The sequence below is a fragment of the Symphalangus syndactylus genome, chromosome 5, assembly GCF_028878055.3.
Source record: "Symphalangus syndactylus isolate Jambi chromosome 5, NHGRI_mSymSyn1-v2.1_pri, whole genome shotgun sequence".
Taxonomy (NCBI): Eukaryota; Metazoa; Chordata; class Mammalia; order Primates; family Hylobatidae; genus Symphalangus; species Symphalangus syndactylus.
In genome coordinates, this window is record NC_072427.2 from 114372586 (window position 1) to 114516764 (window position 144179).

Genomic DNA, 144179 nt, shown 5'->3' on the forward strand with positions numbered 1-144179 from the left:
GCCCTTGAACTTCCCAGCCTACAGAATTGTGAGCTAAATAAACACCTTTCCTTTATAAATTACCCAGCCTCAGGTATTCTGTTATAGTGACACAAAACCGACTAATACAAATGCTAAAACCAAGAAGAATCCTACAGAGAAAAGGAAACGTAGTAAGTCAATGTAATTCATGCTATTTATTAATTTTACTATATACGTTATCATGATTTTCCTCAATTTTAGTGTGTCAGTTAAAATATAATGAAAACTCAAAAAGATACCTTTGGCCGCTGTGCCAGATACTGCAGAATGACACACACTAAATACTACTCTAATCTCTTCCTAGTATACTTTCCAGGTTACTGGAAGGCTGAATGTGACATTTCTCAGACTCAGGTGAAGCTAAAGTTTCACAGGTGACCTGGTCTCCACCAACCAAATGCACCTACATAAGACATGGAAGCCGGATATGAACATTGTAAGGCAGAATCTATAGGGCTGTTTGGCAAGGAAAGTGGTTGGTTGAAGTGTATGGTTATTCTGTAGAGTTTTAATGAAGGTTCTAGTATTTAGTCTGTATCCTTATTGGTTCAACGTGGCAGGTTGTAGGTGAGTGGAATTTCCACACGGCAGTCCCTTTATGCAACTGGATGTTTCTCTCGTGTATTACCCAAGCCTGGTTTCTGGGTCCTAGAAGAAATGTTGTAAACTATTTTGTTATCAAAAAAAAAAAAAAACACACACACACACACATTTCTGCGTAAACTAGCAAGAGTACATTTTGTTTCTGTAACCAGGAACCATGGCCAGTAGGTACCAGAAATGGTATGCTGCATGGTACAAGTACCACTGATTTAGCAGAAAGATTTGGGCAGTGTGTGATAAGGCTCTGTTTTTAATGTGGTAGCAAACTATTTGGTTAAGCTGCCAACTGCTTACCTTGAAAAGCAGACTCTTTGCTGACTGAGGCCATAATGTTAAGGGAAATAGAAGATAAATTCATAGTGTTGGTAGGTGGTGGTATAGTTTTGCTATTTTCAGTAAAGTCTGTTGAGTTAGGTGAACTCAGACTAGAATCAAACATTCTGAAAACAGAGGTGGAAGGAAGCAAAGATTTTCTAAGGGAGACATTCTCTGCCGATACTTGCAAACAACTGATGAAGAATCCAGTGATGTGGGCCTTGCAGTGCTGAAAAAGTCATCTACTCTGTACTTGAAATTGAAGAAGTTTTAAGCTGTGGCCATGTAAATGCAGGCTTAGCAGGAGGTAAGACTTGTGCTTTGTCATAAAGCAGCAGTGATATTGTTAGCAAGAGGTGATAAATTGTATTGCCTCCCCACCTAAAGCTATTATTTCAGATGATCTCAAGGTAGACACCATCAATTTAAGGGCCAGAGGGATGTGCAGAGTACAGAGCCCAGTAAATAAAAACTGAGAATCTGCAGCCTTGAAAACCATGTCTGGGCAAGACTTTTGGCTATGGTAACCTGTACATGGAATGGAATGGAAACAAATCAAGCCTGCTAAGTGTCTGAAGAAATTAACATCCCAAAGAAACCCCCAACTTGGTCTGCAATAATCTCACTGTTAAAACTTTAAAATAACCCCTGTGCTGAAATATTTCAAAATCCAAGAGGTCTCCAAGAAGGACAGCCTCCCCCGTGTCTGTCTCAGATACATTTGTTGAGGAAAACTGTCAAATATGAAATTTCCAAAGGCAGATGCAGGAACAGTAGAGGGCAAGGTACGAGGGAGAACATTCAGGAGAAAGAATCAGAGGCTACCAGGTTGGTCAATCAAGGAACTTCCTGTATTGTCAAGGAAAGGAGTCCTGGCTATTCCTGCTTAGTAGGTTTTGATAATTAATGTGGAATGGTGACCAATGTGTGTTCCTCATTCTTCCTTTTCCAAGTGGACAGATTTATTGCAATGATCTTGTTCCTTCTTCATGGTTGAAAATGTAAATCTGCTGTGGCTGAAAGCACGTCTGTTTACCAGCCTTCAAGGGGCCTCACTGGGGCGTCCTGGGGAGTGCTGCATATCACCCAGAATTCTTAAGCAATAGATTTGATGCCGTAACCAGAAGACGCTTAAGTCTTATTCCCTTGGGGGAGGCAGTGAGCCTTGTTCAGTGTATGGAAACAAGGACATGCAAATTGGTTTAGGAAACCAAAGAGGCAGACCACAGGCAAAAATGTGAATTGCCTGCTGTGGTGGTTTTAAAACCTGTTCACAAATTGTTTGCTACTCCTCCCTTCAAGATGACTTTCCTCTTGAGTGTGGAATGAGCTTAGGGACTCACTTCTAATTAATAGAACAAAATGACAGTAACCATGTGTGAATTAGGAGACCCGGTCAGGAAGGACACTGTGGCTTCACTCTTGCCCTTGCTTGGACGGCTTGCTCTAGTGGAACTTAGCTGCCACATCATGAGGATACTCAAGCAGCCTGAGGAGAGGCCCATGTGGCAGGGATCCGAGGCCTCCTGCCAACAACCATGTGAGGGTGCCTTCTTGCAATTCAATCCTCCAGACTTAGGCAAGCCTCGCATGACCACAGGCCCTGCCAACACCCTGACTGCAGCCACATGAGAGACCTTGTGTCAGAACCATCCAGCTAGGCTGTTCCTGCATTCTTTGCCCCCAGAAACTATGAGATAATAAGTGTTTCTTGTTTTAAGCCACTAAATTTTGAAGCGATTTGCTATACATCAATAAGGAATAACAATGGAGTGTTCCAATGACTCTACATGCTCACCAACACTTGTCTTCACCTTTTTTTTTTCTGTTATAGCCATTTGCCTTGAGTGTGAAGTAGCATCACACTGTGGTTTTGATTTGCACTTCCCTAATGGCTAATCCTACGGAGTATCTTTTCATGTGCTTGATGTACATTTTCTTTGGAGAAATGTCTATTCAGATACTTTGCTCATTTTAAAATCTGGGTATTTGCCTTTTTATTATTGAGTTGTAAGCATTTTTTATATAGTCTAGATATGGGTCCCTTACCTGATACATGACTTGCAAATATTTTCTCCTATTCTATGGGTTATCTTTTCATTTTCTTGATAGTATCCATTGAAACACACAAGATTTTAAGTTTGACTTCAGTCCAATTTTTCTGGTTTTTTGTTACTCATGCTTTCAGTGTTGTAGCTAAGAAGGTTTTGCCTAATAGAGATCATGAGGATTTACTGCAATATATTCTTCTAAGAATTTAACAGTTTAGTTCTTACATTTAGGTCTATCTTTCATTTTGAGTCAATTTTTGTATACGATGTGAAGAAGGAGTCCAATTTCATTCTTCTGCATGTAGATATCCTAGCACCATGTGTTGAAAAGATGACTCTTTCCACAATTGAATTGCATGAAATCTTGTGTGTGTGTGTGCGCGCACTCAAATTCTTTGTGAAAAGAAAAATTACACGAGATTTTTATGTTTCTTAAACTAACCTAAAACAGATAGGTCAGTGTCTATGTCTTCTTTTGGGAGCCAAACAATTATACAAATAGTAAGCATACATCATGCTTTCTTTATATCTTTCTTCGCTTTAGAACCCTGCATTATTTGGAAAAACATATGTATACTGCACTTTTCTTTAGTTGAAGTCTATCTAAATATATCTCTAAAAATAACAGGATCATGTTTTTACTGAATTGATTCATAATATGGTCCTATGTTTGTGAAATCCCTTAAAGGAAACTTTCATATGCATTTACGACAGGACTGCCTAATGAGAGCTGCATATGCCATTTCTACATAAAAGGATAGGTTTCATGTAATATTTACTCTCAATCATTTAGACATATCAAACTGACACATCATTAAAACTGACAGGTTTTCCTTGCTTCGTTGGGACTTCTTGGCTTTTCTAACCCTTTAACTATATTAGACATTTTCTTGTTTTGAGAAGGAATGAGACGGCATCAACCACATATGCATTTCATTAAAGTATCTGCCTTTTTCTTGCACAGGTTTGGCTACTTGTACACAATCATTCTCAGACTTTTTTTAAAAAAGATACAGTTTTCAAGATTCATTTTAGTGTAGAAAATGAGTGCCCTGGATTTGCCAGTCTTCGGCACTCAAATCCCAATGAAACCAAAAGGACTCCAATCTCATTAGGGAAAGCTGCACAGTAACCTGCAGAGAGGGTGTCTAAGCATCTTCATGTCAGCTCTTTAGACCTTTCTTGGTACTCAGGGAGCTGCAGCAAATCCTTACTGCAGTTTCAGGTAGGCGACTGCCTCAAACAAAGGTCGGGGTGGTTTTTGTCGTCTACAAGTAACTGGGCATAAAAGAATTAGAGAGCAAAACCCTGGACTTCTACAGCTAGGAAGATGCTTGTCAGTAACTGCATAGAAGAGGTAGCTTCATATTGTAGAGAGAATTTTTTTTAAAGCTTAGTCAACCCCAAATCTATAGCGTTTTATTTCTGCCATAAAGACAGTTTACGTTTACAGTCCACCACCACAGTTAATAGAGATAGAAGTAGTTGTAACTACAGCATCATTAATGAAGACACAGTACATAAAATGCAAACTTTACTGATTCTCTAATTGGTGTAAAAGTCTAAACACAAGAAGGTGGTCTTTATAACCTAGCATAATTCAACATTAATAATCGGCATAAACTCTTAGAGTTAACAAGATTTAGGTTTGCCTCTTAAGAAACTTTTCTTAAACTATATTATTAAATATTTCCTACATTCTCTGGAGATGCACTACCTAATATGATAGTTGTTAGCCACATGTGGCTGTTCAGCCCTGGAATAAGACTAGTCCAAATAGAAGATGTGCTATAAATGTAAAAGACACACTGGATTTTGAAGACTGTAAAAGATTGTAAAATATCTAATTAATAATCCTGTATGTTGTATAGACATTGAAATGGTAATTTTTGATGTATTGGGTTAAAGTGCATTGTTCTAATTAATTTTACCTGTTCCTTGTACTTTTGAATATAGCTACCAGAAAATTTAATATTCCATATGTGGCTCACATTTGTGGTTCACTTTATGTTTTTATCGGTCAGTGCTGCTCCAGAGGCTAAGGGACTGTGGCTAATAAGGTAACTGCAGTGGGGTTCCATTTGTCTGTGATCTATTACGTTACACATATTTCCCCCCTTCAGGTGTCATAGTTCACTCCATAGTGTAAATATGGGCTCAATACTTCTCAATGCATATTTTTGTTTTCTCATACCTTTCTACTGTTAAACAGTCTATGTCCTCTCCTGAGAACCCCTTTTCCCACTTTGCCTGCGTGGCTAATTCTTTTAACCTTTTAATGGCCAGTGGAAGCATTATTTTCTTTGCAAAATGTTCTCTGAACTCCCTTACATCATAGCCAGGACCCCAAGGGAAAAATACATTCTGTCCTCTGGGGTATGACAGTATATTGGCCAATATCTACTGAATGTCTATTGTTTGCTGGGCACAGGGATAGGTAGCTGGAAGTTCCCAAATGTGAATGAGAGGGATATGGACCCTGTGCCTGTACTGCTTGCATTCTACAGTGGGATACAGACAAGCAAATACCCACTCACAAAACTGTTTTGAAAAATGCTATACAGGAGAGATTTAGAGAACACACCAAAGGCATACACCTCCCAGACTACATCTTTGTGGCGGAGAGGTATACTGAGACTGAACTAAAAGCATGTGATCCCACAGGAACCCTGGACATAAAACAATAATTAGGTGTTTAAGTATATAAACCGAACAGCATTGTTTTCACATCACAAGTGATTCAAATGAGACTTGACTTCAAAGTACAAATTGCCAAATAGGCATTCTTATATTACATATAATGCCCTAGTATCCTTGCAATGACTCTATTAGTCAGGAAATTTAGGTATTGATTTATTTAAAAAAAAAAAAAAAAAACAAAGAACCACAACAAACAAAATAGTCTCCACATAATTAGCATGATTAAGTGAAAATGAATTCCACAAGAGGTGTGCAATTTACTTAACACTCATGCCACTATCAAAAGAGTTCAGGATTTCAGTGATTGGATTTTTGTGAGGTAGAGAAAACAGAATAATAATAAGTGAGCAGCTTTGGGAAGTCACCTAACATATAGCAGTGGACTTTTTAACACCAATGTTGGAGGGCTGGAATATTCTCGGCTCGTTGGGCAATCTCCGTGGTCCAAAACCTAGTTAAGAAGTAAGAGGAATGTATTTTTATTTTATTTTATTTTATTTATTTATTTATTTATTTATTATTTTTTTTATTATACTTTAGGGTTTTAGGGTACGTGTGCACAATGTGCAGGTTTGTTACATATGTATCCATGTGCCATGTTGATTTCCTGCACCCATTAACTCGTCATTTAGCATTAGGTGTATCTCCTAATGCTGTCCCTCCCCCCTCCCCCCACCCCACAACAGTCCCCGGAGCGTGATGTTCCCCTTCCTGTGTCCATGAGTTCTCATTGTTCAATTCCCACCTATGAGTGAGAACATGCGGTGTTTGGTTTTTTGTCCTTGCGATAGTTTACTGAGAATGATGGTTTCCAGTTTCATCCATGTCCCTACAAAGGACACGAACTCATCATTTTTTATGGCTGCATAGTATTCCATGGTGTATATGTGCCACATTTTCTTAATCCAGTCTATCGTTGTTGGACATTTGGGTTGGTTCCAACTCTTTGCTATTGTGAATAGTGCCGCAATAAACATACGTGTGCATGTGTCTTTATAGCAGCATGATTTATAGTCCTTTGGGTATATACCCAGTAATGGGATGGCTGGGTCAAATGGTATTTCTAGTTCTAGATCCCTGAGGAATCGCCACACTGACTTCAAAAAAAAAAAAAAAAAAAGAAGTAAGAGGAATGTATTTAAAAGACAGACTTGAGTAGGCCAAATATCTTTCCCAAAGTCTATGTACTAAGGTGTGTGTGCGCCCTACTCCTTGGTGAGCCCATTAGTCCCTTACCCAGAACCTATTAAGTTTACTTTAGACAGAATTGTGACAAGTGAGGCTATCTGGATTCCCAGTCCGCACTAGACTGGAAGTTACCAATCAGAAGATAAGGAGAATGTTAGTGGCAGCTATGCTGGTAACAGTAAGGACAACAGATTGTCAGTTAGTGAAGGGGGAGAGAGAGAAATTACAAAAGGCAGAGATAATCACTAAGTCATAGCATCCTAGAGTCCTTTGGTGCAGCGACTGATAGCTTTTGTACTGGGAGCAACCCTAACACCTAGAAAGAATATAGAGTAGGAACTGGATATATTCACTGAATCCACTACAACCTACTACAATAATTACTTTTAATAAAATTGACATTGAATTGTCAAGAAAATGCTAAATGACGTTCAATAAACTGCTTAAGATAAACATTTGCAATACATTGTAGAAAAATCTTTGTATAATGGTTAAAAAGAATTTTCGTAAAAAAAGTTTGACCCCCACTAAGGGCCAAACTCCAATTATGCTGGTCATCATTGAATTGAAACAGTTTGCTTTGTATCAGTTCTGAATAAATGATGCACTAAAAAACAACAGACTTTACTAATTTGCCTAGAGCAGATTTTGAATTGTGGTATATGCAAATAATATGGTATTATATGAGGTTTAACTATATAAAATGGCAACACATTGCATAGTCGAATCACTAGGGTGATGTAAAATAATTGTTTTAAAATGTGCCATTGCCACTAAGGAAAACATTGGCACTATGTGCCCGGCACTGTGCTAGGTGCTGAATTTATTAAGCTTTAATTTGAAAAATTGCTTTCACTTTCCAGACTGTGACAGTATTCTAAAACTCTCATTCATATTTTTAAAGGTTAAGTGAAATTTGCAATACACAATACAGCCATTACATAACATAACAGGCATAGAATACAGTTTCATGACTTGGATAGTTTTTGTTTTTTAAGCGCATTAGCAACTCCATTTCCAAATGCTATCAAATTCTTCAGGATATGAAAACCTACATATAAGACTGGAGTGCCTCATCGTCTCATTTGTCTTATGTAATAAGTGTTTTAACACAGGCATGCCATCTCAGAATTTCGGGTGAGACTGAGCTGTACTTTAGCTTTTTTGTGTCAAGCAAAAACAATTTCAGCAACACTCGTTTCCCCTGGTAATTTTTTTTTCATGGCGAATTACTAAATGCTAGATGCTCAAGTCAAAAAGAAACCTGACATCTGGGGAGGTGTTGAGGGGGTGTTAATAGTTCTAGTGAGATGTCTGGGGATCGTTGAGGATAGGATTTTTAAAACAGCAAATACAAGGATGAGGGGAAATTATGGTTTCGTATGACTCTCTCCTCCCTCCACTTTCTCGTTTCACCAATCTGTAGCCCCCCCAATTTAGAGGCGGGTTCAGCGAGATTAGGCTGCAGGAAACCGAGAGGCTCCACCGCGCTGCCGCCCCGGCCTCGTGATGTAATTGTTATTTCTTATTCGGAGACTGAAGCGAGGAGAGCTGCCGAAGTAGCAGCCCTGCTCCTTTTCCCTTGTCTTGTTGGGTCAGATCCTTCCCGGGGATGATGCAGATTGGCTGACAGACTCCGCTGGAGACTTCGCAGTGACAAAGCAGCCGAGGATTAACCCTGCTCCTGGGTTCTACGTCTGTCCAGGGAGATGAGCGGGGCGCTCCTCAGGTCTCCTTCCTAGTTTTCCTCCCGGAGTCGCTCCACAAGAGTGCGGGGCGCCTACTACGTGCTGGGCGTGGGGTCAAAGTGACCCAGAGTTCGCGCCCGTGCCCCCCAAGATTAAAGCAGGACACACAGATTACAAGGAGATAGAAATTGGGGGTGGGTGGGTGAAAGGGGGCCCAGGGAGCGCGTGTTGTGGGGTGAAGGGGAGGAGGTAGACGCCTAAGGCGCCAGCACCCAGGCGGGGACCCTGGGGCGCCCCGGCCCCCAGGCTGTGCCCAAACGGGAGCATTCGGCCTGGGTCCCGAGAGCGCTTTCCCGGGTCCCCAAGAGGAGCTGTCCAGGCGCCTGCAGCGGTCGCGGGCGGCTGGACAGAGCTGGGAGCCCGGGGGACGGCCCGGGCGCGCCGAGCAGCCCCTCTCTCGGGGACGCGGTCCTCTCACTGCCTCCGGGTCTTGCAGCCCCGTCTGGGCCAGCCGGAGAGCAGGCGAGGAGGAAATGCACGAAACAGAGGGGGCTCCGCAGCTCCTGTGAGCCGCCCGGATCCGCGCGGCTTCCTCCTGACCGGGTGACAATGGGAGGGAGGGGGAGAAAAGGGTTAAGAAACTTGGCTGAAGAGCTGAATGGCGTGGGGCGGCGAGGGGAGGGACTGGGCCGCGGCGGACTCGGCGGCGGAGGGAGGAGCGCGGCTGCGGGCGGGCGGGCGGTGAGCGAGGCGCTCAAAGTCAGCCTCGCAGACATTGCAGCAGAGCCCCGAACTCGGGAGGCGGCGGCGGAGGAGGCGGCGGCGAGGCGCAGGGACGACCCGGCCCCACGCCCGCCCGCCACCCGCGCGCGCCCGTCCGGCCGTGGCCTCGCGTCAGCCGCTGCGCCGTGAGCGCCGCTGGTCGGAGGGAAGAGCTCGCCGGGGCGCCGGGCCAGGACGGGGCGGCAGGCGCCTTCGCGGACCGAGCCTGACGGAGCTGGAGGCTGGGAGCCGCGGCGGCCTGGGGTGAGTGACGGCCGCGGCCAGGGCGCCAGGAGTAGCGGCCGCCGGCGCCGCCGGAAACGGCCCGGGAGCGCGGCCCGCGTCGGCTCTGGCTTGGCGGGCAGGGCCGCGGGGGCGTCGGGGCGGCGGGGGCAGCGCGGCCGGCCACGGGCGCGCACGGGGCGGCGGGGAGGGCGCGTTTCCGGGGAAATCGTGCCTCTGCTGCCTGGTTCGAATCTCCGGGTTCTCGCGGGGGGCCGGGGCGGCGGGCTGGCAAGTTGTGGAGTGGCCCCGGGTCGGCCCGCCCGTCCGTGCCAGTTCTGGGCAAGGGGGCGGCCGTCGCGTGGCCCCTGCGCGGGGCCGGACACGGGGGCTCGGGGGGCCAGGTCGGGGTTGGCACCGCTCGCCTGCCCTCTCGGTCCCGAACCCTGGGCACCGCTCGCCTCGCTGCTCTCGGTCCTGCTGTCCAGCCGGATCCTGGGCGGCGCCTTTCGCCTGGGTGCCTCGCTGCTCCGTGCTCGCTGATACCCGGCTGAGAAAGTGAATAGCAAAAGGAACAGTTCGCCCGGCCCCCACCCGACCCCGGGCCCGCTCTGCCCGCACTCGCCGTCCCCTCCCAATGGCGAGGCTCACGGACCCGAGGCCTCAGCCATCATTTTACCAGGAGCCAGGGGCCGGCTCCCATTTAGGGCGAGCCGGTGGAAGTCGGGAGGCTGCCTTTTCTCCCTTCTTCTGTGTCCACCTTATTACTGTTGAATATTGTTTAATGAAGGTTTCCGTGGACGTATTCTGCAGACCCTCCCATCCCTTCCAAAGTAGTTTCCCAATTTTAATCAGGAGTTGGTGTTCAGTCTGAAGGAACAAAGGAACCAACTGTGTCTTAGAGGCGGACAGGCTGGGAGTCTGTGACACATGTTGATCTCTGAAGCATTCCAAGAGTTTCTACCTTTTATCACGTCAATAATTGGCTGCTGAAGGTAGTAAAAGAAGTACGGAATGATAAGCGCTTTTGCGTTTTAAAAATATTTTTTAACGGCACATTTTACTTTGGGGAAAAAAGACGTTCTTAGGCACAAGGATTTTTAAAAACTCAGTTGGTGGAACTGAGTTGGAGTTTGTTTCTGGTATTGTAAATGATTACATGTGGGATTGTGAAGGAAATTGTGTCTTAGAGGAAGAGAAGCCATCTGTAGGTGTCCATAGTAAAAATGGTTGTCGGGTTATATGTGATGAATGCTCTGTTTCTTGGGGGAATTTGTGAAGCAAGGGGCTTCGGTAATTCATTCTTTAAAGTTATGAATTGCATTGAACCTGCTTATTAGTGAATCATAGGTTTAGTAAGTGGGTGGCATTATTCAGTGTTTAATCATCAGTTTTCCACCTTTGTTGAAGATACAGTGAAATAATAGACTTTTTAAACAAATGGTGTTTCATCTGCCTGGCCCCTAAATGTCGGTTGCTGCCTGGAGTATGTTGAAGTATTTTTCACCTTCCAAGTGAGTGAGTTGCTCTAGTTTTGCCCAGCAGTTCCGTAACGTCGATAGGGTTTATTTGGTTCAGGGAGCACTGGCTTCATCACCTATAGTAACTTTTTTTCTGCCTGGGCATAGTTCCTAGAGACAAAGAAGGAGAATCAATTAGTGGAGCGGCTACTGCCCTGCAGGTTGTAGAATTGGTTGCTCTAGTCGGTTTCATACTCTGGTGGAGAAAGACCTCTTTCCAAACTTACCTTTAAAAGTGCCCTAGGAGTGTGAGTAAAATATACATCAGAACATAAGAGAGAGAAAAAAAAGGACTGTTCGTTGTTGATTTTATTCAAATGAGTTAGTTGAAAAACCAGGTTTTTAATGCCTGTGGGAAGTTAGTTGAAAACCAGGTTTAATGCCTGTTTTACATGCATTTCCAAACTCTGCAGAACTTGGATTTTGCTAATTTTAACACCCTAAAATATTGTTAACTTTGGACTAAAGAAGTGTGTGAAGAGACTAAAGGCTTTTCTGACTCTTGCAGTTATAAGTGCAAAACATCATGATAAAAAATAACCTATACCACCACCTAGAGTCTGTTTTTTAGTTTATTGCTCATGAAGTTTGCTTAAATTGACATGTCTGTTACAGTTCTGATATAGTCGAAAATGATTAAGAAGTACTAGCTTTCAAAAGGCCATCCAAGAGAACAATTATTTAAGTAATAAATAGCAAGTGCCAATTTAAATTATCCGTGCCACCTTTAGAATGGAAAATTATGACATATCAAGTCGAGTGGACTATTCTCCAGAAGATGTTAATTCAAAAGATTTTAAAACGGAGTTTTCAGTTTGTGCGCCAAGGCAGTTCTGATTGCTTAAAGACTTCTGCGTCGTTATCAGAGATTCAAGAAATCTTCCAAATCAGATGCCATTAGAACTTTTTGAAGTCCAGAAGAAACAAAAGCAAAAATACAGGAGAGGATTACAACTACAGAAATTCTGGAAATTCGGAAGTTAAGAGAGAACGCAGCCCATGACAGAGTTGTGGTTTAGAGATATGAAAAGTACAATCAATGTGAATTAAAGTGATAATCTGTTTTGCTGGTAGTTTATATGTGGTAAAGCAGTCTATTAAATGAGAGACCTTAGGGAGGCAGCTTTGTTGCCATGTGGCTTATCACGTTGTCCATGGAGGAAGTAATGTTCCTCCTTTAAGTGGTGTAGCCTGAGAGAAAGATGGCCTCCAAGATCTTTAATTAATTACCAGTTGAACAGAAAGAACTAGAGCACTGTATTAATTCTGTCAAACATCACTATTTTAGAACATTGAGGACAACTAAAAATGAATTAACGCATATCTGAAAGCAGAGTTTGATAGAAGGTGACAGATGAGGCAAAATATGCCAATCTAATGGAACAAATAAGATAAGGAGATATGCCATCCTTGACTCTAGAAAGATCAGAGGGAAGATTATTGTTAATTGCACAGATTCTATTGCAGACCGATGCTAGAAGACAATGACATAGAAGTAATTTTAAATCAGAATGGCTTAGGATATATGAGGTTAAAGGAATTTGGCTTTTAATTTTAAAACGTAAAGAATGTAAGAAACTTAAAATTAGCTCATGTTCTAACTGTTGTTTGGGAAAAGCAGTAATAGTTTGGTGTATCAGGTTAAAAGATAATTTTGCTCAGAATAACTTTAAAATACCGAATTTTCGTCAAGGAAAGCATTATTCACTTTAAATTGTGATAGGGTCAGTTTTGCTTTTCGCATTTGAGATTGCTTGATACAATTAGTTTTTAATGTAGGTTAGTAAGAGAAGAGGAGTTGTAGTCCCTTCCCTACCATTTCCCTCCCTCCCTTACTTTCTTCCCCTTTTCTAAAATAAACAGTGTCTAGATCTTTGGATATTTTCTTCCATGAAAAGTGCCTTAGTTGCAGCGTTCCTTCTTGGCTGTGGTTGGGGAGAAGTTTCTTCGCTCTTGTACTTTTCCCTTCGTGCCCCTTCAGGTGATTGATACACAATCAGAGTGGGTTTTGTTTTGTGTATTTGTTTAATAGTGATTTACTGTTACACGGACAAAGACTGGGAAAAAGCATTTGCCGTTCTAGCAAAGTCCTGTATACCCATGTCTTCCAACTGGAGAAATATTTTCATTAAAATAATCTTGACTACTATTGAAAAGTCAAAGAAAATTTTCAACAAGATATGCTAGGTTCTTGCAGGATATGAGTTTGAATCTGTGAACTAAAAAGGTTCAAGTTGCATTTCCTCGAGTTGTAGTTTTTTCAGGGACTTTTGGGGGAGGGGGAATGAGCAAGCTCATCCTGTAGTATTTAGATAACACAACAATTAGAGAAATGTAACACCAGTATGGTCACTAAGACTTGAGAAGGTAAAAACCAGGAGTGTCAGATGATGAAACAGGCCATTGGAATGGAACTGAAGATTATGTCGAGAGGTTGGAATGAACAAAAAGTAAATGGAGGAGAGAGATCTAGTTTCCGTATCCTGTTTGCATCTGATGCTGAAGCAGAGACATGAATTGCTGATGGTAATGGATTCTATTCTCTTTTATGAGGCCAGCAATATTATATAAATAGTGGTTGTTTGAGGGAGAGAGACAACAAGTTCCCATTTTGTGCATGTTCACACTTTGTTTTGAATGTCTCTGAGATGTCTTTAAAGTAGAGGATCAAAATTGGGTACCAGCATGGAATCAGGAGTTACACTTTGGAGGAAAATGAATTAATGCTAGATCACATTTTCTTTAATCTTTTAAGATCCGGAATTTTCCAAGGGTCTTCATCAACAGGGAAAACCATGTTCTGAGTGCTAAAGTTTGGGTGGTGAACTGGAAAATTCTTTTATAGAATCTCTGATAAAGATAAACATGTAAATAACTGCAGAAAGAATATTTAAGCACATCACCTATGATTCATGGTAGGGGGAAAATAGAGACCACAGAAACTCCTGAAGTCTTATCAGGGTTTCTTTGCAAACTATCATATGGATGCCCATCTGTTGTTTTTTCTTGAAATTTAGTGTTCAGGTTGATGGATACTGAATGTATAGGATTCTGAAGATTGGAGTTTATTTAGAACAGAACTTTCCTTTTGTTTTACTATGAGTTATGAAATGCAGTTTTAATTTGTTGCGATAAATATAGAAACTGAGATGAGTAGGAATTTATACTAACTTTTCTCACTGTTATGGTACATACGCTATATCATGAACCTTGAAATGCAAATTGATCCCTACACTATCTTGCAAATATTACAAATGAAGAATTACAAAAGTTGTGGTATTTTAGCTTATCAAAATGCACCCAAAACATAAAATAGTTTTCCTTAAGTTCTTAAAACAGAAGAATAGGAAAGAGTTAAAAATAAATGTGATTCATTTTATCATTATATTAGTATTTTGCTGAAATTAATACCTTGAATCACGTTAGGGATAAACATTTAGCCTAGAACTCTGAAAGTAGTATAATGTGAATCAGATTTAAACAATTGAGAAGGCTGGCAACTCAAAAATAGAGGAAGAAAACACTCTTTGGGGTTATGAAAAAAGGATCCTCTTAGTATTAAGATTTTTTAAAAAGCTATATACAGTTTTAAGATAGATTGTTCTTGAAGATAATGGGGTGAATAATTACCTGCTAAACAAATTATGAGTCCTATGATTCTTTTTTTGGTTGAAATAATTTCAAGAACTCCAGCATATGTTGCAACTTTGGCTAGAAAGGTGATTGTGACATACATCCATTCATCCATTCTCCCTCTCTCCTTCCCTCCTTCCCTCCCTTCCTTCTTTCCATTTTCAATACGTAGGGCTGGGGTAGCAAAAAAAAAAAATAATAATAAACAGTTTTGTAAAACTTGATAATAGAATTCTCTGACAGGGTTAATAGTTGTGTTTGAAATTCAGAGCTAGTATGGTTCACTCTCCCCAGAAAATAAAATTTTAACTTCTTACACCTCAGGGAATAAAAACTCTAAATTAAAACCCATCTTGCCTCTTTAACTTTGTGTCACTTAGCAAAAATATCTTTAAGGATGGAAAGAAGAGACCCCATGTGCCTTAAATTCCAAGTCACTGTGTGACTAAGCTCAGAGTTTCAATAAATATTAAACTAGAATCCTGCTGGGAATTTGAGTCATCAGCTTAAGCTACTCCTGGGACCAAGACAGCTCTGGTTGACCTGATGTTGGTGTTTATTCAGAGCTTTGGTGGAAAGGAGCCTCTCACCCTTGGACTTCTAATTAACAAAGTCATTCCTTAGTCACTTGTTAAGTGATAGTCTGAGCTACTCCTTGTTTTCAAGCCTGTAATTTGCTAAAGGATTGAGCACAACAGAGAAACTAAGGCGTTTGGAGCTTCTGCTGTTTAGAGTCTGCTTTCATTATTTTACTTTTACTTTCTTATCTAGCTGTGTGAGGGTACTAGGTAAAGGTCTGGTGATTTGCTTTAGATACTTAAGAGAAAAGCTTAGCTGTAGTCACATATAGTGGCTCAGATGGCTTTCCTTATAGTTACATGTTTTAATAGTTGAGTTTGCCTATACTCTTCATAACATGCACATGTTAAATATGTTACTGCTTTAAAAAAGCATTTCATTAGTAAGATGGGAAATTGTTTGTGTACAATACTGAAGTGAGAGTAGTAGTATAATGGTGTGTTTGGTAACTAACAGGACACAATCAAAATTTGAGAATTAGAAGTTCAGAATGCAAAAAGGACTTCTCTCTTGAGGAATCTATCTAGAAGTTGAGAGACAGCAAGTGTTTAACAGATTGTAATGATTTCTGAGAAGCATGCTTTTAAAGATTTTTTTAAATTCCTGAATTTATGAGTTTATAATAATTATAATAGAGCAATAGATTTATACACTGGAAAAGAAACAAATTAAGGGAAGGACAGAATACACAATAACATGTAGGACATCAAGAAAATATGTTTGGAAACATGTGAAACTGTCCAGATGGGAAATAAGAAATATTCTTGAGAGAAATTAATCACAGTTGCAGTTTTTCTCCTAAAGGGACTGTTTGCACAATGGGTCATGTAGGCTCAGGTTTGATTTTTGAAAAACGTGTTAAAAGTATTCCTGTTTTGTTATTCCATGTTTATTTTTCAAGTTTAGGTTCTGCTACTAAATCAAGATGATACAGATAAAAAGAAAGCCCTTTTATCTCCCCCGGCAGCATCTGTTGAATAAGGGGGTTATATTTGATTTCTAAATTCTAAAATTCTGACTATACAGCAGTATATGCTGTTGTTGACGGTAAACAGTAAAGATTTCAAGCCTGTGGTTTTAAAAGAAGAGATGGTTGGGTAGAAACTTGGAATATTAAGAAGTTGTTTAGTTACTTGCCTGTTGCCTTTTCCTGTTTTGTTGGGAGGGGGAGCAGGGAAAGGAAGAGTATTGAACTTTTTGGGGCAACCGTTTTGTGCCAGACATTGTGCTGGAAGCTTTACACACATTTTGTCTTTTAATCCTTCTAATTCCCCTGTGACATATAGGTATCATTTTCTCTAGAGATAAGGAAACCTAGTCTGAGAAATGCAAGAGTAGTTAACTTGCCTGCAGTCAGTCACATGGCTTTCATTGATAATTTGATTTTCTTTAAGAATATGCCACTGTTTGAAGAAAAAACCAGTTGCCATCTTTTTCTCAGGAAGCCGTTAAAAAACCTTGCTCCCAACCTGGTAGCCATAAAACTCATGCAGCATTTCCAAGCCTCATAGCCTGGATTCTCCAAGACCAGGCTCTGTGGGAAGGCACATTGTTGCCAGTCGATGATTCTGCAGCAGCTTATGCTAGTTCTCAAAGCGCTGATGTCCTGCTGCCTGCATTGCACTGGAGGGAAATGTACTCACCAAGGGCTGCCGCACAGGCTCTTTTCCCTCCAATGCTAACTCTTGTGAAGTGTACCACAGAATTACTGCAGTGTTATTTGAGGCAGTGAAAGCAACTATGTTTCTTTATATAATTCATTAAAATAGCTTGTCATGGTCTTAAACTGAGTGTTCCCAAGGCTAATTATGTTTGTCCACTTCAAGGAGAGGTTGTAGCACATTCAGAACCATAGCTCTTCCTGGTGAAAAGTTACAACTCTTGACTATTAACAGTTCTTAACATGGTTTTTTTTTTAATTACCCTATCTTCACTCACAACAATTTTGTTAAAGACTATGCTGTGCTGATAAACTGGTCTCTGAAATACAAAGAGGAAATTAACAATGCATTTGTGAATTGGAAGGAAGTGGAAGTAGAGAGATGAGGAGTAGTTGACTTTATTTTGGGAGTAGACTGTGTCAGGAGGGAGATTGTTGAGTTGGGGAGCTTTGTGGCACATAGTACATTTTTAAGTACATACCAGGTACGTGCTTTTATTGTTAAAGCCATAAGAAATGGAGTTAGGAGCTTCTCCACCTCCTTTTACTTGACTCATTTAAAATTTACGGAATTTTGAACCTAAAAGATTCAAGCTGAGTGGTTCCCTATACACTGAAAGGTATAGTCAAATTGAAACTATGTTGGAGACACAAGGATGAATAATAAGACTCGTAAACATAATATTTTCTAGGGTGCTTTGGATTTTGAGTTGCCAAATCATATTGGAAAAGCAAGAGATTTGTATAAAAGCTGCAAAGGAAACATCTATGTTTTGTTTAGAGAATACATTATATTTTGGCCAAATAAGAAAAAAGAGAAATTGTCAAAGTGAACAATATGGGGGGAAGAATGTCTTCCTAAAGATCAGAATGAACTTACATTCTTTCCTTAACTGATCCATGCTTTTAAAAAAAAAAAAAACAACAAAAAAAAAACGAATTAAAATACACTGAATCTATGTGATGCCAAATATAAGGATTGAAAACAGTCTTTTTTTAATTTACCATCTGATTCCTTTCCAATATCTGGATGTTTGCTATTATTGTGGCAAAACCCATTGTTCACTGTATTGCTAAAAATCTACTTTTAGTTATCCTGGTAATACTTGACTGACCTAAGTCAAAGTCACATTTTCTTTCTTTCTTTTTTTTTTTTTTTTAACTTCTTTTGCTTGGGCTTTCACGAATTGAAGTGATTTCATAGAATCGTTAGATTTTTCAGGTTGGAAGAGAATTTGATAAAAGCTATGGCTGCTCTGGATTTAAGCACACCTATCTTAGAGGCACATTGTGGTCCCTCCATTTATCAAACAAGTTGGTTTTTAGATGCATCTTACGTGTGGAAGAGCACACAGTTGGTGTAGACTATAAATAAAATAATGATAAAATGCTACCATTTGGTGCTTACGTGCCATTTTCTTTCCTCTTGGGTTTCCTTCTTTCTCTATTTTTGTTTTGTCTTTACTCTATTTTCCTTTTTATTTCTTAATATCTTGTTCATCTTTTTTTTTTTTTAATTGCCAGGGGATCCATGTGATACAATGCGGTCAATAATTACTTATCTTCCTGTAGTTTTTGTTTTTGCCGTTAAGTTAAAATGTCCAGAACAGTTACTATCTGCATTTTACAGAGGAAAAAATCGAGTCCTTTAGAATTTAAACACATTTTGAAAGTCATTCAGCTAGCAGTTGGGTAGATCTAGGATGATCAGTCAAATCTTGATTTATTTCACACTTTTTTGTTTGTTTTTGTCAAAGCAGTCTCAGAAAGAGGGGTTTGTGTATCAGGTGTTAAGGAATAGTTAATAACCTTTGGTGATGGATCCTGCAGTAAAATCCAAACTAACCCCAAGAAGGGATCTATAATAATAAGAACTGGGTCTTGAGAGGTGAAATGAGAAATGGCTGGCTGCATCACTTTTGTTCTAGTACCTTATTTTCTTCTCATGGTCTTCATAAAAGTCTTAGGATTTGTTGAATATTCTGGTACTTGAAATGTAATTTCCAGGCTGAGAATTTAAAAAAAAGAAGAGTACAGTTATGTACATGTTCATGCAGTGGCATTGCTTTACATGTTACATACATTTGGAATTTTATTTAAAAAGAAGTAGGGAGACTCGCTGTTTATTTGTAGATGAAGACAGTCAGATACCTTTAGTTGACCAGAACACTCACAGGCCAGCTCTACTTTTTATTGATGAGTAGTATTCCAACACCATTAATGTAGATGGTTGGGTCTCTTGGTTCAACTGGAAACATATCTCAAAGGTTATGGACCCCATTCCTCTATTTTCTTGAGAAAGGCAACAAATAAGATGAGGGGGCACTGTGTGGACCAGTGGTGATAATGTGCCATGAACCAAGTGCACCTTGGTCTACACCCCTAGAAAAGAGAGCAAGAGAGAAGAAACCTATATGTAGACCTTTTCATGGACCACACACTGGCCATGTTCCTGACCTTGGTGAAACATTGGAAAGGAGTATTCTCCCTCATGGGACAGTGGGCAAGGGAGTTTGTAGGCTTACTTCTGTCCCCACGCCTCTAGCAAGATCCGATTTTCTTTCACAGTTTTGTGTACACCCTGATTGTAAAAGTTAAACTTGTGTTATAGCCGTTTTCCTTGGTAGAACTCCATGAATAGGAGCTTATTCATCAGTGTACTGTTGGTCCTGTAAGTGTCTGGCACACAGAAGGATGTCTATAAGCATTTGTTGAATTGAACTGTACCAGTCCCAACCACTGGCAAAATTTGGCTCAGCAGTAGAACCTTTATGTATTTATGCATAGCAGTTGTTAATTATTATGTGTAACTTATGAATAATGGAAGCTCTTCCACATTTTTTCCTTAGTCCGTTTAAATTAGGACTTTTAAAAGGAATAATTTTTTTTTTTTTTTTTTTTTTTTGAGGTGGAGTCTCGCTCTGTCGCCCAGGCTGGAGTGCAGTGGCGCGATCTTGGCTCACTGCAAGCTCCGCCTCCTGGGTTCACACCATTCTCCTGCCTCAGCCTCCCGCGTAGCTGGGACTATAGGCGCCTGCCACCTCGCCTGGCTAATTTTTTGTATTTTTTAGTACAGACGGGGAGGAATAATATTTTTTCCTTAAAATGTATCATCTTCTTTCCAGGCATACTAATTATGAGGGAAAAAGTGAAACTGACTGTTAGTGACATTATAATTAATTGGTACTTGAAATAATTTGTTTTGTAATATTACATTTCTTCAGTAATACACAAATTATAATATATTAGAAAACATGTTTAGCAAAATCTTTGGGGACAACATTTTTTTTGTAAGGAAATGAATAAATATATTTCTGGAGCCTACTAGGCAGTTTCCTTAGCATCACTTTCTGTAGTCAAAAGGACCCACCAGCTGGGCACACTTAACTGCCTTGGATTTGACAGCTTGATAAGGTGGAAATCTTAACATTTCACATCTAGAGTTAACTTTGGTGTGCAGTAACCTTAAAAGTTAAGAGGGTATCAAGAACGATTGATGATTCAGAACTTGGTAAGTTATGGGATTAAGTAGTATATGAAGCCCTTCTATGCCTTAAAAATTAGGATTTGCTCTTCACTAAAGATGAATTTCCTGACTCTTTTCTAAGAGTCATATTCAACTACATTAATAACTGCTGGTAAGAGACAGAAAATAAAATTATTTTGAAATGGAGCTCAGAGATTTCTAGATGAGAAATTTATTTTAAAATGCTAATAAAAATAAATAAATTATATGGATATATATTTATAACATTGATTTTTAACAGATGCTCTTAAAATAACTTTAACCAAGTTTCTTGCTTTGTGAAGACAAAGTTGTTTGTTTTTTGTTTTTTTAACAAAGGTAACTTTATGAGTGTTTGACAGTATATTTCTTTTGCCTCGTATTTCTGTGTATTCGCCTGCTTGTAAATCATAGCAAAAAGGAACAAGCTAATGGACTAATGTATGAAGTAAAAGGGCAGAAAAATGAGCACATTTACTATTTATGCACTATGTTCTACTGTGTACTTTCCTCCAGTGCTTACTTATCCTGAATTCCTGAACAACTTTTTCCCTCATGGTTCATTAGTGTCAGTCGGTGTGTTATAGAAATGCGTGAATTCCTATAAATTAGTTGTGAGTGTGAATTTCCCACTGTTGGTTTCCTCAGCAGACACCCAAACTTAATTTCTATTTCATAAACTAAAAGTTGTAGCTAAGGCATGACATCCGATTGAAATTAACACTATTATCCTTTGCGATGAAAAGGGAGAATAAAACTAAAGTTGCTGGTAGTTGCCCCTGATACAAATGTTTGCTTAGCTTTGACCATACATCGATCTATTTATTTTACATTTTACACATCCATGGGTATTCTTCCCGATAATGCCAAGGAATGCTTTCCTTTGCAGGCATCATTCTAACAACACAAACACATTCACTGTGAATTTTAAACTCTCGTTCTCTTTTTTCCTCCTTTAATAAATTGTCTCATTGAGATTATTCATTGTTTTGGCAGTACTCTGATCTTGCTTTTGCAAAATCATTGTATATTCTGTTTAATGGCATGTTACTTTAAAACTGTAAAGTTTAGGGTTGCTAAAGGCAAAAGCTGACAATATTTGTTAATATTGAGAATAGGTAAAAATGGGCCTTTGGGCAGTCAACAAAAGTAAAATTAAAATCTGACTTTAAATCTTTTGAAAATCTAACATTAATATGGATTTCTTTATACCAATCAGAAATTCAAATTTTGTTTTATGATACTGATCTTTAAGTTGTTTATGTGTCACAGTGAGAGTGGTAAGAACCTTTTTTTTAATTGTATGAAGTAAATGGAAGGAAAAATAACAGTATACATCACTGTGGTAAAACTAAAATATCTTTAATGATAGCATGTTAGTTTGGACTACGTTTTGTTTTATTTTACAGTGAATTAGGAAGTGTTTTCGGTTCTGCTTTTTGGAACTCTGGTAAATGTGAACAGCAATTCATATGCATATAGGTGTAAAAAAGAGGTATTTGAAAAGATAATGCTGCGTGAATTTGTCCAGTGAGGATAAGTAGCAAGTTGTAATTACCTTCTGTAGTTTAAGTCATTGGCTGTATTTAATACGTCAGTGAAGTATCGGGGGGAATATTGTGGTTGTACATACTACCTTGTGAGTGTTGCAGGATTTAGTAGTTCTCAATGACCATTGTTACTTTTATAAAGGAAAATATAAGTAGTGAGGGGATAGGATAGGAAGTTTCGCGGTGTGGGAGGGGAAAGGAATCATTACTTCTCAGCTGCTGAAGTCACAGTTTATTTTGTTTTAGGCCTCTTTGCATAGCATATTCTAGAGGATGGCGAAGGATAATACTTTGGGGTGAAAATGTTAGTATCCTTAACACACTTCCGGGTGGTTTAACTATTAATCAGAAGCACCATGGAGATTAAAGAATTGGAGCTAGGGATTAGATAGGTTTTAGTGAGGCTTTGCCATGGTAAAGCTATGAAATGGGTGAGTCAGTTAACGTCTCCTTGCTTCAGTAGCAGCATTACTTCGAAAGCGAGGTTTTACTTTCGAATGTGTTGAGCATCAGGGTGAATAGAACTTAGGGCTGAGAGGATGTCCCTTATGATTTTTTGAGCTTGGCATTTAATATTTTACAGCAAAGTTTTTAGCTTAACATAATTGAACTTGTACTAGATAGGGTTAATAGGCTAGAACAAAAGGTCAAAGCATAAGGCATTAGGCTTAATTAAGGGAGAGCAGGAGTGGCAGGAGTGTGTGACAGTTAAATGGGTTTCCCACAGACTAATGTCGGTTACAGTGCAACCATGCCTCAACTTAAGTGGGTTATTTTGTGCAAAGGGCAGCAGTGATTAGCAGTTTGACATGCCAGACACTTCTGGCCAATCCCATCTGTTTTAGAGGTTAAAAAAGCACACCTTTATGAGCTGATGGATTGATTTGTGTGCCTGCCCGTCTGGTAAAGATTAGAAGTCCAAGGCCAGTGCAGTAAATGTCAGTTATAGAATATTATACTTTCTTGGTTGGCTCATTGTTTTAACCGTCAACTGTTTTATAATGGGGGATAACTGCTGTTTATGGTGTTGAATGCAAGATAGGTGGGGGAACAGGTGAGGGAGGAAGAAAAATATTTCCTAGATGGACTTGTGAATTAACATATTCTGTAGCAGGTGTTCACATTTTAAATGGAATGTTTTTGACCTGTTCCTTACAGTTTCAGTCACATTGTTCTTTTCTGAGTGTTATCTTAGCAACACTGCCAGTCCAGGATTTAATTTTGCATACAGAATTGGTAGGTTTGTTTATTTAGGTACCTCTTTTTAAAGGTGTAATAATTTTTTATTGACCTCCTGAACAAGGGAAAATAAAATGAAAATGACACACACACATGCACACGCGCACACACACGCGAACACACACAGAGTTCTGTGTTCTTTTATGTGGTCAGTCAGGTGCATGTGAAAAGGAGACACAGGAGGGGCTCAGGAAAACAAAGTTTATTATACTCATGAGTTCTCGGAGGCACAGCATGACATTCAGGGTCACATGAGAAAGCCCCAGTGTTGGTCCAGGGGCCAAAGGGGCAGGAGCTAGAAGAGAGACCAGGCTGCAGCCCTTTCTGGAGTATCTGTGGGAAAGGCAAGGCAGAGCGGGTAACCAAGTTTAGGATTAGCTAGTTTGCATTAGCTGTAGGTAAATGCTACTGCTACTACTACTAATAAGCTATAGGTATGTAATAATAGTAGCTTTGATTAAGTTGTAGGTATACAAGCTCTAAACTGTAAGAGTGATCCCTAGTTTGCCTGGTAGATACCAGGCAGGGGAATATTGCCTCCTAGGTGTATGGGTCAGGTGGAGGAGGTATGGCTGTGGATTGGTTAGTTTGCCTGTGAAAGGTGCGCTGAGTCCTTTGCCTTCTCTAAGCATTGGCTGGCCCCTAGAGGGGCAATCTCTTCCCAGCCAGAAAGGAGTCAGAACCATCATAATATACAGAAAATAAGAAACATAAACAATACACACATATGTACTTGCTTTAAGGGTAGGATTTACTATGGTCACATGAGTTTGAAGTGTGTTTGAACTTAGACTCTAACCTATTTCTTTCTTCATTGCAAGCTGTTAAGTGCGATGCCGTGAATATAGTTCATTTTCAGTTCTGGAATGTAGCTCATTTGAAGATACACAAATACTATGTTGTGGTTATAGAAATTGGCTCCAACATATTCTGAAATTCAAGGAAAGGAAAGATCTCAATTGTCCTCATAATCAGTGAACTTAGGAACATAAAGCATTGATTGATTCTTTTGGGACAAGCAGAGAGAGAATGTTTGAGAAAAACAAAAGTTATCTTAACAGAAGATTATATTCTTCCTGAGGTTTGAGTTTAAATAGAAATGTAGCCAAGAACATTGGAAACACATTGGAAGGTTCTGATTGGTCTCAATAGCTTATCCTTGTCAAAAAATGTGAACCATAAATTGCTTGTTACCTAGTTACACAGATTTTATATTTCATGTCTGACCCTGCATTATTTCTTATAGAAAGAAAATTAAAATACCAAGATGTGGTCACTGAAAGTTATATGTAGATAATAATAGGAATTAGTATTTTATTATGTATATGTATGCATTTATTTTAAAACTAAGCTAATCCAAAGTGAATTGGCTTAACTTATAAAAAGACATTGAGAAATTTTATTTCTCATTGACAAAGGACAAAGTGACATCATGTATTGAAGTTTATTTAGGAATATATTAATTAAATATGTGTCCATCCGTGTGTTCTTTGTGGAGTAGCATCTCTTGAAATGATTTGGATCTAATATAGATTTACGTAAAAAAAGTTTTGCCCTTCTCTACAGGGAGAGAAGGTGAAGAAGCATAAATTTTATAGTATCATTGCTTCTCTTTCATTAAATCATTTGTAAGTTGCAAAAGATTGGCTTGAGTAGTATAAAAGTGCTTGGATAGTAAATTAAATGTGAGAGATTTACCTAATTTCATGGGTGGAAACTGCTTAAATGAATCTTTTGGTGATGTTGTATTAAACCTGAAACAAATACTTCACATTCTGCATATGTACTAATATTATAAACATTTAAAAAGTACCCTAAATCCTATTCTTTTGATTTCCTTCCCTTTTCTCCAATAGCTTCAAGTGCCAATAATATCTTGTTTGTGTTACAATTGCATTTTACAAAGCTAAAGGGAAATATTTTGTAGGGTTAACTTTTTTGTGTGTGTGTGTTGATATACTCTTGAGATTTTGGAGAATACACATTATCCCCTGTAATCTATGATTGTTAATCTGTCAATCTATTGTACCTCTTTTCTTTTATTAATGTAGTATTATTGGATTTGAGACATGTAAACTATGCTTCTCTAAGCAAATTAGTTGAATATATTCTTGTTTAGGTTATAAAAAATGAAAGCAGGTACTGTTAACATACTTGGCATCCTGTGTTTTAAATTCTTTTCCTAAAACTATAGCTTTGTAACCTGAATATTAGGTGTTAGAGATTTTACAAGACAATGGGAAAATAATGGCTCTGTATTGTATTTTGATTCTAAATGCTATTAGGGTATAGAATTGTTCTTTACCTCTATTTAGGCAGATTAATTTTAAGAAGAAAACCATAATATATGATGGACTTATTCAAATATATATTTTAGTGTTATTTATATATTTGTAAAATGAATACGTGTGTGTGTGTATGTATTTGTGTGATATATTTTAAATGGAGATGTCTACACCTGTTGATTGCATTAAGCATTTAGTATCCCCTAATGAAGGATGGAAAAGGTGCTGCCACACTGTCTAAGTGGATCATTTCTCCTTGGTAAATTACACACATTCTACTTTTTTGTATTCTGTGACCTTGCAGTCAGTGACTTCAGCCCAGAATAGTTTCAAAGTCATGTAAATGAATGCAATTAAGGTATTGCCTATCATCTTACATAGTTCAGATGGAACCTTATTGGATGGAGAGGTTTATTTGCTTTATGAGAAAGGTCAAAATAAGGTTAAATTTTATTACATAAAATGATTTGGTAATGTTTTTATTTAGCTCCTAAAAAAGTAATGTCCTAATAGGAAATGATAATGCTTTTTTATTTTTCCTTAATCACCTGGAGTTCTCTTCAGGTTCTGTTTGTTTTTGTCTGATAGTTATAAACTCTATTTTGAGGAGATGCCTTCTGTCAACTAAGATTTTGGGAACATGCTGCCCGTAGTTATGATTCTAGGTATCTTTGACTTATACACATAGGTGACATACCCTGTTAATGATGTAGGGTAGCTTTGGTGTTGCTGATGTGTAGGCATACTTCATTTTATTGTGCTTCACTTTATTGCTCTTTGAAGATAATTTTGTTTTTTACAAATTGAAGGTTTGTGGCAGCCCTGTACTGAGCAAGTACCATTTTCTCAACAGCATGTTTTCAGTTTGTGTCTTTGTGGTCACATTTTGATAATTCTCACAATATATAAAACTTTTTCATATTATTATATATGTCATGGTGATCTGTAATCAGTGATCTTTGACGTTACTATTGTGATTGTTTTGGGGTACCGTGAACTGTGCCCATATCAGCCGGCGAACTTGTTCAGTGTGGTCTGACTGCTTTACAGACTGGCTGTTCCCCCGTCTCATCTCCCTTTCTTTGGGATTCCCTGTTCCTTGAGACACAACAATATTGAAATTAGGCCAGTTAATAATCCTGTAATGGCTTCTAAGTATTTAAGTGCAAGGAAAAATTGTAGGTCTCTTAATTTAAATCAAGAGCTAGAAAAGGTTAAGCTTAGTGGGGAAGGCATGTTAAAAGCCAAGCTCGTCTGAAAGCTAGGCCTCTTGTGCCAGTTCGCCAAGTTGTGAATGTAAAAGGAAAAGTTCTTAAAGGACATTAAAAGTGCTACTCCAGTGAACACATGAATGATGAGAACACAAGGCAGCCTGATATGGTTTGGCTGTGTCTCCACCCAAATCTTGTCTTGAATTGCAGTTCCTATACTCCCCATGTGTCCTGGGAGGGACCCAGTGGAAGGTAATTGAATCATGGAGGCAGTTAACCCCCATGCTGTTCTCATGATAGTTCTCGCGAGATCTGATGGTTTTTTAATTTAATTTAATTTTATTTTATTTATTTATTTATTTTTGAGACGGAGTCTCGCTCTGCCGCCCAGGCTGGAGTGCAGTGGTGCAATCTCAGCTCACTGCAAGCTCCGCCTCCCAGGTTCATGCCATTCTCCCGCCTCAGCCTCCCAAGTAGCTGAGACTACCGGCGCCTGCCACCACGCCTGGCTAATTTTTTGATTTTTAGTAGAGATGGGGTTTCACTGTGTTAGCCAGGATGGTCTCCGTCTCCTGACCCCATGATCTGCCTGCCTTGCCCTCCCAAAGTGCTGGGATTACAGGCGTGAGCCATCCCGCCCGGCCAATATCTGATGGTTTTATAAGAGGCTTTTCCCCCTTTGCTCGGCACTTCTCCTTCCTGCTGCCTTGTGAAGAAGGTGCCTTGCTTTCCCCTCACCTTCTGCCATGATTGTAAGTTTCCTGAGACCTCCCCAACAATGCAGAACTCTGAGTCAATTAAACCTCTTTCCTTTATAAATTATCCAGTCTCGGGCATTTTTTCATAACAGCGTGAGAATGGACTAATAGCCTTATTGCTAATATGGAGAATATTTTAGTAGTCTGCCTAGAAAATCAAAGCAGCCATAACATTCCCTTAAGCCAAAACCTAATCCAGAGCAGTGCCCTCACTCTAATTCCACAAAGGCCGAGAGGAGATGAAGAAACTGCAGAAGAAAAGTTGGAAACTAGCCGAGGTTTGTTCATGGATTTTAAGGATAGAAGCTGCCTGGATAACATAAAAGTGCAAGATGAAGCAGCTAATGCTGATGTAGAAGGCTACAGCAAGCTTCCAGAAGATCTAGGTAAGATCATTGATGAAGATGGCTACATTAAACAGCAGATTTTCAGTGTAAATGAAACAGCCTTCTGTTGGATGAATATGCCATCTAGGACTTTAATAGCTAGAGAGGAGAAACCAATGCCTGGCCTCAAAACCTCAAAGGACAAACTGACTTTCTTGTTAGTGGATAATACAGCTGGTGACTTGAAGTGGAAACCAATGTTTGGCCATTCCAAAAATCCTAAGCCCCTTGAGAATTATACTAAATCTCTTCTACCTATGCTGTATAAATGGAAGAAGAAGCCTGGATGACAGAACATCTGTTTACAGCATGGTTTGCTGAATATTTTAGGCCCCCTATTAAGACCAACTGCTCAGAAAAAAAAAAAAAAAGATTCCTATCGAAATATTACTGTTTATTGACCATGCACCTGGTCACTCAAGAGCTCTGATGGAGATGTACAAGGAAGTTAATGTTAATTTTCATGGCTGCTAATACAGCATCTATTCTGTAGCCTGTGGATCAAGGAGTAATTTCAACTTTCAAGTCTTACTATTGAAGAAATACATCTTGTGAAGCTATAGTTGCCATAGATAGTGATTCCTCTGATGGATCTGGGCAAAGGCAATTGTAAACCTTCTGAAAAGGATTCACCATTCTAGATGCCATTGAGAACATTTGTGATTAATGGGAGAAGGTCAAAATACTGACATTAATAGGAGTTTGAAAGAAGCTCCTTCCACCCCTTATGGATAACTTTAGCGGGTTCAAGACATCAGTGGAGGAAGTAACTGCAGATGTGGTGGAAATTGCAAGAAAACTAGAATTAGAAGTGGAGCCTGAAGATGTGACTGAATTTGTATAATCTCATGAGAAAACATGAACCGATGAGGAGTTGCTCCTTATAGATGAGCAAAGAAAGTAGTTACTAGAGATGGAATCTACTTCTGATTGAAGATACTGTAAACATTGTTGAAATAACAACAAAGGATTTAGAATATCATGTAAATGTAATTGATAAAACAGTGGCAGGGTTTGAGAGGATTGATTCCCATCTTGAAAGATGTTCTACTGTGGGTAAAATGCTATCAAACAGCATTACATGCTGCAGAGAATTATTCCGTGAAAGGAAGAATCAGCCAATGTGGCAAACTTCATTGTTGTCTTGTTTTAAGAAATCATTACAGAGACCCCAACCTTCAGCAACCACAAGCCTGATCATTCGGCAGCCATCAACATGGAGGCAAGGTGTCCACCACTGAAGAGTAAAACTCTCTGAAGAGTCACATGATTGTTAGCATTTTTAGCAATAAAGTATTTTTATATTAAGGTATGTACATTGTTTCGACGTAATGCTTTTGCACACTTAATAGACTATAGTACAGTGTAAACATAACTTTTATATGCACTAGGAAACCAAAAACTTGTGTGACTTGCCTTATTGTGATATTTGCTTTATTTTAGTGATCTGGAATGGAACCCACTATATCTCTGAGGTATGCCTTTATGTGCTTAGAGACTTGTATTAATGCCTGAGTACCATGCTGGTTGGTATAGGACGTCAGACAGCGACACTAGAGTCCCAACTCATCTGGGTAGAAAGGACACCTACCACCCAACCAGGCTGATTGTCTGGGCCGGGGGGATTAGGAGAGCATTGAAATAGATACTGGAGGAGTCTTACTGATGAAGAACTGACAGTGAGTGAGTGGATGAGAGAGAGAGTGTGCATGTGTGTGTAGTAATTAAAGGCATATATTTTTCATTGTAGTTGGTCCATATAAAACTACCGTCTTCTCTTTTATATTTTTACTTAAGCCTGGCATATTAATTGATTAAGGCCGTGTGATTAATTGATGTCATTTATCAGACATTTACTGAGTATCAGCTGTATACCTTGCACCATGCTGGGTATTGAAGGCTCACAGACACAGGGAGAATAACAATAAGCAAGATACAGACTAAGTGACCTACAGGTATAGTGGTGGAGAGCTGGATGTTGGGGAAGTATCTAAGAAATTAGTTATCTTTATGTGGTTTTAAGGAGATTGAAGGGCCTCCAGTAAAATGAAATGAAAATGAAAAATAGCTACTTTATTTTGGAAGGTTAAAATTCAGGTTTACAGATCTATTTTTTTTCAAAGCTATAATCCGTGAGAACTGATCATAGGTTATAGGCTAGGAATTGAGAGTTCTAGAAGTGTAAGTCAGATCTAAGTGGCGTGGCTGATACAAATGGAATGCTGCTATGGTGGTATCAGGGAGTTTGCATGGTACCTCCCTTATCACCGCTAGCTTCACTGTCCATTGGCCTGTTGACCAAAATAAAGTTTCCTCAGCCACCACAATGTAAAATTGTTTGCTACATCTCTTGCTGGCCAAAAACTTTGATCCACTCTTTTGTTCCTGAAAGTATGAACTTTTCCACGTCAGTGTCATTCTATATCTTGTATGGTTCTAATTCTGAGTTTAACATTTTCTGTTCCTAGTGGTACAGAAAAGAAATGAGGTGTTTCAAACTCTGCAATGACTGTTAAATAATTCTAATACTTTTTCTCCCAGAATCCTTGACTGAAATTCCTCTTTATCTTTAACATTAACTTTTTACATCATTGACAATAGGGACAATCTTTACAGTAAAATAAAAACAGATGAGTAGTGGGCCGAGTGCGCTGGCTCACGCCTGTAATCCCAGCACTTTGGGAGGCCGAGGCGGTGGATCACCTGAGGTCAGGAGTTTGAGGCCGGCCTGGCAAACATGGCGAAAACTCGTCCCTACTAAAAATACAAAAACTAGCCGAGTGTGGTGCTGGGCACCTATAATCCCAGCTACTTGGGAGACTGAGGTGGGAGAATTGCTTGGAACTGGAAGGCAGAGGTTGCAGTGAGCCGAGATCACGCCACTGCACTCCAGCCTGGGTGACAGAGGGAGACTCCACCTCAGAAAAACAAACAAACAATAAAACAACTGGGTAGTGTATTTTGGCAAATAATTCTGTAATGAAAGCTGTTTTGTTACATGTGGTCAACAACTATGTCCAGAGAAAGCATGTATCATGAAGGATATGAATACTTTTTTTTTTTTTTTACCTTGTAATACATCTTTTTTGTTGTTTTTTGAGATGATTTAGTTAGTAGTTAAAATTCCATCGTAAAACAACTCTTTGAGATAAGGTGCACTTGAAGTAACACTTATTTCTCTTAATTTTCAGGAAGTGTTTGGATTGTGAGCTATTTCAGAACTGTTCTCAGGACTCATTATTTTAACATTTGGGAGAAACACAGCCAGAAGGTATTGTCTTTTGTCTCATTGCCCCACTTTTTAAAATGTTATCAAGCCTTTCCAATTGTAGAAAAGTACGACTGTTATGCCACATTTTGTTATTTTTCTTTAACTTTTAGATATGGATAAACTACCTTGCCATTTGTCACAAAGAAGGTTCTGTTTCAATTTTGGTAAATCAAAATTTTGTGTAAGCGAATAAAACATCTGGTTTAGAGTAAACCAGTTTTACCTATTTTAAACACTGAGGTATTTACATTTTACCTTACTACTATAGAACTATTTTAAAGAGTGTCTTGATTTGAAAATGAGTTACATAAAGTTCCTTTTTATATAAGACAGTGTGAAGTATACCTGAAACATTCAGGCAGTCTTAAAATTCTTCCTGCCTATGACAGCTCTACCTTCTAGTGTAGGGATCAGCTGCCATCTGCATTTGGATCAGTCTGTCATCAGGGTCCATGGACAGACTCAGCCAGGCCACCTGGTTTTGCCTCCGAACATCCATTTGCTAAATTCTCTCTTTGCATTATCATTTGTGGATAGATTGGTATAGCATAATAATTTCTCTGCTTGTAGGCCCAGAGTGTCAGGACATGTGACATATTACTAGGAAGGAAGGTTATGTTAAAATCATCTGTTGAGAAACTTACTCACTTTGTGCTTTGTCTTTTGTACCTTATCTTAGTCCATTTGAGCTGTTGTAACAAATACTATAGATGGGAGGCTTATAAACCACAGAGGTTTATTTCTCACAGTTCTGGAGGCTGGGAAGTCCAAGACCAAGGTGCCAACAGATTTAATGTCTAGTAAGGGCCTGTTCCTCGTAGATGGCTGGCTTCTCACTGTAACCTCACATGGGTGGAGGTGGCCAGAGAATTATTGGGACCTGTTTTATAAGGGTACTGATCCTGTTCATGAGGTCATTACCCTCATGATCTAATCACTTCCCAAAGGCCCTACCTCCAAACTACCCTCACATTGCAAATATGGTTTCAATTTATGAATTCTGGGGAGACACAACATTCAGGCCATAGCAGACCTCATAGACCACATATGGATATGCCAACCAATTTGACTAATGTCATTGGTGAACATAGTCTTCTTGATCTATATCCAAGGCATCCTTCTTAATGTTCAACCTTATACCTCATCTGTGTCTTGTGTTTTCCTTCTCAAAAACTTTTGCCAGCCGTCTTGCTTGGAATAGAAACAGATGAAGGAAGGATGCATAAATACATTTAATAAAATAATGTATTTGTTAAGATTGTAGTGAATTGTCCACCTTCTTTTACTATAAGACAGATGTAACTTTATTAGCTGAATATTCATGATTTTTATTCATATGAAATAATACAAAAATCAGTTTTTACCGATTTTCTTAATCACTGTCAAGCAGTGTGAATTTCTAGGGTTGGTTGAATATAGTCTTTTAATAAGTCTCCCCAGCATGCTGCATTGAACTTTTAAAATGGAAACTCTGTGTTTAAGATTATTGTTTATTGGCAAACCAGCATATTCTTCCTCTTCTTGTCGGTTACTGGGGAAAGGCAAAAGCAAATAAGAAATGTAAATAAGCAAATTAGGTCTGTGAAAGAACTTGTAAATGAACCCAAAAAATTAAATTTAAAATATACTTTATCAGTAAAATAAATTATATGATCAGAAACTGGATTTTATGGAATTTAGAGTTATCTTTTCAAATTAAAGATGAGAATGAACTATTATAAATATTTCGTATAAACATTCACACTTAGCTATAAAGATGGAAGTTATAATTTTAATGCTAATATGAATTATCAATTCATGAAAGGTTATATCTCAAAATTAAAGGTATATTTCAATAGAGTTGATGGTTATTCTTTCTTATTAAAAAGAAACTGCAAAGAAATTGAAAGTTTAGCTGAAGGATTAAATCGACAAATTCCCATGTATATTCAAGATAGGAATTAGTTTTAAGTAATTATTTTGAAAAGAAATCATAATGCATAAGGTCCTTTTAAGAAGCAGTTTCTTATTTTTATACAAAACCTCCTGAAGTGTAACTTCATGTAATCAAATAGACACCCTTATTTGCTAGCTTGATTGTTTTTTATGTAAGTATAGTCTGAGTAACTAGCACCCTACTCCAGAAGGCTTATTGTATTTGTGTATTTTCTAATCGATCCTGCCTCTCCCCAACAGGAATAGTCTTTGGCGTCCTTTACTGTAGGTTAGTTTTGCCTGTTTTAAACTATATGAAGTTGAAACCATGTTGTATGAACTCATTAGTGTCTTTTTTTTATCAACATTATGTCTGTAAGAGTCATCCATGTTGTGCATGTTATTTGTTTTTTCCCCCTAAATTGTCTATGTTCTATTCTATGATTATACCACCATTTATCCATTCCACTGTAAATGGACATTTAGTTTTCTTTCGAGTTTGTGGCTGCAAATAAGGCTGCTGTGAACTTTTTTGGATCTTTTGGTAGAGATAAGCCTTCATTTCTCATGAGTACAGTGTAAGCACGGGAGTGGAACTGCTGAGTGGTGGGGTGTGCATGTGTTTAGAGTAATAGGTACTTACAGTGCTTTTAAGAATATTTAGGAAATGTCAATCAGTGTGTCTTTTGTTAATGGTAGGTTTTATAATTAGAGAGACTTATTTTTCTTTGACTTAATGTAAATTCCAAAGTTGTTTCTTAGGAGTTATTTAAATTTTCCCGTCTATTAAAAAATAAGTTACGTACTTTCTGATTCCATTATAATATGTATTTGGCTCACAAAACCTGGGTTTGTTCTAACCCTAGTGAATGAAACTAGGACACAAAACCCTCCTCTATGTACTTATGATCATATGATTGAAATACTGAAAGTAGATTTTGAAGCAAATCAGACATAACATATATTGAAGGCTGTTTTTTATTAGTTGAATATTTGGACACCTCTTTGAATGTTTAAAGTAATAGATACTTTTGAGTTACAAAACACTTATTTCAGCATTCCTGACAAGTGTTTCTTGTGACCTTTGTGTTTTTATTATTCTGGTGATTAAAATTGATATTATTCATTCTAGCGTATAAGAATTTGAAAGATTAATCTTTTTCTACGTCTTTCCTGTAGAGCAGTGCTGTTCACTAGAACTATAATGTGAGTTACATTATGTAAGTTTAAATTTTAAATGTTAGAGTTTCTAGTAGCTATGGTTAAAAGTGGTGAAATTAATAATATATTTGATTTCACCTAGTATCTGCAAAATGTTATCCTTTCAATGAATAATCACTATAAAATTATGAGATATTTTGCATTCAAAAAGAATGTAAATCTGTACTGAATTTTTGAAAGCTGGTGTGTGTTTTGACTCACAGCTCTCTGAATTCTGACTAGTCATCTTTCAAGTGCACAGTAGCCACATGTGTCTAGTGGTTGCTGTATTAGACAGCACAGCTATAGAGTTACATTTTGGGTTTTTAAAAGACAGTGCTTTAGTAAAGTTCATGACTAGTTAAAATTACCCTTAAAAATCCAATAGAAAGGTGCCAGCCATGTCAAATGCTGAAGTACTATCTTTCAGTAAGTTTCAAACAGCCTATTTTTCCTTCTATTTTGGAATAAGTAGCATTTTCTTTGGTTGAACATCAGATAAATCAATTAGCCAGTGTTTAGGGGGCATGTTGAATGACAGATACATATCTTTAAACTATAAAATCAAAATCTGTAACTGTAGATTCATATCTTCCATCTTATTCCAGGTTCTGTTATACTAGGTAGAATTTTACTTTTAGGGGAAGTGTGTTTTTCTTTTGTTAAAAGCATGGCTGGCTTAATTGAGTGTGATAAATTGCTTTATGATATAACTCCACCATATTCAATAAAATAGGGAAGTTTACAAATAGTTTGTATGTGTACATATAGATGTGCCTATGACTTCTCATTACTTAGGATATTTAAAGGTTACCTAAATTTCAAGGGTTAATGTTTCTTCATGTTTTTTTTTTTTGCCAAATGGGATAAATCAAGACTATAAACCGTCTCACATTAATGTAGGTTTGATTTTGCCACCAAATTGGGTTTTAAAGCTTCTTGGTATTCAAAATTGGGAATGTGGATAAGGGACTATTGACCTGTGAAAACAGTCAATATGGAAACTTATTGTGGAGGGAATAGCCCTTTGAGAAATAAATGGCATAATCACACTTTAGTCCTTGTTTTGGTTCCCAGATCTGGGATACAGTGGTTGTTTTATAGCCCTACCCCCAACACATTTTTGATAATACTACCTCCACACTCTTAAATGAAATTGGTACTCTTTTTGACACTCAATTCTTATTGGGTAGTAAGAAAAGAAAATCATTCCTCTGCTTAAAAGCCTTCACGTCACTTGGTATAAAACTAAAGTCCTTGCATTAGCTGAAAAGGCATCTTCTCAGTGAAGCCCACCCTGGTGACCACACAATTCAAAATGGAAGCCTCATCTTTTTCCTCTCTCCTTTATGCTGTTCTCTTTTTCCAAGCATTTAACACCTTTAAAAATATAATGAAATATGTGTTTCTTTTTAAAGTATTGTTTATTTATTGTTTAATCTTTCTAAAATTGAGACTCCCTGAAGGCAAGAATTTCTGTTGCATTCATTACTAATAAATCTGAAGAAGCTAGTCTGAGGCCGAGCATCTAGAAGGAGGACATACCTGTTTATAGACTAATTATTTATTGAATTCATGGAGAATATACACATTTTTTTTTATTTCTGAAAATTTGCCTGTATAGGTTTTCTGGGGCAGGGAATATTTAAAGGAAATGAAAACAAAAATTGTAAGTTATAAGCATCACAGTATATTTGGATGATTTGAATAATTTGAAAGTAGTTTTTTTCATCAAACTGACATACACATCCCTTTGAAAGGTAATATGTAAATATGAAGTTTTCGAAAAATAGGGTTTATTATTATGGTCAGGTAATTTTTCTTATAGGTATAAATATGTGTTTTTTTCATTTGGATAATAAAATTATGTTGGTAATCAGTTTGAGAAGTACATTTATAAAAGATTTCTTCTGTTTCTTTAAAATATAGGAGACATACATTGTATTTTGGTATCTTAGTATAGATCAGGCAGAGCTCAAAAGGTTTTGGAAAGTAATTTTGTATACAGAAGTATAGATTGGCTTTCATTTTATACAGGTGGTGTCTAATTGCAGTTCTCGAAGTTTTGTTTTTAGGTCAACTACAATAAATGTTTTTAAAATAGTACAAAATTTAATTAAAAACATATCAAGTTATGGTATATGGTACCCTAGAATACATTCAAAGGGGACGTTATAATGTTTATTACATTGTAGGATAAGTATGAGATGATAAATGTGATCAAAGTCTTTCCTAAAAGTCTATTGGCAAGTTCTTGGTTTTATATTATACCTTTACATATTTAACATTTGATTGCAGTCAACCATAATTATGACTATGTCAGTAATCATTTTCATTGGAACAGGAAGAATTATGAGTTTTGGTTTCTTTGTTTTTCCACTGCCATTTTCCAAATTCAGGCTTTATTACTTTCTGATTATTAGATAGTTACTGCAGTAACTTTCTATTTGGTCTTTTGCCTTTTAGTTTTTATTACCCAATACATTCTACACAGCAAAGTAAAACTTTCTGAAGAAAATTATTATTACCCTGAACAAAGACCTCTGCTCACAAGATAAGACAAGTCCTATTTCTACGTGGTTCCTTGCATATCTCATGATCAAATATTTGGTTTGCCCCTTCCTTAAACATGTTTATTGCACATTTCTTATTCTGCCACATTATTTTTGCTATCTTCAGCTCAGATGTCTTTTGAACCCTACTAGTTTTCTTTTACCAAAAGGCCATCCATCCTGTGATTTGTGTGACCACTCGGATGGAAGGGAACATGTGCTCCCATCTACTTTCTCATAGTGGTTGGTGAATGCCATTCACACTGCCTTTATTTTTCATAGCGTTTCATTCATTGCTGCAGCAGAATTATAAAATTCTAGATGGAGGGGGTTGTATCTTTTATAAATTTGTGACTTACAAAGCACTCAACTTGATACCTCACACATACAGAGTGATAAATCAAAGTATTGGTGAAACAGAACTCCAGAGTATTTCCTGATATAATTTTAAAGCTTAGAAACGATCAAAAAAGATACAAGATCATCTTTATTATATTATGCAAGTTACTTATATTTGTGCAACATTTTTTTCATGTGCTTTGTATGAGGATGAAATGATAGCATGTATGTTAGAAATTTACAGGTTGCAAAGTGTGATATGGGTAATTATGACAGTACTCAGACTTTATTTCGTTGAATATGTACATTTCTTTGACTTAACTTACTGTGATATGTAGAATGCTCTTTTAATGTTCCTTACCTGAATAAGCAAAATTTATTTAATATGTTAGCTAAATAAATTTTGCTTATTATTTTGCTTATATCCTTATGTTACTATAGACTTAATATGCCTTGCTGTTCATCAAGAGAGAAAATACAAATGCTTTTGGTGAAAGTAATAAATTACCTGCCTAGAATGTAACAATTTCAAAGATAAAAGTTTTGTTAACTTCCCAAAATTTATCCTTAGTTTTTCATATTTAATTCACATTGGGGTAAAGTATATTTTTAAAAAAGAATCATTTCACAGATTTCCCTAAATTTCTTAAAGATAAACCCAACCTTTTCAATTCTATTTCTTAAGAGTATTTTTAAAATATTGCTAAATAGCCTGCCTGGCTAGTGGAGATTCTAAATGGGACTGAATTTGGGGATAATGACTTTTTTTAAATTTCATTAGGGCATGGTTCTCGTGCTAAGAACAGTATCTAAGAATGAAATAAGTTTCTGACTTTCAGAGATATCCCCCCACTCCAGAAAACTCCCAACATCTGAAGATCATGTATATCTGGGTAGTGGGTATAAATTTAGTTCACAGAAAGAAATGGTAAAAGGTTAAAGGAGGAAATGAGTTTCATAGAATCAGCAGCATAAACAAAGATGAATTCTGTAATCATACATAGACCCTGAACATTTGGGCTGACTGTGGTTTTATGTATTTAAACGCTGAGATGTTGGTGACATGGAGTAGTAGCAGAAACTGAATTTGGGAGGAGGAAACGATTATAGTTTCTCAATCTTCCTTACTATAACAAAATATGATGTGCAATTGGGATACCCTTTTGGCGACTGAATAGGTTGGGGAAGTTAACTTTATTGGCCACCCAGATTATGTGGGCAGTATACACAGCCCTTACTTTATTATCTAGGGCATAAAGTTTAAAGAATATTCAGCCTTTTTTTCCAGCGTGGGTTAAAAAATTATTGATATACTGGCTTTATTTATATCACAGACAAAAATTCTGAAAGACAGCCTGTTTATTGTCATAGAAATGGATATAACCTCACAAGGAATGTTATTAAAGTTACTTTTATAAGTGTTTTAAAAACATGGGCATGCAGTTTGTATTAATAGTGATACTCCTCTACTGAGTTACTACTAATTTGCCATTTTCACAGTAATTTCAGAAAATAAGAAACGTTAACATTATTATATTATTTAAATACTCCCATGGATTTCTATTAAGGATGAAAAACATCATTACAGTATTTGTTAGAAAGTCGTATACATCACGATGCCTGTAATCCCAGCACTTTGGGAGGCCGAGGCGGGTGAATCATGAGGTCAGGAGTTGGAGACCAGCCTGGCCAGCACAGTGAAACCTCGTCTCTACTAAAAATACAAAAAATTAGCCAGCCATGGTGGCGCACAACTGTAATCCCAGCTACTCAGGAGGCTGAGGCAGGAGAAATGCTTGAACCCGGGAGGAGGAAGTTGCAGTGAGCCAAGATCACGCCACTGCGCTCCAGCCTGGGCAACAGAGCAAGACTCTGTCTCAAAAAAAAAAAAAAAAAAGTCATATACAATTTAAACTTAGTCTGGTGACCACAGAAAGCTATTTTCTTAGCTTTTAAACCTTTTATTAGTGTAACCTCTCTTCGTCTTGGTTACTTTAATGTAAAATGAGAATTATACAGACTTTATTTTTAAAGCAACATTGTATGAAATGCATAAATGTGAACTATTTAAATTGGCTCAGGCATTTAGAATTGTTTCTGATAAACCTATCACATGAATACTACTTATTACCTTGTAAACTTGTATTTTAAAAGAAAACATTTATTTGAGATACAAGGATTCCTGTTTTCTCTTCAGAAAAGGCAGAGGTAATTGTTACTTTTTAAAAAAATTTTAAAACAAAGGGCATATTTCTCTTTTGCCTCTTGAGTGGGCATTAAGAGCAGCTACTGTCACAGCCACAGTTAAGTACAATACTATGGAAAATGATGGCTTTAGAATCCTAAGATCTATATTTGAGCCCTGCATCTTCACATATACTCTTAGTAAGTCATTTAACTTCAGTTTTTTGATCTGTAAGATGAGGATACATCTTACATCATAAGAATATTATGCAGAATAAATGAGGAAATACATAAAGTACATTGATATCAGTGTAATGCTATAGGAAGATAATGTGTTATGGACAATATTGTTAATTCTAATGTATTTTTCAAAAGAAAGAAAATAGGTTTTTGGATGATCACTGTTTTACTTAATCTCACGTCCTTCTAATTAGAACCTTTCTTCCACACATTTTTATTTTTATTTTTTATTTTCATTTACTTTTAAGAGTTTCCGCAAACCTCGGTCCATGCTTTTAGGATTCCTTTCAAGTTTGAACCACTTAACATCTGCCACCTACTGACCTAGTTCTTTCCACTTCCTCCAGCTCGCCTCTCCTCATACACACTTGCGTATTATGTTTGTTGGATGATTAACCTGTCTTTCATTTCATTTTTGCAAAGATCTAGATCAATACTGAGTTAGGAAAAACAGTTTCTGAATTTGTTTGAACTATAAAGCAAGGTGGTACATAGGAGTCAATAATAATATTCATTTTTTCCCCCCAGGAAAACAGTTTTCAGGAGAAACAATTAGTAAATTCCCACATGGACTTGCTTTCCTTTCATAGTATGGCTGTGATAGGTTTTAAAAGTGATTTCTGCCTACATATCCAGGTTTAAAAAAGTTTTCAGTATAAAGCATGAGTTTGGAAGTGACTCACCACATATGGAACTACTTCAAAATGCATGCCCCTTAACTACTATTTGAATTTTTATAGGTTTGTAGTTTTGCTGACTGCAAGAAAATAAAAGGCTCAGTGCCAGTTCTTACTGGGTCAGGATTTATTTTAAAGTACCAACATTTCCTCAGCTTTTTGATACTTAAAAAGTCCTAGAGATTTTCCTGCAAAAAGTTTTAACAGGCTTTATTCCAGTAAGGAAAATTCAGGGTGTTTATGCTGTGGTAGTAACAAAAGCAAGGGATTTGGTGAATTTGCAATAGAAATTGCCAGAATCTAGATTACCCTTGGAACATATTTTTATTTAAAGAGTCTAGTGGGGTCCAGCAAGGACTTGTAATTATGTTTGTATCTTTAGCATAGCTCTAGGAACAAGAAGTTTGATGAATGATTTATAAACAGATGGTTAATTTTTCATGAAATGATCAGGAGACCAGGTGACCAAGGCAATTGACCTGACGCTGTTGAGGTTTATTGAGGAGCGATTGTGGAATGCCTTACTGTGAAACACACTGACTTGAGTTTGAATCCCAGATTTACCCCTTAACTGAGAAAGTCACTCAACTTCTCTGAGCCTCATCTGTAAAATTGGATAATATCTATTTTATAAATAGTAATTAAGTGAGATAATGTTATGTCTTAGCAGTATTGTAACAGGTATTTACTTGTGTCTAATTAATAAAAGTTAATCATGATAACTGACAATAACCCACTCGATAATTGTTTTAAAACTTACATTCCATGTTGAAAGTCACCATTAGTGTATAGAAGTATATTTGAGGCGACTTAAAATCTTTAATAAACTGCATTTCAGCCAAAGTAGTGTTTATGGGTAAATGGATTGAAGTTGACACAGGCTGTGATGTGGTGGTTTTGAACAAGACCAGATAATCTAGGTATGAACCCCAACTCTGCCACTTACTTACTGTTGTTGACTATGGGCAAATCACCTTACCTCCCTAAGGCTCAGTGTTCTTATCTGTAAAATGGGAATAACTTCACAGAGATATTTGAGAATTACCACATAGGAATTAAGCCTGCGTTAAGCATTTAACGCAGTCCTGGCACATAGTATGCAGTATTTTTTTTTTTGAGACAGAGTCTCGCTCTGTTGCCCAGGCTGGAGTGCAGTGGAGCAATCTCGGCTCACTGCAAGCTCCGCCTCCCAGGTTCACGCCATTCTCCTGCCTCAGCCTCCTGAGTAGCTGGGACTACAGGCGCCCGCCACCACGCCCAGCTAATTTTTTTGTATTTTTAGTAGAAACAGGGTTTCACCATGTTAGCCAGGATGGTCTCGATCTCCTGACCTCGTGGTCTGCCTGCCTCGGCCTCCCAAAGTGCTGGGATTACAGGCGTGAGCCACTGCTCCCGGTGATCATTTTAATTTTTCAGCTTTCTCAGTGGCCCATTATTTAAAAGAACCATATTTGAAATCAAACAGACTACTTTATATTTTTGTACAATCATTTTTACATCACACACATCTTTTGGTCCTTCTGTGGCTTCAGACTTTTAATTCCAGTCTTAACTCACCCTTCTGCTGCGTCTCCTGCTTCATTTCGTGAATGTAGAGTGACCAGGGGAGAGCAGAAGGAAGCAAGGATTGGATCTGAGATCAGTAGACCTCTGTAGTCAACCTTACAATGAGCAGACATCCTCTCTGGACTGAAGTCCTTAGTTAAATTGTTTCAGTTACTGCTTTTTGAAGTTTTACCAACAGAATAACTTTTATGCCTTTGTTTACTATAAGAGAATATGGTGAGAAGCTTTTGAAGGAAATCCCTACTTTTTTTCAGTGACTTTGAACGGTTTTTTTTTTTTAGAGCCATCATTCATCCAAATGTTTTTTCAAAAATGACAGCTACTAAAACTACTGATAACTAAACAATTACTATATATTACAGATACTGTGTTAAGGATAGAGTTAGGTTTATCCTATAGGAAAGTTTTAAAAAATATCTTCTATTTTGGTCCTATTATGTCTACAGTAAGTTACTTTGTAGTAAAAGGAGTTTATTAGAATTTTCAAAGTTTTTAAGACTTTTATGATGAGGCAGTGTGTGGTTTGTTAGGTAGTTGTAGTGAGAATTTGAAGAGTTCTTGTTTCGGATAGTCATAGTTCTGGCTTTGTTATTAACGGCTTGGCTTTGAGTTAAAAATCAAAACCCTTTGACTCAAAATTACCCCTTTTGGTCAAACTATCACTGACCTACTTCCTTCCTCCACTTTGAACCTAGGATTACTTCAGAGATGAGTGGGAGCATCTCAGATGAATGATGGTGCCCTCCAAGCACCTTCCAGAGTGTGTACACATAGAAAGGGAATGTGGTGATCCTCCAAGCAGCTTCCAGAGTGTATACACATAGAAAGGGAATGTGGGGAACCTCTGAGCACCTTCCAGACTGTATACACATAGAGAGGGAATGTGGTGACCCTCCAGCTGCCTTCCAGAGTGTATACACATAGAAAGGGAATGTGGTGACCCTCCAACCGCCTTCCAGAGTGTATATACATAGAAGGGGAATGTGGTGATCCTCCGAGCGCCTTCCAGAGTGTATACACATAGAAAGGGAATGTGGTGACCCTCTGACTGCCTTCCAGAGTGTCCACACGTAGAAAGGGAATGTAGTGACCCTCCGACTGCCTTCTAGAGTGTCCACACATAGAAAGGGAATGTAGTGACCCTCCGAGCGCCTTCCAGAGTGTATACACATAGAAAGGGAATGTAGTGATCTATTTTAACTTAAATCATCATTTCCTGAATTTATTTGGCCTTGGGACCTCCCCTCTTCCCTCCTTACCACCCAACCTCGTCTGTCCCTCCTTCCATGTTTTCCTCCCTCTGAATGAGTACTTATCATTCTGTAGAACATTGTTAAGTATGTAGTCATTGGGAGCATAATTTTACCATTTAACTTATTAGAGCTCTATATTTGGACTGCCTTTGCTTTGGTAATATGTTTATTTTCAATTCTTAATTAAGAGGAAACCCTGTTTGTAACATATTATTCCTATGAGAAAATACGATTTCCATTGAAATATCTTGTTTCATTGTCATGTGACATGTTGTCTAAGCATGCAGCATGAAGAAAGGGAAAACACCTGACTTCTACCAGGTGAATCAATCCAACTTCGTGTTAGTTTGACTTAACCCATTGTGGGAAACTGTGTGAATATTCGTAAAAACTTCTCTGTGTTAATAAAAATGTAAGTAATAGAAGGCCTTACTACAAGTAACGTGACCAGTAAGGGTATATCTTCTTACTCAACAAAAAATTTGGAGTATTGGCAGTTAATGAATTGTCATATGATCTTATTAGTGTCCCACATGGTATTTTCTGTTTTCTACTCTGCCATCTTGAGTGACTTGGTGATGTCACTCTTCATGGTTGAAAGATGGCTATTTTCCCACATTTCCTTGTCACCTTCACTGGTCATAATTACATCATATACCCATGCCTAAGCCCTGCCTCTTATTATCAGAGTAGACATTATTTGTCCCTAGTGGCTTTACTTAATTGGGATTCACCTCTTGAGGGGAAGATGGTGAGTTTCTACAGGCGAATAAGGAAGAGGACAGTGTGTTTTTGAGGAGGTCACTGCAGTGTTTGTCATAGCTGGTGAGGATATGAGTTTTGTTCATCTCTGCAGACTCTCTGGTGAGATCACAAAATACAGACATGTTTATTATTTATTTATTTATTTGATTTCCTTTATTGGAGACAGGGACTCACTCTGTTGCCCAGGCTGGAGTGCAGTGGGGTTGGCATAGCTCACCACAGCCTCAGACTCCTGGGCTCAAGCGATCTCCTGCCTCAGCCTCTCAAAGCACTGGGATTATGGGTGTGAACTATGCACCCCACCCAGTCATATTTCTTGAGTGCCTACTGTATTTTGGTTATTCTTCTAAGTCCTAGGGATAGAACAGTGAACAAAAGAGAAAAAAAATTGCTAACCTCGTGGAGCTTACAGTTTATTGGTGAGATAGACAAATAAGATAAAGCAATTCAATTTATGGTATCTTATTAAGTGCTAAATAAAAATTGAAGCAAAGAGAGGAGAATGGAGGGTCTTGAGGGCAGGGGCAGGGGAGATGTCCATGAAGTTTTAGATGACACCCAGGGAAGGCCTAACCTGCAGGGTGACTTGAGTAGAGGCTGAGTCAGCATGGGAGCTAGTGATGCAGCCCTCTGGGGAGGAGAGTATTCCAGTCGAAGTTCCTGTGGCTGGAGTGGGGTGAGTGAGGGAGAGTCACAGGAGATGAGGTCAGAGGGGGAAGCCCCTAGAAAGTTTTAAGCAGAAGAGTGGCCCAATATCATGTTTCAGCAGAATCACTTCAGCAGTTGTGTTAAGTAGACCAAAGAGGTGTCAAAAACGGAAGCAAGGAAACCAGTGAGGAGGCCATTATAATAATTCAGGAGAGAAGATGACTTGAATGGGGACAGTAAGATGTAGCTGAATTCTGGATTCTGGATTCCAAGGTAAAGCCTGCAGAATTTGCTGAAAGATTGTATATGGGTGTGAGAGGAAGAGAGGCATCTCGGATGGCAGCCTGAACAATTGGAAGAATGGAGCTGATCTGAGATTAGGAATAACAGGGACTCGGTTATTGACATATTAAACTTGAAATGCTTGGAGACCTCCAAATGGGGATGTCAGATAAACACTTGTTTATATAAATACTTTTCAGACCAATGTATATTTTTTAAAAGAATGATATTGACCATTAATAATAGGAAATGACTTTTAAAAGAATATAATTTCAATAATAACAATAAAGAATAGGAAATAGAAAAATCAAGTGTTATATGGAGTGGATATTTTATGTTCCATTGAACAACACAGGGAAACACTGGAAGTAATTTTAAAATAGAGTACTCAAATAAACATTTGTACACTGTACATTTATTTAGTGCCTACATTAGTGTTAAAAATTGCATGCTAAATACATTTATTCTTTGAATCAGTGCCTGATTTTTCAGTCCCAAACCTTGTAAAAAATATACATACAAAAAGAAATACAACACAAGGACTAATGGTGTGGATTTAGTTTTATGTCTGTTTCCTCTGTAACATGAAGCAATGATCCTTCTAAAGGAAATGTGTTATTAAATAGGCGATTTTACCTCACTCCAACTTCCTCAGTATTGTGTAGCCTGTAGTTAATGTGCAAGCACATCATTAAAAAGAAATCCAAGCCCAGAGAAAGAATCAGTACAGTATATCTTACGTGAGTTCATCAGGGTGAATGGCTTCTCGCTCCCTTTCTTTTGAAGAGGAATTAGTGTAAGATGTCTTTTAACCAGATTATTGTACTCATTTGCATTTAACAAGAATGCAGCACATAGCTAAGATTTTCAATCCGTGTGCATTACATAAAATGCCAAAAAGCACCTTATAAAGTACCTTTCACATACTAGATACTCAGGAAGTATTTGGGTAGCAAATATGATTTAGAGTATCATTCACATTTCTAACTATTTAAAATATTTTTAAGTATTATGCTGCGTGCAGTGGTTATTGCTTAACAGTGTGTGCTCTACCTGTAGTGCAAGGTTGTTGAGAAAATTGAATTGTATTTTTTTTTTAAATAGAAGTACCGTGTAATAAATATAAAGAGTTATTTATTGTGCAAGTAAACTTTGCTCTTTAAGATGGATTAAGTATTTCTCATCACAGTTTTGGCTGTCATGGTGAATATATGATTGCTTGCCTGTGTGACCAAGTAGAGAGAAAAAGGCCTGTTTGGATTTAGAGGGAAAATGCATTTTGTTAAGAACCTGAAGTGTATTGAATTACTCCAGTTTACCTATTTCTCATGTTAAGTAATTTTTGCAAAATGACCATCTTTCATCAGACAGTTCTGAAGTTTGCAGTAATTAAGTAAGCAAGCATTTATGTTAGCTTTATTTGAGACCAAAGTGGTGGTAGATTGGAATTAGCCTCATTCTTTGATGGACCAAGCTATAAGTTTTTATCTGCCAGTCAGTTTTTCAATTCTTTTGAGTGTCTCTCTTTATATCCTCCTTTGGTTTTGTTTCTAACAAAGAGAATAAAGGAAATCTGTTACCTAACAGTTAACATTTGTTCGTGTGTGAAAATTTTTAAGATGCTTACCTAAACAAGATACTTGTCAAAGCTCTGATTTGCCACAGTATAGCCACTTATTTTCTATTATGTAACACTTGGTATAAACAGGAATGTATTTGAATTATGAGGCACAATATGAAAGTGATCTCCCAAGAACCTACCATCGAGCATAGAATCAGACTTAACTACCACTGCTGCATCTGTCGGTATATTGCTCTCCTTGCCCCTGGTGCCTTGCAACCGCTTTCTTCAATTTTGTGTTAATCATTTACTGTCTTTTAAATAATACTGGTTTTTACATTAATCTTTAAATAATATGTTACTTTATGTTTTTGTTTTGTGAAAATGGTAGCATTCTGTATGAAGTCTTCGGATACTTGCTGTTTCAAATTTTTTTTTAAATTTAGTTTTTGTGGGTACAAGTGTATATGTTCATGGGGTAAAGAGATGTTTTGATACAGGCATGCAATGTGAGGTAAGCACATCATGAAGAATGAGGTGTCCATCCCCTCAAGCATTTATACATTGAGTTGCAAACAATCCAGTTACACACTTTAAGGTTATTTAATATGTACAGTTATGAGACTTGCTTTTTCAACTCATATTGGTTTTTTGAAATTTATTTATACTGCTATATGTAGGTATAGTTCATTTATTTCCACTCCTGGGCAATAGTCCATTGTGTGTGTTTATTTCTTCCCCTCTGTGTGGACATTTGGATGGTTGCTGGGTCCTTTCATTTGTTTGTTTTTGTTTTGTTTTGTTTTTGATATCCCTATGTTGATATACTTACATACATATATAGGTGTACTTATATTTACACACATATGTATGACTATTATAAGCATTGCTGATGTCAACGTTCTTTTATGTGTGTTCTGAAGAAGATGTGCAAGACTCTAGGGTATATACCCAAGAGTAGATATGTAAAGAATGTTCAATCATATGAAATAATATGAAGTTGTTTCCAATGTTATCAGACCAGTTTACATTTCATTAATAATATATCAGAAGCTTCTGTTGAGCTACATCATTGCCAGATCTAAGAATTGTCAGACTTTTTAGCTTTTTCCAAATTAGTAGATATAAAGTGGCATCGTATTATGATCTTGATTTACTTTTCTGTGATAGCGAATGAGGCTGAACATCTTTTCATGTGTTTTTTCATCATTGGTGTATTATTTTATGAAATTCGTATTATGTCCTATGCCCATTATGTACTCAAAACTGTTTTTTATACATTTATATTTTACATATTTTTAATTTTAAAGTAACATACAGAAAAGTTACACGTACAATACAGTGGAACTTTTTTCCTCTGTTGACTTATTTCCCATGAATAAACAAGTGTGTGTTTCCACACACTTCCAAACACGTGCACATGTATGTTCACTGCAGCAGTTTCCACACACTTGTTTCTTCCACAAAGAAACAAGACTTTGTCCTAGAAACCGCAACAAAACCATCAAAATCATTGATCTTCACTACTATCTAATCCTCAGAGCTCATTCAGGTTTCCAAGTTGTCCCAATAATGTCCTTTTGAGCAAAAGGATGCAGTTTAGAATCACACTTTGTATTTTACTTGTCTCATCTTTTTGGTCTCCCTCGGTCTGTAACAGTTCTTCAGTCTTTGACTTGAAAGACATTGGCATATTAGAAGACCATGTCGGCCCGTAATTGTGTAGAATATCTTTTCCTTTAGGGTTGTCTTCTGTTTCCTCCTGGTTAGATCCATATTATGAATATTGAGCAGGAATATCACAGAAGTGATACTGTGTCTTCTCTTTGCATCCTAGGCGGTGGCATACAATTTCATTTTGACCCATTACTGTTGATTTTTCACTGGGATTACTTGATTAAGATGGTGTCTGCTAAGTTTATCTACTGTGAAATTACTCATTTTACCTCTGTAATTAATAATTATTTTGCATGCAGGTGCTTTGAAACTATGTAAAATCCCTTTCCTGATCACAGTTTTAGTTAATTTATTTGTATCGGTTTGTGCTTATGAGCATTACAGTGAGCTGTAATCCATTACTATTGTAACTTATTTTGGTGCTCATCTTATCCCTGATTTTGCCAGCAGGACCCCCTTCAGTATCTTTTTGACATGTCATCCCTTGATCATACTGATATCTCTAATTTCATTCCAATCCTATAGGCTTCAATTATATTTCCTTCCCTTTTTGTACCTCCTCTTACAGTGAGAAACCTGACTACCATGATCCTTAGTGTTACTTTATTTGATCATTCTCCCTGTATGTAGTCAATCTGCCATTTCTCCTGTCCCTCACCCTGCCCCTTAGTTTTACTTGAGCCTCAAAGCCCCTTTATATGGAAGCCGTTCTCACCCTACATTGATTTCTACATTGCACACCACAGTGCATCTTTTTGTGGACGCCCTTCTGCTCCAGCTTGGGCGTTGATACCCAGTGCTGGACCACTCCTGTGCAAGGACTTCTTTGTCATCCTGCTCACCTCAAACCACCCTTTTCTTAATTTATTGGATGCGAAATGGCATCTTATTGGTCTTGATTTGCTTTTCTGTGATTGCTAATAAGGTTAGACATCTTTTAATGTGATTATTCACCGTTAGTGTATTCTTTCTTGAATTGCGAGTTCATACCTTTTGTACATTATATACTTAAAACTTTACATTAAATACTTTTATGTCTTAAATTTTTTAAAATTTTAAAATAACACATACAATAACAAGTACAATACAGATCTAGAGCTTGAGCTCAGATTCCCCATACCACATCATTTCTTCCACTCCACAGTGACACCCACCTCAACCTGCTTGAGCTCTCTGACACCTCTTATTAGGGCTACCCCCTCTCTATTTTGCCCATTTTTAATTAAAATGTTATAGGACACACACACACACAAACACACACACATACTCTGGATGCCAAAGTTTTTTGTGTGTGTGCATGTGAGACAGAGTCTCTGTTTGTCACCCAGGCTGGAGTGCAGTGATGCGTTCTCAGCTCACTGCAACCTCCGCCTCCTGGGTTCAAGCAGTTCTCCTGCTTCAGCCTCCCTAGTAGCTGGGATTACAGGTGACTGCCACCACACCCAGCTAATTTTTGTATTATAGTAGAGACGGGGTTTCACCATGTTGGCCAGGCTGGTCTCGAACTCCTGACCTCAAATGATCTACCCACCTTGGCCTCCCAAAGTGCTGGGATTATAGGCGTGAGCCATAACACCAATCCCCAATTTTTTTGGCAGTGTGTTTTATGGTGTTGTTCATTTTTCATCTTCTGTTGTATTTTTGATGAATGAAGTTTTCAATTTTAATGCATTTGAATTTATTAATCTTAATGCTTTACATATAGTTAACCCTTTCTGTGTCTTAAGGAAACATTTCCTACTATGAGATCATAAAGATATCCTCTTATATTTTGTTTTAAAAATATTAAAGATGTGCCTTCTCTATTTAAAACTTTAATCCCTCTGGAATTTATTGTTTGTCTGTTAGACATCAAGAATCCACTTTTGCCTCCACAATGGGTAACCAGTTGTTTCAGCACTATTGAATGATGTCGCCCTTCTCTAGGGATCTAAAGTGTAACGTTTGTCAAATATTTTCTCTGTGTGATGGTCTACTTCCCCAGCAATCAATTTGTTTGTCTCTTTTCCAGGAGCGCACTAGCTTAATTATTAGAACTTTATGATACATTTTGGTATCTGGCAAGGCAAGTTTCCTACTATTTTCTTTTGGTGGTAGGATTTTTTCTCTTTCATGGGCTTTTGCTGCTCCATGCAAATTTTAGAATCAACTTATTAAACCTTTTACATTTTGATAGGCATTGCATTAAAAGCATTTGTTTAATTTGGGAAGAATTGCCATTTTACGATACTGAGTATTTATATAATAAACATAGTGTGTCATTCCATTTATTTGGATTATTTAGGTTTCGTTGTTAACGCCTTCCAATATATTTTATTTATATTGAACATGCAGTATTTACAAGTTACTTTTATTCCTAGGTATGCTTTGCTGTTGGATATTTTTTAAATGTTGTTTTCTGTTTGTTACTGGTGTATAAAAATACAGTTGATTTTTTTTAAAAAAAGTATTCTTATATTTAGCCAGAATTAATTGAATATTAACAAACTGTTCTGATAAATGTGACATAACTTCAAAAGCAAACAAGTAAGATTAGAGATCTAGGTTTTTACCCTGAAATTACTTTTGATGTTTTAAAAAGTATCAGGTGAATAGTCATTTTTATAGCTTTATTGAGATATAATTTACATACTATAAATTCACCTGTTTAAAGGGTTCACTTCTGTAGTTTTTATGTTCATATAGGTGTGTAACCAACACCAGTCTTTTTTTAGCAGTTTCATGATCTTAAAAGGAGCCCCACACCTGTTAGCTGTCACTCTTCCATTTCCATCCTTTCCCACCCCTGCCCTAGACAACCACTGATCTTTCTGTCTAGATTAATTTGCCTATTCTGTACATTCCATAGAAATGGGATCACATGTGATTTTTAGTGATTGGCTTCTTTCACTCAGCATAATAAAGTTTGACTATGTTGTAGCATGTGTCAGCACTTCATTCCTTTTTGTGACTAAATAATACATCATTGTATGGATTTATCACATTTTATCTACTTATCAGTGAATAGACATCAGGTTTTTATTTCCCTTCTGTTTATACACAGGAGTGGAATTCCTGGGTCATGTCATAACTTGATGTTGCTTTTTAAGGAACTATCTGTTCCCCTTAGTGGCTACACTGCATTTTACATTCCCACCAGTAGTGTATGAAGAAGGTGGATAGTCATCTTAATTCTACTTTTGCATTCTCCAAAGAGTGATTGTAATACATTAGGTTTATCTTAAAGTATGATTGTTATTTAAAATAATGAGAGAAGTGGGAGAGTATTTTACATCAGACTCATTTTTTTCTTCAACTTTTATTTTACGTTCTGGGGTACATGTGCAGGATGCGCAGGTTTTTTACATAGGTAAACATATGCCATGTGGTTTACTGCATAGATCAACCCATCACTTAGATATTAAGCCCAGCATCCATTAGCTATTCTTCCTGATGCTCTCCCTCCCCCCGCACCTCCCACCCAACAGGCCCAGTGTGTATTGTTCCCCAGAAGTGTGTCCGTATATTCTCCTCATTCAGCTCCCACTTTTAAGTGACAACATGCAGTGCTTGGTTTTCTGTTCTGCATTAGTTTGCTGAGGATAATGGCTTCTATCCATATCCCTGCAAAGGACATGATCTCATTCCTTTTTATGGCTGCATAGTATTCCATGGTATATATGTACCACATTTTCTTTATCCAGTCTATCACTGATGGGCATTTGGGTTGATTTCATGTTGTGGCTGTTGTGAATAGTGCTGCAGTGAACATACATGTGCATGTGTTTTTATAATAGAATGATTTATAATCCTTTGGGTATATACCCAGTAATGGGATTGCTGGGTCAAACGGTATTTCTGCCTCTAGGTCTTTGAGGACTTGCCACACTGTCTTCCACAATGGTTGAACTAATTTACACTCCCACCAGCAATGTAAAGTATTCTTTTTTCTCCACAACCTTGCCAGCATCTGTTGTTTTCTGACTCTTTAATAATCACCATTCTGACAGGCATGAGATGGTATCTCATTATGGTTTTGATTGCATTTCTCTAATGATCAGTGATGTTGAGCTTTTAATTCTATATTTGCTGGCCACATGAATGTCTTCTTTTTAGAACTGTCTGTTCATGCCTTTGTCCACCTTTTAATGGTTTTTTTTTCTTGTAAATTTGTTTAAACTCTTCGTAAACTCTGGATATTAGACCTTTGTCAGCGCATCAGACTCATTTTAAATAAATTTATGATTTTGTATGTAATATATCATTTTTATTTTTGTTTTTCATGGCTTTATTTAGGTATAATTTACATGTATCAAGCAGTTCATCCACTGCAGGTGTTCAGTTTGAAGGTTTTGAGTCAATGCACTCAGATGTTGCAACCATCACCACAGTCCAGCGTTAGGACATTTTCGTGTCTCCACAGAGTCCTTCACGCCCATTTCCAATCTCTGCTCTCTTCTCCTGCCCCAGGAGGTGATCTGCTTTCTCTACATACAGTTCAGCTTTTTAAGACATTTCATATATAAATGGAATCATACAATATAGATATCTTTTTGGAATCATACAATATAGATATCTTTTGTATTTAGCCTCTTTCACTAAGCATTAACTTTCTGAGGTTCATCCTTGGTGACGTGAATCATTAGTTCATTCCCTGTTTTTGTTGGTTACACTTTATGCTTGCCTTTAATAGTTGATGGGCATTTGTTTTGTTTACGGTTTTTGGTTATTATGATTGATGCTGATATCACGGTTTGTAGACAGATTTTTTGTGGACATATATTTTCATTTCTCTTGGTTAGGTACTCCAGTGTAAAATTAGTAGGTCATTGCAAGGGTATACATTCATGTATGTTTAACTTTTTGAAAAACCACCAAACTGGTTTTCAAGTGGTTATGCCGTTTTTACATTCTCACCAGCAATGGAGGAGGGGTTCAGTTTCTTCCTGTCCTCCTCAACCTTTGAGTTTTTTCAGTCTTTTTTTTTTTAAATGTAGCTGTTCTAGTGAGTGTGTAATGTGATCTCATTGTGATTTTACTAATATTTCATGTCTTTAATGGATGACAATGAGCATCTCTTTATGTGTTTACTAAACATTCACAAGTCTTCTTTGGTGAAGTACCTTTAAATCTTTAGTCCATTAAAAAAAATTTGGTTAGTTTATCTTATTGCTGACTTCAAAGGGTTTTAATATATGCTGTATACTATATCTTCATCAATTATATAATTTGCATATATTTTCTTCTGTGGATTGTCTTTCAATTTGAATGCATTCCATTTTTCATTTTTTAAAAATGGATTGTGCTTTTGTTTTCTTATTTAAGGAATATTTCTGTAACTTAACTTCATAAGAGTTTATCCTATTCCTTCTTCTAGAAGTTGTGTTTTAATTTTTACAATTCAGACTATAATCCATTTTGAGTTATTTTTGTATGTTGAGAGATACAGGTTTATACTTATTTATTTTCACATATGGATATCTAACTGTACCAGCACCATGTATTAAGAAGACTATTATTTTAATTGCAGTGGCATATTTGTCGAAAATCAAGTGACTATGAATGGGAGTTTATTCTGGACTCTATTCTGTTCCATTACCTATATGTGTATCTTTATAGCAGGACCAACACTGTTGGTTACCATATAGATTTATAGTATGTTTTGAAATTAGATAAGTTTAAGTCCTGCAGCTTCATACTTTTTCAAAGTTGTTTCACTATTCTTGGTATTTTATACTTTCATATATATTTTAGGACCAATTTCTAGAAAAAGATTACGATGACATTTAGGTAGATCAATGTAGGGAGAATTGACGTCTTAGTAATATTGGATCTTTCAATCAACGGAATCTTTGTTCCAATAAACAAGTCTTCTTTAATTTCCCTCAACAGTGTTTTGTAGTTTTGAGTGCACATGTTTTACTCCTGCCTCTGCTTCCCAAAGTGCTGGGATTATAGGCGTGAGCCACCATGCCTGGCTGCATTTCTTATATACTGGCAACAAACCATCCAAAAATAAATTCCATTCAGCCACAAGAGTAACAAAAAGAATAAAGCTTAAGAATAAATTTAATGTCCAAGTGCGGTGGCTTATGCCTGTCATCCCAGCACTTTGGAAGGTCGAGGTGGGTGGATCACCTGTGGCCAGGAGTTCAAGACCAGCCTGACCAACATAGTGAAATCCCGTCTCTACTAAAAATACAAAATTAGCCAGGCATGGTGGTGCATGCCTGTAATCCCAGCTACTTGGGAGGCTGAGGCAGGAGAATTGCTTGAACCTGGGAGGCAGAGGTTGCAGTGAGCCAAGACTGCACCACTGCACTCTAGCTTGGGCAACAGAGTGAGACTGTCTCAAAAAAAAAAAAAAAAAAGAAATGCAGTTGATTGTGGATCTTGTCATAAACCTTTCTAAACTTTTTTTTATTAATTATTTTGGGTTTCTTGTAGAGTCCTTAGAATTATTGACAAGCAAGATCATGTTACCTGCATATAAGGATAATTTTGACTTCTTTTTCAGTCTATCTGTCTTTATATTTGTTGCATTGAGTAGACATCAGATATCTTTGTCTTCTTCAGATCTTAGGTGGGGAAAGCATTCAGTCTTTCACCATTAGTATGATATTAGTTGTAGGCAATTATCTTAGAAAGGAAAGATTGTTTTAACACTGAAACAATTAATATAATATATATTATTAATAGACTAAAAGACTAAAAACCCACATAAAGGAGTTAAAAACTCACATGATTATCTCGATACAGAAAAATCATTTGACAAAATCCAACACATCAGTGATAAAAGCAAACAAACAAAACCCAAAAACTACCCATAGGGAGGAGGGAATAGCAGCTGTATTATACTACCGCTGTATAATAATAGTGGAAGGTGGACTTTTTCTCCGTAAAATGGGGACAAAGCATGAATGTTTGCCCTCACCACTTCTTTTCAACACTGGACTGGAAGTTCTAGCCATAGACACTGGACTGGAAGTTCTAGCCATATGTTTTCTGATTGTAATGTTTATGCAGCCTATTTTGGAGCATGTGGAACTGTTAAGGGAAAATAACTCCAACTCCTTTTCCTACCATCTAGAATATCACTGTTATCATTGTGTTCTCCATCCCTTCAGTATGGTGTGTGTATATGTGTGTGGGGTAACACATTAAAAAAGAAATTTGAGATCGTACTTTATGCTCATATCTCTGACCTAATTTGTTACCCTTTTTTCCTTGCTCATTACTACCTACTTTGGTCATCTCTCACTTCCTTAAGCAGGCACGTCCTTTGCATACGCTATTTTATTGGAAATTCTCTTCACTTTATTCTTTGTATGACTAGGGCCTTCTCAGCTTAAAAGTCATTTTCTCAGAGAAGCTTTTGCTTTTCCTTATCACTTTATGTAAAGTAGCTTCCTCTGTACCTCTTGCTTTGTTTGAAATCTTCAATTATTTTATTTTCTGTTTGCTTCTTTCCTGTCTCTTTCCCATGGGAACTGTGTTTGTCTTATTCATGTTGTAACTCCAGCACCTACCATAGCGTCTAGCCTTCTAATTTGTTTGGCAATTTGTTCAACTCAGATGAATAGTATCTTGCTTTCTTAGCATTATGTTCTGATAATTTTACCACATTATTATATAAATGGATGTCTTTGAAAACGTCCATTTTAAAGATTGTATAATATTTCATAATATAATTATGATGAAGTTATTTAAAATTTTCTTATTCATTAGACATGCTTCTTTTGTCATGATTCAAAACATCTGGCATATTCAGTTTCACTGACTTGAACTGAAGGCTAATTTACTCACTTATTACTATAGGAAAACTTTAAGTATTAATGTTAGAGTAGTTTATTTTGTGTTATCTTTTGTTGGTTTTATTTAAATATTCTTTTAATTTATCTTTTGTGTGGTCATATATTTGTCTCAAAAGGAGTATAATAATGTCTTAGTAGAGACCAACCATTAACATAAACAATTCTAGAATGTGACAAAATATCAAATACAAATTGTGGACTCAGAATACTTTTGACTTTTTACATGGAAAATGTAGGCTCATTAAGTTCATATGCTAGTACCAAGTGTTTTGCATTACCTGAATTGAGACCATTGTAGATGAACAGTAGTAGAGAAAAATCAGAATTTATGTTCCAGAGAACTGTCAAGGCCCTGTCTTTTTCCAAAATGCTGGGATTTGAATTCCACCTCAGCCTCTTATTGGCTTTGTGATTTGGGGTAACGTAAACCCAGTTTCCTCATCTACAAACCGAGGATAATAATCATCACCTTATAGGGTTTTTTTAAAGATTATATCTGTAAAAGGCTTATTGTTATGTTTGAGACATAGTAATTGCTCAGTAAACTATAGTTATCATTACCTGTTAAGTCTCTTAGTTCTGGGAGTGTTGGTAAGAGTAGTAGCTGTAAGGATTCCTTATGGTGTCATCAACAGATAATGACCAGTTCATTAATACTGTTCCTCTAAGTTGGGCACCGTGGTGCACACCTGTAGTTCCAGCTACTTGGGAGGCTGAGTTGGGAGGATCATTTGAACCCAGGAGTTTGAGACCAGCCTGAGCAACATAGCAAGATCCTCGTCTCTAAAAATAAAAATAATAATGATAATAATAATGTTCCTCTAGAGATGTTTTCTTTTACCCTTCTCAGGAGTTGGTGGTTTTCTTCATAGAATATACCAGTTTGTAGGGTTTCTTCCCTATATACCTAGACCAAAAAAAGATTTAGCCCACAAGTTCATATTTTAAAGTTCCAGTAATCAATTTATAGATTACTATTTGCAGTTTGCTTGCTTGCTCTTTTTCTTTCTTTCTTTCTTTCTTTCTTTCTTTCTTTCTTTCTTTCGTTCTTTCTCTCTCTCTCTCTCTCTCTTTCCTTCCCTTCCCCTTCCCTCCTTCCTTCCTTCCTTCCTTCCTTCCTTCCTTCCTTCCTTCCCCTTCCTTTCCTTTCCTTTCCTTTCCTTTCCTTTCCTTTCCTTTCCTTTCCTTTCCTTTCCTTTCCTTTCTTTCTTTCTTTCTTTCTTTCTTTCCTTTCTTTCTTTCTTTCTTTCTTTCTTTCTTTCTTTCTTTCTTTCTTTCTTTCTTTCTTTCTTTCTTTCCTTCCTTCCTTCCTTCCTTCCTTCCTTCCTTCTTTCTTTCTTTCTTTCTTTTCTTTCTCTCTCTCTTCCTTTCTTTCACGGAGTCTCGCTCTGTCTCCCAGGCTGGAGTGCAGTGGCGCGATATCGGCTCACTGCAAGCTCTGTCTCCCAGGTTCACCCCATTCTCCTGCCTTAGCCTCCCAAGTAGCTGGGACTACAGGTGCCCGCCACCACACCCAGCTAATTTTTTGTATTTTTAGTAGAGATGGGGTTTCACCTTGTTAGCCAGGATGGTCTGGATCTCCTGACCTTGTTATCCGCCCATTTCGGCCTCCCAAAGTGCTGGGATTACAGGTGTGAGCCACCGTGCCCGGCCAGCATTCTTAAATATAGTTATGGTTACTTTCTTGTTCCAACTTTAAGATAAAAGGTTATAATCTTTTTGTCAAGAAGGAAGAAAGGTAATTGAAAACTGAACAATTAAATTTGTGCAGTGCATTATATACAGACATAAAATGTCAAAATGAAAAAATTAGAAATAGTTAAATAAACTACAGTATATTACATCATGGAACATTATGTAGTCATTAAAATATTATACAAGAAAATTAAATTATATGAAATTATATACTATATGTGATAAAAACAGGAAACAACATTATTTCAGCATAACTGAATTTTTGTTTTAAACAAAAGTAAATACAGTAATTATTTCTGCATTTAGAGGTAATTATTATTTTTTCTTTTTGCTGATTTGTATTTTCTAATTTATCTACAGTAAATGCATACATATTTTCTAACAAACAATAGAAATAAAATGATGCAAATAGGAAAAAATCTAAAATTGTCCACTCCTTAATACAAGTATAAAACTCCTAAGAGGCAGTGCATAATACAGATGTAGTTCTGAGCTATCACACAGCCACCAGCAGCACCCTACCAAATAGCTGTGGGAAAGAGATAGGTCTGACACATAAATGGGAGCATCATTAAGTGAGTAATGCTTTACCAGTTACAAAATGCCATCATGGACATGACTGTATTTGATTTTCACAACTCAGTGAAATGAGCAGAGATTCCATTTTATAGAGGAGCAACAGATACTGAGCAGGGCTGGTTAAGTCATATGCCCCAAATTATAGAGCTTGGACTCAATCAAATCTTGACTATAAATTCAGATAGGAATTCTAAGAAGGAAACAATCACTTGCCCTGATTATATATACCGAGAAGGATGTGATTCACACATCAACTTAACAATAACCATATTTGCAATTACATGAGTACTCCTATTAGAATGTGGTAGGGACCTTGGGAATTTCTGAAGTCTCCAATCCCCAATCTCTGAAGCAATATACTCAAGGCACGCCCAGCCTCCCACTATCAACATGAATAAACTGCACATATTTAAGAAACAATTTGACAAGTTTTGACATGTGTGTACACCTGTGAAACCATCATCACCATTAAGATGACATCTCTTTGTAATCCCTCCCTTGGGCATGCTTCATCCCCAGGCAGCCCCACTGATCTATTTTCTTTCACAATAGATGAATTTGCATTTTCTGGAATGTTATCCAAATGGAATCACACAAAATATGTTTCTTTTTGTCTGGCTTCTTGCACTCAGGGTAATTATTTTGAGATTCTTCCATATTTATTTTCCATATGTGTGTGTGTATTCTGTTTTGATACTGAGTAGTAAAACTATATTGTATGGATATACCATATGATTCATTCACCTATTGATGGGGGCATTTCAGTTGTTTCCAGTTTTTGACTATTAAAAATAAATCTACTTTGGGCATTATTGTGTAAATCTTTTTATGGATATAGGGCATTTGATATTTATTACCAATTTTTTTGCTGCAAAGATTACATACTTGGTATTTTGAAACTGAAAAAGTTCCCTATAAGAAAAACTATAGCTACTCTTTTTTTTTTTTTTTTAAGAAATACACGTTTAGGAGGATTTATAATTTTTTGTATGTAAATTAATTAATTTAGCACAGCACACTAAGAAATTTGAAATTAACAAAAGTTAATAAACACATCCTAGCAACTATAAACCTTTTTCACAGCTTATTTTGTTGAAGCAGCTACTTTTATCGATTATTACCTGGAAAGCAAAGATCTATTGCTTTCCGTTAATGAACCAGCATTCATAAACAATTGATATTTTTCTGTCAAATGAGTACTTTTGCATTGAACTTGAACAAGAAAAGGTAATGGGATAAGTTGAACTTCATCAAAAGATATTCCAGAATCTGGTTTGGAATAGATGCCAAACTATCTTTTCCCTCTTGTTAAGATGCACACTTGACTGAAGGAGGACGGGGAATCTGAAGACTCCCAATGACATCAGAGCTACTTTTCAACAGCCTTCTCAATTTTCTTTCTCAGAAAGCAGAAGAAGCTCAGAGCTTGGAGACAGACGGTGAGAATATTTTTTTCCTGAGTTCTTAAGGCTTAATCATTATGAGTTTAATATATTTCAGACAATTCTTTCTCAGTTATAAATTAGCTTATAATTCAAAATATATATTATGTGCTTCATCTGTGCAAGTTATTTCATCAGGCAATGTGGTTTAAAAAATGAAAGAGATACAATCCTTCCTTTAAGGAACTTATATGGAAAGAATAAATGTCGATAAATGATGTAATCAAACAGTAAAAGAGATTAAATGCCGTAAGAGAAATGGAGAAAGATATTCTTGAGAATTCAGTGTGTAGATTACTTCTGGAGAGAGGAATTGGAAAGCTTGAAAGAAGAAATAGTATTTTTGTTGATAACACTTAATTTATCAAAAACCAGAGAAAATGGACAGTTAATACAAATCCTAAAATAGCAATCCCCGATTTCAGATAAAAAGTTAATTACCGTTTCGAGGAAAAATAGAAGCATGTTTGATTATTGTGTGTTTATTATAGTATAGGCCAGTGATTACTTTTGGAATTATGTAAAATTCCTCTTAGAAAGGAAGGAGCATTGTTAGCATTTCTGAGAAATGATAAAGTAATTGGATTAAATTAACACAAGTAGGTGGGCAGAGCAACGAAAAAGAGTATGAGCGAGTGGTTAATTCTACTTGGATTAACACTCCTGTTTTCTAGTATAGCCACAGCCTACATGAATTCGCCATGTCTTAAGCTCTTGGACCTTATGCTGCTCATTTCTGGGAAGGAGAAATCCAAGTTAACTCTGTAAAGGCATAACGATTGATTATTGTGCTCATAATTAGTTGTGAATAGTTCAGTTTCATCTGGCTAACTGAAAAAATCTGGTCAGAGAGAGCGAGCATATACAGCATGCTAAAATTCACCATGTTTTATCTGACCGCAGTGTTTCAAAAAGGGAAGGGCAACTTTGAGCCAAATTTGTTCTTTACCTGTAGGCCTCATATGGATAATCCTAACTGCTTTTTCTTCAGTGTTCTGATAATGTTCAGAAAACCTAGTAATGAAGTTATTTTAATCACCCACTTAAATGCTTAGCTTTTCTTGTAATTTCATCAAGAAAATCTTTAAAACATTATTTAAAAGACTGAATAAAATTACTAATAATTATTTGGTTGCAAGTCACTTTTCATATATTCGTATATTTTTTACCTATAATTGGAATTTAAAATCAACGAGGCAATTATTTGTAAATACTAAAATTTTTTAATTCAGATATAATTAGGTGTTAATCACTGGTTGGTAGTCTGAAATCTGCTTTTATATTTGATGAAACAGTTGATATTGAACTCCATTTCTGAACTTCTAATTCTATTAAAATTAATATTATAATCATGCATATTCCTGTGACCACCCCGCCACAAGATATAATTGGTTTATTGTTGTTCTTAATTTTCAACACATTTGTTTTACCACGTAGCCAGAATGATAAGCAATGCTCACTGGATCCAACTAAGAGTTAGATAAGTAAATTATAGGTAGCCATCTGGTAAATATACACAGCCAATGAGTTGTTCTTAGAAAATTGTCAAATTTGGATTTTTCTTCCAGATTAAAAAAAAAAGACGGCCAGGCATGGTGGCTCACACCTATAATCCCAGCACTTTGGGAGGCCGAGGTGGGCAGATCACGAGGTCAGGAGTTCAAGACCAGCCTGACCAGTATGGTGAAACCCTGTCTCTACTAAAAATACAAATATTAGCCAGGTGCGGTAGTGCGTGCCTGTAGTCCCAGTTACTTGGGAGGCTGAGGCAGGAGAATCACTTAACTCGGCAGTCAGGGTTGCAGTGAGCCAAGATCGTGCCACTGCACTCCAGCCTGGGCGACAGAGAAAGACTCTGTCTCAAAAAAAAAAAAAAAAAAAGAAAAAAAAATTATAATGTATAGTGAATAACTTTGAAAACTAAAAATTTATAAAAACGAATTACTAGTAGTGATTTTCTGTATTCCTTTCACATATTTTTAAATGTTTTTAGATTTTAAGATTTTAAAGATGATTATGTCAAATGTGTTTTTTCTAAAACGTGTTGTGTTAAATGGGTTTTCCTTTTGAATGAACAGTCCATGGTCAAATAAGCTTGGGAGATGTTGGGTCAAAGTATAGAATGTCTTTTCAATAAGCCTTTCATTAACCAGTGGACTGTGTCTCTAAAAGGAGGATCTGGTATATCTCAGGAGATGAGTATTTGACAAGTTGAGGATTCTAAACTAATGTTTTATGAGGTTTTTACTATAGTTTGTCATACCCTGCAAAACACTCATGTTATCTTTTTAAGTATAGTAATGTTTTTTTGACTGAAAGCTCAAAGATAATGATTGGGAGGAAAAAGGATGTAATTAATTGAATATTGCAAACTAAATAAAGAATGAAGTGTTTAAAAAGCCTTTTAGTGTCTTAGGCCATGTTTCCCTTGCTCTTTTGTTAGCTCCTTCTTTTGAAAGAGATATAACCATCATATGGAGTAACTAACAAAATTAATTCACCCTTTATTATATTTTATAGGACTTGATATACTTTCTGTGCTGTTTATCTCAGTGTATAATATTTATTAGCTAATTTTGATAGAAATTGCTGATACAAAAACAGAGAATATCTTGGGTAGTGTTAACTAAATGACCATAAATCAGTTAGCTTAAACACTTGAATATACTAATTTTCTCTAACGGAATTTTTATTGTTATATGTCATGATTTTCCACTAGGAAGAGTTCTCTATTGTACTTTTTTCTAGTTTGATTAAATTTTTGACAACTATTGTAGTAGAATAGATGTCTTGAGTTTAAAACTTTCATGTCAGACATAAAATATCTATATAAAATTTTTTTTTTTAAAAAAGGGCCAGTACTCTGGGCGCGGTGGCTCATGCTTGCAATCCCAGCACTTTGGGAGGCCGAGGCGGGTGGATCACGAGGTCAGGAGATCGAGACCATCCTGGCTAACATGGTGAAACCCCGTCTCTACTAAAAATACAAAAAATTAGCCAGGCGCCATGGCGAGCACCTGTAGTCCCAGCTACTCAGGAGGCTGAGGCAGGAGAATGGCGTGAACCCGGGAGGCGGAGCTTCCAGTGAGCCGAGATCGCGCCACTGCACTCCAGCCTGGTCAAGAGAGTGAGACTCCATCTAAAAAAAAAAAAAAAAAAAAAGTGCCAGTACTGATGAGCTGGGTTACAAGGTTGGTAAAGTAATCTAATTGTATACATGGAATGCCTTTCCAACTTCATAAAACACTCCTCAAAGTCATATTTTTTTATTTGTTTAAGAAATAACTCTTTGTAAAATGTGTTTAAACTTTCACACCAGATTTTTAGTAGGAACATGATGCTGGTGAAAGAAAGATCAATTTATAATCTGGGTGAGTTGTCCTAGTTGGAATTAATTGCCGTAAACCAATTTGGCCTTCTCACTAGTGTTTTCCTGGCCTTGTGGATAACCCTGGTAAGAAAATCTGTATGCTTGGCTCAAATGAATCATTGTTAGTTTCCAGCATTGCTTCCATCCACTCTTAATTCCCTTTCTCACAGCCAGCCATCTTCGTTCAGAGTCTTATCATTTCTCATCTGGAGCTCTTGTGCTGGCAAGCCTCTTTACTGACATCCTTGTTCGAGTCTTTCACAACCACCAGATCTTCCTAAAACTCCAGCTTACTTGTGTTACTTGTCTGATCAAAAATAATGTAGCCATTGGAATAGCATAATGAACATAGAAAAGTGATAGACCTTCTTTAATCCTAACTTACTGTTACTATGGGAAACATTAATACAATTAACATTTTTTAATTTGATATCTTTAAAGAATTGACTTTTCCTTAAGTCTTTTACTTAGTATCTTAATTGATATAACTTATGTTGTTTGGGGAGGAACATCCCTACTAGACTAAGCCTCCATGTCAACTCAGGTTTTATAAAGTCGCTATATGCGAAGGCACCATATCAACTCAGATTTTATAAAGTCGCTATATGCGAAGCCTCCATATCAACTCAGATTTTATAAAATTCCTATATTCTAAGCCTCCGTATCAACTCAGGTTTTTTTTTTTTTCTCTTCCATGAAAGGTTTCAAATGAAGTAATCAAAATAATTTTAAAAGTGTTGATCAAACTGTCAATACACTTTCTCTTCTTACACAGACCCTGGTCTTTTTCACTGAAATTAACTGTTGTGAACCTGATAGTCTCCTTGATTCTCTGCTACATTTGCCCTTCAACAATGTGGCCTGTGGTTTGCATATCTGAAAATTGTCTGATTCTAACGTCAGAGCTTATGCTATAGTTATTTAGATAACTAGAATTTCTTCATTCTGGATTAGAGGTGTATGAGTAATTTTCAAATCTCGTTTGCTTCCTTTTTGCATTTATTTATTTAGAAAATGTTAATAGTACAGTCTATATAAGCTTCTAGCTTGAAGCTTTGTCTCTTGCTGTTGCTGCCCCTCTCTGCAACTCCTTCTTCCCACCTGCCATCTTCTGGCCTGTCCTCCAAGCTAGTGCTTCTCAAAATATCTGCAGTAAAGGCCAATAATTTGTTTGTCTGTTTCCATTTTATTTTTTTTTAGTAACTCACTTTTATTGTCTTTTTAAAAAGCTATGACAGATTACAAGTTTTTTAAAAAGACTACAAAATCTAAGTCCACATCTTTCATCATTAAATTCAATTATCTACAACTTTTATAGAACATGCCATCAAATTATTTTGTCATGTTCTATAAAAGTTTGTCATTACTGCCGATTTTTATTCTTGGAGGTGATTACTTAAAGTTTCTAGAACATACTCTGTGCCGTTGTGCTTCCCGGACTGGGCTGATGGTCCTCCTATTTTCTGAAGAACACTGAAGCTTCTTTTCCAGTTGAGAAAGCCTTGTTTGTCCCTAGAGTCAGTTCACATGCAGCCTCTGTAGAGAACCTTCACTAAAAACGGTGTTCCCTGCCTTACCACTCAGCCTTCTCCCAAAAACTGTGTCTCTCAGTGCTTTCTCCACTTTGTCCATGCCTTCTTTTTAGTAGCATCTCACTATGTTGTTGATTCTGTTTTTTCCCGATGAGATTGTGAGCCCACTAAGGGCTGGTTTATCACTTAGTTATCCTTGTAACTTCAGCTCTTAACAACATAGCAGCTTCTTTGTAAATATTTGTACATTTGTTACTTCTTGTATGGTAAATTCAGGATAATAGTGACTGTAGAGATGGGAGATTTTTTATATCGTCCTTAGTTTACTCATCTTTTTAGAAAGTTCTTTCTTTTCTTTCCTCATCTTGGTCTTAGGGACATTCTGCACAGAGAACAATATTTATCTGCCATAATTATAGTGGAAATTCTTGAAATTAGAAAGAAGAGATTGTTTGAAGAAAACCAGCATTGTACTTTTCAACTATTAATAGCAGCAGCTTTCAAACTTTTTGCTTTCAAGACAACTTTATACTCTTAAATTATCAAGGACCCAAGAGAGCTTTTATTTATGAGATTCATATCAACTGATGTTTATCATATTAGAAATTTAAACTGAGAAAAAATTTAAAACGAGTTACACAAGGATGCATTCCACGTATATAGCCTCTAGACAACTCTACTGTACACTTATGAAGGAATGATATGAAAAGCCAGATAACATTTAGTATTATGAAAGTAGTCTTTACCTCATGTGCCTCCTGAATGGGTCATGGCCACCCCTGGCATCCTTGGACCACCCTTTGAGAACTGCTGTATTACGGCAATTCACTTGTCTAATTGCGAACCGAATCTTCTATATTTCTATTCGAATAATGTTAACCTTGCTTTTGTGTTTGTAGATTAATAGGTTTTTTTTTTTTAATAACTGCACGGTGTATCATATTACCCACTTTTCTATTAATGTCTAGACCTAGAATGTGCTGGAACTTACTGCCAGAGTTGGCTTGGCAGCTGTAAGACAGAGATGCTTACTCAAGGAGAAGTCATTTTATTTGTGGATACTCAGTAAGGTCATTCCTAGTTGTGCCCTGTCAATTTCCCCACCCCCCAGCTTTCAAGTCCTCTTTATGATTTGTGTACCTTCTAATACTTCTCCTATGGTGATTCGCCCAACTCCAGAGGTTTCAGAGGTTTGGTCGTTTAAAAAAATAATTTCACAAAATGAAGTTGATGTGTTATTTTGCAGGATTGAGTAGGCTTCCCCTCAAGTCTTTCCTTCTCTCCTTTGCGTGACCTTCCCCTCCACTTGCCTCAACCTGATCCCTGATGCTGGCAGTCCTTTTCTGAGAGTACAGTCTGCTCTTTGGCAGATATTTACTTGGCCCTGGTGACTCCTGTTCTGTTTTACTCCCTACCATCTTACCTTGGCTGATACTCTGTTAAATTCTTTCTGAGGTCTTAGCGGGACAGTCAGTCTCTAGAGTATCTGACGACTCTCTTCAAATTACATTGGTGCTGGGTCTTCCCTGAGGGTTCTGGGAATGCATTGTGTACCTTTCAGCTGGATGGGAATACCAAGATGGCTGCTAGTTCCGACACTTGATTTACTGACAGCTTCATACTGTTTTTACTCATAGTCTTTTTATTGTGTGGTGATGTCATGCAAGCTTGAATTTGGGGACTTGATATCGTTATGAGTGATCATCTAAAAACATGAAGCTGATAGAATGTTGGGTAGTTTTTATTTTTAATTCTGTGTCCTAAACATAGTTGAGACTCAATAAATATTTGCTGAGTTAATTTTTTTTCTCATTAGTGTTAGATAGAACTCTTCGCTCCAAGAACCACATTATAATTTCAGTTGGACATCTCTGTCTTACAGCCAAGGGAAATACACTCTCACATTGTTCTGAAAAGGTACATGTTACTGTCTTAGTAAGCAAAACCCTTACCTAATACTTAATGAAGCTTGATAGTTGAAATGTACAAAATTCAGATTTCAAACAGGATCTGATTCTGACTCTTTAAAGCCCCCCTATAAGAATTACTACTTTTTTGAAACTTTGTAGAAATCATTTTTTAGCACAGTGTTTATCAAACCTAGGCTTGAGATATAGTAATTATTTGTATCGTTTTTATCTCTGATTTAATAAAGTTGCTATGAAATAACACCCTATCTTATAGCACTGACTGTTTATGTTAAACAAATTGGTTTCTAAATATTCAAAGCAGCCTTGTTTCCAGAGCTGTCTTTTTCTTCAGCTCTCCTGTCTTTGTCTTATTTTGACCATGGCAGTGCACTAACTGATCTACAGTTTCTTCTTCCTCCAAGCTATGAACAACTCCCATAGCTTCTGGTTTTGTTTTTCTAATACGCTTTTAATAATACCATTGCTTGTAAGGAAACCCACCAGATAAAGGCCAGCTTATTGGCATGGCCTTGATTCAAAGTCCTTGGTCCCAGTTGCATTTCCAGCCTAATCTCCACTCCCATTGGGCTACCACACTTCCTGTGTCACACTCAGCTCTTCCTTGCCTTTGAGTGCTATTTCTGGACCCTAGAATGGCTGCCATTCTCTTCTGCCTGGCTAGCCCTTACTCATTTTTTAACCATCACTGACCACCACCTGCACGTGTACACATGAGCTAAAAACCTAGTTACAGCCTATCTGTGTTCCTAGAGCACTTTTTACATATTTCAGTCATTGCATTTAGCACAGTATATACTCTCTCTCCTTTGGCACAGAGACTAAGGAAGAAAATCACCGGCGCTGTGCACTCTCGGGTCTTATTTACTCACTAGGTGTTATTACTCTGTCCTTTTCCTGTCCTGTTTAGGAAAACATACCTGAATCCAAGTGAGTGAAAGTGTGGTTATTACCCAAGTTATCTTGAATTTATTTAGTCTGTTTTTTTACAAGGGAATAATTGCAACCTCTTAGACCTTATTAAATTCTGTACTTACACTAAATACTTACACTAAATACTCTTTAGAACTAATCATGACATACCTTATGTCTGATGATGACAAACCAGCATGTTATAGATGGAGACACACTGATTTTAGCATATATTGCGATTTAAGCATTACAGCTGTTTGTTCCACCAGACTATTTATTTCTTGAGAGCCAGGACTATTTTATTCATCTTTTTCCTTTTGTTGTTCTAGAGTAATGATGTAAACATTTGCCTACTTTAGCTACTAAATTAAATTTTGAGAGCATTGCCAGGGAAGAATCAAACACCCTCTACTGGCGTTAATACTTTCTCTTTTGGCCCATGCACTGGTAATGCTAAAACATCAAATGTCATGCTGATGTTTTTATAACAAGACCGAGATTACTTTACCTTATTTTACTTGTGTCACTCACTATTCTAATGATTTTTTTTTTCCGTCTTAAGAATGTATTCATCATGTTGGGAATAAGAAATTTAGTAAACATGCTATAATGTAATTTTCCTTACCTGTAATTTTGGTAAGCTATATGCAGTATGCATGAAGTTTGTGACTTAACTAAAACCATGTATTTTTTTAAAAATGAAAATTCTAGAGATAAATATTGATGGAAATATTTTTTAGTCTTAACCTATCACTGTGCTACAAATCTGAAAGATACAAATAGAGCTTTAAGTTTTACATTCACTACACTGAAATATAGTCAAGAAAGAATTCGACCTGAATTCTTTAATAAGCACAATGGAAGGGTTGTTTACTTTTGAGAACTAATAGCTGCCCCATTCTTTGTGATTGTCTGCTTACATAATTTGTTATGAAAGAATGCTTCTAGGTAAACCCTCTCTCCAGAATGCTGGTGGTTTGTTCTATTCTGCTTGGGAAGGGTTAAGAGGAGACAACATCCTGTCAAAGACCTTGTTTTTAATTTTGCTTCTCACACTGGCACAGATCCTGCTAAGAGCAGCCCAGATTAGTTCGGAAAACCTTTGAAGAGATTTAAGATGTCCTTCAGCCAGTTTGAAGGTTTTTGTCTTGCAAATCCAGTACAAGGGCGCCTGCAGGCATCTCGACCCTTGCTGTGCTGCTGATGCAGCTCAAGGTCACACTAACCCGCCCTGTGACATTCAGCAACAACAAAAAAAATTATGCGGTGAAACTGCCTCAGCGTTCAACCAACCAACAACTTCCTTTAGTGAGGAACTGAGGAAGAAGTCTTTTTTACCCCCCTTTTTCTTCTTTAGGGGGCTCTGTGAATTTTTGCTGTAGGAAATAATCCCGGATTTCTGGTGTGTGTGATGACAAGGTCATTTCTTAATTAGAACACATGTAAAGAACAAAGCTAAATGGCTTCAAAACAGCTTTGTAGTTGATGGAGAGGATTTAAATTATTTAAAGAGATAGTCACCCATGTATGATGGAAGCTGAATTCTAAAGGCATTAACTCCTTCATTCCTATCTACTTGTCATTGCTTTGAATTCCTTATGTCTGACTTTAGAGGGTTGCATTCTAAACTTAAGAGAATTTATAAATGCCCAGTTTTTAAGTGATGAAATATAATTTATAAATCAAATTCTCAGATAAACTTTTAATGGAGAAGTTTTCTCCCCATGACATCTGTCTCCTTAGAAACATTATCACATGGCTTGACTTAGGAACTAGGAATTACACACTTTTCCCTCTGGCAACTGTGATTTATTTATAATGTGTTGGAGGTGAGTGAGTAAAGTGCTTCTTTATTGCCTCACCTTCTCTCTTCCTCACTTTTATCCATTTGTGATTTAGAAGTCTAGTTAAGCATTTTTCTCCTGCCTCTTTAGAAATAACAGCACGTATCATTCAGGTTTCTCAACTTTCAAAGAATTGATGTAGGAAGACCATCTTTTTTCTATGGAAAAAAATTAATCTTAGTTAAAAATGGACTTTAAGAAAGTTGTTTCTGAACACGCATGACATTTTAAGGCACAGTGAAACCATGTCCATGAACACTCGGTAGCCATATTGGATCTGCTCCCCTTCGTGGGGCTTGTTTCCCCATGTTCCTCCTTCGCTGCCTGCGAATGTTAACTACCAAATAAATGAGTTGGACAAAGTCCAAGTGCATTGGCTTTCTGTGCTTGAGACTTAATGTGTATCACCTCTGCAGGATTGGAGCAGAACAATCTAAGAGAGTAATTTTGTGGTTGATATTTTCTTTATGTATATTATGTACAGAAGCACACATGGCAGTTATTTTTTTATTCACAAAATGACATTGTGTAGACAAAGTTACCTTCAACATTATATTAGCAAAGCCATTTTCTCAGAATTTATACCCAGTTGCTTTTTGACTGAAGTAGAATCAGGACAAGTACAATATTTTAAGTGTGATGATTTAAACTGATATTTTAGATTTTGTGGGCCACACTTAAGAAATTTGTTTGAGGGGATAACATGTTGGACTGTGTGAAAACAAGTTAGAATGAACTAGACCTATTATTCTGAAGGATTTTTCTCCTATTGAGAAACAATTTTGGGGGTCCATGAAATGAAAGGGTGTGTATACTAAGATACATATTTTTAGCTGTGGGTACTTTAAAGATCTCAGGTTTGCAAAAAGAAAATATTGGAGGGTAAATCTATATGCGAGGAAATGGTTAGTGTGATTCATTGCATCCTGCCCTTGCCTGGAGTCTGGTGTGCCCTAAATGTCATGTATGACCCAAGCTCACCTGCTAGTAATTTCTAATTTACTGTCCTAATTCATCGATTTGTTATCACTAATTGTTCTTCATTTACTTCTGTGTAGTTTCCAGTACCTAAAGGGTTGAAAGGTTGCTGTAATTGGCACCCGCAGCTGCTCTTTCTTTTGACAGGGGATAATTTTGCAGCCTATGCTTTGTGTGACAGCTGCCTAATTGGGCATTCTCCCCTTGTAGCAAGCCTGCCTCCTCCAGCCTCCCTGCTGACAAATGGTGGTGGATTATAGATGAGGACACGCTGACCCGTTCGACCTTGCTGAGACAGCGGGGAGGGGCCTCCTGCTACTTGAGGGAAGCTTTAGGTCATTTAGAGGACAAGGTCATGAGCCAGGTGGAGAAATGACATGATATCACATGACAGTAGCCTGATGACATGGTCAGTGTGTCAAGGACAAATGCATCAGTATCGATTAAACATTATTGCAATACTTCATTGAGTCCCTAGTATTTCCTAATTGTTCCTACTGATTTTTTTTAAGAAATAGAAAAAGTGCAAAATGAGACACATGTATTTTAGCAGTGTTAAAGCAGTTGTTTACATGAAAACAGAATGGCTTAGGATGCCTCCTAATAAGTTTCTTCAGTTATTTAGAGTATTTTGTTCTTAATTTTTGCTTAGTTTGCAGCCCCTTAGCTATCAATACTTTTCAAGAGTTATTTGAAAATTAAGGCAGGCAAATTAAAATGTGGCAGTGTATGTCGTTAAAAAATATTTAACAACTTCTGTCATTCGCCTACTCAATGACTGGCATACCTTTTCATATTTTGAATAAAAGGAAAATAAGCCAATGAAAATGTCTAATTGAAAAGAACACCAGAACTCTAGATTTATAAGATTAACCATACCACCGTGATGCCATAATTATGAAGTGTTAAAGGTGCTTTTTAAATAATTGTTGAGACCTGAAAATGTTTTTCAAATAACTTGGGATTATTCATAATGTAAATACTTCAAGATACATGAAAATCTTTTGTATGTCTTATTACTGGTAATGCACATACTTTTCTTGAGAAAGTAGACTTGAGCTATTACAATATATTTTTAAGTGTAAAATCTGAAGAATCCATGCAGAGTCTGTTAACCCTGTGTTAATACCTGAAATGATAAATTCATCTTAAACTGCGCTGGATAGTACAATTAAGAAAAATGCCTAGTTTTAAAAATGGTTAGCAGTTGAATACAAAGAAGACTGATCATGATTCTCGTTTCTGGAAAAACAATTGTTGGGCACTGTTGAATCTAAGTCCTCAGTTCAACAGGAGGTAATTTTATGCCCCTGAGATAAAAAAATGAGGCATGGTAAAGTGTGATGAATTAGTTCACCTAAGTAGACACATCTGTATTTTCATGGCACGTGTGTGTGCGTGGGTGCGTGTGTGTGTGTGTGTGTGTGTGTGTTTAATTTTGACCATGCTGTGCATGTGTTTAGCTGCTCTCAAACCCTGCCTCAAGCTTGGTGAGGTTTAATCCTGTGCTCTTGTACACGTATACTTGATTAGTAGTTGTGGTTATCTCAGCAGAAGACATACCGCCCTCCTCCTTGTATTGGTCGGGACCTGGGCATTGGGGAGTCAAGGCAAAGGAGAAAGAAAAGAGATTTTACATTAGTATTCTATGAAAGCCTTACTGTCTGCAGAACAAATTGATTGCTCCGGTGTACCTGTGCTTGGCACCACTGCTGTGAAAGAAAGGTAGGGCTGTAATCTGTTTTATTGTATTACATATTGTGACACTCCAGGAATATTCAACACGCGCCCTTTCTAGGGCACGTGCTGTAAGTCTAAGTTAAGAAAAAGGAAATAAATGAATGGAGAGTATGTGAGAGCAATGGGCTACAGCTTTGTTTACTTCAGTCCAAGGGAGTTCATTCGAATAAGATAATTTTACTGAAAGCGTCACTGGGAACATAACCTGATTGATAATGAAACCCTGTAAAGTGTTCTGAGGCACTAAATCTGCTTCCCTGCTTGAAACATGTGAGGCAGAGATGAAATTCAAGCTAATACTGTAAGATTTTAACCATCAGATGGGAGCAGTCATGGAGGTGGTTATGGACATAGTTTGAAAATTATTTTAAATTATCTTCAGTACATTATATTCTTAAAGGTCCTACATAACATGGTGCAGAGGAAAGAGATTTTCATGAAAAAAAGAAAAGAGGTGGCCACTACACCACCTTGAACTATATTAAGAAATTAAGAAATGTGTTGTTTATTTTTCTGCTAACTTGATTTGCATAAACATTATACTGTTTTATTCTGTTGTAGAAAAGGAAATTGCACATTTCTTATAGTTTTTTTTAATTCTGTGATTGTTACTCAAATAGAGACTTGTAGTGTACAATTTGGGATATTTGAGATTACTTAATATGAAAGGAATAAATGCTTTAACATTTTATAAAGTGATTAAAATATCTGTGATAGGAATTAGACCCCTGGGCATTTTTAGGCATTCTTAAAATGTGGTCATAGCTGCACTTTTTCGGTTGTGTATAAATCTGTACTACAAGGGGAGAAAAGAAATTCCTCTTGTCCAAGCCTCTTGCCACATATGAACTGCAGGTGCCCTTTTCCCTCTTCTGTCCCCATCCGGATCCTTCGATTGCAATCAGAACACTTGATTTAGGAGAGAGAGGAAGCAAAATACCTCATACTAATACACTGATGAAATGAAAGTTGTTTCCTATTGTTTACTTTTTGTATTCTTGAAACTAGTATATAGCTTTACATTTTTTAGATTACATTTCAGTTCCATTTAATTGTGTGAATAAGTGTTCTGTATGTAGTAATTATACGTCCTGAAGATATTCCGGAGATCCGTATAATCACAAGCTATAGACATTGGTCTAGACTGGCTTGCAGATACTTTTATAGAAAATGACCAAGTGAAGAAGCATTTTTAAGCACCTGTCAATAATAAATATATCACTCTGTGACATAAAACATTGATTAAAATGAACTATTTGAGGTCATATTGTCTATAAAGGGGTTGTTTTCAAAGAACTTTTGAACTCCCTTACAAAATTCAGACTATTAAATTTTGTTTCAATTGGATATAGGCATCAAAATTATTTGTACTGTATTTTTGTACACCTAGTTTTGTGGGTTTTTCTCTATTGAAAAAACATATCAGAAATTGTAGAGGAAAAGTAAACTATAGAACTAAAAACAAGAATATTTTATTTTTCAGAATAAAACATGTTCTTAAACTCTTTTTACTTACAGTTTTTGATTTTGTAATTACTTTACAAATTTTGAAGATTTTAGAATCTTTGACTTTCTCAAAAGAAATACGTGGCATGCACATGGTTAATAATTAGCCAAGTAAGATGGGGAAGTTAAAAGGTTACCAAGTAGAGAAAATTGATATTTTCCTTTTTTTCTTTCCTTATTTATTTATTTTTTGATGGAGTGGAAGATTGTTTTAACAGGAAAGGACTATATTTTGTTTACCAAAGTATCCACAATGCTTAACACTGTACCTGGCATATGATAACTGCTTAATAAATATTTGTTGAACACATGAATAAGGAATACTCAACCACCCTCCCTTCTCACCCACCCCGATGCATTCCTTTCTTCTCTCTTGGCTATTTATGGTTTCAGTTTGTGCAGTGTTCATGGTAGTGAGTTTTTACATGAGTTGCTCTTTTGAAAGTACTCTAGGTATTGAAGGAACAGGAATTCAGTGTTTTAGAACCAACCTCTGAATCGTGTTTATGGAATTGTTTTCCAGTCAGAGTAGTTCAAGTGACTGAGTCTTAAAGTGTACTTCTTCCAAATGTGTGCTTTGAGTTCTTCTTCACTTCAAATTGCCTCTATTCTTTCCCCTCATATGCAGATCTACTGTGTTGTTGAATTTTGTTAAGCTGTGAAATCTAATTCTTAGAGTTTCGTCTTGTCAGTTTAGGTACATTATGCTTATTAACCAATATCAACAAATTATTTTAAACATCCAAGAAAATCACCTGTTAATTTTAGTCAGATATATCTAGGTACATTAAACTACAGAGAAAACAAACATCTGACATGTTATTATGACTATTAAGCCATGAAATGGAAGACATTCATGAGAACAACTTTATGTGGGTGATACTTCCCTAAGTTCAGTAAATGAGCATGCAGTGTTACTTGGTATCCAGTGTTAGCTAGGCTTGGACTGGAGTTCTTGAGCAGTAGGAACCTTAGGAATTATTATAAAGAGTTCGTTTAACTGATGAGAACACTGGGCTTTAGGCAAGTTCCTACTTAGCCACTGTTATAAAACTGCTTAGGACCTGAGCCAGGGCTAAAACACAAATCATCTAGCTTTTAAAAAAGTGATTTTTTTTTAACCTGGTATCAACTCTTGGTTCAATTTTATGCTTCTGAAATAATAATTGTTACGTTTATATTAGCCAAATTTTATTCCTATAGCTGCAGTAAAGTTTATAACCAAATAGAACATAAATCAAAGCAAACTCACACACACAGAATTTTCAATTGCTCCCTATGGATGTGGACACAGTAGACTTCTATGCCAAGAATGGGTGACAACATATTTAGTATTATGAAGAAAGATATAAAAATTTGAGAAGAAAACTTTACATAAAATTACAGTGGCCAGGCACATTGGCTCACCCCTGTAAGCCCAGCAGTTTGGGAGGCCGAGGTAGGAGGATTGCTTGAGCCCAGGAGTTCAAGATCAGTCTGGGCACCATAGTAAGACCCTATCGCTACTAAAAATTTAAAAAATTAACTAGCTACTTGGGAGGTTGAGGAGAGAGGATTGCTTGAGCCCAAGAGTTCAAGGTTGTGGGGAGCTGTGATTGAATTACTGCACTCCAGCCTGGACAACAGAGCAAGAGCCTGCCTCTCTCTCTCTGTCTTTCTAAGAGAGTTCACATTGGAATAAACTTGTGAATACAGTTGACCCTTGAATAATGTGGGGATTAGGAGTCCCAGCCACTGTGCAGTTAAAACATTTGCATATAACTTTTGACTCCCTCAAAACTTAACTACTGATAGCCTACTGTTGACCAGAAGCCTCACCGATAACATTAAAACAGTTGATTGACATGTATTTTGTATGTTTTATGTATTATATACTGTATTCTTATAATAAAGTTAGCTAGAGGAAAGAAGATGTCTGAAGAAAACCATAAGGAAGAGAAAATATATTCACTCTTTGCTAAGTGGAAGTAGATCATAATAAAGGTTTTATCCTCCTCATCTTCACATTAACTAGGCTAAGGAGTTGGTGTTGCTGTCTCAGGATTGGCAGAAATGGAAGAAAATTCGCTTATAAGTGGACACACACAGTGCAAGCCAGCGTTGTTCAAGGGTCAACTGTAGCACAGTCACAAACATGTTATATAGTCTGTTGATATTTGATATCTGTGGCAGTGTTTTCTTTAATAATATAGTCATGGCTTTGCAGAGGAAGGCAGCCAATTGAGACTCTTGCCATGTGGGGACCACCAAGGGGCAATGCTTGCCTCCTTCAGTGATAATTAAAGCTGACTTTTCAAGAAATTCAAGAAATATTCTAATTCAGATTGTTCATGGACAGATTAGACTCCTGGGGTTGGAGCTGGGGTTTGCAGATAGGTCCCAGCGGTACATGTCAGATAAATATTCAAGTTAAAGACTGAGAAGGTCCATCCAAAAATCATATGCCTAGTTCAAGGTGCTGACAGACTTAGCTGTAGGTGGGTCAGGCCTTCAACCACATGGGCTACATTCATGACTTGGTTTTATCTCCAGTAGAGCAATGAACAAGGAACTAGAGACATGATCACAAAGCCAAATTGACCAAACACAGAGATACTGGAGAAACTACTAGACAGTAGCAGTGTGGTTTGGAGACGTGGCTGTCTCATGCTCAAAATTAAGTTTATAAGCTTACAGGTCATAGGGATGGTGGCTAAACTGTTTCTAACCCTTTCCTTCCAATTACTGGAAAATAAATCTCCAGGCCTCGTTCTTTAGTCCAACAGTTGGGCAAAGTGTGCAAGCAAATTATTTCACCTTCTTTACACCAGTTTCCCCATCTGCAAAATGGGGATTATTTTAGTGTCTTCCTCTTTAGGTTATGAGGATTAAATGAGAAGACAAATGTGTAATACCTGGAGTATGTACAAATTATATATAAATTGTATATATAAATATATTTATGTGTATATATATAAATATAAAAATATATTTTTTCATATATATTCAAGGATAATATAAATAATATATATAATGATGATTTTTGTGGGTTTGTGCGTCTACGTGTAAGATTACCATGTCCTCTACTGACATATTTTTTTATCCTGCTGTTAATAACAGATGACTTGACTAGGTAACCATAATATGGGAGCTGTATCCAACCATTTATTTCTATCTTTTACCTATTAATTTATTCTCAATTTTTAACCTAGATAATGGTCTGTGACTTTAGTCATATTTTTTCTTCTCCCAAAGTATATATTCTTTGTCATGATCAGTTATGTGATTTTTATTTGTACCGAATTTATTAAAATATGTATCAAAAACTGCATAATTGTCAGTGATCACCTTTCCACTTAAAAATATAATATGTCTGAAGGAGCTGTGAATCTCAGTTTAGAATTATAATAAATGATTTGGAAAATGAGAGTTAAGAGCAGAAAAGGTAAAATTTAATTTGTTTAAATCTTAACTAAACCTTTATCTTTCTTCAAATATCACTCATAGTTTCCTTTTTTCTCCCTTTAATTATAAAAATTTCTTGACATTTAAAGATTTTTCGTAAATCTATAGGAGACTGGGGTGATCTGACTTTAAAAGTGTGAATGCCAAATGAATAGCAATTAACACAATACTTTTCTCAGGAAGGCAGGAAAGGGAGAAATATTCGAAATGCCTTATGATTTGATTTAAGTAAAGTTTTATTTTTTAATTGGATAGTACTTGTAATTTTTAATAAAGTGATTTTTTATCTTTATAAAAGTGTCTTGAAAATAAGGATTTTTCAAAAATTATATCGTGTAAGCGTCTTTATTTGGTTTATAATTAAATAATTATGTATATATTTATTGTTTTCTTGTGTGTATATTATGCTCCCAGTTGTTTCTGAATATTATGTATAGAAGTGGTCAGGGAGCAACTAAGAGCAATGACATGCATTTATTATATTTAGCAAAAATTCAGTTATCTCACATGTGCCCATGGTGAACAGAATAAAAGTGGTCCTTGTTCTCATGAAGCAATAGTTACAGTCTAGTGGTGGAAAACAGGACATAAACAAATATTTGAAAAGCAAGGAAAGCAAGCACAAAAAATGACAGAATGAGAGAAGTCCTAAGACAACTGTGATCTCCGAGGTGCTCTGCTAGGGAATAAATGGGGAGACTGTTTGCCTAAAGTCATTGGGAAAGACTTACCTTAGCGGGTGATATTTAAGCTGAGTTTGGGGAAGGAGGCAAAGGAGCCAGCCATAAGAAAGCCAGAAAGAACTTTCTCAAAAGAGAGAACCACACACACAGATGCCCAAAGACCAGAGAGCACTGTTGGTGTTCTGGGATCCAGAGAAGTCTGTGTAGCTAGAGCTGTACTGTCCAATGAAGAAGTTACGAGCCACAAGCCACATGCGGCTTTCTGGAGTGGAGGTAGTCTGTAGGTGTAAAATACACACCAACTTGGAGGAAGGACTTAGTACTACAAAAAGAATGTGAAGTATCTTAAGAATTTTATGGTGATTTCATACTGATACCATGGTATGTTTCGTTAAATAAAATATACTCAAATTAATTTTACTTTTTTTCAACTTTGAAAAAGTTTGGCTACTAGAAAATTTAAAGTTATATTGGTGGCTCCCATTACGTTACTGCTGGTCATCGCCTGGCTGGAGCATAATGAATGAGCAAAGGACTAAATGATGCGAGATAAGGCTGGTCAGATGCACGGGAGCCAGTTGATGCAGAGCCTTCCAAACCATAGAAAGGAATTCAGACTTTAGTCTTAAGTGAAATAGAAACTATTATGAGTTTTTAGCCAAGAGATTTACCTTTTACAAAGAGCATTGGCTGCAGTGTGGAAAATGTGTTGGAGGAGGGCCAGTTAGGAAGTGAGTACAGTAATACACACACACACACACACGCACACACACAGCTAAACCAGTTATCACAAGAGTTATCAGACAGATTTACATTAAAAATAGTCTCTGTAATCACCAGTGAGTTTCTCAGTCTTATTTGACAGAATTTCCTAGGCTATAGTTTTACATATATAAGAATTCTCTTTCTTCCATATTTATGAAATATTAAAATTCTTACAAAATTAAATCTCTCACTCTCCCAGAACACTGTAATTCATGGAAGTTTAACACGACTTTAAAATCATTTATAGCTTTAAAGATTCCGAAGCATTTTGACAAACCTACATTTCATAATATTTTGTGGTTCGAGTAATTGATGATTTATTGGAAGCTACTGACAATCTCAGATCCCATAGGCCTACATGTACATTTCTCAGAAGGCCTTGTATCCCAGATTTAAGAAACCTCCTCATACGGTCCAGCCTGTAATCTTCCCAACTATTCTCTGCAGTAGGACTCCTTCTTCCTCTTTTGTAAATGAAGAAACTGAGACTTAAAGTAATTAAATGCAAGCTGCCAAGGTTAATACTGGTAGCAAATGACAGTCTCTAGGCTAAAACTCAGATCTTGGACATATGTCTTGTGATTTCTGCTTATCTAGTTACTCCTTTTATTTAGTATGTATGTGGTTGTCTGTCTGCATGAATGTGAGTTACATTTTCCATTTGTTTTATTTGGATCAGAAGCTATATTTGCAATACCATCATTTAATGTGTATGAAATTGGAATAATTATTACCCTTTGGGTTTTTATTGTTACTTATACTACTGAGTGATGGCAAAAGATTTTGGATTTATTTTGTAGTACTGATAAAATACAAGGCAGGTGAGTATAGGTTTTTGCTTTTACTTCAGAGGGAAAAATAAAATTTGCTCTAGAATACTTGAACTTGTTGAGTACTTAGAGTATAGCAGACACAGTGTTAGGTGCTTTCATTTTTTTTTACAACCCTGTTAAATAGTTAATATTATACCTAGAATCTCAGAAATGTTGCTACCTGAACCTAAGATTCAAAGCCTGGCCACCTGACTTTAAGGCTGGTTCTCTTAGCTTCAGTGTGCTGTCCACTTTTTAAAGGTATCTTTGAAACGAAATATCTTCACAAAATGCCTGTTGTATATCGTTTGCAGTTGACAACAATGTTTTTCACTGTAAAAAGCAAAGTTCATTTGAAATTCCAATGAAAATTTCTATTTTTAAAAAATTGTTTCTTGAGTGAAATTAAAGTTGATCCATGTCATATCACTCAGAAGGCTGATCCTTTTCAGTAAGCTAATAGTTTTATTTTCCCTAGTTAAATGAAAATAATAAAAAAGTTAGATAGCACTCAAGAAAACTCTCTGTATAGCATAAAAATCTTGCAATTTGCATGTAATCCCAGCATTCTGGGAGGCTCAGGTAGGCGGATCACTTGAGGTCAGGTGTCCGAGACCAGCCTGGTCAACATGGCGAAACCTTGTCTCTACTAAAAATACAAAAATTAGCCAGGCGTGGTGGTGCACCCCTGTAATCCCAGCTACTTGAGAGTCTGAGGCACAAGAATCACTTGAACTCAGGAGGCGGAGGTTGCAGTGAGCTGAGATCGTACCACTGCACTCCAGCCTGGCCGATAGAGCAAGACTCAGTCTGCACCCCCACCGCCCCCCCAAAAAAAATCTTACAATTTGCCTTTAATGGATGGTTTTATAAACAATAGGATAGAGGAATCAATTGGCTTATTGTGACTAAGCAGTGTCATATGATTGAAAGTACCAAGGCATAGTAAAATATATAAATACATGATCTAACTGTAGATGTCAGAATGTGTCAGGAATTGGAAATACCAGATACTTGGTACATGGTATTATACAGAAAATTGTTTAAGATACTTGAGTATCAAAACATTTTCAAAGTAGTACTACTTACTTTAGTTTCCACTATAGTGCTTGATTTTGGAAGGATAGACTTTGCCTAATTAATATAAGATTATATTAAAATAATTATATAAATCATGATCAATACTACAGATATAAGTAATACAAAGAAGGAAAAAGGTGAATTAACATTTCTTGAGGACCTCCTGTGTTGGATTGGTTGTTGTATATACACTGTCATTTTTTTTTTTTTTTTTTTGAGACATATCTCTCTCTGTTGCCCAGGCTGGAGTACAGTGGTGTGATCTCATCTCACTGCAGCCTCAACTTCCTGGGATCAAGCAATCCTCCCGTGTCAGCCTCCCAAGAAGCTGGGACCACAGGCACATGTCACCACACCCAGCTATTTTTTTATTTTTATTTTTTTAGAGATGGGGTCTCACTGTGTTGCCCAGGCTGACGTTGTCATCTTTAATTTTCACAACTGCTCCATTAAATACATTGTTATACATATTAAACTGAGGCTCAGACACATTTAACCTGGGGTTACATAGCAAATGGTTGAGCCCCAGTGTTAACTGTTTTTAAGGCTCATGGTATCTTTTAGATATGAATATAGAAGGGATTTTTGTATAAATGAAGATCTTTCAGAAGTGAACTGTGGAAAATCTGACTCGTACATTTAAATTGTTGAGGTTGACAATTTGTGGATTGGAGTGGTATCTAGTCCTCTGAGTAACCAATACAGTAAAATAGTTTATGAAGTCAAGTATAGGAAGCTTCTTAGCCCTGATTTTTTTTTTTTTTTTTGTCATTACTGGTTTCAATTTTAGTTGGTTATGTGTGATCATCTTTTATCTCCAGACTCACCACTGATAACACAAAGGTATACCTACATAGCCATGCAAAATACAAGGTTTCCCTTTGCAATTTTAGAAGTGCCTTTCATGTCAACATTTTTTTGATAATTAAAAACAGATTATTGAACAGATATTTTAAGGTTTAACCATGTTTATCCCTTCTCAGTCATAAGTTTGCTGAGATTTGACAAGTATCAGCTATCCAATGACCATTTTTTATTATATAGTTAAAAGTAGAGATGCAAGGTAAAATTTTATTTAGTTGTTCTGATATTTAGATTTTGATGTTTGTATGTGTATGTCTTAATCTTACCATTTATTCTTCCACTTTGCTAGTTATGCAGGACTCTGCTTAACCCTTTTATTCAGAACATATGGGACAGCCAGTTCTACTTCATAATGTTTATGTTATTGAATAACATTTTTGGAAGAAATGTATTGCCAAATTTAGAGACTTTTTTTTAGTGCACTGTAGATGTTTTCAGCATATTGAAAGAATATTTTTCTTCCACTTGTGTCACTTCCTAGGAGTATTCCTACAGTATACGTATTTTTGGGGGGCAGTGAGCGGGAGGACATCTTACTTGGTAAATCAGTTTTGCTAATTATTTTGTAGCAAACCCATCTTTATAATTAGACTTTTTGGGGGGTGAGGGGAATAGTTTAAGTTTTTTATTTTAAAAGCTTGAATAGCATTCTCTCATGTAAACGGAATGTAGACACTTAACTGTTTTCATCAATATGTTATAAACTACAAAACTCACTCAGACCGAATTGGTAAGTTACATTGTTTAAATGATATCCTTGCTTCTGTGGTTTATTTCAGATGTAGACTCTGCGGGGGTTGGTGGCTCACACCGATAATCCCAGCACTTTGGGAGGCCTGGTGGGGGGATCACTTGAGTCCAGGAGTTCAAGACCAACCTGGGCAACATTTCGAGACCCCGTCTCTATAAATAAATAAATAAATAAACATGTGAAATCAGCCAAGCATGGTGGCATGCGACTGTAGTCCCGTCTATTCCGGAGGCTGAGGTGGGGGGATTGCTTGAGCCCAGGAGTTTCAGGCTGCAGTGAGTCATGGTCACGTCTGAAAGCACACAAAACAAAACAAGACTGACTTTCTTTAGGCTATGTATAATATTTAGAATAGAGGAGAAAACGTTGGCCAGAGAAAGGAGAAAAAGAAAAAAAGATTAAAGGAAATCAGCTTTTTAATTCTGGATGAGGTTTCTTGCCATCTCAGATGTAAATAGACAATATTTTTAGTCATCTTCCAGTTTAATATTAGGAAGTCTTTTGACAAATATTTGTCATATGCCTGGGTGTTAATAATATTGTGGGGAAAATGAATGGAACAGTGACCCTGTTTCCTTTCATTTCTTCCTTTCTATACAAGAGTATTTTATTCCATTTACTTTTTGAAAATTTGACATTATTTATGCAAATAATTTTATTTCCTTTTTATGGCCATGATAATCTCTAAAATTCAATGGCAAAAATTCTGGAGTGACACTTACAAGTTTCCCTTTTTGAGGGTAATAGGGGAGGGGAAATAAGGCATCCTATTCTGTCAGGAGTGGAAATGCATGCTTCTGCCGGAAAGGAACATCAGTCCCACAAGATAGAGCAGAGGAAGAAAGGCAGAGTCATCATGTTCAGCTGAACTAACAACATTCTCAAAAAGGCCTTTAAAAGAAGGAGGTAAAATAACTAAAGCCCAGGAAAATGCAGTAGAATCTCAAAAGAGGATCTTGTTGAGCTTTCTGTTTTTAAATGAATAGAGTCAGGCACAAAGGGAAAATAACACATAGAACATTTTTTTCTTCTTCATTATCTCATAGCCCCAGAGTTCCAAAGGTTGGTTTGCATGGACAGATTCAGAGTAGTCCCACAGAGCCCAGGTCCTGTTAATAAGAAGAGGCACATTACGTGATATGCACAAAGAAAGTAAGTGAGAAGTAGTTAGAACTACAGCAGTGGAATCTTTGCCTCTTTTTCTTAGCCGTCACACCATGGAATAATTGTTCCTGACTCCTTCCTTTAGGCAATTGTTGTCAAGACATTTTGGGCCAGGGCTTTAATCTAGGACCAGGAGCCATCAGAGTTTATTTAAGAAGAAGTAGAGACATGTGGGAACCTAATAGTTGACAGCAGCAAATGAAACAAGAGAAGCACGTAGAGCCCTTAGGTACAACTGGCCTTACCTGACCTAGAGTAACCCTTCTTCCCACTCAACTTCACTAATGAACTTTGCAGGCAGTGTGATGGCTACGTATTATTAGATGCTATGTCCATTTATTACTATAAATACGGGCATATGATGCTAGAAATGATAGAAGTTAGCTGTATCAGGGTCCTTTTATCTAATATTTTGCCATCTAGCCCTCTGAGGAAGAACCATCTGGTCTTTGTTTGCTGGCCAACCTCAACATAACCATCCACCCAGTCTTTGCATTAGAGTTTCACTTTAGGAATTCATTTTCCATGTCTGTTCACACATATAGCTTGAACACCAGCATCTCTTTTAAGATTTCATTACCTCTTGGCTGTTTCTTACTGTTGCCCTCTGGCTCTTACCTTCTTCTAGTTAATAGTCGTAGTACCTAAATTGTGTATTGGGTAAAGATATTCCCTCTACACTGCCTTTTTACATTCATTAATTCTCATCCTTACTCAAGTCTCTTCAACCTTGCTCAAGGCTCATCATCTAGGGCCTGGACAGCCCTAGTCTGACCCAAACTTGGGCATTAGTATTTGCATTGCTTAAAAGTAACCCACCCCGGCCCTCCGTAGTACACAGTTCCCAGCATAAGGAACATGGTGGCATTATGTCAGTATCTGAATGCCAGCAATGTTCATGAGTAAGACAGGTAGAAATACATTCAAACTTGAGAAATAAAAGATGGAGAAAAGAAGAAAGTAAACCATGTAGGAGGAGGGGTGGAGGGAGGCAGGAAGAGAGAATTGTTGAGAGGGAAAAAATACATGCTCACCTTCTGGAGCGGCTCTTAGGCTAGTGGCGCTAGAATCGTGACTGAACCCACTTGATGGATGCACATCTGATTCTAGAGTATTAGGAAATACTCTTCCACTTAATGGTCTAGATTTATTGTCGTATTTACAAATTTACAAAGTAGGAGAAGTGGGGAAAATGGGCAAGGAAATAAGCTACCTATTCTCTTTCATGTTTCTTTTTTTCATGATTAATAAGACCAGTATTTTAGTTTCATTTTCATGTGAAAAGAATAACAAGTTTTTGTTTCTTTTCTAGTGGCCCTAGTCTAAATGAATTGTTCTTTTTGAATATGAAACGTCTTTCTTGACATCCAAAAATTTCAGGCTCCCCTCCTCCTCACCTCCACACACACATAGACTATATATGTTCACGTATATTCCATAACTTTGGAGTCAGGGAAACTGCTTGGCTAATATGAACATAAAGATGTGTCTACTTTTAATTTTAATAGAATAGAGGGAACATGATAAAGCAAATTAAACCATAAAGTTCTTCAACATCAGTAAGTTTCACACAGCTGCAGGGATAACTTGAGGAAAGGACATGTTCAGCCAGATGGCCTGTGCTGGCCTCCTTCCCATTCCTGCGAAAGATATGTTATTCACTCCCAGGGTAGCTCAGGGAAGGAGCTGATTATGGAATTAAAACAACCAGTGTCCAATTAACCCCTGTTTTGGTCAACGTTTCCTACACAGTTTGGATAATTGGCATACTTCAGTTTCATCAAGGGAGGCAGTTGGTTTATTGGTTAGTGCAGGCCCCTCGGAATAAGAAATACGAAATTCTGTTGTTGGTTCTGCCCCTACAAACTGTAAGTATGACCTTGGACATCTTATTTATCTCTGTGCTATTAGCTTTCCCCATATGAAATTCAGAGCCACATGTTGCTCTTTGACCATACGTGAGGTAAAGGCACCATAGGAAAAGTGAGAGAAAAGAGCGTTTGCAGAGTTCTTCAGGACCATGGATTAAAATGTGCAGTTTGTCTTACATAATGTTACTGCAGTATCTTAGGGGTGGTGTCATTACAGGGAACAGAAGCCCCTCAACAAAGCTCAGGAGGACTTGTTAGAGGCATGCAGCAAACTCTTCAGGAACCCGGTGGCAGGAGTACTTTGCCCCTCCTGAAGCTGGAAAGCCATTCATTCAGCACCTCCCTGCTGTCCCTTCCCTCTCCTCTCCTCGTTTTGCCTCCCTCATCTCTGCTTCTCTCTATGTGCTTACTTCAATCTTTTCTCTCAGAATACTGACTCCTCTAGGCACCAATCTGAAATGTGGCCTCATGAAGTCCACTCCAGTCCACTCCAAAATGAAGCTTTCTGTCTCTCTCTGAATTCCAGATGTCAAGAGAGGAAATGATTGGTCCATTAGTTAGGTTCCCAGTGTTGTTCCATTCTCCTGAGGTCTGTGGTTTGGGAACCGGTTCTTAAGAAAAAGGTTTAGGTAAGGAAGAAATTATATGCATCTTTTGTATATGAAATTACTTTTTGCTTTGAGTAAACCTGTCACACAAAATTATAAGTGAAAGAATTAATTACCTAGATTATTAAATTATTTTACAGAGCCAAATGCTTTTTCTTTTTAGTTTTTCAGGATATATATAATCTATCTATATTATCTCTCTATCTATCTATCTAAAGACAAAAGACAATCCTAACCCTCAAGGAGCTATATTTATATAGGGTGACTAGTAAGTGAAAAAAAATTTTGTTTGAGAAAATTCTCTGGGCTGAAGCTTTGTCTGTGAATAATAAAACAATTAGCATTCATTGAGTGCTTAGAAAATGTGAGATACTATACTAAGTGTCTTACATGTACCTTTTATTTAATACAACAGTTTTATAAGGTAGATACTATTATTATTCCTCTTTTACAGCTGAAAAAACTGAGCCTCAAAACAGTTAAGTAAATCGACCAAAGTGATCCACTACTGAATAGCAGAGTCAGGAATCCAGAGACTGTTCTTTTCACCACAATGCTTTGTGGCCTTCCTAATAAAAGCAAGAGACTGACAGTGGCAGAGACAAGATTTTAGAGTGGGAAAAGTAATCCAGAATTCTCAGAGTGCTGCATAAATTTTGCTTTACGAAAAGTTTTCAAATCCACATTTGTTACAGTCTGTGGCAATTGAATATGATAGGAAAGACTATGTTCCAGAGGACCTTGATGTGGTTTTGGATCAGGCACTTACTGGAAAATTAACCAACTACTCAGTTGTTCTGAGCTTTAGTGCCCTGGTAACATGGGAATGAGGATAAATAATGTATTAACCAACCCCATGAGGAGAATCAAAGACAACTCTATCCTAGTATTTCATTTGAGGAAGGGTGAGTATGGCTTAAAGCCCTGTGATAAAGCAGGGCTTTTAAAATGTATAATACACTTTGTAGGAATCAACGGTCAGTGGCAAGAGCTCCCAGGAGGTTTTATACACTGTTTTGGCCAGTCAAGAATTTGTGAAGAATTGCGTCTCTGCAGCACCCACCACAGACTGGCCTCAGGAACATTTGTCTTCCTTTGTTTGCCCTTTGCTAAGCCCCTGTCAACAATGGGTTTTAACGCTCTTATCTTGGCCTTAACAAGGTGATAGACCTGGTCAGTGGAACCTGGCAGCAGTTTTCTAATGTTTGAAAGGTAACTGATGGATTAGCCTTGTTTTCTGTGTCCCCAAAAAGACCAATAGTCAGACTAAAACTCAACAGATCATAGCTCAGTGCAAGGCAGAATTTCATACTGTTGGAGTTATGCAAGGAACTCTTACTGAGCGGCGACTCTGCGGCTAGGCTGTGTGAGCATTACCACATTTGTTCAGCACAGGGGCTCTATGAAACAGGCATTAGTGCTTTTGCACATTTAATAATGATAAACTTTCCAGAGTAGCCAACTTTCCCAAGATCAAAGAGTTGGTAAGTGGTAGAGCCAGAAGAAGTTGAACCCAGAGCCATCTGTCTCCAAAAGACCACCTTGGAAGACAGTTCATGGTCACTAGAGGTTTTTAGAAATAAACTAGATAACCAGAGGTAGCAAATGGGTTATAAAGGGGATTAAGCATCAGATAGGATGATTGATTAGGCAGATGACTTTTCAACTGCCTCCTAACCTTTAAATTATGATTCTGTCATGTTTGGAGAATTACTTTACATGCCGTGCTATTATGAAAACAATAGCCAGTGGCAAGACTATTAGAGGAAAATAGATTTCACCTCATAAAAATTAGCTGCTCTTCCAATTGGATACAAGTTCTTTAAATTTGTGTAATCTGGTATTATGAAGGATAAGATGTTTGTAAGTTTAGTTTAAGTCATTAGTTCAAATGAATAAAATATATGCCAAAAATCTGTTTTTCTAATTATAGACAAGGAAATTTGATTTGATGTATCATATATTTAAAGCAAATACCTAAACAATTGCCTAAATAAAAGAGTGTCTTACTATGCATTTTAGAACACTGGGTTTCTAAATCTTATCCATTCACAGCAAAGTGAGATCTTTTCTGGACCCACATGACTTTTTAGCCTTCTCAGACCTGAGAAATGTTATTGAGGTTTAATACTATGCCACAAGGCAAGAATGGATCTGAAGCTCTTTGAAAGAGGTCAGAGGAGTGATTTTCTTGATTTTATGTTTCTGCTAATGGCAGCATGCTAATATGGTAAAAAGTCGAAAGCCATGGCAATGACATGTGGAGTCATCTTGCATCGGTATTCAAGACTTACTTGGGTAATGGTGGTTTTTGTTGAATTGGTTTTTAGTTTTTCAGGTTCCAGTTATTTAAAAGGGAATTTCACTACTTTTACGTATCATAATTAATCACTTTATGTTAAGATACTGTTTTTATTTAGCCATATTCATTGAACATTCATACTTGAAGCTCTTCAACAAATACAGATTGAAATTAAAAAGATCATTCCAAGAATAGCTTTGACCAATTTGATTTAATCTTTATCACACATTTAAAGGGCTCAAATTCTTTGGCGTACAATTATTATCTGCTTCAATGATTGATTTTTAAAATGGGCACAGAGAAATAGTTTCTTAATTGTGGTTGATACTGTAAAAAAAAATCAATAAATAAAAAGGCTTTCTTGCATAAAGGCTTACTTTGCCTATTTCATTTTAACTGTTTTTTTAGAATGAATGGTTTTAGAGACTAAATCTTTTGATGTGATACTTTGTTTCTTAATATCTCCATCAAAAGAAAATGTAACAAAGTAGTATTTTAATGTTAACTGGGTTTTCATCTTTATCTAGGGGAGGTAATTTGAAAAGGAAAAATGATGAAAAGCTTGATGGAACTGGTATTTTGAAGCGTATACTCATTCTTGATATAACCTAAATCCATACCAGATCTTACTAACCTTGACATGGGAAACAGCAACTAAAGGAAACCAAATTAGTATGATCAGTTCTTTATAAACAAGTGGTAAAATAAAGATATCTTACAAAAACTTTAAAACACTCTAAAAATATGTGTATTTTTAAAATGCTTTTCCAGGCATGGTGGCTCACGCTGGTTAATTCCAGCACTTTGGGGGGCCGAGGCGGGTGGATCACTTGAGGTCAGGAGTTCAGAACCAGCCTGGGCAACATAGCGAAACCCCGTGTCTACTAAAAATACAAAAATTAGCCGAGCATGGTGGCGCAGGCCTGTAGTCCCAGCTACTTGGGAAGCTGAGGCAGGAGAATTGCTTGAACCCAGGAGGCAGAGGTTACAATGAGCCGAGATCACACCACTGCACTCCAGCCTGAGTGGCAGAGGGGAGACTCTGTCTCATAGGTAGGTAGGTAGGTAGGTAGATAGATAGATAGATAGATAGATAGATAGATAGATAGATAGCTTAAATCTTGTGGGTTTTCTACCATAATATTAGTCACGCATGTTTTCTAAACTCACAGACCTCTCTGTAGGATAAAATACTTTATTATTCTTCAATTTTGTGCCTTTTTTGTTAATTTATATTCCAGGGAAAAAGATATATTGGATCTGAAACCATCATTTTAAATAACATTGTCATATCATTTTAATTCTCCTGTTCCCATAGAATTATGACAGCCCACTCCTTATTTTGCAGACCAAGGCTCCAAAAGGTTTACTTGCTGTTTACAGCATGTTCTACTAGGAATGCTGCCTCTGCTAGGTGTTAAGATGTAAAGATGAAAAAGACATAATTCTTGTCCATAAGGAGTTTATACTCTCATGGGGAGCCAGGCCTTAACAAACCAAAACACAGGCATACCTCAGAGATATTGCAGGTTCAGTTCCAGACGCTGCAGTGAAATGAATACCTCAGTAAAGCAAGCACATTTTTTTGTTTTTCAGTCCATATAAAAACACTATACTGTAGTCTGTTAAGGGTGCCATAGCATTATGTCTAAAAATAATGTGCATACCTTAACGTAAAAATACCTTACAGCTAAAAAAATACTAACGATCCTCTGAACCTTCAGAGAGCTGTAATCTTTCTTCTGGTGGAGGCCTTGGCTCCATGTTGATGGCTGCTGAACAATCGGGGTGGCTGCTGAAGGTTGGGGTCTCTGTAATGATTTCTTAAAATAAGACAGCAATGAAGTTCGCCACGTTGACTGACATCCTTTCATGGAATATTTGTAGCATGTGTTGCTGTTTGATGATAGCATTTTACCCACAGGAGAACTTCTTTCAAAAAGAGAGTCAGTCCTCTCAAACCTGCCACTGCTTTATCTACTAAGTTTATATTTACAGAATATTCTAAATCCTTTGTCGTTTTTTCAACAGTGTTCACAGCCTCTTCACCAGGAGTAGATTCCATCTCAAGAAACTGATTTCTTTACACATGTGTAAGAAGCAACTCCTCAGGCTGGGTGTAGTGGCTCACGCCTGTAATCCCTGCACTTTGGGAGGCTGATGTGGGAGGATCACTTGAGCTCAGGAGTTTAAAAAAAAAAAAACAGCAGCAACTCCTCATTCATTTATGTTTTATTATGAGGTTACAGAAATTTACCCACATCTTTAGGCTCACTTCTAGTTCTTTTGCTTTTTCTACCACATCTGCAGTTGCTTCTTCCACCGAAGTCTTGAATTCCTCAAAGTCATCCATGAAGTTGCAAATGTTGATATTTGACCTCCCCTCATGAATCATGAATGTTTGACATCTTGAATGGTGAATCCTTTTCAGAAGCTTTTCAGTTGACTTTGCCCAGATCCAATCAGAGGAATCACTTTTGATGACAGATAAAGCCTTAGAAAATGTTTTTCCAATAAGATATGAAGTCAAAATTACTCTTTGATCCATGAGCTGCAGAATGGGTGTTGTGTTAGCAGGCATAAAAACAACATTAATCTCCTTATACAACTGCATCAGAGCTCTTAGTGTACAGGTACATGGCCTATAATATTTTGAAAGGAATCTTTGTTTTTGTCCAGTAGGTCCCAACAGTGGGCTTAAAATATTCAGCAAATCATGATGTAAACAGATGTGCTTTCCTCCAGGCTTTGTTGTTCCATTTATGTAGCAAAGGCAGAGTAGATTTATCGTCATTTTTAAGGGTTTAGGATTTTTGGAATGGTATATGAGCATTGGCTTCAACCTCAAGTTCCAGCTTCATCAGGCTTTACCAAGAGAGTCAGTCTTTCCTTTGAAGCTTTGAAGCCAGATATTGACCTCTCTCTAGCTGTGAAATTTCTAGATGGCATCTTCTTCCAATTTAAGGCTGTTTTGTCTCCATTGAAAATCTGTTTAGTGTAACCACCTTCATCATTTATTTCACTCAGCTAGATCTTCTGGCTTTTCTTGCTGAGCTTTTCTGTCAGCATTTGCTGCTTCCCTTTGCAGTGTTTTATTGTTTTCTCCCTTAAATCGTATGAACCACCTCTGCCGCTTCCTCACCTCTCAGTCTTCATAGAATTGACGAGAGTTAGGGCCTTGCTCTGGGTGAGGCTTTGGTTTAAGGGAATGTTATAGCTGGTTTGATCTTAAATCCAGACCACAAAAACTTTCTGTATGTCAGCAAAAAGGTTGTTTTGTTTTCTTATCGTTCATGTGTTCACTGGAGTGACATTTTTAATTTCCTACAATAATTGTGTTTTTTTTTTTTTGCATTTGCAATTTGGTTAACTGGTGCAAGAGGCTGAGCTTTTGGCCTGTCTTGGCTTTCAGTATCCTTCCTCACTAAGCTTAATCATTTCTAGCTTTTGATTTAAAGTGTGAGACATGCAAAACACACAGAGGCCATTGTAGGGTTATTAATTGATCTAATTTCAGTATTGTTGTGTCTCAGGCAATAAAAAGGACTGAGGAGAGGGAGAGAGATGGGAACAGCTAAGTGGTGGAGCAATCAGAACATACATATTTATTAAGTATGCTGTGATATGGGCACAGTTCATGGAACCACAAAACAATTACAATAGTAACACCAAAGATCACACATCACCATAGCAGATAGAATAATAATGAAAAAGCTTGAAATATTGTGAGAAATACCTAAATGAGACATAGAGCTACAGTGGGCACATGCTGTTGGAAAAGTGGTACTAATAGACTTCCTCGACGGGATTGCCACAAATCCTTAGATTGTAAAAAGAAAAAACAAAAACAAAAAACACACAATAACTGCAAAGTACAATGAAGCAAAGCACAATAAAATGATGTGTGACTACAGTTTTTGTAAGCAAGATGATTGAAAGATCGACTGAGTGCAATGGAGTCACAGAGAAGAAAAACAACCCTCAGGCTATGGAGTTCAGTGAAGGCTGCCTAAAGAGAAGATGAGTTGTCAGCTGAGACTTACAGAATGAAAGAGATGTCCTAGTTGTTTAGCTTGACTGTAAACCAGTGGGGCTTATTACAGGATTCTCTATGCATTTTTAAGTCTGATGTATTTTTCCTCAAAAGATGAGGATGGTAAGGATGATATAGGGGGAAGGGCACTAAGCAGAAGGTTCTTTATTCTTCTTACTGCCCTGTTTCTCCCCTTCTGTCTTATTTATAACCTCTTGTTTAATGACAAGAATTTCTGTAGAACAAATTGTATATTTTATATAAATGTGATAATTGAAAGCAAGGTGAAGACCAAAACACAAAGCAAAATATAAACAGTGGGAAATTCTGATGTAAAGATTTAAGTAATTTAAGAGTTGAATGAACTAGGACCGGGCACCATGGCTCATGCCTGTAATCTCAACACTTTGGGAGGCCAAGGCAGGAGGATCTCTTGAGCCCAGGAGCTTGAGACCACCCTGGGCAATACGGTAAAACCCGTCCCTACAAAAATCAAAAATTAGTCAGGCATGGTGGTGTGTGCCTGTGGTCCCAGCTACTCCGGATGCTGAGGTAGGAGGATCGCTTGATCCTGGGGAGGCGGAGGTTGTGCTGAGCCGAGATCACGCTGCTGCATTCCAACCTGGGTGACAGAGCAAGACTGTCTCAAAAAAAAAAAAAAAAAAAAAAAAAAAAGTCAAATGAACTACTAAATAGTGAAGAGATCAATATAGTATATATGTGCCGTTCCACACATCATCATTCTATCTCGACAAAAAGCAACAGAAAAATGATGAGAGATTTTCATTAAAGATTTTAGTTTTCAGTGTTAAAGTGAGTTAATTTTATTAAATGATACTAATAGTAGGAAGTAAGTAGTTGTTTTTAATGTTCTTTATTGTTAAGAGAAAAGTTGTTCTGAAATATTTTTGGTCCAATAATTGAAATCAAAAAAGCCCTGACCCATGTTCCCTAGACCGCTAATCTGCCTCTGTCTCCTCAGCACACCGGAGTCATCCTCTAAAGCCTCCTGACTCTCCCCAACCTGGATCTGTATCTGACTATGAGTGGCAGATGCCATGCCAAGGAGCATGTGTCACTATCCCTGCTGCACAGACAGAATGTGCCCTAAACCTGGCCAACAGCAGAACTGGTTCTCAGATTAGCATTTTCTGGCTATTGTTCCTGAGATTGGTACTTCAAACACTTGGTTTTATGGATAGATGGGCAAATAAGAGATCAGGGTAAAGCACGCACTGCAATTTCTTCAATAAAAATAAAACCATTTAAAGTAAGTAAGTAGCCTGCTGATGGTGTGCTAGTAGCTTCATTTTCCGAGTTGACAGGCATACTTTAATGTTACCTGTGAAAATTTAAAGACAGAACTTCTACAGGTACATTGCGCATGTAGTATTTTTGGTTTTGATTCCTTAATCCTGTAGGATGGGACCTAGTCAGATTTATTGACTCCTCTTTACAGGTATCACCACCATGTCTGGGTGCTCGTGGATTGTGTCTGTAGCGATATTTCTCTTCCACAGCTTGACTGGAAACTTCTCTCTAGATATCTTTGTGTTTTGGGCCTGTAGTGACTAGAGTGATGTCATATATGTCATTTCAATAGTATTTAATTTGATAATTTGACATAATTTTTCTTTCTTACTTTATTTTTGAAAAACTAGCAATCTTTCTAGGATAGTAAATTTTGGGTTATTTTCATGCAAAGGTACTTAATTTATCAAAAATATGAAAAACCACTAATTGAGAACATTTACATGTACATATAGCATAAGTAATTTGCAAATTGTATAAAGCTACAGCAGGTGGTACTTGATTTAGCAAGGAAAGCTTTTATAGTGTAAATTTACCCCAACAGCTTTATGCATCCTTCAAAATGATTTCTTGACCAGAATGCTTCAGTAAGAACGTTGATCACCTAACTCTTGGTTTCATAAATGTAACTTAAAATAAATTTAACATCTTGTTTAAACAGCTAAAACAAAAGGCATGATTTTGTTAGATAATTGCATATTATGTATATATTTATTTATTTTATTTATTTTTATTTATTTATTTTTTTGATATGGAGTCTTGCTCTGTCACCCAGCTGGAATGCAATGGTGCGATCTTGGCTCACTGCAACCTCCGCCTCCCAGGTTCAAGCGATTCTCGTGCTTCAGCCTCCTGAGTAGCTGGGATTACAGGCTCATGCCACTGTGTCCAGCTAATTTTTGTATTTTTAGTAGAGAAAGGATTTCACCATGTTGGCCAGGCTGGTCTTGAACTCCTCCCGCCTCAGCCTCCCAGAGTGCTGGGATTACAGGTTAAGCCACCACATCTGTCGTGCACTAATATATTTAATAATATATTCCTTTAAGAATCACTTTTTTGTGTCATTGTTGATAACTGAAGTTTCTTTTGATCCTTGTGATTTGAAAATTGTTGTGGAAGACTATGGATACATTATGAAACTTCTTTTGTTGAAGCAGTGACTTAGAAGTTAAATCTGTGTTTTTGGGAACAAGTGACTCAAGACATTGCAGAACATACTACTAATTTCAGTTTCAGATGGGTCAAAAGCTTGGAACTGTGAGAGAGCATTATCTATTCAGGGAACTGCAAGTTAAGTTAATTTTAAAATTGTCACATGGCAATTATCAGTTATAACAAGCAAACAAATAAAAGTGCAAGCATATATATACATGCACACAAACACATAAAAATCCACAATTCTGGCCGGGTGCAGTGGCTCACGCCTGTAATCCCAGCACTTTGGGAGGCCAAGGCAGGTGGATCACGAGGTCAGGAGTTCAAGACAAGCCTGGCCAAGAAGGTAAAACCCCATCTCTACTGAAAAAAAACACATACTAGTTTCTTCTCTTATTCTTGATCCAATACAATGTATTTAACAGAACATACTTTATAATAAGAAGTGCACGAAGATCTTGACTTCAAAAATGGGGAACATTTTTTAAACAGAGTGTACTCTGTGGGTAAGTGCAGAGTGTCTAAGTGTACTAAAAACCCTAGGAGCTTTGATCAAAAGCCAGCTGGTTACATCAGTTCTGTTGGTAATCTTTCTTGCTGTTCTGTGACCTTGACCTTGTGCTTGTGTCTGTATGACAAATCTATTTTAGGGATGGGGAAACCATAGTTGAGTTTAATAGGATTGATGCTCCCATCTCAAAGGATATCCCTGTGTATATACTATAAACACTCAAGCAATTCCAGAAGAAGAAAGATCCATTTTCCATTACATTTCTTATTTTGATAGAGATTGGAAAATATTATGCTCTTGAAAACTGATAGAAAGCACCAGTTACTCCAAAGAGCTGTTGAGAAAGGTGAGAAGCAAACGCTCTCTGTTAATTTTCTATTTACACTCTTTTCTTATACTTATGTGCTGCCAAAATAATTTGTTAATGATTATTTTGTGTTCATTAAGAAAAACTGTTGTTTCTTTGATAACCATAGAAGGTAGTGAATAGACATTAGTACTAATCATAAATAGGTATGTACTGGCTGTCATATAATAATTTTCTGGAGCTTTAAAAATTGTAGGTAAAATTAACTTTACTTAACAATTTTCCAGTGTCAGTATTTTCAAGACAGACTGCAGCACAGCATCCAGAAATGTATTGTATTTTTGAAATAGAAATTGTTCGGCAGTTTATCTCTTTCTCTAGCTCCTTTGTCTAGATCTTTGGTTTTTAACTTAAAATCTCCAACTTTTTCATCTTAATTTTGTCTAAAAATTAAATGTTTTCAAGATTAACTATAGAGGCAGTGTAAAATGAATAGCAAATTTATTGAATCCAATTCATACACCTAGGCCTTCTGAGGAGAATTCAGAACAAAGAAGCCCTTCTTTATTTTGCCGTATCAATTATGGGGCATTTCTTTCTGTCACCAGAACAGTTATTTCATCTGTCTCTTGTATTTGTGTCATCAAAGATCCTAAATCTTTGTGATTATCCTCCATTTTATTCAGTATATAGCTGTTATGAGATAAGCAAAAGTTGCAATTTGAATATAAGCTCATATCTAGCTTTTAAATAAATATCTGTTTGCAATTCTGTGACCTTACAGAAGAAAGTTGTGAACATAGATAACTTTTAGGGCATTAGGTGGGTTGGGTGTGTGGCTATTTCCAAACCATTTCCTTCCCCCAGAATTTATTGAAAAGACAATAAAACATATTGGTCGGGGCTATTTCCACAACTTTATGACAGCATATCATCTTTCTCGTTAAAATGCTTGTCATTTTCATCAGCTATAATTTGACAAATTACTTGGAATCATAGGAATAAAATTTTAGATTTAGAGAGGTCCTCATATACATGTGTCCTTGCGTTGAATGCTTGAGTTAGTCAAGCAGGAGTGTCTCCTACTGAGTGTTTTTTAGTTGGGAATGTGAATGACACTATTTTACTCCTATGGAAGCAGCTGACGAGCAAGTTAAAGCCGATGGACCTAGAAGTTAGGAGCAAATTTGGCCTTGGGCCAAAAAATTAAGTTCTTCAGGTTGCAGTGGAGAGCAGCCTGGGCAGCTGCTTTCGTCACCGGTGTCTCTGGCATTCATGCCACCTGTCTCTGAGGAGTATCTGCACCTAAAATGAGAACCCCCGGGAGAGAGCAAGAACTCCTCAGTTCTCATTTCAAATGTTGAGGCCCTCAGTTGAGCAAAATGTATTTAGATAATTATTTTTGGCACCTGTTAAATTGTACGACCACACATCTACCTTTTCATAAAGATAATACTTCAAAGAAAATTATTATCTTGGAATTCAGATTCCCTTAAAAGACATATATTAATTTTGATTCCTTTTTTTCAAGTAATTAGAAATATATTTTAAGAAATGAAACTTAAAGCATATTCTTTTATTGTCTTATTATTCCCTGCTGTGAAATGTCAACACTTGAAAGTTTCTTTTTAAATGTTTTTTTCCTTTTTAAATGTTTTTTTCCAATGACTTTTTATCTTTTAGTTTATAATAGAGGATTCACTGTTGTCTTCTTAAATGAAACTTCGGGACCCATACCTAAAATGTTACTTTTCCTTTCTTTTTATGTGAAATTATGTGTTGGGTTTTACGTATTTTAACTTTTCATTGGCCCTTGGTTTGGAAAGCTACTTTCATCCCTTCGGATAAAATGTTTGGAGTTACATCCCTCTGGTAAATTGTTTTTGGCTTACTGTTTCACATTCAGCTTTTAAAACTTCCTTTCAAAGCCTTGTTTTGGAGAACAACGAGAGTTCTCTGAATACCTGGATCTGTATTTTTTTTTAAATAAAAGAGTCAATAATTAGGACTTTGGAATCTTCTTAGTATGTACTTAGATATTTTTCTTCTAATATTTAATGAAACATATTAATGTTTTTCTTACCATTTGTATAAAAATACCCCTGAAATTATCCACAGTGGAATATAGATAATATTATTGTCCTTTAGGAGTTATTCTTGAATGACATAATTAAGTAGCCCTTTGATTACTTATGCATTTTGAGGAACCAGGCAAAGCCAAGTGTCCTAATGGTCAAAGCTGCATTGTAGAAATCCTTTTAAATTCAGTACTCAAATAGGTATTACTTGATATTGCAGAACAAATTGGGGGAGATCTCGTGGAAACAATTGGAAGTCATGAGGTAGTCCTTAAATATAATTTAAATGGCATACCAAGTGAACTCGTAGATGTTTAATCATTTAAATGTGTTTTTAATGGAGTATTTAATTCCAAGTAAGATACTGAATCCTTAAAAACAGCTGGAGAAAGACCATTGTCATTATTTCTCTATTCTCAACCAAAAATAGTCCTACATGTAAGAATTCTGCCAGATGCATTCTTCATTTATCTAAGTAAAATCTTATCACTTGGATTTTATCATTTTAAAGTGTGTAGAAGTTCAGCAAAGTTTCCCTTTGTTTAATAAACCATTTCCAAATAGAAAATGTAAAACATATTGCAATGAAAATAGTTTAACTATTTTAGAGAATCAATATAGCACCCATTTGTGAACTGTTAGTATGCACAGTATTTACTACTGTCTTTTATTTAAAAAGCTCTAAAAAAATTACCTATCACTTAGTTCCGTACTTTTCAGATACTTATAAAAAAAAGGCAAATGTAGCTCTTTTTAAACTATACTGTGTAATTCAAGCATTTTATTAGATATTTCATTAAACTAGTTTGTGTTGAAACTTAGATCTTTCCCCAAATCAGTCTACGCATATGGTGAAGATTCCATGGAATTTTTTCATGGTTTCATTTGATTTTATTACTTTCTAAAATAATTCTTTTTCACCATAATAATTTTTTCCACCACATGATGTAGATCAGTAAAATCTTAACTTTATAAACTTTAAAGGATTTTTATGCTTATAAACAATTTTAAATTAATAAAAAGAAGATTCTGTTTATAATTTTAACATTGTTAAGTAGTTGGACATGAATTTTATTATCATGAAATGCATTAACCTTTGGTATACTATCAGGGTTCTTTGGACTCAGTTTTAGTTTTCAAATGCTTTTTTAAAAAATATATTAAAAAATGTGGTAGGAAGGATAATAGCACATTTTTTTTTAAGTTTTAATGAATGTGTCCTTAATAGACTCAAACATAGTATCTTACTATTACTATGTGTGTCCATTGGAACCTTTTAGAAGTCAAAAGTACATATGGAATCTTAGTAATCTAATTTTTTCTGTGTCTTTAAGTAGTTTGGCATTTTACCATTTTGGCAATGAATTCATTATTAATTCCCAACTGTCCTTCAAAAAAAAAAAAAAGGCTAAAATAATGAAAGTGCCTAGAAGGATGATGCAATACTAAAACAAATCATCACTGTTGCACCATCATTCTATTCCTCCCCTCCCCTCCCCTCTCTTTCTTTCTCTCTCTCTCCCTCCCTCCCTCCCTCCCTCCCTTCCTCCCTCCCTTCCTTCCTTCCTTCTTCTTTTTTTTTTTTTTTTTTTTTTTTAAGAAACAGTGTCTTGTTCTGTCACGCAGGCTAGAATGTGGTGTACAGTAACTCAGTCATAGCTCACTGTAACCTCAAACTCCTGGGCTCAAGTGATCCTCCCACCTCAGCCTTCCAAAGTGCTAGGATTACAGGCTAGCCACTATACCCAGCCCCATCTTCAGTTTTCTTAGAGCCCATTATACTACATTATCTTTCAAGAATGTAAAAAAATAAAAATAAAAAATCTGGAGACACTGTCTCTATAGTCTTTCCCTTTTGTTTTAAGTTTTTATTAAAAGTTGATGATTCAGTATTTTTCCATCTATAATGTCAAAGAGAAAAGTTGACATACGAAGATATTTCACTTAGATAAACCAGAAGATGAATGGAAAAAAACCGATGGTAATACTTTACACGTGAATGATTGTGGTGCTATTGATTATATAAGCAGTACCACTAACTGTTGTCTTCAGATACATCCTAGATGAATGTTTCCTTCCTTCCGTCCATCCGTCCTTCCTGTTCCTTCTTTCCACAGGGTCTTGCTCTGTCACCCAGGCTAAAGTGCACAGGTGCTATCATGGCTTACTGCAGCCTTGACTTCCCCAGACTCAGGTGATTCTCCCACCTCAGCCTCCCAAATAGCTGAAACTGCAGGTTCATAACATCACACTGAGCTATTTTTTTTTTTTTTTTTTTTTTTTTTTTTTTTTTTTTTTTTTTTTTTTGAGACGGAGTCTCTCTCTGTCACCCAAGCTGGAGTGCAGTGGTGCAATCTCAGCTCACTGCAAGCTCCGCCTCCCGGGTTCACGCCATTCTCCTGCCTTAGCTTCTCCAAGTAGCTGGGACTACAGGCACCTGCCACCACGCCCGGCTAATTTTTTTGTATTTTTAGTAGAGACGGGGTTTCACCGTGGTCTCGATCTCCTGACCTCGTGATCCGCCCTCCTCGGCCTCCCAAAGTGCTGGGATTACAAGCGTGAGCCACCGCGCCTGGCCAGCTATTTTTTTTTTAATGTTTTTGTAAAGACGGGGTCTCGCCATGTTGCCCAGGCTGGTCTCCAACTCCTGGGCTCAAGCATTCATCTTGCCTCAGGCTCTGAAAGTGCTGAAGTTACAGGCATGAGCCACTGCACCCAGCCCCTAGGTGAATTTTCTCAAACACAGGGATCAATGAGTAACAATATAGTTCAAAAATACGGTTCTCAGGACAAAAAGTAAGTATAGTATTTTCATCCAGTTATTCATTAGGAAAGACTGCATTGCTAGGTATTCAATACTCAGTGTTTTGTGGCAAAAACTTCAATGGCTCTGTTTTCCTCAAAGGGTGTATGACAGTATTCTTTCATCTTTTATGATTTTTGGAACACCAAATTTATTTGAAACTGTTCATAAGTGGACAAATACTTAAGGTGGGTGTTTGATAAAGGAGATTGTAAAGAAAGAGATGATACAGAAATGTAATTGATTGGATTGATCATTGTAATTGCTGTTAATCTAAAAATGAAATATATTGGGCAATTACGAAACAGAAATTGCTGTCATCTTTTCAACATCATTATGAGCTATTAAAATTATCAAAAGTAACACATTTTGAATTCTTCAAGTACAAAAAGAAGACCCAAGAGTCCTTTTAAATACATACTTGAAATGTGGAATCAGTATTTATAAATATTTCCAGGTTCGTCCATGAACCTGTTGATGAGCTGTCAGTTTCAAAGCGCCTTGTCCTTTTCAGATGTATACTCCTTCAAAACCAGGAAAACAGGGAATGAAGAATTGAGTTACAGTGTTACGTTTAAATTCTTATGAAAAAAAAATCAATGAAGTTGTTTTATATAATTTCTTTATTCTTATTGTGTAAATTATTCATGAATTAACTTAAATATTAATAAAATCTCTTTTGGACCCAGATGATAAATGGTGGTGACTGTTTTTCTTGGTGTATTGAGGGTTAGAATGAATTTACTAAAATTGTAAAAGAGCCAGGTGTGGTGGTTCACGCCTGTAATCCCAGCACTTTGAGAGGCCAAGGCGGGAGAATCACTTGAGGCTAAGAGTTCAAGATGAGCCTTGGCAACATAGTGAGATCCCCATCTCCACAGGGAAAAAAAAAAAAAAATCAGCTCTGCGTGGTGGCACACACCTGTATTCCCAGCTGCTTGGGAGACTGAGGTGGGAGAATCACTTGAGTCCAGGAGGCTGAGGCTGCAGTGAGCTGTGATCTCACCACTGCAGTCCAGCCTGGGCAATAGAGTGAGAACTTGTCTCAAAAAAAAAAAAAAAAAAAAAAAAAATTATGCGAGCTGATTTTCACTTAAGACGGTACTACTGAAATCAAAATTTAGCACTTCTTGGTATCCTAAATGTTATACTAAATTTTTTGTTAAAATTAACCATTTTTTCCTCAAAATTTTATGGAACCACTCTATAAAAATGACAGCCAAGTTGAAACAAACATCACTCAGTTAGCTTTTATTCTATTATTGTATAGGTTTTACTTTTTTCTTGTGTATATATGCATTTTTAGTGTTCATAAAAGAAATGTTTCTTCACCTTGCAGGTCATATCTACCAACCTAATGTTTAAAGACAGGCTAGTAATATAATCTACTTAGTTTCTAAACTAAGTTTTTCCTTCTGACACCTCATGAGAGTTGCAGAATTTATGATGCCTTTATTTGTTCTTAGTATTTTTTCCCATTTTTTTTCTTTTTCTGTCCCTTTAGTATTTTTACTTCCTTTGGTTCTTCTCATCCACCATAGGCCAAATTCTAGAAAAGTTCTGTTTTCTTAACTTAGAAGTTATTTAACAAGTATATACCATACAAGTAAAGTCTTTCCCTTACTGTGATGAAACTGTTTAATATCTTTAAATAGACACATGCACAAGCTCTAAGGAAATCACCATCAAAATTAAGAAAATAACAAGCCAGTGGATTCAATATTTTATAAACAATTCCAGTTTCAAAATATACATTAATTGCAATTCTCTGAAGCAAGGGTTCCCAACCCCCAGGCCAAGCCTGTTAGGAACTGGGCCACACAGCAGGTGGTGAGCAGTGGGCCAGCAAGCATTACCGCCTGAGCTCCGCCTCCTGACACATCGGTGGCAGCATTAGATTCTCATAGAAGTGCGAACCCTATTGTAAACTGCACATGTGAGGGATCTAGGTTGCCCACTGTTTATAAGAATCTAATGCCTGATGATCTGAGGTGGAACATTTTCATCTTGAAACCATCTCCACCCCGCTACTCCATGGAAAAATTATCTTCCATGAAACCAATCCCTGGTGCCAAAAAGGTTGGGGACCGCTGCTCTAAAGAAACCTTATTATTAAATGTGTGTTGACATTTAGGTATTTGTAACTAAATATACTCAGGTATACACCTGGCAACATTCTTAAGTTATATTTCTATAAAACCAGGCAAGAGAACTATGCGTTGGAATTTCATCAATAAGGTGGTTGTCTTTCACTAAAAGAAAATGAGTTAAGCTAATATTGAATAACTTAAAATAACATTTTAACCTTAAAACGTCTATTTATTAGGTAGTGGTCATATTTTACCTTATTCCCTAAATCCATAGGTCCCAACAAGCTGTACTATTTAGTATCGTGCCTCATTTTCTTTTTTTCCTATATTTCTCAATTATATTCTATACTATAGAAATGAAAAGGCAAAGCTTGGGAAAGGTGAGAAGGATTGTTAGTGATTTCTCCCTCTCTAGTTGTTTAAGAGATAGAAAAGGCAGATATCTAAAGAAATTTGGCTCACTCTGCTCCCTGAAGAGCTTTCAATAGAAGGAGCTAAGTGCATTCAGGCCTTAAGGGGTGTAAGAATTCCTGCTTTCCTAGGATAGACACTTCATTTTCTGCTAGAACAGTGGTAGGTGTTGCTGCTGTGTCACCTGAGGCAGCCTCTCCAAGTGACCACAATCTTTGATTTACAGATTTATCTCATTTAAAAAACAGGTCTCCATAAGAAAATCCTTTTTCTCCACTGCTTCATGTAATTGGTACGTTTTATAGGATTTTTTTCAAAGAAATTAATGAAAAATAACCACCTTGACTTAGAATATTTTGGAAGCAATTATTCATCTTCCTTTTAAATCTATTCTAAATGTGTTACTGGTCCACTTCTCTAGAAGAAAGTGTGACAGCTCAGTGCATACACATAGTGACTTTTATCCATACTGTGGTAACCACATTTTCTGAACTAAAAATGTTTGTTTTATAATTTTCATTTAAAAATCTTAATCTTTAGAAGATTTTTCAAATCACATTTAATTTTTTAATTTTTTTGTGCTTGGTGATATAACAGTCATGTGAAAATGTGAAAAGAAATAGCATGGGGAGAAGAGATTTTTATTATTAGAGATATTCTAGAAACTTAAAGGTGGACGTTCACCTTGCCTGGTTCTCTAGATGTTGTCTATCACATCCCTTTTTAAAAATGAACATAATTCACCAATCCTAAGACAGATCTCGAAGCAGATTGGGAGTTCAGTAAGAATGTGTTGTATTGATTTAAATGAAATAAACAATTGAATATTTAGAATGACCTTTGCCTCGTCATTCCTTTAAGTGATGAACTACAGTGTGTGGTTTCAAATTTGTGATTTGAATTATTTTAGTATCTCGTCTATATATTTTTTGAGAGTGAGAGAATGTGTGTGTTTGAATGTCAAAATCCCTTCCTTCCTACTGGGAATTTGGTCATTGAATAACTTAATGTATCCCAAGATTCAGTTATCTGTTGACTGTGTTGCACTGTAATAATTATAATTAGCACAGTCTTCAGACCCAAGGAGCTTAATAAAATTATTTGTATATGTCATTTTTGTTCTTGAAGTTAAAAATCGTTTTCATATTTAAGAAATTATTTTCAACCTGAGAAAGCTGATTGCCAAAAATGGATTATTAAGAGATGATTATTCTTAATATCTGTCATCTACTTTCTCTGTGAAGATAGGAAATAAATGGTAGAGAGGTAAATAAATGGTAAAATACAGTGTTAGAGCTCCTTTACAAGGAAACTGGTAATTCCTTTTTAAATCAACTTCCAAATCTGCTTTGTAAATTCAGAAATGTGTAAATTCAGTCTTTTTAAAGCAATGAATAATACTTTGCAAATTATATCAAGCACAGTAAAAAGTAGAATAGCAATAACAGGAGTAATATGAACTCAAAGATGCTCCTTATTTCATTCTTATTCTTAAATAAAGTATATTTTATGGCTGTTTACAAACCACTTTTCAAATGACTGGTATGATTTTGACTTTCTTGATTCTACCCAAGAACAAAAAGGTTGGCAGTGGTATGGAAAGAAATACAGTGGATTTGCATATCCCATTAAATGGTTGTTAAATGTCTTAACTATTTGAGAATTAATTGTATATTAGCAGTTGTTATTTTTGTTTTGCTTGTTTGTTTTGAGATGGAGTGTCATTCTGTCACCCAGGCTGGAGTGCAGTGGCGCAATCTCAGCTCACTGCAACCTCCGCCTACCAGGTTCAAGCAATTCTACTGCCTCAGCCTCCTGAGTAGCTGGGACTACCAGTGCACGCCACCATACCTGGCTAATTTTTGTATTTTTACTAGAGATAGGGTTTCACCTTATTGGTCAGGCTGGTCTCAAACTCCTGACCTCAGGCGATCCACCTGCCTCGGCCTCCTAAATTGCTGAGATTACAGGTGTGAGCCACCATGACCGGCCATATTAAGTTTCTTAAGCGAATTAGAAAACTGTGTTTCCTCAACTCCAAGATGTTATCAGTTGTAAAATGTACCCTTATGTTTTATACCACTAAGAAAGAAAAATAAGCCTCCAATTAAGCAACATGCCATCAATTGTAAGATATATACCAATGTGGGGGAAAAAAAAAGTAGCGTTTAGCTGGGATACCTCCCTACTCCCTGAAAAACAAGTCAGGGTTTTATTAGTAAAGGAAAATGGGAGAATGAATATTTGGTGGCAGTCGTCATCACCATTTCATTTCCATATCATTATTAACCTCTTAAAATATCCATCTTAAGTACATTATGGCAAAACTTTTTAAAATGGTGGCATTGGAATCTCAAGAAGGTCTCTTCTCATCCTACTCCTTACACAGTTGAAATTAATTGTTGCTGCCTCCTTTCTGTATCTTTTTCTTTGGCTATCATTTCTTATCCTTTTAATCAATACAACAATTTGACACAATCAGATAATTCTTTCCTAAAGTTTGACTTAAGAGTTAAGCATTGTACTCAAAAAGCTGCAGGGTAGTCTTTCAATTAAAATTTATCTTTTCAATTCCATGGGGACCAAGGTATTTGTTGATAGCTTCAGGTCTAATAACTTGAACAAAATGTTCTGGCATCTTGAAAAACAAACTTCATGGAATTTAATCCAGCTTCTCTTCCAAAGGTGTAATGGACCCCCTTCCTTAGGTCGGTTTTGACACTTAATCTATCAAGTTTTCAGAAATGCAACGAGTTCTTGCTGCTTCTGTTGTGTATGTGTTAGTGATAGGAAATTTTTTGGTATCTTCTTAGATAATAAATATCATTGGAATATTTTTTAAACTGTGACTAAAATGTCTTTGGCATTCTCCATTGTACTTCTTATATATGTTTATGTCCTCCCTGTCTTCTGTATCTGTAAGGAATGGACCTGACGTTAAGACTTCTCCATAGAGCACATGAGTAAGGATTTACTAACGAACTACATTAAACCCTTGATAGCCCTGAGCAAGCATCAAAAGAATCACTCCCCTCTGTCTTTAATAAGTCATGGTAAAAACTATGGGTAGGTAAGTTTATGACTGTATTTTAATGTTTATGAATATGAGTAAGATGGTCACACTTTGAACAGGCTCACAAAATAATCTTCAACTTGTTAGTGGTTTCATTTTTTTGAAAACAGAAATTCTAAAAATTACTTATGGAATGTCTGGTGTTTGGGGGATGATGTCAGAAATGAATCTGTTCTGTTGGCCTCAACCTCACATCAGACTCATCAGAGTCTGCATCTCTTTTCCTTTCTCTGCACATCTACTTTTGTTTCTTCCTAAGTGCCCAGTAATGTAAGGAAGCAAGTTCTAGTTCCCCTGTAGAGCTATAAAGCTATAAAGGAGACTTAACATTCACATTACTTTGCAGAAAGGTACTTATGAAAATTCAGAGACTTGGCGGCTTTGGAAGATGGTTATATAACATTAAAGTATGTTCTCTTCTCTAATGATTTGATCATTTTAACAGTATGGATTAACCCACAGGATTTCCAGTAGACATTTTCAATTGAATAGAAACGGCAATAAAACAAATTGCTAAAGTGACTATAATCCATATATATGTCTATTATTTATATGTAATATATATATACACTTACAGATGCTGTATTATTTTGCTTGTAGGTATCATAACATGATTTTAGTTCTGCCTCCTTAACTATTCTTATTTTTATTTTTTTAGAACACTGATACTTGCATTTCATGGGGAACAAAAGATGAAGAAGGAAAAGGAATATATTCACTAAGGATTCTATCTGCTTACTGCTACAGACCTACGTGTTAAGGAATTCTTCTCCTCCTTGCATAGAAGTTGATCAGCTCTGTGGTCAGACTGCATTTATCTTGTCATTGCCAGAAGAAATCTTGGACAGAATGTAACAGTACGTCTCTCTCTGATTGCGATGGAAGGTGATAAACTGATACTCATTTATTAAAGTTACATCGCACTCACCACAGAAAACCATTCTTTAAAGTGAATAGAAACCAAGCCCTTGTGAACACTTCTATTGAACATGACTCATGGAGAAGAGCTTGGCTCTGATGTGCACCAGGATTCTATTGTTTTAACTTACCTAGAAGGATTACTAATGCATCAGGCAGCAGGGGGATCAGATACTGCCATTGACAAAAAGTCTGCTGGGCATAATGAAGAGGATCAGAACTTTAACATTTCTGGCAGTGCATTTCCCACCTGTCAAAGTAATGGTCCAGTTCTCAATACACATACATATCAGGGATCTGGCATGCTGCACCTCAAAAAAGCCAGACTGTTGCAGTCTTCTGAGGACTGGAATGCAGCAAAGCGGAAGAGACTGTCTGATTCTATCGTAAATTTAAACGTAAAGAAGGAAGCTTTGCTAGCTGGCATGGTTGACAGTGTGCCTAAAGGCAAACAGGATAGCACATTACTGGCCTCTTTGCTTCAGTCATTCAGCTCTAGGCTGCAGACTGTTGCTCTGTCACAACAAATTAGGCAGAGCCTCAAGGAGCAAGGATATGCCCTCAGTCATGATTCTTTAAAAGTGGAGAAGGATTTAAGGTGCTATGGTGTTGCATCAAGTCACTTAAAAACTTTGTTGAAGAAAAGTAAAGTTAAAGATCAAAAGCCTGATACGAATCTTCCTGATGTGACTAAAAACCTCATCAGAGATAGGTTTGCAGAGTCTCCTCATCATGTTGGACAAAGTGGAACAAAGGTCATGAGTGAACCGTTGTCATGTGCTGCAAGATTACAGGCTGTTGCAAGCATGGTGGAAAAAAGGGCTAGTCCTGCCACCTCACCTAAACCTAGTGTTGCTTGTAGTCAGTTAGCATTACTTCTGTCAAGTGAAGCCCATTTGCAGCAGTATTCTCGAGAACACGCTTTAAAAACGCAAAATGCAAATCAAGCAGCAAGTGAAAGACTTGCTGCTATGGCCAGATTGCAAGAAAATGGCCAGAAGGATGTTGGCAGTTTCCAGCTCCCAAAAGGAATGTCAAGCCATCTTAATGGTCAGGCAAGAACATCATCAAGCAAACTGATGGCTAGCAAAAGTAGTGCTACAGCATTTCAAAATCCAATGGGTATCATTCCTTCTTCCCCGAAAAATGCAGGTTATAAGAACTCACTGGAAAGAAACAATATAAAACAAGCTGCTAACAATAGTTTGCTTTTACATCTTCTTAAAAGCCAGACTATACCTAAGCCAATGAATGAGCACAGTCACAGTGAGAGAGGAAGCATTTTTGAGGAAAGTAGTACACCTACAACTATTGATGAATATTCAGATAACAATCCTAGTTTTACAGATGACAGCAGTGGTGATGAAAGTTCGTATTCCAACTGTGTTCCCATAGACTTGTCTTGCAAACACCGAACTGAAAAATTAGAATCTGACCAACCTGTTTCCCTGGATAACTTTACTCAGTCCTTGCTAAACACTTGGGATCCAAAAGTCCCAGATGTAGATATCAAAGAAGATCAAGATACCTCAAAGAATTCTAAGCTAAACTCACACCAGAAAGTAACACTTCTTCAATTGCTACTTGGCCATAAGAATGAAGAAAATGTAGAAAAAAACACCAGCCCTCAGGGAGTACACAATGATGTGACCAAGTTCAATACACAAAATTATGCAAGGACTTCTGTGATAGAAAGCCCCAGTACAAACCGGACTACTCCAGTGAGCACTCCACCTTTACTTACATCGAGCAAAGCAGGGTCTCCCATCAATCTCTCTCAACACTCTGTGGTCATCAAATGGAATTCCCCACCATATGCCTGCAGTACTCAGTCTGAAAAGCTAACAAATACTGCATCTAACCACTCAATGGACCTTACAAAAAGCAAAGACCCACCAGGAGAGAAACCAGCCCAAAATGAAGGTGCACAAAACTCTGCAACTTTTAGTGCCAGTAAGCTGTTACAAAATTTAGCACAATGTGGAATGCAGTCTTCCATGTCAGTGGAAGAGCAGAGACCCAGCAAACAGCTGTTAACTGGAAACACAGATAAACCGATAGGTATGATTGATAGATTAAATAGCCCTTTGCTCTCAAATAAAACGAATGCAGTTGAAGAAAATAAAGCATTTAGTAGTCAACCAACAGGTCCTGAACCAGGGCTTTCTGGTTCTGAAATAGAAAATCTGCTTGAAAGACGTACTGTCCTCCAGTTGCTCCTGGGGAACCCCAACAAAGGGAAGAGTGAAAAGAAAGAGAAAACTCCCTTAAGAGATGAAAGTACTCAGGAACACTCAGAGAGAGCTTTAAGTGAACAAATATTGATGGTGAAAATAAAATCTGAGCCTTGTGATGACTTACAAATTCCTAACACAAATGTGCACTTGAGCCATGATGCTAAGAGTGCCCCATTCTTGGGTATGGCTCCTGCTGTGCAAAGAAGCGCACCTGCCTTACCAGTGTCCGAAGACTTTAAATCGGAGCCTGTTTCACCTCAGGATTTTTCTTTCTCCAAGAATGGTCTGTTAAGTCGATTGCTAAGACAAAATCAAGATAATTACCTGGCAGATGATTCAGACAAGAGTCACAGAAATAATGAAATGGCACTTCTAGAATCAAAGAATCTTTGCATGGTCCCTAAGAAAAGGAAGCTTTATACTGAGCCATTAGAAAATCCATTTAAAAAGATGAAAAACAACATTGTTGATGCTGCAAACCATCACAGTGCTCCAGAAGTACTGTATGGGTCCTTGCTTAACCAGGAAGAGCTGAAATTTAGCAGAAATGATCTTGAATTTAAATATCCTGCTGGTCATGGCTCAGCCAGCGAAAGTGAACACAGGAGTTGGGCCAGAGAGAGCAAAAGCTTTAATGTTCTGAAACAGCTGCTTCTCTCAGAAAACTGTGTGCGAGATTTGTCCCCGCACAGAAGTAACTCTGTGGCTGACAGTAAAAAGAAAGGACACAAAAATAATGTGACCAACAGCAAACCTGAATTTAGCATTTCTTCTTTAAATGGACTGATGTACAGTTCCACTCAGCCCAGCAGTTGCATGGATAACAGGACATTTTCATACCCAGGCGTAGTGAAAACTCCTGTGAGTCCTACTTTCCCTGAGCACTTAGGCTGTGCAGGGTCTAGACCAGAATCTGGGCTTTTGAATGGGTGTTCCATGCCCAGTGAGAAAGGACCCATTAAGTGGGTTATCACTGATGCGGAGAAGAATGAGTATGAAAAAGACTCTCCAAGATTGACCAAAACCAACCCAATACTATATTATATGCTCCAGAAAGGAGGCAATTCTGTTACCAGTCGAGAAACACAAGACAAGGACATTTGGAGGGAGCCTTCATCTGCTGAAAGTGTCTCACAGGTCACAGTCAAAGAAGAGTTACTTCCTACTGCAGAATCGAAAGCTTCTTTCTTTAATTTAAGAAGCCCTTACAATAGCCATATGGGAAATAATGCTTCTCGCCCACACAGCGCAAATGGAGAAGTGTATGGACTTCTGGGAAACGTGCTAACGATAAAGAAAGAATCAGAATAAAATGTACCTGCCATCCAGTTTTGGATCTTTTTAAAACTAATGAGTATGAACTTGAGATCTGTATAAATAAGAGCATGATTTGAAAAAAGCATGGTATAATTGAAACTTTTTTCATTTTGAAAAGTATTGGTTACTGGTGATGTTGAAATATGCATACTAATTTTTGTTTAACATTAGATGTCATGAGGAAACTACTGAACTAGCAATTGGTTGTTTAACACTTCTGTATGCATCAGATAACAACTGTGAGTAGCCTATGAATGAAATTCTTTTATAAACATAAATAATAGGCATAAATTAAAATGTAAAACTCCATTCATAGTGGATTAATGCATTTTGCTGCCTTTATTAGGGTACTTCATTTTGTTTTTCAGAAGTCAGCCTACATAACACATTTTTTAAAGTCCAAACTGTTAAACAACTCTTTAAAGGATAATTATCCAATAAAAAAAAAAAACCTAGTGCTGATTCACAGCTTATTATCCAATTTAAAAATAAATTAGAAAAATATATGCTTACATTTTTCACTTTTGCTAAAAAGAAAAAAAAAGGTGTTTATTTTTAACTCTTGGAAGAGGTTTTGTGGTTCCCAATGTGTCTGTCCCACCCTGATCCTTTTCAATATATATTTCTTTAAACCTTGTGCTACTTAGTAAATTGATTACAATTGAGGGAAGTTTGATAGATCCTTTAAAAAAAAAAAGGCAGATTTCCATTTTTTGTATTTTAACTACTTTACTAAATTAATACTCCTCCTTTTACAGAATTAGAAAAGTTAACATTTATCTTTAGGTGGTTTCCTGAAAAGTTGAATATTTAAGAAATTGTTTTTAACAGAAGCAAAATGGCTTTTCTTTGGACAGTTTTCACCATCTCTTGTAAAAGTTAATTCTCACCATTCCTGTGGTACCTGCGAGTCTTATGACCAGGATTCCTTAAAGCTGAACTCAGACCACTTGCATTAGAACCATCTGGAGCACTTGTTTTAAAATGCAGATTCATAGGCAGCATCTCAGATCTACAGAACAAGCATCTCTGCTAAGTGGACCTGGAGTCTTCCATCTGCATCTTAACATGCTCTCTAGGTGTTTCTTGTGTTTGAGAACCATGGCTTATGACTTTCCTCAGAACATGAGACTGTAAAACAAAAAAAACTATGTGATGCCTCTATTTTCCCCAATACAGTCACACATAAGCTCAAAATTTGCAATATTGTAGTTCATATATTACCGTTATGTCTTTGGAAATCGGGTTCAGAACACTTTTTATGACAAAAAAATTGGGTGGAGGGGATAACTTTCATATCTGGCTCAACATCTCAGGAAAACCTGTGATTATTTGTGTTCTAATGAGTAACATCTACTTAGGTAGCCTTAGGGATGGAAAAACAGGGCCACTTACCAAACTCAGGTGATTCCAGGATGGTTTGGAAACTTTTCCTGAATACATCCTTAACCTTTATTAAAACCATTGTCCTAAGAACAATGCCAACAAAGGTTACAACATTTAGTTTAAACCCAACAAAGGCACTAAACTCAGATTGACTAAATAAAAAGTACAAAGGGCACATATACATGACAGAATTGTACACAATCACTCCATTGGATCTTTTACTTTAAAATAGTGATGAAAAGTAAATGTTGATACTGTCTTAGGAGAAATTAATATATTATTGAAGCCACATGGGGTTTCAATTGTGAAACTGGTCTGTTTTTATGTTCAGTTTGTACAATCCACAATTCATTCATCAGATATTTTGTTTTTAATTGTGAACCAGGTTAGCAAATGACCTGTCAAAAATTATTCTCTAATCACTACTAGTTAGAAGGATATTGATTTAAAATTGTTCTACTTGAAGTGGTTTCTAAGATTTTTATATTAAAAGTAGGTGTGATTTCCTAATATGATCTAAAACCCTAAATGGTTATTTTTCCTCAGAATGATTTGTAAATAGCTGCTGGAAATATTGTACAGTAATAGGAGTGGGTATTATGCAACATCATGGAGAAGTGAAGACATAGGCTTATTCTGACAAAATTCCACTGGCCAGTTAAATAGATTCTACTCCATGTCCATACTATGACAATCTTATTGTCAACACTGTATAAATAAGCTTTTAAACAAGTGATTTTTCTTGATCATTGTGGAAGGTTTGGAGCCTTAGAGGTATGTCAGAAAAAATATGTTGGTATTCTCCCTTGGGTAGGGGGAAATGACCTTTTTACAAGAGAGTGAAATTTAGGTCAGGGAAAAGACCAAGGGCCAGCATTGCTACTTTTTTTTTTTTTTTTTTTGTGGGTTTTGTTTTGTTTTTTGGTTGGTTGGTTGTTTTCGTTGTTGTTAACAAAGGAATGAGAATATGAAATACTTAAATAAACATGACCACAAAGAATGCTGTTCTGATTTACTAGAGAATGTTCCCAATTTGAATTTAGGGTGATTTTAAAGAACAGTGAGAAAGGGCATACATCCACAGATTCACTTTGTTTATGCATATGTAGATACAAGGATGCACATATACACATTTTCAAGGACTATTTTAGATATCTAGACAATTTCTTCTAATAAAGTCATTTGTGAAAGGGTACTACAGCTCTCATTGACATCAGTAAGGTAGCATTCATTACCTGTTTATTCTCTGCTGCATCTTACAGAAGAGTAAACTGGTGAGAATATATATTTTATATATATATATATATATATAGTATGTATATATATATATATTGACTTGTTACATGAAGATGTTAAAATCGGTTTTTAAAGGTGATGTAAATAGTGATTTCCTTAATGAAAAATACATATTTTGTATTGTTCTAATGCAACAGAAAAGCCTTTTAATCTCTTTGGTTCCTGTATATTCCATGTATAAGTGTAAATATAATCAGGTTTAAAAGTTGTGCATGTATGTATACAGTTGCAAGTCTGGACAAATGTATAGAATAAACCTTTTATTTAAGTTGTGATTACCTGCTGCATGAAAAGTGCATGGGGGACCCTGTGCATCTGTGCATTTGGCAAAATGTCTTAACAAATCAGATCAGATGTTCATCCCAACATGACAGTATTCCATTTCTGGACATGACGTCTGTGGTTTAAGCTTTGTGAAAGAATGTGCTTTGAATCCAAGGGTCTTAAAGAATTTTTTTAATTGTCAACCACTTTTAAACATAAAGAATTCACACAACTACTTTCATGAATTTTTTAATCCCATTGCAAACGTTATTCCAAGAGTATCCCAGTATTAGCAATACTGGAATACAGGCACATTACCATTCATAGTAAGAATTCTGGTGTTTACACAACCAAGTTTGATGCGATCTGCTCAGTAATATAATTTGCCATTTTTATTAGAAATTTAATTTCTTCATATGTCATGAAATTGTACATACTGCAGTGTGAATTTTTTTGTTTTGTTTTTTAATCTTTTAGTGTTTACTTCCTGCAGTGAATTTGAATAAATGAGAAAAAATGCATTGTCTCTGGTTTGAAATGACTGTTATTTTGTGGGCTTTCTCTGGTTTTTAGGTTTTCCGTAAACATAATACACATTGCTATGAATATAACTGATCTTCAAGGATGTTTTGCCCTTCTCAGAAAAATAAAGGGGACAAAAAAGAAGGTGACTAGCAAGTTAGTGCACTAGAAACAGGGTAATTAAGGCATAACTCAAAGTGACAATCAGCCTATAGCCTCTCTCCCATGATTCAGTGTGTAACTAGTTGATCACTGTAAATTTTTAAACTAGAAAATAGTTTGTGCAGTATTCAAAATTAATGTTGACTATATGTTTATACGTACACACTTCATTTTAGGATAAGACTTTAGCAGAAGGCTTTAATCCAGTTTTCAATGGGTGTGGTTTATTTTAAGTAAAAGAAAAAGGAGTTTAATAATTTTCCAAAAATGAATGTGTATGTATGTAGACATGTATACATGTTTAAATATATGCTGTATGTGTATAGGTAATGAGTAATTGATAAGCAACATACATACGTAATAAGTATTAGAGACCAGTGGATTCCAAGAAAAAAAAAAAAAAATTTGTACCCTGGTAAACTTACAGCTTAGGAACTTTTATTTTTACAAATAATGATAATTTATGAGAAAGACATTTTCCCAAAGAGGAATTCTGTTTCCTGGGACCCAGATAGGTCTATTATAATCCATGCAGCTTCTCTCTTAACAGGTTTATAGATGTCTAAAAATGTTCAAGTAATAAAAATACTTCCTGCTGTTCTACATTATTAAAATGTTGAAAAATTGCTTCTTGCTATTTGTATGATAACAGAATGAGAGATGCACAACCATGTCTTGTTTTATTTATATGGCGAAAAACCCTGACAAGTGCATCAAGTAGTGAATTGCCCAGGAGGGATTTTTATGAAGAGAAGCACCAGTTAGCTATTCTTGATTATAAAATAGTGCCTGTGACTTTAATATGGAGGGTCTTTAAAAATCAATTCAGATTAAAATCGTACTATGTAAGGTTCTATTTTAAGCTTGTTAGTGTGGAAAATCATCAACAAAAGTAATTTTGAAATTTATTTTCCTACCACTGGTATCACTCAACTATGACCTGTTTGGCCATAGGAAATAGGTTTTAAATGTTCATTATTAAGCATACTGGTAATTTTTTTGTTTATTCTATAAAACTTGTATCTAATACTATCTCACCTTATAAAGGTTGGTAAAGGAAGCTATTGGCATCATTTAGCATCATTTAATACTCCAGTTCTCTATAAGTGGCTGGTACAACAATATCTACAACATTTTTCAGATTCCATCTTCATAAATAAGGTAAAGACTCTCACTCTAAAAACCAAAATTTATGTACTTGAGTTGGAGGCCGAATAATAGGAAAGAGAGTCCCATAAACTCCAGTCCTGGGGAGGTGCTGTTGCACTTTTGATGCCCTCATGAGCGTCTAAAAGTATGCATATAAACCTTTTAATCAGTAAACCAAATTTTGAAATAGTATACCTTTGCAGTCAGAAGAGAATTTTTGAGACATTCAAAAGTCTTCTTACAGTCTTTATGTTGACACAAAGTCCTAGACAACCTGCTTTCCCTCTGTTGCCTTTACCAAACTTCATTGGTATGTGTTCAAAACCTTAAGAAAAGCTGCAATCCTTTTGGAATATTCCTTTTCCTCACTTGAGCTGAGAAACATTCACCTCTGAGATCATATCTGGGAAAGAAAACGACCTAACATTTTATAGTTGTCATAGCCCGCATTTTTGGAAAGCTATGTGAATGATGCCACACAATAGAGCCGCAGTGCAGGTACGGTGCATTGTCTGAGATTGTATTTTCCCTTAGCTAATTGATAAAATAATTCAAGGATAGAACCATGGGGTAATTTTCTTATCATTGGAAAACTACGATCTTCTCTAAAGGCCGAAGGGTTGCCTCTGGCGAACATTAATAGCTAATCTTTCCACAAGCCAGCTTCAAGTCCTTGAAAGACTTTTAGCACCAGATTGAATGTGCCAGCTAGCCTCGTTACATTTTACATCTTACCTGGCCATTTTGCTTCTCTGCCCATGTCTTCTGAGTGTTGTTATGTTCTTGTTTGATTCACAGTGGCATCTTTGAGTATACAGAAATGCTTAGGTAAAACTTGAGAGAATACTGGGAGAGATCCTGTTTCTCTCCCCTTCATAATTTTGTAGTCACTTTCAAAAACCAAAGTTGTAATACAAACCTTCGCCACTTTCCCAACTTCTAAATCATGGCTTTCTCCTTTCAATTACCTTACTTTTAGGGGGGAAATGTCCATTAGAAAAGCACTTAGAGTGCTGATACCCTAAGGTGGATAAAAACGGGCTCAATCCAGTCTGTGGGAGAGACTAAAGTACGGGAATAATACCAGTGGGTTCAATGCTGTAACACACACTGATCAATAAGTTTTAGATCTCTAGCGAAGGCCTTTCTCTCCCTTTTCCCTGATTGCTTTCCTATGACAAATACTTTTTCTCACAAGACCATGCCTTTGAGTGTGCTACCTACTTCCATTACATTTCCGACCCCACTTCAACAGAGAAAGTGTTTCTTTAAAGCTGCAGTGGCCTTTCCCTGTGTCCATAAAAATCTGGGCTTTTATCCATAGAGCTCTTTGCTCTTTTCTGCTTTTCTAAGGGCAGTTGACAACAATGTGGGGGGAAAAAAAAAAAAACTTCCATTCCCCACCCCCAACAACATCCACAAAGAGATTTTTATCTCCTAAGTGGTCAAAAATGGGGACTTAACACCTGGTTAAACTCGGGATAGTCTAACCAGAGGGTAGATGAATTTAGGGCTTAGGGGGCTCAAGCATGATTACCTGCTCTTACCCACACTTTCTCCTCCATAATAAAATCTACCTCACTTTACATAGTTTTGTGCTAATAAAGATAATCATGATAATCTTTCCAAAGTAAGCAGCAGGGATGGTCTTTTAGATCCCTTTGGAATTGCTTGCATCCCAGAGAATTTTGTGCCCTTACTACTAAAGTCAGGTCTACCTGCCAAGGAATAGACAACCCTCTGAAGGGGAGATTTCCTGCTTGTAGTTCACTCTGGAAAGGCCTGTTCTGGGGAGACTGAGAGGGGTAAGGGTGAAGTTCTGGCCTACTTTGACTATTATAGATGATATATCCCAAGAGTGTAGCAATCAAAGATCACTCAGAAAACAGGCAGGCCTAAGTCGGAAGCAGCAACTCCTTCTACTTGCATTTCTGGCCTGGGCAAGCCATTGACCCACTTTTCTCTTTGGTTTTCACAACCCAGTGTCTCCTAGTTCTCTTCTTAATGCTAATTTCATCTGATCTCATAACAGATTTATGATCCCATAACTGCCGATATTCTGCCTTATAGCTGTCTCTTCCTTCATTACATCTTCAGCAGAAACAGCCATCCCTATGTCTTCAAGCACCTCATACTTTATTCCAAGTTCCTTCTAATTGTCTAGTTGTCTTCTGTTTCCTACCACTCATGGATATCCAGCTTGTCAACCTATTAGCTACACTTCAACATGCCCCAATCTTGAATTCAGTATACAACCATTCTCCCCAATTTGTTCTTCTATCCCTTTGTTGGAAATTTGCTTATTTCTAAAAATGTTGGTCCTCAGCAGACTCTTCTTATGCTAGCCACTTTTTGAAGACTTTCCTAATCTGTAGCTTACAACCCGTATCTTTTGCCTTAACCCAGAGCGTTATCGTGTCTCACCTCAGTTATTGCTCTAGCATCTACTTGGCCTGCCTGCTTCCCCTTCCCAGTTGTGATAATAGCCACTATTGCTAGAGCAATCATTCTAAAATACAAATCTGTTAAATCTGCCTAAAATCCTCTGGTGACTTTTTATTGCTCATGAAATTGCACACTCACTTGTCTTTAGGGGCCTGGGGGAGTAGTAAAGAATGTAAGGCTTCTGGTGGAACACTGTAGGAAGGGGTGGATCTACCTTAAATGGAGGAGGTAAAGCTATTCTAATTCAAATATTTTTAAAACAAGAAAAATCCATGTGTTAGCCAAATAAAAGTGATACAACTACTAGTGTCCAGTGTGAGCCCATGGGGTTAATTCTGTGTCCTCCAAGCTCCTTAGACTTCTGGCTCTGCCTGCATTTTCACCTTTTCAACTCGTTCTCCTACCCTCTAACAGCATTCTGTGCATCATCACCAATCATTCCATATTCAAACATTCCCAAATAAGAACTCACTACTTCCTGAGTGCTCCTGCTTTCTTGGCATCAGTGCCTTCAGTCACGTAACATTCTCTGCCTAAAATACCTCCTTCCTTTGCTCATTCTGAACCTAGTAAACTATTCATCTTTAAAACTTAACACATTTACTTCCTCAAAGAAGCCCTCCCTCCCTAATTCACTATTGTAGGACAGAGTGTGTTTCTCAGCCCTTTGCAATACCAAATGCTTATTGCACTTATTACAATGGTTAACAACATACTTTTAACTTTGCATTCCTTCTAAAGACAATAAAGTGTATCTTCTTAATCTTACATTCAGTGAGTGCCCAGTACATATCTTTTTTTTTTTTTTTTGAGACAGAGTCTTGCTCTGTCCCCCAGGCTGGAGTGCGGTGGTGGGATCTCGGCTCACTGCAACCTCCGCCTCCCGGGTTCAAGCCCGTCTCCTGCCGCAGCCCCTCCAGTAGCTGGGATTACAGGTGTGCACCACCATGCCCAGCTCTGACCTCAAGTGATCTGCCTACCTCGGCCTCCCAAAGTGCTAGAATTACAGGCATGAGCCACCTGGTTCATAGCTTGATACATAGCAGTTACTCAACAAATGTATGCCAAATGAGAGAATGAATGAAAGGTGATCTCAAACAAAAAAATGAAAGGCTCCCCTCCCTGTCTGGAAGGAAACTAAGTAATGTATAATGTAGGGACGCCACCACGTCCCTGAGGCAAGTCCCAGCCTCCCTAGTCACCTCTAGCCTAGGGCTCATGATCTATCTGGGCCAGGTCAGACATTCTCCCTTCTGCCTTCTCAAATCTCCTGCAGAAATATGATCTCTACTGAGAAAGTCCTGATAAGAGAAACTGGTTCTTGAAACGAGAATGGGAACTTTGCAGATTTTGCCAATAAAAACCTAATTACCTGCTGAACCACACCTTCCTCCAAACAATAGCAAGAGCATCTCAGAAGCTTCGCTTTTAGCAGGGAAGCTGAAGATAGTACTGCAGTGAGCCTGGGATCAGAATTCATGGTCTGTCCTGAAACTTAGCCAATGAATATATCATGTTTCATAGGATTGCATTCTCCTGAACTATCCAGAATCAATCATAGCAGAGAATATACTCTCCTGCTGAGTGTGGTTCAACTAATTCCTTGCTGATAAGACCCTCACCAGCATAGAAGCTGGAATTAGCATTAGGCTATTTCAGATCCCCAAGGAAATCCAGGTCCGTGGCGGTATGGAAATGCAAGAAACCAGTGTCACTTACGAACTTGGCATGTAGCACGAGTGTGCCTTCAGTAGAGGGCTTTGAGGGTGGCAACTTATCTATGAAGACCAAACCGCCAGGTTTTCGGTGATTCAGTGGGTGCTTAATAAAGGTGTATTAAATTGATGTGAAAACAAAAGCTTATCTCTTATATCAACTTTGTATCACTATTTCCTGAGTGCTCCTGCTTTCTTGGCATCAGTGCCTTCAGTCACCTAACATTCTCTGCCTAAAATACTTCCTTCCTTTGCTCATTCTGAACCTGGTAAACTCCTGTTCATCTTTCAAACCTAACACATTTACTTCCTCAAAGAAGCCCTCCCTCCCTAATTCACTATTGTCGGACAGAGTGTGTTTCTCAGCCCTTTGAAATACCAAAGGCTTATTGCACTTATTACAATGGTTAACAACATACTTTGTAATTTTGTATTCCTTCTGAAGGCAAGAAAGTGTATCTTCTTAATCTTACATTCAGTGAGTGCCTAGTACATACATTTGTTTTGTTTTGTTTTGTTTTTGTTTTTTAGACAGAGTCTTGCTCTGTCCCCTAGTCTGGAGTGCAGTGGTGCCATCTCAGCTCACTGCAACCTTCGCCTCCTGGATTCAAGAACTTCTCCTACCTCAGCCTCCCGAGTACCTGGGGAGCTGTGCCGATAGTTATGATTGCCTTTTATTCTGATGCCAGAAATTAATGTAATCAACATTTTATTTTTTAACTATTGCATTTTATTTGCCCCCCTCAAAAACCTCATTTCCTATCCCCACCCCACCCCAAAGAGAGAAAGTAAGGTCTGGGTTGATATCACTCTTGTTGTATTCTAGATCATTCCAGATGGCTCTGAACAATGTAAATATAGAGCATATCCAGGATGAGGAGATCTGCTTCCAGTGGGGATGGAACAGTCCCTCTTCCCTCACCAAGAAAGACTGATGCTTCAAGACTGTAAAGGGGGCATTTTCGGGTGGGTATCTGTGGACTTAGAAGGACCATGGAGACAGCTAGATGTACTTAGCAGGAGGACAGAGAAGTTCGAATTACAATGTCCCTAGCTTTGCTAAGGAAAGGGGGATCTGCCCTATGCTCTTCTCTTCCTGTAAGCTCCTTTCTAGCTTGAGGAAACCAAGAAGACTTCTAACCTAACTATACAGAGGATACTCATACTTTTTTACTCTCATGGAAGATAGGAAGTTTCTTGTGAGTCTGCAGATTTGAAATCAAATTTGTTTTTCCCAGCGTCTTTTCCCCCTTGGGTAAGGTTGTAAACTAGTAGAATTGGGATTTGAAACTACGGACTACAGAGAGATAAGAGGCCTTATCAACCACGTTCTCCCCCCTCTAAACCAAACCAAACAGCAACCTAAGAAATACACCATCAAACATCATGCTTAGGTACCCAAATTGCCTTAGCAATTCGAAAAAAGAATATGCCCTTTTGTTCTTATGGCCTGCCTTATCCCCTGGGCAAAATTTCTGAGCCATTGCTTGAGATCTGGGGACAGAGATAGTGGCCTACTTCTCGCAGAGTGACACCCCTGCTTTGGAAGTAGGGAGCTGGGTAGAGACAGTTGCTTCTGGTCTTTTCAGCTTGTTTTTCCAGTGGGGAACCTCTACCTGATGAGTGAGCAGGGGTGAAGGCAATGACACTCAAGTATTCTTGGCCTGGCACACCTGGAGTGGAGGCAAGAGAAGGCGGGGGTGGGTAGAGGAAGACAGCCCCTGATTTTCAAAGAAATTTGCCTGGAATTTAGCCCCTGTAACATGGAGCTTCACAGGGATGAGAAATTCCCACCAATCCCAAAGAGATACTGTCATCCTTAAGTAGAGGCTGAGGAGGGAGAACCTCATCTTCCCGGTCACACCCAACTTGAGTGGAGCTTCATCACATTAGACTGTGAGGGAGAGTAGGAGAAGGCCATGGCTCTAGTGCCATGGACTCTCATTTTTCTTATCAGGATTTAAGAAATTTTCTTTATTACTGTTTCTTCATATGCCATATCACCTTAGCAAAACAGACGGTTTTGTTTTGTTTTGTTTCATTTAATTTTTTTGAGACAGAGTCTAACTCTGTCGTCCAGGCTGGAATGTAGTAGCAAGATCTTAGCTCACTGCAGCCTCTGCCTCCCAGGTGTAAGCGATTCTTGTGCCTCAGCCTCCCAAGTAGCTGGGATTACAGGCATGCGCCACCACACCTGGCTGATTTTTGAATTTTAATAGAGATGGGATTTCGCCACGTGGGCCAGGCTGGTCTTGAACTCCAGGCCTCAAGTGATCTGCCGGTTTTGGCCTCCCAAAGTGCTGGGATTACAGGCATGAGCCACTGTGCCTGGCCTGTTTTTTTGTTTTTGTTTTTTTAAATAATTTTTACCAGTTATATTGTTGCACTTGAGTGGGCGTTTGCAGAGTTCCTCACACACTGCAAACCTCCTTTCCACTGTGAGGCATTTTGGAAAGATCCGCTTTGCCATTACAAAAGTGAATCTCTCCTGCTTATCTTATCTCTGATTACCAAATAAATGTATACTGGAATTAACATTCCTGTAGGGTAGCTTGCTTAAGCACTGTTTTGATGCAGTATTATTTCTGTCCATAGGATGGTGTATTTCTGCTCATGAGGACAAAATCACTTACAGTTACTTTTCAAGACTATTCTTTCTTACCACAGTTTACCTTAGTCTTTTATACTCTTCTCTCCAAGAAGCTCATTCATTTTTTTTTATGTCCTCTTCTGGATAATATCCAAATGTATGACCCTTTGTGTGTGTGTCAAAGTATTCCACAATTAAGCCCACCAGACCAACCCTCAATTCGACATGTTCTATGGGTTTTGGCAATAGAATAGTTTCACTGCGCTAAAACTCCCCTGCGATTCACCCATCCCTACCTTCATCTCTATGATAAGCCCTTGACAATGGCTGATTACTGCCACCAGTTTTGCCCTTTACAATACTGTCACGTAGTTGAAATCACACAGTATGTCACCTTTTGAGTGATGCGTCCACTTAGTAATGTGCATTTAAGGTTTCTTCCTGTCTTTTTGTGGCTTAATGTCTCACTTCTTTTTATCACTGAATAATATTCCATTGCATGGGATGTGACATAGTTTGATTATCCATTAGCTTATTAAAAGATGCCTTGGTTGCTTCCAAAATTTGACAATTGTGAATGAAGCTGCTATTAGTGTTCAGGGTTTTGTGTGGAGATAAGTTTTCCTTCACTTGTTTTTGATACATGTTCAGAGGCTGGAAGCTTTCCTTCTAGTAATTTAAATTTCCCACCCCTCTGATGCTCAGGAAATGCTTAACCATCATTTCCAAGCCCACCAGTTTCACTGAATGTATGAATCCAGTGAAAGACTGTGTGGCAGTATCACACGAGTCTAAACTCTCCGTGACGGAGAACCACAAAGGTTTATTTAATATTTTTGATACCTGCCCATCTTGGGTTGGCAGGGAACACTGTTCCACCTCATCCTCTCTCTGGTGCCGAGGGTGATGAAGACTCCACTATCTGTAAATGTCACTGGTTATCATGGCAGAGGGGAAAGAATGTGGTGAATGGAGCCCTAACTGTTAAAGGACCCAAAACTTCTCCTTGCATTGCACTAATCAAAGTACTGTTCTGCTCAACCTAAAGGGGATGGAAATGTAATTGCATAATAGGCCTAGGAGAAGAAGAATCAGAAACGTTGGTGAGCATTCAGTCAATGTCTTCCTTTGATACTTGATTTTCTGGAGCATAGAACACTGATCTTTTGATCACTAAATTAAGTTTGATTATATCTTAATGTTTGCTTTCCCTCTTCAGACTACGGACAATAGGCTAGAAGCGAAAATTAAGGGCTTAAGGGCTCAAACAATATTTACCAATCTAAAGAAAAAGGCTTAGTTTGTAAAATAAGCTCTATCTGCATACTGGAAGGAAGATGATGAGGTCTAATAAGGGATTGATGGAGTTTGGTACTGCTGACTCTGTAGGACTCAAAATGAATGAGGATGAGTTCTTTCGTCTAGGCTCAGTATAACAACAGAAGGATGCTTGCTTATAGAATCAGATAACTGTATACCCATATACATTTACTGATTTTATTATTTCAGTTTGTTCATAGGACTAAGTTCTTTCTTTTTAAAAAATGAGATATTCCATTTAAACCGAAATATAGTCTAAAGCAAATTTCAACTCAAAAGAAAATTTGGGGTTGTTTCAATTCATTTAATTTCCATTGAATTCTTAAGCTAAATAGCCTTTATTTTCCCCCAGATTTAGTGGCAATTTCTGATTTACCGGCACTCACGTTATGAAAATCCTTCATTTATTTATGAACAGCTCCTGGAACTGGAAAATCAGTCCTTTACTACTCTGTCCTGTGAAACTTCTCCTCTTCCTTATAGAAACGGCTGTCCTTCCCAAAGTTGTCCCTGCTTTCTTTTTTTCTCATCTGTCTTATCTCAGCATCAGTGTAGTCAAGGATCAAGGCATGCTTCAATCCCTCCCTGTGCCATTTGAGCCCACACTCAACAGGAGCCAAAATTGCCCCATACCCCTGCTTATGTTTCTCACTGCAAGAGAATTCTCCCAATCCCTCATCTCAAACTTCTGCCTTTCCCCATTCTCTTTTTCCTGAACCTTTTCAGAAGCTTCTCCAAGGTTTTCATTCTCCCTTTCCCAAGACCTACCTCTAGGACAAATAGACGCTACGGAGAGGGAAGAGGGATCATTTATGACGATGGCAATGAAGAGCATGAAGATGGCAGAGAGATTCTCGCCTGGAGGATGACACGTATTAGCTGCAATTTCCAACCCATTTGAAGGAAAAACCATGGAACGAGAATACACTAGGAAACAAGACTTTGGAGTCAAAAGCCTGGTATTTGAGGTCCAGATCCACCACAAACTAGCAGTAAGCTTGTCTGAGTCTCAGATTCTTGGCCTGAAAATGAGTATTGTCCCCTTTGCCCACCAGATTATTGCTAGGATTATATAATATATTACATATAAGGGTGTTGTATTAAGTGCTGTTCACATGCTCTCTGTTCTAATAAGTCAGGTTGTATTTTCACTCACAGCAAATATATTTGATCCTAAAATTTATGATGAATTCAAAAAAGCACATGGAGAATAAAAATGACCCATAGTTCTACCATGAAGATAGAAAGAAAATTAGTTATCTCTATTTATATAAAATAATATTACTACTTCCTTCTAAAGTGTTAGTAATTATGAATTTGTGTTTAACATTATCAGGATTACGCTTTGTATATAGCTTGTGTCCGTATGTGACAGGCTCTATTTTCCAAAAATGACCAGACAATATTTCTAGTGTCAGAACCTTGCCTCTGTATAAGGGGTGGAGTCATATTTTACCTCCATCTAGAACTGGCCAGGCCTTGGGACTGCCTTGGTGAATGCAAGGTGACAAAAGTGGCATTACCTGGCTTTAATGGTCAGGTCATGAAAGGTGACACGATTTCTGTCTGGCTTTCATTCTTGGGACACGATTCTTGGAACCCAGCCACTATGTTGTGAGGAAGGCAAGGTCACATTGAAAGCCTAGGTGTAGGTGTTCTGACAGCGGCATCCATTGCTGGACATATGAGTGAGTGAGCCTTCAGATGATTCCAGCCTCTGAGCTGCTGCAGTTGATGCCAAGTGGAGAAGAGAAAAGCTGTGCCCGCTGAGCTCTGTCCAAATTACAGATTCACGAGCAAAAAATACTGTCAATATTTCACTTCAATGTTGTATGCACATTTTCTCATGTCTTTAACAATTTTACATCAACTTAATATGGTTGCATAACATTCCATCATGTGGATATTCCATGATTTGCATAAACCTTTCCATGTTGTTGCATATTTAAGTTCTCCCTTCTATCTTTTTTTATGCTATGGTACATAATGTGGCTAAAAACATCTTCGCAACACATTTTGAGTTTTTGCATTCTGATTATTTCCATAGAATAGATTCTTAGAAGACAAAAGTAAACTATTTCTATACCTCAGTTATGTGTAATTAGCTTTAGTGGCTAACTAGAATAAAAATTGTCTTAAGTATTATTATTTCTATAGAAAAGTGATGTAAGATCCCAACTTTAAACAACCGACTCACAAAATTTTGAAACACAATCCTCTTGCAGAGTCAGGAACTTATTTTTGCATTGATTTCTGAATTACAGGGTCAGCATGAAATTTTTATTGAGGGCAGTTCTTTCTATCACAGCTTGTACCTCTTATCTTCTGTTTCGCTTGGCTTGCTTGCACCCCAGAGGAAATTTGTTTTTATTAAGACAATGCCTTCACCACCTGTGATAGGCTGAATATAGTCCTTAAATGGATGCCTATCTCTTAACACCTGGAACCTGTGATTGTTATCTTAGATGGTAAAATATTGTTTGTAGATATGATTAAGGTTAAGATTTTCAGATGGGAAGATTACCATGGATTATTCAGACAGGTACCAAATGCAATTACAAGTCTTTATGAGAGAGAGGCAGCAGGGAGACTTGACACAGACAGCAGAGAAAAAAGCAATGTGACCACAGAGGCAGCCATTGGAGTGATGGGGCCACAAGCCAAGACACGTTGGCAGCCACCAGAAGCTGGAAGAAGCTGGGAACAGGTTCTCTCTGAGAGCATCTGGAAGGAATGTGTCCCTGCAGACATCTTGATTTTGGCCCCGTGTAACTGATTTTGGACTTCTGGTCTCCAGAACAGTGAGAGAATAAATTTCTATTGTTTTAAGCCACCAAGTTTATGGTGATTTGTTATAGAAGCCCTAAGAATGTAATACATCACTTGCTACTACATAGGAAATAATGAAATATGAAAAAGTCCATTTTAATTCTCTAAATTCTGTTCCTCTAAATGTCTTCCTAGAGTAAGTACAGGCTTCACTAACCGTGCACAAAATATGTTACAGATCTTTGTCTTTTTTGTTTGCATGTGAAAATTTTAGTATCAAGTGTTTCCTGTGGAGAATAATAAAGCAAAGAGAGATTCTTGTGCTTGAGGTATTCATATTCTAAATTGAGACACACACACACACATGCACGCACACACACACACACACACACACACAAACAACTGGAGCAGAGTACGGAGGCCTGTGTTTTTTCAGTTTACCTTGAGGTATACACTTTGAAATACATAGGAATTCAGAGCACATAAACATGAAAGTATGGTGTGAATCTTCCCCCTTTGAAGATGTAATTGCTGTCATGGAAAGGAAAACAGTGAGGAGTCACAGATAATAGGACCCCAAAGATCTCAAAGAGATAGGTTAATCTCACTATGGATCCTGGCATGTCATAAAATATCAGTGTGCACGAGCTTCTCTTTCCCTTCCTTGGTTAAAACTGTCCCTTTATTGTCAAGGTCTAAAAAAAGGCAAGACATAACGAATGAATCTGCAGTGATGTTTGAAAAATATGCCTTGACACATTTGGAACATACCCACTGTTCAAAATCTGCCGGCTAAGAGAAGCTGATGAGAACCCCTGATGGCCCATGGGGAGCCCCGTCCAGGTGCCTGTTACCTGCTGTGGTCAGCTCTGCCCTGGGCCAGCATGGAGCCAGAGTATCCAGTTGACTCTCAGCTCTATGTAAACATCAGACCAGGAGGCGCCACTGCTGTTGATGTAAACATGAAGGGAAGGTTGTGCTGGCTAAAGAATATGACAAGCCCTCTTTCTCATCCTCCGCATTAGACTTTAGTTGGGTCTCTTCAGCAATGAAAGCATCATACTTTTCTTTATGAACTGCCTTGACTTTGGTAGTTTTCATGTATCTCTTCATTTTGAATCGGAAAAAATCCACTCTACACACTCTCCCCTGAAGCTCTGAACAAAGAGAGACTTAAAATTATTCGTCTGTTGGTGTGTGCATTTAAAATTGAAAGGACAGTTTTAAGGTTGGCCAAAAGTCCTGCATTCCATCACCATAGGGTGAATTTTAAATGTTATTTACACCTCCATTTCCTTCCTAATAGTGGGGAAAAAAAATACCTGCCAGATTTTGTTTAGCATGCATCATTTTTTCATTACAGTATATTCTGAAATAAATCATTAATGTGATTATAAAAAACAAAGCATAGGACAAGTTTTCTAGGAATGAAATAAGTCAAAATGGAACAATTGATATTATAAACCATAGACAAAGCATCCACGATCCATGGTGTACACAAATTCTAGTTAGAGCCAGAGCAATTCATACATACATTCATTCACTTAACAAAAATATTTATTAGCACCCACTCTACAGCAAGGTCCTAGGAATACAATCTGGACCAAGACAGATCTGATAGCTGCTTTTAGAATTGAAAGTCTAATTCGTTTAAAGACTAATAAGGGGGACAGACAAACTGCGATTACCATTTTGTGCTCTGACAGGGTGCAGTAGGAAAGCACCTAACAAACCTGAGAGGCAGTCGGGCTTTCTAGAGGAAATAATATTTTCCTTGGAACATCGGACATGGAAATAGCATTAGCAATGGTTTGGAGACAAGAGAGAACCTGAAACATTTTATTTATTATTTATTTATTTACTTATTTATTTATTTATTTTTGAGTCTTGCTCTGTTGCCCAGGCTGGAATGCATGCAGTGACGCGATCTCGGCTCACTGCAACTTCCGCCTCCCGGGTTCAAGCGATTCTTCTGCTTCAGCCTCCTGAGTAGCTTGGACTGCAGGTGAGCACCACCACACCCGGCTAATTTTTGCATTTTTAGTAGAGACGGAGTTTTGCCATGTTGGCCAGGCTGGTCTTGAAATCCTGACCTCAAGTAATCTACCCGTCTCCATCTTCCAAAGTGCTGGGATTACAAGCGTGAGCCACTGCGCCCAGCCACCTGAAACATTAAAATAACTGAAGTAAGATTACAGTGGCTCAGAGATAAGGCTGTGGAGGTAAAAGGAGACCTCTTTACCTCTGTCTTGTAAATAAAAACTATGGAAGTTATTAAACGGTGCTAAGCAGGTTGGTGATGGGATCCAATTTACTCTTCAGAAAGAGCTCTGTCTACAAGGTAGAAAATGACTATTGGAGCTATGCAGGAGAGCGGTGGTGTAGCCAGCGTAATGGTTGTGACAACAAAGAAGCAGGTAAGTGGATGATAAGGGATATTTAGGAGAGATATTTGTCAGCCTGGGTGATTGAGAGGGCAAGGGGTGAGGAAGGAAATGGGCGAATCAAGGATGGTTCCTAGTTTACCAGACCGATCAAGGAGGAGGGAAAGTTGATGAACTCAGTTTCAGACAATTGGATTGGAGATGTCTAAGTTATGTTCAAAAGAAGACGCTCAGTAGAGAGTTAGGTAAACAGCTTATTTCAGGAGAGAGATTTGAGCCAAGGAATAGACTTGAGAGTTGTCAGCATACAGTTGGTTATTGAAGCCAGATCGTTCAGAAGCCTTGTAGGTTAAGAAGAGACGACGACGTAGCTAGCATAGAACACTGAGAAATATGATGTTTTCAGGGATGAGGAGGTGCGAACACTGCTGGAGAGACTACTAGCTAGGAAAAAAGTTGGGAGAGCATGTTTCATGAAAACCAAAGGAAAAGTGTGTTCGGAGAAGGATGGAGTGAGCACAAGGCTTGTATGCAGCCTTGATCTGTGGTGCACCTGGTGTGGTTGACAACCAGAGCAACTCTCTCCACCGTACGGTGAAACTATTTTCAATTATCATCATGCAACCATCTTTGTTTTCTTGATTTGTTCTTTAATTTTAAAATTAGTACAATTTAAAAAGAATGAATTTCAATTTTAAGGATATTATTCAGATTCAGTACATTATTTCATGTATGAATTAAAATCTGTGCTTAGCAACCATCTCAATGAACCAACTAATGAACATCTCACAGTTGGCACTCTTTCACTGTTTTCAATTTTAAATGCAAATAAAAACTCCTAGTGGTAACACAATGACAGAATTAAAATGACTCAATTTTTGTTTCTTTGTCTTTACAGTCTCTGTGCTGTCATTGTTCATTCTGAATCTTCTGATTAAACATAGCATGTTTACAACAGGGTGTGTAGTACAGAGATGGAAACATTAACTGTGCTCAAAGCAAGCTTGAATGACTCTGAATCACCATGAATTTACTTTTGAAATGAACACAAGTGGTAAGTCCATGTGTGTCTGGAGTAGACTATGTAACTGCAAACTCCTGAGAATAGCTTTCCGGTATATATGATGTTTATTAAAGGATAAGTAATACAAGTGTTCTTATTTGAAGTTGGCATACATACCCATACAATGTGACGTAATATATGCATATAATAATATTACTAAAATGTAACAGTAAGCATAGCAATTGATCAGAACTAAGATCAACCAAAGAGTTTCAAGAGGAGTTTTTTATACTAACATTGTTTGGAATTGCTGGTGCATTGTGATAATAGAAAGCCAATCAATTTTTGCCAGTTTTTATTATTGTCTTTAAATCATTTGGGGACAATGTACTCCCTATTGCCTGCACCTGACATGAACTCTCATCTCCCACCCTTTGGTACAATACTAGCCTAGATGATAAGTAAAATGAGGCCTGAAAATTACCCATGTATCTTGTTGTAATAAGGTTTATTGGTAATTTTGGCAAAAGCAGTTTCAGAGGAGTGCTGGGGGTGAAAACATATCACCCTTAGACGGTGACTTATTTCACTAGTCTTAATTCTTTCAACCCCCTGGCCACTCCTTGTGCCTTTCCTTTCATCTCTGCCTCCTCTCCAGGCATATGGAACTTTCCACCCTTCCCCAAGCATAGCAAGACCTTCAGTGCTTATTTGCCTTTCTAGCTACCATTCCCTCTGTGTGGAATGCCCCTTCCTCCTGATTAATTCCTGTCTTGTTCCTCTGCCACTTCTCAAGGCCAGTGATCCAGTGGAGGCTTCCAGCTCTCATAAGCAGAGTTACAGTTAGTCCAGTCTGCCCCCAGTCTCCTTCTCCATCTCTGGCAAGGCAAGTACCACCTAGTTGTGCAAAGCATTTTATCTTTCTCATCTCCATTATAGCATCATGCCTGCCTTTTCTACTCATTAAGGCTTGTTGGGTGAATAAATGGGGATGCAAGAGTAAGTAGATTCAGTGATTTAATAAATGAGTATGTGAATACAGTTAAAGAAAACCTAGGACCTTCCATTACATTTGTGTAACCACATGAAGGCCAAGTGGGTTGGTGGCAGTGTGGTGAAGAGCCACAGTCACAGGTAAAGTTGGTCATGGGCAGATGATGAGCTAAACTAAACCTGAAAATTATCATACCATCAATAAAGCCAGTCAATATGTGATCCTAACTCAGACCTTTCAGCTCTAGGTATGTCACCTCTAATAGGATTTCTCTGGCCCTTCCTCTGTGTTTCTTTTGCTCCATAACCTACAGAGGCATTTCAGTTCTGTAAGTGAAAGGAGGCAAGACTAGATTTCTACAAGAATAGTTTTGTCAGCTCAATCTAGGAAATCAGTTGAGCAAAGCATCTGGTATTGTTGCTTTAATCTGTCCTGCTTGCCCAGGAAAAGGTCTGTTGGGTTTTCAAAATGAATGATTCAGATGCAGCTAAGTATTTACATTTGTTTGGAAAAGGCTGAGATTTCAGGATGTAATCTAATACAAACTTTATCCCCCAGTACCCAAGCCTTACCTTTCCTGCGCTTTGTTACCTGTTCAATGACACTCTAAACAGCTCTAAGCAGGTCATTGTGGGCTCCAGAGTCAATCATTTGCTGGAGGTCAGAAAGGAAAACTGGTTTGTCACTTTATTTCCTAATGCTTCAGATTTAGGAAGAATTAGGAGTTTATTATTTTCCTCTACACTCCTCTCACCACTTTCTTAGTACTTTTATTTGTTAAGTTTAAAATGGGACATCCATGTGTCTCAAGCACAGACAATGTGAACTTGGAAGGTGTTCTTGATAACAGAGCTGCTTGAGGCTGGCATCCTGGATGCAAAGTTGGGCTCTTTATTTGGAATATTTATTCTCAGGTTGAGCCAGTGTTGCTCCCAGACTACTTAGACTGATTCACTTTGTCTCCGACAAGAGCCATTTAAATATTTACAGTGCAGTGAGGTTCTCTTCACTGAGTTCAACTGAATGAATAGTTGAATAAATAGTGAAAGATCAATTTCTGTGAAGCAATAGTAACATTCAATAACATCTTTTGAAGTATGGTAACCTTTATGACTTTTAAATATTAGAAAGTCTTAGCAATGTACAGCTGGTGAATCAATGTGCCCTTTTGATAATTGAGTAATTTTCTGGGTTAAGAAGCTCTAGACAGAACAGCTGTCCAGTCAACAGTGAAAGCTATACTCAATTGTGTAAACACTGACTTTTTCTTGTCCAATCCCTACCCCTACCCCCTGTGAGTTTGCTGATACATCTCTAAGCACTATTCTTTGCTAGGGCGTGTTCAAATCTGGAAACAATTTTTGCTATTTATTAGCAACTCAGGCAGACATGGACACAGTAAGGTCAGGATGAGAATAATGGGATCTTGTTATTTTGTGATAAGTATGTGGCAAGGGAGGATATTCATGCTTAAATGAAACTCAAGAAATGCAGTGATGTAATAGAATGATCTAGATTCCAGTCCTGTCTTGGCCATTAAAGCTACCATGGGACCTTAGAGGAATCAGTTAACATCTTTGAGACTCAGTTTTCTCATGATTAAAATGAAAACACTGGATTAGATCAATGGTCTTCAACTGTGCCCCTAAAAGCTGTAGAGTGTTTCAGGACATATTAGGTGAAATATGATTTGTCTTCTCTGTATCTTTTCTGCAGCTTAGCTTCCTTAAGGGCTGGTATAAAACTTTGCCATAATTTTTCTTTACTGTGTAACTGATGCACTTACATTTTATCACCGTTTATGGTGGAGTTGAGGTTCTGCCTTTCACCTACCCCAATACCACTCCCACTGTCAACCTTATGTCTTTCTTATTTGGCTTCTCCTATCCAAGGAAAAACTCAAGAACCACCTCTTTATGATACCTTTTCTTTTTTTTTAACCTACCCAGCTCATTTAAATTATTTATTTTCCCTGTGCTTCAATGAAATGAGCACTGCATAACCACGTTTATCTTGCTCTACCTCTCTCTGTATTATTTTTGGCTCAAAGAGTAGATTGCAAGTTTCATGAGAACATGACTATAGCAACCTCTTAATTTTGCCTCTTCACTATCTTTTCCCCTTAGGTACAACTTAATGTCAGAGTTTTCGATCTGGAAGAAGTCTGTAATGTACAGATGATGAAGCTGAGGCACGGGATGGTTAAATGATTTGACCTAGGTCATGCAGCAGCAGACCTAGGGAAGGAATCCAGGATTTTTAACCTTCTGTGCTTCATACTTAACCACAGTGTTAGAGTTGGTTGAGAAGAGAAGAGGGGATGGGAGGAGTCTCTTAAGTTGATTAGCTAATTTTCCAGCAGGACAGATACAGTTTTAAAGATTAAATCAGATGAATATATAGAAATTTAAAAGGATCTTGGCACTGACCTTCCTTGTTTTCAGAACCTGTTTCAATGATGCAGCCTAGCAAAAATAATATGCATCTCATCCAGACATGTCCCATCATTGCAGAAGTGTCCTCACCCTCTCTAAGAAGGAAGGTGGAAATCCACACTCTGGCTGTTACTGTGGCACTGAAATGCTGCCCATTACGGGAAAAGCCCAGTCTTAATTCTGGTCCACTACCAAGAGGAAAAAAGTATGTTTCTATCACTTCACAATCTTGGTTAGAAGAATTTCTCATACTCAGAGATTTTTTAGAGTATAATGGGTGTGAGTATAGACCCTGGAGGCTGCCTTCTGAGTATAAAGCTTGACTTTCTACTTATTGTTGTATGAACTTGAATAAGTGACTTCACCACTTTGAGCCTTAGTTTTGTTGCCGAAAAAATGGGAATCATGGGCCAGGAGCGGTGGCACAAGCCTGTAATTCTAGCACTTTGGGAGACTGAGGCAGGTGGATTGCCTGAGCTCAGGAGTTCAAGATAAGCCTGGGCAACACGGTGAAACCCTGTCTCTACTAAAATACAAAAAAAATTAGCTGGGCGTGGCACCGTGCGCCTGTAGTCCCAGCTATTTGGGAGGCTGAGGCAGGAGAATTGCTTCAACCTGGGAGGCAGAGGTTGCAGTGAGCCAAGATCCCACCACTGCACTCCAGCCTGGGCAACAGAGCGAGACTCTATCTCCAAAAAAAAAAAAAAAAAAAAAAAATTGAGGGGGCAGTTCCAAGATGGCCAAATAGGAACAGATCCAATCTACAGCTCCCAGCATGAGCAACGCAGAAGATGTGTGGTTTCTGCATTTCCAACTGAGGTACCAGGTTCATCTCACTGGGGCTTGTCAGACAGTGGGGGCAGGACAGTGGGTGCAGCCCACCGAGCATGAGCCAAAGCAAGATGAGGCATCACCTCACCCAGGAAGTGCAAGGGGTCAGGGAATTCTCTTTCATAGCCAAGGGAAGCTGTGACAGACTGCACGTGGAAAATCGGGTCACTCCCACCCTAATACTGTGCTTTTCCAACAGTCTTAGCAAACGGCACACCAGGAGATTATATCCCGTGCCCGGCTTGGAGTGTCCCATGCCCAGGGAGCCTCGCCCATTGCTAGCACAGCAGTCTGAGATCAAACTGGAAGGCAGCAGCAAGGCTGGGGGAGGGGCACCCACCATTGCTGAGGCTTGAGTAGGTAAACAAAGTGGCTGGGAAGCTCAAACTGGGTGGAGCCCACCACAGCTCAAGGAGGCCTGCCTGCCTCTGTAGACTCCACCTTTGGGGGCAGGGCATAGCCAAACAAAAGGCAGCAGAAACCTCTGCAGACTTAAATGTCCCTGTCTGACAGCTTTAAAGAGAGTAGTGGTTATCCCAGCATGGAGTTTGAGATCTGAGAATGGACAGACTGCCTCCTCAAATGGGTCTCTGACCCCCGAGGAGACTAACTGGGAAGCACCCCCCAGTAGGGGCAGACTGACACCTCACAGGACCGGGTACCCCTCTGAGACGAAGCTTTCAGAGGAATGATCAGACAGCAACATTTGCTGTTCAGCAATATTCGCTGTTCTGCAGCCTCTGCTGCTGATACCCAGGCAAAGAGTGTCTGGAGTGGACCTCCAGCAAACTCCAACAGACCTGCAACTGAGGGTCCTGACTGTTAGAGGGAAAACTAACAAACAGAAAGGACATCCACACCAAAACTTCATCTGTACATCATCATCGTCATCAATGAGCAAAGGTAGATAAAACCGCAAAAATGGGGAAAAAACAGAGCAGAAAAGCTGAAAATTCCAAGAATCAGAGCACCTCTCCCCCTCCAAAGGAACACAGCTCCTTGCCAGCAATGGAATAAAGCTGAACGGAGAATGACTTTGAAGTGTTGGGAGAAGAAGTCTTCAGATGATTAAACTTCTCCGAGCTAAAGGAGGGAGTTCGAACCCATTGCAAAGAAGCCTAAAACCTTGAAGAAAGATTAGACGAATGGCTAACTGGAATAACCAGTGTAGAGAAGTATTTAAAGGACCTGAAGGAGCTGAAAACCATGGCACAAGAACTACATGACACATGCACAAGCTTCAGTAGCCGATTTGATCAACTGTAAGAAAGGGTATCAGTGACTGAAGATCAAATGAATGAAATGAAGTGAGAAGAGAAGTTTAGAGAAAAAAGAGTAAAAAGAAATGAACAAAGCCTGCAAGAAATATGGGACTATGTGAAAAGACAAAATCTACGTCTGATTGGTGTACTTGAAAGTGACAGGGAGAATGGAACCAAGTTGGAAACACTGCAGGATGTTATCCAGGAGAACATCCCCAACCTAGCAAGGCAGGCCAACATTCAGATTCAGAAAATACAGAGAATGCCACAAAGACACTCCTCGAGAAGAGCTGCTCCAAAACACATAATTGTCAGATTCACCAAAGTTGAAATGAAGGAAAAAATGTTAAGGGCGGCCAGAGAGAAAGGTCGGGTTACCCACAAAGGGAAGCCCATCACACTAACAGCTGATCTCCCGGCAGAAACTCTGCAAGCCAGAAGAGAGTGGGGGCCAATATTCAACATTCTTAAAGAAAAGAATTTTCAACCTAGAATTTCATATCCACCGAAACTAAGCTTCACAAGTGAAGGAGAAATACAATCCTTTACAGACAAGCAAATGCTGAGAGATTCTGTCACCACCAGGCCTGCCCTAAAAGAGCTCCTGAAGGAAGCACTAAACATGGAAAGGAACAACCGGTGCTAGCCACTGCAAAAACATGCCCAATCCTAAAGACCATCGATGTTAGGAAGAAACTGTGTCAACTAACGAGCAAAATAACCAGCTCACGTCATAATGACATGATCAAATTCACACATAACAATATTAACCTTAAATGTAAATGGGCTAAATGCTCCAATTAAAAGACACAGACTGGCAAACTGGATAAACAGTCAAGACCCATCAGTGTGCTGTATTCAGGAGACCCATCTCATGTGCAGAGACACACATAGGCTCAAAATAAAGGGATGGAGGAAGATCTATCAAGCAAATGCAAAACAAAAAAGGCAGGGGTTGCAATCCTAGTCTCTGATAAAACAGACTATAAACCAACAAAGATCAAAAGCGACAAAGAAGGCCATTACATAATGGTAAAGGGATCAATTCAACAAGAAGAGCTAACTATCCTAAATGTATATGCACCCAATACAGGAGCACCCAGGTTAATAAAGCAAGTCCTTAGAGACCTACAAAGAGACTTAGACTCCCACACAATAATAATGGGAGACTTTAACACCCCACTGTCAACATTATACAGATCAACGAGACAGAAAGTTAACAAGGATATCCAGGAATTGAAATCACTCTGCACAACGTGGACCTAATAGACATCTACAGAACTTTCCACCCCAAATCAACAGAATATACATTCTTCTCAGCACCACATCACACTTATTCCAAAATTGACCATACAGTTGGAAGTAGAGCACTCCTCAGCAAATGTAAAAAACAGGAATTATAACAAACTGTCTCTCAGACCACAGTGCAATCAAACTAGAACTCAGGATTAAGAAACTCACTCAAAACAGACCAACTACATGGAGACTGAACAAACTGATCCTGAATGAATATTGGGTACATAATGAAATGAAGGCAGAAATAAATATGTCCTTGGAAACCAATCAGAACAAAGTTACAACATACCAGAATCTCTGGGACACATTTAAAGCACTGTGTAGAGGGAAATTTATAGCGCTAAATGCCCACAAGAGAAAGCAGGAAAGATCTAAAATTGACACCCTAATATCACAATTAAAAGAACTAGAGAAGCAAGAGCAAACACATTCAAAAGCTAGCAGAAGGCAAGAAATAACTAAGATCAGGGCAGAACTGAAGGAAATAGGGACACAAAAAACCCTTCAAAAAATCAATGAATCCAGGAGCTTGTTTTTTGAAATGATCAACAAAATTGATAGACCGCTAGCAAGACTAATAAAGAAGAAAAGAGAGAAGAATCAAATAGACACAATAAAAAATGATAAAGGGGATATCACCACTGATCCCACAGAAATACAAACTACCATCAGAGAATACTATAAACACCTCTATGCAAATAAACAAGAAAATCTAGAAGAAATGGATAAATTCTTGGACACATACACCCTCCCAAGGCTAAACCAGGAAGAAGGTGAATCCCTGAATAGACCAATAACAGGCTCTGAAATTGAGTCAATAATTAATAGCCTACCAACCAAAAAAAGTCAAGACCAGACGGATTCACAGCCGAATTCTACCAGAGGTACAAGGAGGAACTGGTACCATTCCTTCTGAAACTATTCCAGTCAATAGAAAAAGAGGGAACCCTCCCTAACTCATTTTATGAGGCTAGCATTGTCTTGATACCAAAGCATGGAAGAGACACAACAAAAAAAGAGAGTTTTAGATCAATATCCCTGATGAACATCGATGCTAAAGTCCTCAATAAAATACTGGCAAATCGAATCCAGCAGCACATCAAAAAGCTTATCTGCCATGATCAAGTGGGCTTCATCCCTGGGATGCAAGGCTGGTTCAACATACACAAATAATTAATGTAATCCAGCATATAAACAGAACCAAAGACGAAAACCACATGATTATCTCAATAGATGCAGAAAAGGCCTTTGACAAAATTCAACAGCACTTCATGCTAAAAACTCTCAATAAATTAGGTATTGATGGGACATATCTCAAAATAATAAGAGCTATTTATGACAAGCTACAGCCAATATCATACTGAATGGGTAAAAACTGGAAGCGTTCCCTTTGAAAACTGACACAAGAAAGGGACGCCCTCTCTCACCACTCCTATTCAACATAGTGTTGGAAGTTCTGGCCAGGGCAATCAGGCAGGAGAAAGAAATACAGGGTACTCAATTAGGAAAAGAGGAAGTCAAATTGTCCCTGTTGCAGATGACATTATTGTATATTTAGAAAACCCCATCATCTCAGCCCAAAATCTCCTTAAGCTGATAAGCAACTTCAGCAAAGTCTCAGATAGAAAGTCAGTGTGAAAAAAATCACAAGCATTCCTATACACCAATAGCAAACAAACAGAGAGCCAACTCATGAGTGAACTCCCATTCACAATTGCTTCAAAGAGAATAAAATACTTAGGAATCGAACTTACAAGGATGTGAAGGACTTCTTCAAGGAGAACTACAAACCACTGCTTAAGAAAATAAAAGAGGATACAAAGAAATGGAAGAACATTCCATGCTCATGGCTACCAATGACTTTCTTCACAGAATTGGAGAAAACCACTTTAAAGTTCATATGGAAGCAAAAAAGATCCCGCATTGCCAAGTCAATCCTAAGCCAAAAGAACAAAGCTGGAGGTATCACGCTACCTGATTTCAAACTATACTACAAGGCCACAGTAACCAAAACAGCATATAAAGACCATGGAACAGAACAGAGTCCTCAGAAATAATACGACACATCTTTAACCATCTGATCTTTGACAAACCTGACAAAAAGAAGCATTTAATAAATGTTGCTGGGAAAACTGGCTAGCCATATGTAGAAAGCTGAAAATGGATCCCTTCCTTACACCTTATACAAAAATTAATTCAAGATGGATTAAAGACTTGAATATTAGACCTAAAATCATAAAAACCCTAGAAGAAAACCTAGGCAATACCATTCAGGACATAGGCATGGGCAAGGACTTCATGTCTAAGACACCAAAAGCAATGGCAACAAAAGCCAAAAGTGACAAATGGGATCTAATTAAACTAAAGAGCTTCTACACAGCAAAAGAAACTACCATCAGAGTGAACAGGCAACCTACAGAATGGGAGAAAATGTTTGCAATCTACTCATCTGACAAAGGGCTAGTATCTAGAATCTACAAAGAACTCAAACAAATTTATGAGGAAAAAACAAACAACCCCATCAAAAAGTGGGTGAAGGATATGAACAGACACTTCTCAAAAGAAGACATTTATGCAGCCAACAGACATGTAAAAAAATGCTCATCATCACTGGCCATCAGAGAAATGGAAATCAAAACCACAATGAGATACCATCTCATACCAGTTAGAATGGCAATCATTATTAAAAAGTCAGGAAACAACAGGTGCTGGAGAGAATGTGAAGAAATAGGAACCCTTTTATACTGTTGGTGGGACTGTAAACTAGTTCAACCATTGTGGAAGACAGTGTGGCAATTCCTCAAGGATCTAGAACTGGAAATACCATTTGACCCAGCCATCCCATTACTGGGTATATACCCAAAGGATTATAAATCATGCTACTATAAAGACACATGTACACGTATGTTTATTGCAGCACTATTCACAATAGCAAAGACTTGGAACCAACCCAAATGTCCATCAATGATAGACTGGATTAAGCAAATATGGCACATATACACCATGGAATACTATGCAGCCATAAAAAAGGATGAGTTCATGTCCTTTGTAGGGACATGGATGAAGCTGGAAACCATCATTCTGAGCAAACTATCACAAGGGCAAAAAACCAAGCACCGCATGTTCTCACTCATAGGTGGGAATTGAACAATGAGAACACTTGGACACAGGAAGGGGAACATCACACACCGGGGCCTGTCATGGGGTGGGGGACCGGGGGAGGGATAGCATTAGGAGATATACCTAATGTAAATGATGAGTTAATGGGTGCAGCACACCAACATGGCACATGTATACATATGTAACAATTCTGCATGTTGTGCACATGTACCCTAGAACTTAAAGTATACTAAAAAATAAAATAAAATAAAATAAAATAAATAAAAAATAATTGAGGATCATGATAAGGTTGTTGTAAAGATTGAGTTAATACACCTAAATCACTTAGAATGGTATCTGGCACATAGTGAAATCTAACTAATTGCTATTTTTAAGTAATCACCAGGATTTGTGCAATATAGATTTGCATGCAGGTAGGTATTAATGAGACAGTCTTGTGTTTGTATGGGTGTGAGTATGCATGAGTGTGTCCCTGTGCACGTGATAGATCCAGCGTTTGAGACAAAAGAGAATATAAATTCCCAAATGTACTCATTTTTTTTTTTCTCAAACACTCTCATCTTCCCATCAGAGAGCTCTGATAAAGGATACATTTATTGTGTACTATTGGCTTACACCACAAATTAGTAGGCCTTACTCTAGAGTTTCTGCTTTCCTTCTCTGTACAGCATGGGATCTCAAAGATTGCTATTGTCTGAGATATAATGCTGAACCTCCTATTCCCTGGGCTTCTCTGACAGAAAGCACACACCCAAGTCCTCGTGTCACCCCATTATATCAGGCAGCACCACTACCTGTACGCTGGTGTTCTCGTTTGCTATTGTTAGTAGGGTAAGTACTCGGGCACATTAAAAGGGTCTTGCTAGAAGTATCAACAACTCAGTTTCCAAACTTACCTCCTTTTTCTCAAGGCCTGGATTCCACATATAAAGAACCTTCTATTACAGGAGGTTTCTCTGTACTGTTGGATCAAACTGAGTATTTGCTTGTTCATACAAGTTCTGTTTCTCTGTCTTATTAGTAAAGTTAAGCTCTTCTTGGAGAGAAAATGCTAGAACTGAGTGTTGGGTCAATTTCATCAACACAGTCCCAGGAAGACACCACCTATTTCTTAGCTTTATTAAATTAAATCGATTGGGGAGCTTTTGTTTTTCACTCCACATGGGTTTGATGACAAATGAGGCAAGTTATAAAGAGACTGGAAAAGCAAGTTTTGCCACTCATATTGTATGTATTAATAATATCTGTGAATATTCAGTTAGCTAACAGTTAAATGTATTAAAATATCAATAATGGTGTGATGATAGCTTCAATAGCATATATCTGTGAAGTAGCACAGAACTTTTAAAAATTAATTTGAATTATGTCAATGAGTTAAAAAAAACAACTCCAGATACAGTGTACTTAAATGAATAATATCTCTGGGTACCCTGGAGGGTTAGGTTTGTTTTTCAAGACCAGTCTTGTCCCAGGATATTTCTTTGGACCAATGGAAGAGAGAGAAGCTAGTTTTGTAAATGGCTGTGTTTTATGATTTGATGCTAATGAAACTACTTGTGATTTTCCTCTTCCGAACTTGTTTTTGTCTCTAAATGGACTTCAGAGAAAACTAGTTTCTGTACATTATGATACATTCCTCATCCAGTGGAATGTTTTTCAGTCTGGAATTTATACCAGAATGCACAAGCTGGACATTTGGAAAATCTGGAAAATCTAACTGTGTTAGAGCCCAAACCTCCAAATATGGCTTGAATTTGAGCTTTTTAGAGCTTTTTGTGCACTGCAGTGGAGCCAGTGATTGAACTTAGCTTGAAGAAAGTTGAAGACATGTGACAGCCTGTAATGGATAGATCTAATAATCTTCTTTAACTTCAGAGAATTGTAGATTGTCGGAGAATTCTTGGCATTGTGGCAAGATATAGCATATATTGTAAAATAATATACTAATAGACAAATAGCTAGAAAACACTTTAGCAAAGGTAGTGCATTCTTGGCAGAAAATAAATGTATTTGGCAACCACCACAAAGGCACAAGAGAAAGCCTGGAAACATTATCCTTTCAAATTTGGATGTTTTTCTAAGATCCATTTTTTAATACTATGATTTAGAACCTATAGATCTTACACTTCTAATACTTACTCTTACATTTTTAACACATTTGTAAAAATTTATATTTTTCTATTGATACTTAAGATGAATAATTATCTGCTTCCATTTCCCAAAAAGTAAAAATCTTCTCTCACCATTGATTTTTTCCTCTTCATTAATTCTACCGTATTTTATACTGAGTTTATCTGGAATTTTTGTTCCAAGTGTTTATTATGTTTTGGTTTTGTGTTGCACACCAACAATTTTTTAGGTTCTAGTATGAATTTGCTTATTACACTTTTGTATATTTAGGACTACGTGATGTCCTTTTCTGGATTCATTACTTATTTTTTGGTGTGTATCCTCAAGTAATTCTTTCAGAGATTGCTTAGCTGGAGGCTTTTCTTGTTTGAATATGTATTTAGAATCTCTTTCACTCAAATGCTAGTTTGGCTGAGTATGGGATTGTAGGTTGAAAATCATCACCCCCTTTAATTTGGGACATATTAATTACTTCTCTTCTAGTATTGAGTTGTCTTTATGAGAAGTTATGCTGATGGCAGGCTGACATTTCAGAGTTTGATTTTTTTTTCAAGTTGTTTTTCTCTGAGTTTATCCTTGAAATTCTGAAATTTCACAATGATGCATGTAACTTTGGCTCTTTTAAAATCTGGCTTAGCACTTTTAATTTAAGGATTTATGCTTTCTCCAGACTTGAAGATTTTTTGGGGTTGATATTTATTTGATTATATACATCCTTGCATTTTCTCATTTCTTTCAGTCTGGAATTCCTATAATCTAGAGATTTGGGAATATCAAGATAATACTCTTCATGTCATTTAACTCTGCACTTATAATTTCCTTTCTTTTGTCCATGTGTTCTATTCCATGTGAAAATGTTTCAGCTCAATCTTTCAACTCACTAATTCACCATAAAGTATGTATTGCTGCTATTATTGCCTACCTATTGAAATTTTCTTATTTTTTTAATTCTAAGAAGATAGAATTTTTAAAATTAAATTTTGTAGGAGATACTTCTACATAAAGGAAATGTTCTTTCAAGTCTTTCAACTATTCATATTTATTCTGAGTCTTTTTGTTAACTTTATTAACTCTTTCTAAGAAGGGAGTGGTCATTCTTCTTTTTGTTAAGGCCTAGCTTCTTCTATATTACTGACTTTTGTAAAATGTTTAGCACATCTTGGCTGCCTATAGCTTTGTATTTGAGAGTCACCGCTTACTTGTTCTTTGCATTACCAGAATCTATCCCCAGCAAATGGGGGAAACATTTGGAATGGAAGCTTATCTTTCCAATGTGGAAGTTCTCATCACTCCTGGAAGTGAGTAGCTACCTAGCACTGTAAATTTTCTCCAACATCAATATTCTTCTCTAGCCAGTTGTTAAAGCCCACATAGCACAAAAGACAGGAAAGAAAGAAATCAACTCGTCTGCTATTCCAAAAGGAGCCTTCCAACTAATTACTCTTCAAATGTTTGAGGGTTCTCTCTTAATTTTTAAAACTTCTAATACTGGACTTGGGGACTTTCAAACCTCCCACTTCAACAACAGGCTTCTTCTAGGTGTGTTCTAGTCTATAGTTTCATTCAGTTTTATTTTGCTAAAGGCATGATTGTATATGCTGTCTGTCTCTCTGAAATTCACAAAATTTGTGGTTCATTGCTTCTACTTTTAATAGGCATAAAATATTTTACTGTGTTTTGGAGTGAGAAGGAAGATATAAATGTATGTTTAGTCTATTAAATTTCAAAAATCATCCTTATGAGAATAACTTACAAACGTGAAATATATTTGCTCCAAGTTCAGGAGAAACATTTCAATTCATGAATTTATTTAGCCTTCAGTACAAGAATTTACAAATATGGTCAGAGTAACGTGTATATCACAAGCAATCTTGGACCACAAATATTTTCTTAGGTCTTATTGTGAGACAATAAGGTGAAGGGAAAGTGCTTTCAATTCTTTTTTTGACCTTATACTCTTCTTTGTTGAGATATTTTTTCCTAGCAATGTTCTCATTATAAAAAGTTTCAACACAATAAAAGTCGAATCTCCTTCCAGCTTACTGTAATTGGTGGAGATATTAATTTTTAATGGAGTTCTCATGAGGACAAGGATACACCCTTTGGGATCAGGTGGTGGTTTTATCCTTAGAGAAGATGAAGTCATTTTGAATATAGAGCATCACTTCACATGCTTAATGGGATCATTGACCAATAACTTTCTATCAGTGACCTGACTTGACTTCAGTGCTGAGTTGTCTGAAATATATGCAAGACTGTGACATTTAATTACAACACATTTTTTAGAAATAGCATCATTACATGTTATCCACTGGATCATGTACTTTTGGCAGTGGATATGGGTTAATTTCAACAATGCAAACTTCTTTTTTTAAACCACAGTTACAGAGAGAGTACAGAAACTCTCTGTGCTACTCTGTTCAGCTACAATATTGGATTAATGAATGTTAATCCATTGCATGGCTGATAAAGTAATGCTGAATATTAACTGCATGGTATTCTTTTTCTTTCTTTTCTCATCTACCTTTCATGTAGTCCATAACACAGAGGTTGTGAATTCACATGCTGCCTTTCAGTATGTTTCTGCATTAAAATATCACATGTCATGAAGTTCTGCAAATAATAAAATTATTTCAGGAATCTCTATAATTTTTAATTTGATCATGTGCTCCCACTAGCCTTTCTAATAACTCAGGCTGATTTAATACTGTCTTATTTTTAAAAAGATAGACCTATAGAAGAAAAATATAATTAGTTGCTGACTTGGCATTTGGTTCAACAGTACTGAATTCAAAATGTTAATGACAGAGACAGATTGAGCTGGAAAGAGTATTTTATTTTCTTAACAAATTTGACTTTCACATTCAGTTCAACTAGAACACATATGCTTCTCCTATATGCATGTTAGCTGTTTAATGTTAGGTCACTCCTTAATACACATGGAAGTAGTGATTCTTATTCTATTTTAGTAATGAGATGAAAAAGTTCAGTGAGTTCATTCAAGTTAGACAATCGGTCATTAATAGGTCCAAGGTTAAAATTCAGAAAATCTGGCATGAAGGCAAAGAAAACTCCCCAGTGACCAAAAATCTAGTAGCGAGGCTATAAATAAAAAATAAAGAGATGCCCCATGGTTCAGAAAGCTGGAGGCTGGATGAAAAGAACAAAGAAATCTCCAGAGTATCACTGGTGCT

General features: G+C 37.3%; 1 protein-coding gene across 7 annotated transcripts; it reads left to right on the top strand.

Annotated features, from left to right (window-relative positions):
• The first annotated feature begins 8365 nt into the window (after positions 1-8365).
• NRIP1 (nuclear receptor interacting protein 1) lies at positions 8366-113384 on the top strand. Of its 7 annotated transcripts, XM_063640663.1 has the most exons (5): positions 9304-9592; positions 31068-31147; positions 59386-59511; positions 94955-95024; positions 106099-113384. In XM_063640663.1, the coding sequence occupies exon 5, from the start codon at positions 106430-106432 to the stop codon at positions 109904-109906; it is 3477 nt and encodes a 1158-aa protein (XP_063496733.1). In that variant the 5' UTR covers positions 9304-9592; positions 31068-31147; positions 59386-59511; positions 94955-95024; positions 106099-106429; the 3' UTR covers positions 109907-113384. The 7 variants fall into 7 exon arrangements, with proteins under 7 accessions (XP_055135280.1, XP_063496735.1, XP_063496733.1 ...); XM_055279305.2 differs by lacking the exons at positions 9304-9592; positions 94955-95024 and adding an exon at positions 8366-8607; XM_055279304.2 differs by lacking the exon at positions 94955-95024.
• Positions 113385-144179: the final 30795 nt, after the last annotated feature.

Excerpts from the sequence above, each read along its gene's own strand:
- NRIP1 (XM_055279305.2), top strand. The coding sequence starts at position 106,430 with ATGACTCATGGAGAAGAGCTTGGCTCTGATGTGCACCAGGATTCTATT.